Source organism: Actinia tenebrosa, unplaced genomic scaffold (assembly GCF_029948245.1).
Source record: "Actinia tenebrosa isolate PJP-AT-01 unplaced genomic scaffold, QUT_ActTen_1.0 PGA_scaffold6__47_contigs__length_16458017, whole genome shotgun sequence".
NCBI classification, from domain to species: Eukaryota; Metazoa; Cnidaria; class Anthozoa; order Actiniaria; family Actiniidae; genus Actinia; species Actinia tenebrosa.
The window spans coordinates 14,307,732-14,447,630 of NW_028292583.1; the positions used below are offsets into that span (position 1 = coordinate 14,307,732).

Consider the following 139,899-nt stretch of genomic DNA (forward strand, 5'->3'; position numbering starts at 1 on the left):
GCCGTGTTTCCTCATGGTTTGACTAAATGTTCCGAAGATGCTGACATGCTTCAGTACGCTCACCTTTTGGATGATGGCTATTCCCAATCAAAATGGGTTGCTGAGCAGCTTGTTATCAGAGCGCGTGAACGAGGCTTACCCATGGTTATCTACAGACTAGGTATGACGTCATTCTGAACAGGTCACATGACGTGATGTTATATTTGTTATCTAAACATAATTACTCCATGTAAAAGATTCTTTAATAGGAATAGTATTCTGATAGTACCCACGCTAGAGAAAGAAATAGTACTCAAGGAATTGACATGTGGTCTGAATTGGGATAAAAGTACATTAACGTTATCTTTGACTTACAGGTAATTTGTCAGGTGACCGGAAGAACGGATATTGGAATCCATTGGACTTTACTCTGCTGATGCTCCAAGGTTGTGCCGAGACCCTCTCCGCTCCTCAAGTAGAGTGGGGACTGGAAATGACTCCGGTTGATTTCGTTAGCGAAATGATCGTCAAGATGACACAGGTAACAAGCAGTGAGATTACTCGGGTGCTACAGGAATTTTCTAATGATATTTTTATTCTTTTTTTGTAGGAGCTTTCTATGACTATTGGAAAGGTTTATCACCTGGTCAACCCAAGACCACTGGAAGCAGAGTAAGAGTGTTGTTATAGATACTACTCTTCCCAGTAGACCAGACAGTTGGGATTTTTTATGAGCCCACACCACACCATGCAAACCACAACACACCACAAAGCACTGTATCTTATAAACTTGACCGCACCTCACCACACTTCACTGAACAAAATAGTTCACAGCTGTACCCTATAGGCATTGCGTACACCATCCCCTAATCACATTATATTTGTCTTAATGTATCATTTCAGGTGGTTGTTCGAATGGATGACTATTCATGGTTATCAACTCAATATCGTCTCTTTTGATCAATGGAAGAAGAGGTATCTTTTGATCACATTATTTTTAGTTATCATTATTTTTTGATTATTATTGTTATTATTATAGCGCATAGAGCATTCATTTGGATATGCGCTATATAAATGCACTACTACTATTATTATTATTATTATTATTATTATTATTATCATTATTATTATTATTATTATTATTAGGTTGCAACTCACAGTTTTATGTTGCAATACACCGTCTTCTCAAGGTTGCGTGCGCATCCAACTTGACGGGCCACAAAACTGAAAAACGCAAATTCAGTAAGATTGAGAAGACAGTTTTATATTTAAGAGGAGAATAATCGATTTTATGAATTCTTATTGAAAAATCTCATAAAAATGTATGACAATTTTCATTGTAAAGTCCTCCACTGCTCATAAATGTAAAGTGCATTGAGACAATATGAAATGCGCTATATAAGAACCCCATTATTATTATCGTGGCCCGTAAAGTTTCTTAAATTTGGATGGGCACACAATCTTAAGGAAAAGGTCTATTCAGTAAATGTGACTTAATTGACCGTTATTTCCAAACTTTTTCTCAAGAATCGAAGAACTGAACGAGAAAAAATCTTCCGAAGAACACAGTATGTTAGTTAGACTTTTGGAAATATGGATCAAGTGAGTATGGGAAGGGCTTCCTTGAACTAGGCTCTCTTGTGTGTCTCTAGCCTCGTCCAGTCTCTTATGCTGGAGTTCTCAGCTTACCCAGAGGTCCTTCTGGTTTTCCTGTAGAAGTCCTACTGTTGGAGAAATGAAATTTTTGTGAAGAGAAAGAAGGGATGCGATTATGATGGGCAGTATCTTCCATCCATTTTTGTTCGCTTTCCCCTTCTCAATTTACGACTTCCTGGTATAACAGACATGGTAGTGACACTACAAAATCATGGACAGAATCATGACTTTTTCTTTGTCTATTTTTGTTCACAGGGATTCGTCATTTTTCTCGAAGCTTAGCACATACTCCCAGACGAACCTAGAAGGAATGATGAAGCATTTCCAAGTGAATTACCCACAGATCAACCACCATCTTCTAAATACATACTTCGCTTCTCTTGTCAATCAGGGCGTTTTACCACCACCTAAGAAATCCATCAAAGGTGTCAACAAAACATTTATCAACATTAATTTAGTCATCCCGAGTTCGAGGAAAAAAACTGGTCGAGTTGGGATTGCAGTGCATTGTGGGACTGTTTTACGAGACGAATAGACGCCATCTTGGAAATATGTTCCCCCAAAACAAGAATCATATTCTCAAATGACACATGGTCTATAATAAGAAACATTGCACCACTTCGAATGAAGCTATTCATTTTGCTTTGATGATCAAGTGAAATAAATAGCCCACTTTCGAGATATGCTTCGTTTGTCATGCACAAAGGTTTCAGTACGAGGCTACGTGCTAAATTCAATTCTTTTCTCCTGAGCATTGTGCACGAAGCCTCACAATGAACCCTTTATGCGTGACAAGTAAGGCATATCTCAGAAGGGGGCTATTATTTTTGTGTGTGCGTGTTTATCTAAAATTTGTATTCTGTTGTTAACATTAAAGGGCCACGCCCACTCGAAGGAGAAGTTGCCATAGTAACAGGCTCATCTAGTGGAATCGGAGCTGCTGTGTCTAAAGCCTTGGCCGAGGCTGGCGCTAAGGTGGCATTAGCTTCTCGAAGAGAAGAAAGGTAACACTTTAATGTTAACAATTACTGATTGCAATTCACGCAAAAATGCCCTTAGATCAGCGCAGAGGTGGTTTCAAGGTTTGATCTGTGAGTTAGCTGTGCCCTGACTTACACCAGCCCAGAGGTTGCTTCAGGGTTCAATCCGTGAGTAAGCCATGCCTGACTTAGATCAGCCCAGTGGTTGTTTCAAGGTATCGAACTAGACGTCTATATTGTCGGCTCTCTTTGAGTTTAGGCGTCAGGGGTTTGTGTTTATGCGTTGTGTGATAATCTATACTTATATTGTAGATTGGAACAGCTTCGTGATGAGATATTGTCTTCTGGTGATGCAGCGATATCAGTCAAGACAGACGTAACGAACAGAGCAGAGGTACTATTGCATAAAACTAAAGTTTCTAACAACCCTTTCTCTTTTCCCCTTTACTCTTGACTCCGTACGTGCTGACGTTCCTATACACATGTGATCCACCCCTTTCCCTCTTGAAGAGAACTCAATTGTTTTCCTTCAAGGTGAGGCAAGTTTCGTCTACCTGCAGCCGTCCTTCCTTTCCCTTAGTCAACGTGTACTGGTCTACTAAAGTGTATTAGTCTAATATTTATTTTACGGGTTTAATGACTTCCATCTAATGATTATAGGTGAAGAATCTAGTGGAAAGAACACAGAGTACCTTGGGTCCAGTCAGTATCATGGTTAATTGTGCAGGGATCATGTTTTACCAATACATGAAGAACTGTCACATGGATGACTGGGAAAGACAGGTTGATATAAACTGCAAGGTGAATAGGAATAGTATTTTTCACGGTTACGAAAAATAGATATCGCAAAGCCTTGTGGGATCGAATTGCGGACAACCATTGCAAATTAAGGCTTGGATTAGAAGGAAAAGAAGAAGAATATCAATCGAAAAACCATAGTTCTTTCATGAGATAGAAACAAAGAGGCTATAAAACATGTTAGAATGTGCGCTGGCCTAGGCTTGTCCCCATTTCAATCCCATGATGCTTAATTGTGACGTCATCAGTGGAAAACGCTACGTCATGAGTGTGACTGTTTAAGGGTGACACTAGGGACGAATCTTATACTTTTTTTTACGAGGAGATATCAGAAATAAACGCGTTAGATCAAAGAGCTGCTTCACGTCATAGCGTAGTTTTTTAGCTTCGTCAGTGGAAGATTCTTTTCATTTTCATATCGATTGGTTATTGACAAAAGCCATATGCTTGCGTTTTCGGGATCGTGTTGCATTCTGGTCGCCGATAATTATTAGTAACTATTAGTTTAATTCTAATAGGTTTTTTTTTTTTTTTTTTTTTTTTTTTTTTTGCAGGGGGTGTTGAATGGCATTGGTACAGTTCTACCTGGTATGCTCGAAAGAGGCAAAGGACACATCATAACAATCTCTTCCAGCGCTGGCAGAAAGGTAAAACTAAGCACCTGATTGGCTTATTATCTTTCTCATAAACTCCAAAAAGAGACTGGTACCGAACTCTTGCCGCATGGGATTTCGGGGGTGTGTTTCAGAGACATTAACAAAATATTCTGCCATCTTGTTTTGCATTCTTAACATCGGTTATCAGTCTTTTAGAATTTTGTACACCGAACCGAGTTATAGAAAACAATTTAAATAACTATTGTCTAGGACTCTAGGATATTGACTAGCCTCGTGTTCGTGTGGAAGCACAAAAGCGTTTTCACAAGTTGTTTGAGTACTTTTTCAAAGTAAAGTTGATCGTAAAATTTTTGGACGACGTGAGAGTACAATAAATTCGCCGGCATTTCGTTTTACGTATTTTGCAAAACTTAGAGAAAAAGTTAAATCACGCTATAAAATTACGCTATTTTGTTGCCACGAAGGGAGGGGCCCCCCCTTTGCCTTTGCCCCCCCCCCTTGCCTTTGCCCCCCCCCCCCCTCCCCGCGCCCTTCATTTGCCCACTGATTGCGTGCATCATACCTAAGACAATGACCATATTTTATCGCTAAATGTCAAAATTATAACTCTTATCGCCAGGCTTTCCCAGGACTTTCTGTTTATTCTGGGACCAAGTTCTTCGTGGAGGCTGTGTGTCAAGGACTTCGGCAGGAAATAGCTGGAACAGGGGTCAAAGTTACTACTATTCAACCAGGTATGGAGTTGTCTGTCGGATTCTAGATTCGTCAGGTAACACTTTTCAATGGTTTAGATTCCTCATCAGCAAAAAAAAAGTTCCTTTCATTGTGTTTGATGTCTTCGTCGTTGCTGCCGCTGCTGCTGCTGCTGCAGGTATTGCTGCTGGTATGTTACTGCTGCTGCTTTAGCTGTTGTTACTGCTGCTGCTTTAGCTGTTGTTACTGCTGCTGCTTTAGCTGTTGTTACTGCTGCTATTGATGTTGTTATCGCCTTGCGTGGTGGTGGTTGCTGTTATTAAAGGTTTCATGTACCTGTTCCAGACCGGTAAATATTCATCACAGTTACAATGATAATCTCTGTATGACATAGGTGACGTCAGAACTGAAATTGGTAACCATTCTAACGACGCAGAGGTAAGAGAGTAATAATGTTGCCCTGGGTTCCCTGTGGACCACAGATATCTGACGTAGAACTCGTTACACCTCGGCCAAGAAGGGACGCGATGTCCTGGTAAGTAACTCTTGTCATATTGGTTTTCCAGGCGCAAGAACAATTCGACATGAGCAGCAAAACCAAGATCCTTGAACCACAGGATGTTGCTAACGCTGTAGTGTACGCAGTCACTCAACCTCCATACTGTGCTGTTAATGAGATATTAATCGAACCAAGAGACGCTCCATGTTAAATAAAATAACTTAGAAAGACTAGACTTTGCTTGAAATTATGATAACAATTGACCATCCAATATGGCGGAAATGGCCACGTGACCAAGTTACCTTTAGGACCTCTACTGTTCGATATCTTCATGAACCACATCAATGTAAGAGTTATTTACCGAGAACGGAGGCAATAAGCCATATACATAGGCTTATTGCCGACGTTCGAGGTAATTAAGTATTTTATTTATCAATTGAGAAGGTTTTCTATCAAATGTTGCTCATTATAAATGCGAACGGTCTATATATAGCTATTAACCGGGTTAATAACTATATATTGACCTCGCATTTATAATGAGGGTTATAAAAAAAATAAAGCCTTGTGAATAACAAAGAAAACCGTGTCAATTGAGTCTTTATGCGGATGACACTACTCAGAATTCATCTGATGTATGTCCAACTGTGCTGGAGTATTCCTTCAACCAGGATATTGTTAAACTGTCAGTCTGGTTCAACGATAACTTCTTACTTAGAAACAGTGATAACAGTATGATTTAAAGATCTCAAATGACACGATAGAAACTAAAGACAGTCTTAAGATCCTAGTAGTAACAATCGATAATCATCTATCTTTTAAATTGCATATTGGCGATATGTTGAAAAAAGTGTATGCTGAAACAGCAGCTCTGCGTCGCCTTAAGCGTCTTGTGCCTACAGACGTTTTGCCTAAATTATGTAATGCCTATGTTTTGCCTCATCGTAGTCCAATATCACTAAGTATAGGTAAAACGGTAGAGCAAAGAACTCGAATTTTAAGGGCCAATTATTATGGTCTTAGAACCTTATTGAATATGGGGAATAACGTAGATTACGAGTCAGTTCTTTTAAAAACTTGCATCCAAGCGCTCTTTGGAACATAGACGACTGGAGCAAGTATCAATTATATTTTTCAAATGCGCAAAACAAAATGGACCAGCATACATTTTTAGCTTTTTCAAACCTCGCGAAACGAATTATTCTTAGTTCAACATCGAACGAGGTGCATTCTGGTCTAGCTTTTTTAAAACCATATGATGAGAGTCTTTCGGTGACAATGATCTTAATATATGAAAAGAACTCGCCTTTATTATTTTAAGTTTTGGATATCAAAAATTCTGACATTTTATTTACATTTCACATTATTATTTCAAAGTATAAAAATAAAGATTCCTGAGATGTAGTTAAGATCGTTCATGCTTATTCCAACTGCTCCGACAAGAATCTTTCTTGCCCGGCCCGTCTATACAAAAATGTTAAGTTTAAACGAAAGTTTTTCTGATTCAGTCAGCCTGTTGTGGTTCACGAGATCTGTCGTTCATAGCTTAGTTCCATGTCCGATATTCTGCTCTGACATCTGATCGTGGAAAGTAGCTGTTTGTCTCGCTATCGCTATTGTTTAGCAAAGCATAATGGCCCCATGATGGAACTTTTCCAAAATTTTTAGGTTGAAAAAAGAAAATGAAAATTAAAGTTTAGATTTGCTGTTGTTGTCAGGGTAATATAAAGACTGCCTCGAAATTCTGGCCGAAGACAATTTAGAAAACCACATCCCCAATCTTTTACTTTTGTAGCTGCATATTTTGCAAGAAAAGAAAGTATGAACATGTCCAAAACTGTTCGTTTTTCAACTGTTCGGGTTGCCAAAAGGGCATAAGATCAGGCAGAATGGGAAACCTGATCTATTCCATCGCACATGATCAATAGTTGTGGGCAGACTAGGTCGCTGAGATCGTCTAGTATATATCTGGGGTTTTATCCCCACCTCGAATCACATTCAGCTTGGTAGAACGAGGAGGGAGTCATCTGGAACGAGTGTACTAAGGTAAGCATGCATCAGTATTTTATCTAAAGCCGCGGTAATCTGAATGAAGCACATATCACCAGTTGGTGGGAATGTAAAATGGGAAAGCAAAGAGTAGAATAACTGTGAAAGAGAAAGAATTAAGAAGAGGGACTAACACACAGTATATTGGTTTAACAGCAGACATGTTGTTGGGCAGAAACAATGCAATATCTTTACAGGACAAGAGAACATTTTTATATTGTTTTATGCAATACCACATGGGGGCTGTGAAACCAGTCTGTATATGGGATACAACATGACCAATCAATGCTGACGATAGATATAAGGGTGTTTGTGTTTTATTTCTTTGTAAGGTTCTACTACCGTCTGTCCATGATGAATGAAATGAAAATAGCTCTGCTCTTTTTATTGCTTGTTGTGGTGATCGACGACCTATTTGCGTGCTCACCGTTTTCCGCGTGGCGGGACATCGATCAAGGCGTAAGGGACGGCCGTAGGTCTAGATTGCTCGCGTCTTGTAAGTACTATAATTCTACTATAATTGTCAAATTTTTCCATATGGCCGTCTTCTGTTCAGCTATTTGGTATATAGTTAGCCTAATACGATGATGATGATGATGATGAAATCGACGATGATGATGATGTTAATGATGATTGTTGTTGTAGTTGTTGTAACTGGTGTTGTCGAGAGACTAGTACTATAGCTAGTTGTTAAATAGCATGTACATAGAACGAACATTGAACGTGCAGTACTAATGTCTTGTTTCTTAATTTCCATCAGGTCAATTTTCTTCCATAAAGGGACTAAACAGTGATTGGCGTTTTTACTGTTCTGTAAAACTAGAATTTTCTTTAAATCACACTCGTGATCATCAGTTGAATAACTGCACCGGCAAATTCAACTACATTTGTCCGACAGGAAAATTTGTATCGGAAATATACGGTGAATCTGGGTGTAATATCAAATCTCGTGTTGCAATTATGGAAAGAGAAATTCCCATAAAGACTGTTACTGGGTTGGTTGGCAAAACTGCTTTGGAAGTGCATTCAAGTTCTGGGTACCAGATGGATACGACATAGCTGGTATAAGAAGCGAGTATAACAGCTCGGTACAGAACGAGTAAGAGCACCTATTTGATTTTCAGAAGAAAACTATTCTAAACGATATTGATTTGCAAGAAAGTTAAACTGTATTATTTTAGTATTAAGGCAAAAAAGGCACGGTGACGGTACAAAATAAATGACAGGACCAATCACAGTGCGCCACATCACTACTGACACATGCAGTACTGTCACGGTCACGGTACAAAATAGATGACAGGACCAATCACAGTGCCCCACATCACTACTGACACATGCAGTACTGTCACGGTCACGGTACAAAATAGATGACAGGACCAATCACAGTGCGCCACATCACTACTGACACATGCAGTACTGTCACGGTCACGGTACAAAATAGATGACAGGACCAATCACAGTGCGCCACATCACTACTGATACATGCAGTATTGACACGGTCACAGTCACGACATGCCAGTACCGTGCCTTTCTCGCATTACACCAAAATTACTTGGTCTTCTCTTACATGCATAACATTAGATTGTTACACTAGAGTGCGTGCGCATCCATCAAAGTTACATTTCATGTTTCATTACTCTTGATCACTTAACTTCAACCAGCGAGCGATCCCGACTGTGTGAAATCAACATCCGCTTTCCTCATTACACCTCTTTAGCTTCGTATGCAAATTGACCATTTCAGATCACATGACATTCCCTTGAGAATTGTTCTTTTATGACGAACATGTTTAAATATTTACACATGAAAGAATCAACTCCCAAGAGTGGCATCACATGGTCTGAAATGTGCACAACAAACAGCGAAGGTAAAGAGGTCTATTCACCAGTAGAATGGTCTTGACTTTAATTATATTTCTACTTTTTCAGGTACACAAGAATTTGGGACTTCTATGTGTGCCGTAAATGATAACCAGAATGTCAGTTCCTTCGACAAACCACGGTTCAATATGTTTTTCTTTTCCTAATCTACTCTAGTTTGCAGACATTTATTTCAAGTTTCATGTTTGTCGGTCAAAGTTGGTCATACGTACTCTACTGACAGGCGATGGAGCAGAAAGAGACCATGTTACCCACGATATGCCTTAGATAACGAATGTAATTAAACAGTACTGTGTAGTACAAAACAATAAAAGGAAATTCTACCTATTTGAACAGTAGTCTATTATTATGAAAAGGGTGTCAGCAAATAGCCCCAAAAGGTATGAAACCTAGACAAAATTCAACAAAACCACTTGTTAAAGTTCATGCTCCCTCCCCTCCCCTCCCCCCCCCCCCCCCCCCCCCCCCCTCTTAAAAACAAAAAAATATTGTTATACTTCTGTATGACACAGGTGACGTCAGAACGATGCAGAGGTAAGAGAGTAATAACGTTGCTATGGGTTCCCTGTGGACCACAGATATCTGACGTAGAACTCGTTACACCTCGGCCAAGAAGGGACGCGATGTTCTGGTAAGTAACTCTTATCATATTGGTTTTCCAGGCGCAAGAACAATTCGACATGAGCAGCAAAACCAAGATCCTTGAACCACAGGATGTTGCTAACGCTGTAGTGTACTCAGTCACTCAACCTCCATACTGTGCTGTTAATGAGATATTAATCGAACCAAGAGACGCTCCATGTTAAATAAAATAACTTAGAAAGACTAGACTTTGCTTAAAATCATGACAACAATTGACCATCCAATATGCCGGAAATCGTCACGTGACAAAGTTAGTTCAACCAAAAACGAGATGCATTCTGGTCTAGCTTTTTCAAAATCCATAACGAGTGTCTTTCGGTGACAATGATCTTAAAATATATTTTAAAAAATGAATTCGCCTTTATTATTTTAAGTTTTGGAATTCTCAAAAATTCAGATAATTAGCATTATACACTATCGTTAAAAATAAAAGTATATAAACAAAGATTCCTGAGATGTGGTTAAAATCGTTCTTATTTTTTATAACGACTCCTGATGAAAAATTCTTCTTAGTATCTATACAAGAATATTAAAAACGTATTTCTGATTCAGTCAGCCTACTACTGTGATTCACGAGATCATAATTGTGGGAAGAATAGGTCGCTGAGATCGTCTAGTATATGTCTTGGGTTTTTTCTCCACCTCGAATCCCATTCAGCTTAGTAAAACGTCGAAAGAGTCATCTGGAAAATGTAATTAAAAAAGTTATGAAAATATGCGAAAATGGATCAAATCCATGTCCTATACTCCATGCTTTTTGCCCAAAAATGCTCGAAATTTCCCTATTTTAAAATCCTCATAAATAAATCATCATTTTGAAAATGGTGTGAAAATGGGCAAAAATCGATCAAAACCATGGGCTATAGTCCATGCTTTTTGGCCAAAAATGCTTGAAAATGCCCTATTTTGAAACCCTCATAAAAAATTCATCATTTTGAAAAAGGTGTGAAAATGACCCAAAATTGATCAAAACCTTGAGCTATAATCCATGCTTTTAGCCAAAAAATGCTCGAAAATCCCAAATTTTAAAACCCTCATAAATAAATTGTCATTTGGAAAAAGGTGTGAAATTGAGTCAAAATCGATCAAAACCATGGGCTATACTCCATGCTTTTTGCCCAAAATAGCTGGAAAATCCCCTATTTTGAAACCCTCATAAATAATTTGTCATTTTGAAAAAGGTGTTAAAATGGGCCAAAATCGATCAAAACCTTGAGCTATAGTCCATGCTTTTTACACAAAAATGTTCCAAAATCCCCAATTTTGAAACCCTCATAAATAAATCAATATTTTGAATAAGGCGTGAAAATGGGCCAAAATCGATCAAAACCATGGGCTATAGTCCATGCTTTTTGGCCAAAAATGCTCGAAAATCCACTATTTTGAAACCCTCATAAATAAATTGTCATTTGCAAAAAGGTGTGAAATTGGGTCAAAATCGATCAAAACCATGGGCTATAGTCCATGCTTTTTGCCTAAAAATGTTCGAAAATCCCCTTTTTTGAAACATTCATAAATAAATTGTCATTTGGAAAAAGGTGTGAAAATGGGCCAAAATCGATCAAAACCATGGGCTATAGTCCATGCTTTTTGGCCAAAAATGCTGGAAAATCCCCTATTTTGAAACCCTCATAAATAATTTGTTATTTTGAAAAAGGTGTGAAAATGGGCCAAAATCGATTAAAACCATGGGCTATAATCCATGCTTTTTGGCCAAAAACTCTAAAAAATCCCCTATTTTGAAACCCTCATAAAAAATTCATCATTTTGAAAAAAGTGTGAAAATGAGCCAAAACCGATCAAAACCATAATCTATAGTCCATGCTTTTTGCAAAAAAATGCGGGAAAATCACCTATTTCGAAACCCTCATAAATAAATTGTTATTTGGAAAAAGGTGTGAAAATGGGCCAAAATCGATCAAAACCATGGGCTATAGTCCATGCTTTTTGCCCAAAATAGCTGGAAAATCCCCTATTTTGAAACCCTCATAAAAAATTCATTCTTTTCAAAAATGTGTGAAAATGGGCCAAAACCGATCAAAACCATGGGCTATAGTCCATGCTTTTTGCCCAAAAATACTCGAAAATCCCCTATTTTGAAACTCTCATAAAAAATTCATCCTTTTGAAAAAGGTGTGAAAATTGGCCAAAATCGATCAAAACCATGGGCTATAGTCCATGCTTTTTGCCCAAAAATGCTAGAAAATCCCCTTTTTTGAAACATTCTTAAATAATTTGTCATTTGGAAAAAGGTGTGAAAATGGGCCAAAATCGATCAAAACCATCATCTATAGTCCATTCTTTATGCCCAAAAATGCTGGAAAATCCCCTATTTTGAAACCCTCATAAATAATTTGTTATTTGGAAAAAGGTGTGAAAATTGGCCAAAATCGATCAAAACCATCATCTATAGTCCATGCTTTTTGGCCAAAAATGCTGGAAAATCCCCTATTTTGAAACTCTCATAAATAATTAGTTATTTTGAAAAAGGTGTGAAAATTGGCCAAAATCGATCAAAACCATGGGCTATAGTCCATGATTTTTGCCCAAAAATGCTAGAAAATCCCCAATTTTGAAACATTCTTAAATAAATTGTCATTTGGAAAAAGGTGTGAAAATGGGCCAAAATCGATCAAAACCATCATCTATAGTCCATTCTTTTTGGCCAAAAATGCTGGAAAATCCCCTATTTTCAAACCCTCATAAAAAATTCATCATTTTGAAAATGGTGTGAAAATGTGCAAAAACCGATCAAAACCATAATCTATAGTCCATGCTTTTTGTCAAAAAATGCTGGAAAATCCCCTATTTTGAAACCCTCATAAATAAATTGTCATTCTGAAAAAGGTGTGAAAATGGCCCAAAATCGATAAAAACCATGGGCTATAGTCCATTCTTTTTGCCCAAAATAGCTGGAAAATCCGATATTTGTAAAACCTCATAAAAAATTGATCATTTTGAAAAAGGTGTGAAATTGGGCCAAAATCGATCAAAACCATGGGCTATAGTCCATGTTTTTTGCCTAAAAATGCTAGAAAATCCCCTATTTGTAAACATTCATAACTAAATTGTCATTTGGAAAAAGGTGTGAAAATGGGCCAAAATCAATCAAAACCATGGGCTATAGTTCATGCTTTTTGCCTAAAATAGCTGGAAAATCTGCTATTTTGAAATCCTCATAAAAAATTCATCCTTTTGAAAAAGGTATGAAAATGGGCCAAAATCGATCAAAACCCTGGGCTATAGTCCATGCTTTTTCCCCAAAATAGCTGGAAAATCCCCTATTTTGAAATCTACATAAAAAATTTATCATTTTGAAAAAGGTATGAAAATGGGCCAAAATCGATCAAAACCATGGTCTATAGTCCATACTTTTTGCCCAAAAATGCAGGAAAATCCCCTATTTTGAAACTCTCATAAAAAATTCATCTTTTTGAAAAAGGTGTGAAAATGGGCAAAAATCGATCAAAATCATGGGTTATAGTCCATGCTTTTTGCCCAAAAGTACTCGAAAATCCCCTATTTTGAAACTCTCATAAAAAATTCATTCTTTATCAAAAAGGTGTGAAAATGGTCCAAAATCGATCAAAACCATGGGCTATAGTCCATGCTTTTTCCCCAAAATAATCGAAAATCCCCTATTTTGAAACTCTCATAAAAAATTCATCCTTTCGAAAAAGATGTGAAAATGGGCCAAAATCGATCAAAACCATGGTCTATAGTCCATGCTTTTTGCCTAAGAATGCTCGAAAATCCCCTATTTTGAAACTCTCATAAATAAATTGTCATTTGGAAAAAGGTGTGAAAATGGATCAAAATCGATCAAAACCATGGGCTATAGTCCGTGCTTTTTGCCTAAAAATGCTCGAAAATCCCCTACTTTGAAACCCTCATAAAAAATTCATCACTTTGAAAAACGTGTGAAAATGGGCCAAAATCGTTCAAAACCATGGGCTATAGTCCATGCTTTTTGCCCAAAAATGCTCGAAAATCCCCTATTTTGAAACCCTCATAAAAAATTCATCATTTTGAAAAAGGTGTGAAAATGGGCCAAAACCGATCAAAATCATGGGCTATAGTCCATGCTTTTTGCCCAAAAGTACTCGAAAATCCCCTATTTTGAAACTCTCATAAAAAATTCATTCTTTATAGAAAAGGTGTGAAAATGGGACAAAATCGATCAAAACCATGAGCTATATTCCATGCTTTTTGCCCAAAATAATCGAAAATCCCCTATTTTGAAACTCTCATAAAAAATTCATCCTTTCGAAAAAGGTGTGAAAATGGGCCAAAATCGATCAAAACCATGGGCTATAGTCCATGCTTTTTGCCTAAAAATGCTCGAAAATCCCCTATTTTGAAATCTACATAAAAAATTCATCATTTTGAAAAAGGTATGAAAATGGGCGAAAATCGATCAAAACCATGGGCTATAGTCCATGCTTTTTGCCCAAAAATGCTCGAAAATCCCCTATTTTGAAACTCTCATAAAAAATTCATCATTTTGAAAAAGGTATGAAAATGTGCCAAAATCGATCAAAACCATGGTCTATAGTCCATACTTTTTGCCCAAAAATGCTCGAAAATCCCCTATTTTGAAACTCTCATAAAAAATTCATCTTTTTGAAAAAGGTGTGAAAATGGGCAAATGTCGATCAAAATCATGGGCTATAGTCCATGCTTCTTCCCCAAAATAATCGAAAATCCCCTATTTTGAAACTCTCATAAAAAATTCATCCTTTTGAAAAAGGTGTGAAAATGGGCCAAACTCGATCAAAACCATGGGCTATAGTCCATGCTCTTTGCCTAAAAATGCTCGAAAATCCCCTATTTTGAAACATTCATAAATAAATTGTCATTTGGAAAAAGGTGTGAAAATGGATCAAAATCGATCAAAACCATAGTCTATAGTCCATGCTTTTTGGCCAAAAATGCTCCAAAATCCCCTATTTTGAAACCCTCGTTAATAATTTGTCATTTTGAAAAAGGTGTGAAAATTGGCCAAAATCGATCAAAACCATGGGCTATAATCCATGCTTTTTGGCCAAAAGTGCTAGAAAATCCCCTATTTTCAAACCCTCATAAATAATTTGTAATTTTGAAAAAGGTGTGAAAATGGGGCAAAATCGATCAATTTTATGATCGATTCTGGCCCATTTTCACACGTTTTTCAAAAGGATGAATTTTTTATGAGGGTTACAAAATAGGGGATTTTCGAGCATTTTTGGCCAAAAAGCATGGACTATACCCATGGTTTTGATCGATTTTCGCCCATTTTCACACCTTTTTCCAAATGACAATTTATTTATCAATCTTTCAAAATAGGGGATTTTCGAGCATTTTTGGGGAAAAAGCATGGACTATGGCCCATGGTTTTGATCGATTTTGGCCCATTTTCACATGTTTTTCAAAAGGATAAATTTTTTATGAGGGTTGCAAAATAGGAGATTTTCGAGCATTTTTGGGAAGAAAGCATGGACTATAGCCCATGGTTTTGATGGATTTTGGCCCATTTTCACACCTTTTTCAAAGTGATAATTTATTTATGAGGGTTTCAAAATAGGGGATTTTCGAGCATTTGTGGGCAAAAAGCATGGACTATAGCCCATGGCTTTGATCGATTTTGGCCCATTTTCACAGGTCTTTCAAAAGGATGAATTTTTTATGAGGGTTTCAAAATAGGGGATTTTCGAGCATTTTTGGCAAAAAAGAATGGACTATAGCCCATGGTTTTGATCGATTTCGGACCATTTTCACACCTTTTTCAAAAGGATGAATTTTTTATGAGAGTTTCAAAAGCAGCAGTAAGGGGGACTCGCGGTCACCATTCGGAATCGCCCGGGGATTACCTGCCCCCACGTAACGGCGCCGGCCGCGGGAATTATTCGAGCCAACTCTACGGACTTTTAGGCGAATATCCGATTTGTCCACTTTACCCGTACCAAACCCGTAGGCAGTAAGGGGGACTCGCGGTCAATGTCAAAGATTTACGGGTTTTACAGGCGGTTTAAGGAAGGCGCCGGCAGCGGGAATAAGCCGCGCGATAAGTCCTTACTGCTGCTAGTTGTCGAACCGCAAACGGAGGTTAAAATATTCCTTAGATATAGATGGACACCATCACGAGCATTCGTAACAAAACTGTGCGCCGACTGCGAACTCAGGTGTTGGATCGCCTGGATGCTGACTTTGCCTTCACAACATTTATGGAGGGAGATACGGACGAGACGATGACAGAAGAAAGGGCTGAAAGAATAATTAACTTTAGAAGAGTGTATAGAATCCCATCGTTTCGGCAACCATTTTCGGCTACCTTTCTACTCTCGTAGGCACAAAGTAGTATTTTTTTGTGTCCACTGCGCTGGTAGCAAGCACCAGGAATGTCCGTCCCCATTTCCAAGGGATGCCAACCGCCGCTCTTGGTAGCAAGGGAGCATCGAACCAGTGCTCCCTACTAGATGTATGGGAATTTTGGATTGCTAAAGAGAGTTTTTCGACTATCTACGCCGCGGTAGCTGCGCCAAAGTGGCTATGTAGCCTGGTATGCGAATTCCTTGCAAAGTCTTTTGCGCTCGGTAGAGACCTTCCAAGATCTCCAAAAGTATTTGTGTAGTTCTTTGTTTTCCTAGCACGTATGCGACCATACCCGCAGCTATGTAGAGATACATGTCTATATCCTATGGACCCACGGAATACCCCTATGGATCCATAGGTACCTAGCTATGTTCGAACCGTATTCGTAGATATATATGGCAACGCCCAAAATACTATCCGAGGAAGAAATCGCAGGATTGTTGGAAGATAGGAGAAATGGAGTAGGGCTGCAAAAGGCAGCCAAAAAGTACGGCATAGGAATACCAAAGATTCGTAGGATAGAGCGAGAGAATGGTCTGGAGGTAGCAATCCCCGAAAAGCCACCAACTACAGACCTGCAGAAACATTTCCTAGAAGTGCAGGATTCCTTTGCTATAGTCTTGGACGATCTCCAAAAAGCTAGAGAAGAACTCCGAGACGCAAAGGAGGAATTGCTAGCCAAAATGGAACAAAAAGAGGAACCCGAAGAGGATTCCTTCGAAGAAATAGAGGGCGAAGTGGAGGAAGTATCCACAAAAATAGACTGGCAAATAGCTAGCAATGTGCTATTTGCAGTCGTAGGAATAGCTGCCGTCGTTTGGACGCGCATGCAACCACCCAAAGTAGTCTACTACAGACATCCAGCGGAGCCGCAGAGAAATTCTAGGATTCCGGAGATGGAGTAGAGGCGAACGCCCTTTGCAGGCCTAGGATTCCGGAGTAGAGACGTGCACCAGTCTGTCTTTCTTCTTTGCCTTGGTAGTCTTTTCCCTACCTATTTTGCAGTATAGTGGTGGTGGAGACGTCCAGTCTATTTTCTGCTCCTCCAGAAAGTGTCCCCAGACCGGAGTAGTGGCGTGCTCCACCATACAGCCCTCCAAAACGCACTCCGAGCATTTTTCGGAAAGGAATAGGATTGTCCTTTCTTTTTTTCTGTAGGTGGTTTTGGCGTATTTCCAGCATTGGTACTCGCCTGGATGCATATGTAGCGCCTGCACGCATTCTTTGTTGGGTGGCGCAGGCACTTCTAGTAGTCTTTCCGGGTGTTTGGGATGTTCTATTTTCCTAGCAAACTCGTAGTACGTATCCAAACCGGGTCCTTCCGGCACGAAGACAGTGGCTATGTTGTTCTGCCACTCCACCAATATTTCTTCTCCGGGTATGGCAGTGCGTATGTTGCCGTTGGCTTCGAACTTTCCAGCCGCGCACGCTTCCAATAGGGCTTCCGTGGCCCATGCTACAGAAGTTTCTCTATTCCTTCGCAATACTACGCGGTGCCCTCTTGCCAACCAGTTGGCATCCAAGTCTCTGGGGATCGCATATCCTAGTATCTTGTAGTCTCCTGCAGGTATTTGGTCCATCCTATGTACTTTGGCTCTAGGCGTCTCTGGGCCAAACGGGCTTTCCTCTCCAAAGAACAATCTACGCAGATTGTCTGTCCTTCTGGAAATCCTATCCAATAGTTTCCTATATTTTTCCAACTCTTTTTCTATGGCTTTCCTGTCTTCTTCCTTTTGCCGCAGGATGGACTGCCTTTGTTCCGACAGCTCTGCGTGGTATCTTTTCGTGGCTTCGACCCACTCGTCGCCTTCCAAATCGTCCCGTATGTCTTCCAATCTTTGCTGTCGTTTTCTTTTGGACAGGAAGGATATTCTGCGGGAGGAAGGCACTTCCAAAATGCCGAACGGACTCTTTTCTACTCCGATCCTTTGTGCCTTCTTCGTACGCCATATCCACTCCACGTGTTCCGTTGGGGGTAGCATCGTGGCAATGGTGGGGGCATTTGCATGCACTCGAGTGGGAAACTTGGACTCCGCTAGTATGGTTGGGGAGTCCTTCGTGTAGCAGCGCAGTGGAGCTATTTCCACCGGGTCTGTTCCTAGGATATCCACGCGGAATATAGGACATTTTCGGAACCCAAACTCTGCTATCGTCCAAAGTACGCATTGTTCCCACTTTTCGTTGCCTCGAACTCGCACACCGGCTATGCGTCTTGTTCCCAAATTGCAGTACCACGCTAGGAATATTTCTCCCGTCTCTTCGCAGCAAATGCAGCAGCATCTATCCAAGTGTTCTGCGAGAGCCAACCACATGTTCTTTGGCGGCTGTACTACGAATATGTCCTGCAAAGGTTCTAGCGTCTCCGCAATAGCGTTGGTGTGGGATTTGGAGAAGTCTTTGCCGTAGATGGATATTTCCACTCTGCTGCATCCTCTTTTCTGCACGTCTGGGTGCAGGAATGTTCTACGTAGGTGGTCGTTCGGACAATCCACGTACTCTGCTAGCTTTGCGCCTACTGGATTCTGCACTTCTCCGGCTTCGAAGTTGGATACTATTTTGTTGTATATTTTCGTACGTTTTCCGTCTTCCATCCAAGTACAAACATGTTCTCCCACAGCATGCGTGTTCTCCAAAATCGTACCGTTGCGCCAACCGCCACTATGCTGCGGCACGTATCCCAACTCCCGCAAACGACGTACCAGTGCGACGCTATCCAAAGTTCCGGAGAAATCCTGCGTGTAGTCCACGGAATAGATACCATATCCGTGTGCTTGTAGCAGCCTAGCAAACTTGGAAATGTTTTCGTCTACGGCTTCTATGGACAACTCCGAGGTGTCTACTTTGGCTACGAATACCGCGGCGGGTTCTCCGTGCAAACTGGACCACTTGGCTGCCATGTGGGAGACGCGGTCTACTATGTTTCCCTGCCTGCACGTGTGCACTATGCTGGTTGGTAGGAACACCCCAAATGTCTCCGTGGCTGCAATGGATATCTTGGAGACTATTGCCTTCGCATTCCTACAAAGCAGCTTCTTTCCATACAAATTCTCTTCGGAAACAAAACCATAGACAAACACATCGTCTACGAAAGGAGGCAATCCTTCCAGCGGCTGCAGACTGGTTGGTCCTTCGTTGCCCCGCAAGTAGTCGCACTTGGATATGTCTGGCAGCAGGTTTCCGTCGCAGGCATTGTCCAGCAGCAAATGTGCTAGTAGCCTACTCTTTGCTCGTATACCCATCTCTTGCAATGTAGTCGAAATACTCTTTTGCTCTTCCATCTTCTATATATAGGGGTCGAAGGTTTTGGGCTACTACTATGGATTTTCCAAAAGGTAGCGGTGTCTTGCCGCGCCCTTGCTACGAGGACTCGTTTTGGGGCCCTTGCTACCATGGAGAGGCATTTCGCCTCCACCTACTTCCCTACGGACATTTCTGGTGCTTGCTGCCAACGCAGTGGACACAAAAAAATACTTTTCCTACGCAAAATGTGCCTACGAGAGTAGAAAAGGTAGCCGAAAATGGTTGCCGAAACAATGGGTAAAAATATACTCTTCTAAAGTATTTTATTCTCTTATATGGCGTTTTCTTACGACCTCCATTGGCGTAATACTGCTCTTTGGTAGCATTTGGTACGGCATTACGAATATTCTTACCACACTCGTAACACTGTGCTGACGTGTCATCTTCTATTTGCATTTGCTTACCACAACACCATAAACCCTTGGGCTTAGGTATGTTAACTTTGGATCTTAGGCAAATTATACAGAAGTCATTGGTGAACTTTTTACATTCATGCATCGTATATATATCGTACATTTTTATAAACACTTATCTTTGATTCCCAACACAGCAGCAGTAAGGACTTATCGCGCGGCTTATTCCCGCTGCCGGCACCTTCCTTAAACCGCCTGTAAAACCCGTAAATCTTTGACATTGACCGCGAGTCCCCCTTACTGCCTACGGGTTTGGTACGGGTAAAGTGGACAAATCGGATATTCGCCTAAAAGTCCGTACAGTTGGCTCGAATAATTCCCGCGGCCGGCGCCGTTACGTGGGGGCAGGTAATCCCCGGGCGATTCCGAATGGTGACCGCGAGTCCCCCTTACTGCTGCTTTCAAAATAGGGGATTTTCGAGCATTTTTGGGCAAAAAGTATGGACTATAGCCCATGGTTTTGATCGATTTTGTCCCATTTTCACACCTTTTTCAAAATGACAAATTATTTATGAGGGTTTGAAAATAGGGGATTTTCGATCATTTTTGGCCAAAAAGCATGGATTATAGCCCATGGTTTTGATCGATTTTGGCCAATTTTCACACCTTTTTCAAAATGACAAATTATTAATGAGGGTTTCAAAATAGGGGATTTTCGATCATTTTTGGCCAAAAAGCATGGATTATAGCCCATGGTTTTAATCGATTTTGGCCAATTTTCACACCTTTTTCAAAATGACAAATTATTAATGAGGGTTTCAAAATAGGGGATTTTGGAGCATTTTTGGCCAAAAAGCATGGACTATAGACTATGGTTTTGATCGATTTTGGCCCATTTTCACACCTTTTTCAAAATGACAATTTATTTATGAATGTTTCAAAATAGGGGATTTTCGAGCATTTTTAGGCAAAAAGCATGGACTATAGCCCATGGTTTTGATCGATTTTGGCCCCTTTTCACAGCTTTTTCAAAAGGATAAATTTTTTATGAGAGTTTCAAAATAGGGGATTTTCGAGTATTTTTGGGCAAAAAGCATGGACTATAGCCCATGGTTTTGATCGATTTTGGCCCATTTTCACACCTATTTCAAAAGGATGAATATTTTATGAGAGTTTCAAAATAGGGGATTTTCGAGTATTTTTGGGCAAAAAGCATGGACTATAGCCCATGGTTTTGATCGGTTTTGACCCATTTTCACACCTTTTTCAAAATTACAAATTATTTATGAGGGTTTGAAAATAGCCCATGCTTCTTGCCCACAAATGCTCGAAAATCCCCTATTTTGAAACCCTCATCAATAAATTATCACTTTGAAAAAGGTGTGAAAATGGGACAAAATCGATCAAAACCATGGGCTATAGTCCATGCTTTTTTCCCAAAAATGCTCGAAAATCCCCTATTTTGCAACCCTCATAAAAAATTCATCCTTTTGAAAAACGTGTGAAAATGGGCCAAAATCGATCAAAACCATGGGCTATAGTCCATGCTTTTTGCTCAAAAATGCTCGAAAATCCCCTATTTTGAAACTCTCATAAAAAATTCATCACTTTGAAAAAGGTGTGAAAATGGGCCAAAATCGATAGAAACCATGGGCTATAGTCCATGCTTTTTGGACAAAAATGCTCCAAAATCCCCTATTTTTAAACATTCATAAATAAATTGTCATTTGGAAAAAGGTGTGAAAATGGGCCAAAATCGATCAAAACCATGGGCTATAGTCCATGCTTTTTGGACAAAAATGCTCCAAAGTCCCCTATTTTGAAACCCTCATAAATAATTTATCACTTTGAAAAAGGTGTGAAAATGGGCCAAAATTGATCAAAACCATGGGCTATAGTTCATGCTTTTTACCCAAAAATGCTCGAAAATCCACTATTTTTAAACTCTCATTAGTAAATCGTAATTTTGAAAAAGATGTGAAAATGGGCCAAAATCGATCAAAACCATGGGCTATAGTCCATGCTTTTTTGCCAAAAATGCTCGAAAATCCCCTATTTTGAAACCCTCATAAAAAATTCATCCTTTAGAAAAAGGTGTGAAAATGGGCCAAAATCGATAGAAACCATGGGCTATAGTCCATGCTTTTTGGACAAAAATGCTCCAAAATCCCCTATTTTTAAACATTCATAAATAAATTGTCATTTGGAAAAAGGTGTGAAAATGGGCCAAAATCGATCAAAACCATGGGCTATAGTCCATGCTTTTTGGACAAAAATGCTCCAAAGTCCCCTATTTTGAAACCCTCATAAATAATTTATCACTTTGAAAAAGGTGTGAAAATGGGCCAAAATTGATCAAAACCATGGGCTATAGTTCATGCTTTTTACCCAAAAATGCTCGAAAATCCACTATTTTTAAACTCTCATTAGTAAATCGTAATTTTGAAAAAGATGTGAAAATGGGCCAAAATCGATCAAAACCATGGGCTATAGTCCATGCTTTTTTGCCAAAAATGCTCGAAAATCCCCTATTTTGAAACCCTCATAAAAAATTCATCCTTTAGAAAAAGGTGTGAAAATGGGCAAAAATCGATCAAAACCATGGGTATAGTCCATGCTTTTTGCCCAAAAATGCTAGAAAATCCCCTATTTTGAAACCCTCATAAATAATTTGTCATTTTGAAAAAGGTGTGAAAATGGGACAAAATCGATAAAAACCATGGGCTATAGTCCATGCTTTTTGGCCAAAAATGATCGAAAATCCACTACTTTCAAACCCTCATAAATAATTTGTCATTTTGAAAAAGGTGTGAAAATTGGCCAAAATCGATCAAAACCATGTGCTATAGTCCATGCTTTTTGGCCAAAAATGATCGAAAATCCCCTATTTTGAAACCCTCATTAATAATTTGTCATTTTGAAAAAGGTGTGAAAATTGGCCAAAATCGATCAAAACCATGGGCTATAATCCATGCTTTTTGGCCAAAAATGATCGAAAATCCCCTATTTTGAAACCCTCATAAATAATTTGTCATTTTGAAAAAGGTGTGAAAATGGGCCAAAATCGATCAAAACCATGGGCTATAGTCCATACTTTTTGCCCAAAAATGCTCGAAAATCCCCTATTTTGAAACTCTTATAAAAAATTCATCTTTTTGAAAAAGGTGTGAAAATGGGCAAAAATCGATCAAAATCATGGGCTATAGTCCATGCTTTTTGCCCAAAAGTACTCGAAAATCCCCTATTTTGTAACCCTCATAAAAAATTCATCCTTTTGAAAAACGTGTGAAAATGGGCCAAAATCGATAAAAACCATGGGCTATAGTCCATGCTTTTTGCCCAAAAATGATCGAAAATCCCCTATTTTGAAACCCTCATAAATAAATTATCACTTTGAAAGAGGTGTGAAAATGGGCCAAAATCCATCAAAACCATGGGCTATAGTCCATGCTTTTTTCCCAAAAATGCTCGAAAATCCCCTATTTTGCAACCCTCATAAAAAATTCATCCTTTTGAAAAACGTGTGAAAATGGGCCAAAATCGATCAAAACCATGGGCTAGAGTCCATGCTTTTTGCTCAAAAATGCTCGAAAATCCCCTATTTTGAAACTCTCATAAAAAATTCATCCTTTTGAAAAATTTGTGAAAATGGGCCAAAATCGATTATGGGCTATAGTCCATGCTTTTTGCCTAAAATAGCTGGAAAATCCCCTATTTTGAAACCCTCATAAAAAATTCATCATTTTGAAAAAGGTGTGAAAATGGGACAAAACCGATCAAAACCATGGGCTATAGTCCATGCTTTTTGCCCAAAAATACTCGAAAATTCCCTATTTTGAAACCCTCATAAAATATTCATCATTTTGAAAAAGGTATGAAAATGGGCCAAAACCGATCAAAACCATGGGCTATAGTCCATGCTTTTTGCCCAAAAATACTCGAAAATCCCCTATTTTGAAACTCTCATAAAAAATTCATCCTTTTGAAAAAGGTGTGTAAATGGGCCAAAATCGATCAAAACCATGGGCTATAGTCCATGCTTTTTGCCCAAAAATGCTCCAAAATCCCCTATTTTGAAACATTCATAAATAAATTGTCATTTGGAAAAAGGTGTGAAAATGGGCCAAAATCGATCAAAACCATGGGCTATAGTCCATGCTTTTTGCCCAAAAATACTCGAAAATCCCCTATTTTGAAACTCTCATAAAAAATTCATCACTTTGAAAAAGATGTGAAAATGGGCCAAAATCGATCAAAACCATGGGCTATAGTTTATGCTTTTTGCCCAAAAATGCTCGAAAATCCCCTATTTTGAAACCCTCATAAAAAATTCATCATTTAGAAAAAGGTGTGAAAATGGGCCAAAATCGATGAAAAGTATGGGCTATAGTCCATGCTTTTTGCCCAAAAATCCACTATTTTTAAACTCTCATTAGTAAATCGTAATTTTGAAAATGGTGTGAAAATGGGCCAAAATCGATCAAAACTATGGGCTATAGTCCATGCTTTTTGCCCAAAAATGGTGTCAAATAGTAGTTATAGGTGCACTAATGTAGGTCCCATAAAAAGGAATGGTGGCAAATATTAAGAACATGCCATGGAATGGATTGACCTTAGGATGAAGTAAAAAATTGTTTTGCTAAGTACTGAACATATCTTATGTAATGCTTTGTCATTTTAGTAAGTAAGGTTGATGGTGTTAACCCAGTCAGATAACATTTGTATCAATGTTATTGAAAAGTCTATAGTAAAATATACTATAATAAAAATATATCTACTTAACATGACTAATGTATAACCATTAAATCAATTAAGTAAAAACTAATCTAATAATATATATTTTAAAAAAACCCTAAATAGTAATATTAATAGAGTGCACACACTAAGACCGTGAACATTAAATAGTATAATTAGTACTATTTCATACAGAATCCTTTGTTTTCTATCGTTTAATTATCACTATTTAGTGCTAACAAGCCTATATCGCTTCGAAAGCGATGATGTTTCGGCCCGTTATCTATTTATTGTGTGGCATTGCTGAATAAAGAATTTTGGTCTTGCTGTGGTAATGGGGTCTCCTGTATTTTGAAAATAATACACAAGAGCGATCTCGTGGTACGCTTCCACGCTGCAAAGTCTTACGAAAATTTCGATGTATACATTTGTTATAAAATTCTCTTGAACGAAACACATCGTAATTAAGTTTTTTTTGAGATTTTAGTGGTTCTTGCTTTGAAACATCGGGAAAACAGGGCAACGTACATACATATAACGTCTCGCCGAACGAATGAAAGATCCGACAATAGATATAAACAATGATTTAGTATCGCAGAGAGCAGAGTACAAAATGCAAAATATTTTGGCACATGAGCATTACTGTACGCGCCATGTTGAATGTAGGATACTTTTTAAACCTTCATTCTGCTCTTTGACATTTATGGTAAATGTATTTAGCTCTAATATCGTAGCTTGAAGAAAATGCGAAAGTCTCAATTCGAAGGAAAAGATACAAAGCTTGTCTTTGACCAGTGCGCCGTCACCAATCTACTCAAAATTTATATCTTTTGGTTCTTCAAAAATTTACATATTTTGGTGCTTCAAAATTTACATCTTTTGGTGCTTCAAAAATATTACCGAATCCAAGAAATTATACTTTACATCAGGGTATTAAGAAATGAAAACTGATGATTTCAGACTTCTATCTTTAAAGTTGTAAAGTATGCACTGCTTGTTTATAGGACCTAGTTTAAATAATAGCTGATACCAAAAACATGCTCAGATGTGCACGAAGCTACAACATATCGGAAGCTTGCTTCACAAAATATATATGCATCAACTGTTAGTTACATCAGATAAACTCACCAGTTTTTTCAACTTATGCTCACAGGCAGCATTAATTTGCCGCACAATCACAAAAGCTTTTGGATAACTTTTCAATAGTTTACCTACTTGGCGACTTGGACCTAGATACTGACTTAGGAATAAAATACGCATTGTCGTAGGGTTAATCAATAATATATTTTTTTCCAAAAAATGGCGTCATGCGAAAGGGCATAATATAGTCAACACAACTACCTCAGAGAAGATTCACCGCAACTCTCCGAAATACTCCGCATGGTGAAATGTTTTGCGTTTTTCCATTGCTTATGATGGAAACGGCATATGATTGGATTAGGTCCAAACCTCTGACAGCTAAATGACACGCACGGAGACTATTATGGGCCGGCAAACCGAATGTAGTGACTGTTTCGGCATGAGGGCCGAAACAAAAATTAGTATTTGTTTCACGGATTTAGTGTGAGCACTCTACCAATGCCAATAATACTATGTACTTATTGACTGAGTGGGAGGGCCGTACGGGAAAATATTTGGCTCGAGGTCATGTCGTACGGACCGAGCGCAGCGAGGTCCGTACAAATGACCGAGAGCCAAATATTTTCCCGTACGGCCCGACCTGACTCAGTCAATAAGCATTTTATCATATGACCCTCACGAAAATAAAAATAATTAAGAAAAAGAAAGCGCGCGGATTCGAGCAGGGCCGGACGGGTTTTTCCGGCCCGCTTACGTCAACCCGTCCGGCCCCCATCACGTGACTTTTTCCAATGGTTTTATTAGAGCGCGCGAGCAGGGCCGTACGGGTCATATGATAATTACTACTACTTAATTTCTATAGTTAGTTTTGTTAAAACAGATATTTATTCGTCTTTATATCCAGCGAGTTATCCAGCGGTATCTTTTAGTCCCCAGGTCCTCTCGGTCAGTCGAGGTCTCGATCATCGAAGCATTAAAATGTCGTGTTTTTTCCTCAGCGAAAATAAAAAATCAGGCAACAGAAAACGAGCAAACAAACCATCAAAGGTCAGCATGCTATCTATTAATGGTTTTAGTATTAATCTGTGAAAATATTATCCTTACATCTCATTCATTAGTCGTTATTTTGATTGTTTATGTTGATGAAATTGTCGATCTCACGTGGAACACGTGCACAGCTGTTCATCAATTTTCAAACTCGAATCTATTCCTTATTATTTATCTTTTCTAGTTATCAGAACTTCTTTACTACTAAATATTTAGCGATACATTGTATTTTGTCAGGATTTGCGTCAAATGTTTATTCTCAAAATCTTACATATTTAAATACACATTGAAAAGGAACCATTTAACTGACGTTTAATTAAATAAATTATTTTACTGTGAATTACTGTCGTTGATGAGATTACTTTATCTTTTGTAGACCTCTGGCCCGAAAGCCAAGAAAACAAGTAAAGCAAAGCAAGCTACAAAACAAGTTTGTGATGATGCAGAGCTAGAGAGTGATATAGATTCTGCAAGGTACCTGTACAGTATATAATACTGATTTGAAAATCAGATCCATACTGGTACATGTAGCTGGTGTATTCCTCAACTATAAATAAGTATATATATAGATGACTGAGGATTGATCTGCAGTGCTATCCAACACACACACACTTGCCCTTGTTAGTTTGACAATGTGTGTGTACTGGTATAATACCTTTTTCGAGTTCCAAATGATTGACTACAGCGTTCCTCAATTACAGTTGACTCATTCACTCAGACTTGACCTACCAACCTTATTAATGGATTTATTTCCTCTTGTATATCCAGTGATCATGACTCTGGTAATGATGAGAAGTATGAGAGTGATGAGAGTGAAACAGCTCAAGAAAAGAAAATAAGATTATCAAAACAGTACTTAGCACAACTAGAAGAAGAAGGTAACCTTTAGATACTCATTTGTGTTGGATTTTAGGACTAATATAAAAGAACTTTGAACTTTTCATAAGGACACAAGAAAAAAAATATTACTATTTCTTGTGTCATGAAAAAGTTCTAAACTCTTTATTTAAGTTATTGCAAGCCCTTGCCGACTTAATCCACTAATGGTATTAGAGGGATGTATAAAGTGTGTGTGTATCTTCCGAAAATATCCATCCTGGCAACCCCATCCCAAACTCTTGGACCAGAATTACCATTTTGTAGTTCCAAAATTTACCCTGTCCCATTGTATCCTCCTTCCCCCATGGAGGAATTTTTTTTCAGGCCCCCCTCCCTACCCCCAGAAATTCCAATTTTTTTCCATAAAAACTTGGTTCTCTCTATGACTCCCCCCCCCACTCCTCAGAATTTGCAAATTCTTCTGTGGGAAAGGGTTGGGTGGGGGACATGGATAATTTCTGGAACTACACATTAGATACGTGTATTTCTACACAGCAAGGAAGACTAAATGTTCTTACAAAATAAAGTTAATAAATTATTGTTTTGTAGAGAGACAAAAAAATGAATCACAAGACATCGACCATGACGCAGTATCCCACAGACTTCAGCAAGATCTAGTGAGTCCATAATTATATTTGTGTTTTTAGGGAATGATTTTGCAGTTTTTGCCCTAATGAACTATCTTTTCTTGTCACAGATCGAACAGAGTGGTAAATTCCAAAAACAGATTGCTGATAAAGTAAGATTATTAACTAACCACTAATTAAAGTATTATAGCTATTCTAACATTTGATCAGGACAACTTCCAAGTACTTGCTGAAAATTATCCTTGGCAAAAACGAAAAATATCTGAAGCCATCCTAATTAAAGAACAAAAACCAGACTTAAACGAACAACGACAATCTGTCGCTCTAAAGCTATTAAATTGAACAATACCTATGCATGCATATTAGTCCCTAGGGTTTACAGTACTTCATTAATACGTATTAGTCCCTAAGGCTTTATAGTATTTCACTGTAATACACTTATAGTGAGTCATTAAACTGATGATGGACGATGGATATTGTCTGGAATATCTTACTCAAAAAACTTCTAGTCATTCTTTTCATATATTAACTTTTGGCCCAAAGAAACATATTCACATTCTAACGTTGAGGGAAAAACTGGGTTGATTTGGCATCCAGTGCATTATGGGACTGTTTTAGGGGCCACATTTCCCAAGATGATGGCTTATTTGTTCCCTAAAACACTCCCAAAATGCACTACAAATACAACTCAATACAGTATTTTACTCAACTTCAGAATATGGCTAATACATGAAATTTCACCTCTGTATAAACAAACGAAGGGCCTTTGTTCCCAAGGGAGTGAAGAGGACTAAGCTGCACAAGCAAGATGATTGCCTATATATATGCAAAGCATTTGTTTCACCAAGTAAAATTAACATTAAAATGATTAAAGCAACCTGTGTTTTCCTTTTAGTTTTCTCCTCCTCTTCCCTCACTGGTACGAGTTTTACGTGGCCATCAATTACCTATCACCTGTCTTTGTGTTTCTCCTGATGATAAGTTTGTCTTTACTGGATCAAAGGATTGTTCTGTTATTAAATGTAAGTCAAAGTAATGGAAAAAGTAATATCAGACACTCCATAATCAGCTCAATCAAATGTAAAAAGGGATGAAAATACAGTATGTGCTTTTTGAAATGTCTGGCCAAAGGCAAATCATTCGATATCAGTCATGTGGTCCATTCACGCTGTACTTTAATAATAATAATAATGGAACTTATATAGCGCACATATCAAAATTCATGGCGCTTCACAATAAGAAATAAAATGAATACCAGACGTATGTTACAATATTAATGAAATGTCATAGTTCATTGATGTTCACTTTGAACCAGAGGAGACAAAGTTCTTGAACAAATGAGTTTTCAGTTCATTTTTAAATAATTGGATTGAAGAACTTTTCCTAATTTGAAGTGGGAGGTCATTCCACAGTTTAGGGCCAGCAACGTAAAAAGATCTGTCACCATAGGTCACCAGACGAGATCTTTGTTCTTCTAGATAAGGACACAAAAGCAATGATGTACAATAATGTTTTGTATGTTCCAGCAAGCGTCTATTGAAAATCACAATTAGTGCTATTATTTGCTTGCTGCTGTTGCCATCCTCCAACTTAAGGTCCATTATTATTAATAATGTACCCTATTCCAAGTACCCTCCCTTGAGAGGGTTGACCAGAATATAATTTTGTAACTATTCTAAGAAACATTCTGTTCTTCATCAGGGGATGTTGAAAATGGAAAGAAAGTTGGTAAAATAGCTGGCAGCAAGGACAGCAAAACATCAAAGGGCTGTATCTTGGCAATTTCTATAACCTCAGATGGAAAATTCTTGGTAAATAATATACATTTTAAGTGTTATTAGTAGTGAACTTGGAGTTAAGAATTATAATTGTGATTGTAGTTTTGTTGTTCTTCAGGCCACTGGAGGTAAAGAAAAAGTCATTCATATTTATGACCCAGAAACCTTAAAGCATATACACTCATTCAATGGACACAGAAATACTTTAACTGTAAGTACTTGGTGGATAATTAGAGAAACTTCTCAAAATTCATGGATAACTCTTTATTGTTCTGTTATGTTAAGATTAAATCTTACTTGTTTCGTGGCCAACAACCAACAAACTTGTGATTCTCTTTCCGTGGGGCCAAACTCATGACCAGAGCAGCAAGGGTCAATGCTATATCAGTTCGCATAATCTTTGCTTCCACGATAACCTGAAGAAATTTCCTTAACAACCAACAAGAAGTTAAAACCACTATTTTGTGCTTTAATTGTACTGTACCTGTATTTTGATCTGTAAAATGTAAAATATCTTCTCTTATATCTCAGGGCCTTGCATTCAGGAAGGGAACTCACCAGCTGTTTAGTGGCTCCCTTGACAAAACTGTTAAAATATGGAATCTAGATGAGATGGCTTATGTAGAGACATTGTAAGTAACAATGTTGTATCTGGGCTACCTGTGGTGAAAGTAGCACAGGATCCTACAGTAAATAGTTCTTGGTGAATCTTAGTATGAAATCTAAAAGACATGTAAAATGTGCTACCATGTGGAATAAATGTATATTTTCTAACTAACCATGGCTTTTTGCTGCCAAACGAGCTTTTACATGCCTCATTTAGTAAAAACAGGCAGCTTCATGTAGAAGTACAGTACGACAATACAGTACAATAAATGTGGTCATACTTTTGTGAGTTGTGCTGTGTTAATGATAAATTATTTTTTTATGACATCACAGGTATGGCCACCAAGATGGAGTGACCGGAATTGACAGCTTGTCAAGGGATAGAGCAGTTACGACAGGTGGACGTGACAGATCTTTAAGAATATGGAAGGTTGTTGAGGAGACGCAGTTAGTTATTAATGTTGACGGGTGAGTTATATCTTCAACATCTGTTAGCCAGCTGATCTGAAATAGTGATGTAAAAAATGATGTCACTGCAAAACTGAGCTGTCATTCCAGCGAAAATTTAACAGCGAAAAGTAAAGACGTGCCCGCCATTACAATAACAATATATAACTCATCATGTGTTACTGTTATCAATATTGCTTATTAGAAAATGTTTTCTTTAATTTCTTTTTTCTTTTGGTATCTTGTAATTCCATAATTTCAGGAGGAAAAGCGACATCTCAGTTTTTTTTTTATTCTGATTGGCTAACATTATTTCTCAGATCAGCTGAAGGTATATTGATTTGATGTTTTGTCTTTGATGTGTTTTTCTAGAGGATCAGTAGATTGTGTTCAGTTGATCAATGAGGACCACATGATAACAGGAGCAGATGATGGGTAAGATGAGTATTTTTGCTTTAGTATTTTTCCATTATGTATCACATTAGAGGAAGAACATTACTGTATGTGTTAAGGGAAAGGAATAATTTTGTTAAATGGCATAATTTCAGGTCAATTTCCCTGTGGAGTTCCAGTAAAAAGAAGCCCTTATGTAATGTAAATAATGCACATGGCAAGAGTAAAGATGACCAAAATGATAACATACCTGATGAGACATGGATTACAGCAGTTGCGGCCGTCAAGAGCACTGATCTTGTTGCCTCAGGTAGGCTGCTTATAACCACCGTTGACTATTGAACTATCATTGAGTCTAGTAGAGTAACAACACTTCTTTGGGAAGCATTAGTAGTGTGTACATGTATGCTATAAATACACCATCTCTTGATGGGAAGCCTTGGTGACATTATAGTGAGAGAGCTCCCTTCTCACCAATGCAACACAGGTTTGATTCTTGGACTCATTGTATCTATTAGTGGACATCATTTGCAAAAATCAACTACGATGTACTAAATGCAATGGACCCTTCTTCAAATTAATCTACGTACAGGCTAACATGGAAATACAAAAGAAATGCCACGAATTCCATCGAGAAAAAGTATGATTTCTTTTGTATTTCCATTTTAGCCTCGCATCCACGATACCTTTGAGAAGGGTCCATTTGACTATGGAGCAAGAGCCGCAGCTTTATTACTCATTAGCTATGTAGAATGCACTAAGTGCTACTCTTAAAAATCCAGGAAGATTTTTACATGTATTTTAAGAGTAGAAACTCACAAATTCCTTCCTTTCATCAGCAGGATCTTGTGATTCTTGTATTCGACTATGGAAATGTGGTCCAGGTTATAGAAGTCTAACCCCTCTTTTCACCATACCAATGGTATGTACATCTGACTCCTTTCTGGCAAAATTTTTTATTTTCCCTCAACATTTTTGGATGTAAAAATATTTTCTTTCTTTAGGTTGGTTTTGTAAATTCCTTAGCATTTTCCAGTGATGGAGAAATGCTTTTTGCTGGTGTTGGCCAGGAACACCGTCTTGGTCGATGGTGGAGAACAAAAGATGCAAAGAATGCTCTTTATATTATACCTTTACAAAAATCTATGGATCACTAAAAACACAATATCGACTCCCTACTCCTTCTGCATTTTTTTTTTTTCAATTTTCTTTCAATATACAGTACTACGACTACAACTTGCAGTTATGACTACTGATAAGTTAGGAATCGTACTCTATTATTTGAAATGTGAAATAAAATCAACCACCTTGAAAAATATTGCATTAATTTCATTATAATTTTAATAAAACCCTAGTACATCCATATACATTATTTTATATCGAGTACAGTACTGTAATTCATCATATAAAACATGGTCATCATGGAGGTATACGATCGAAAGGATCTGTGTCATTAAAACAAGCATTAAATACACTATTGACTACTGATTCTGCTTCTTCTCTGCTTACATCTCTGACTGCTAGTATAGAATTTACAGCTCGCGTTTTGACACATTTCTAAAATGGAAAAGAACCAAACTTGTTAGTTGTACTTTCTTGTTACTTGATAGAAAATTACATTCTTATAAGTTACTTTTACCTGTTGATGACCCTTCCATTTCAATTTAAATCGCACAAAATTTTCCTTCCAAAAGAAGCAGTCTCCACTAAGATTTGCTGCTCTTATCTGAAAAAAAAAAACAACAAAAAAACAAAAACAAAAAAAAAACAGGGATTTGTTTTGAGTTATATAATATAAAGTAAATGTACTTGCTAACTAGGGTTTCAATGAAACACATAATTAATGGAAAATTCTTTTTTTTTCTTGTGTGTCTATTTGACTATTACCAATACACATTAACAAGGCAGTTTTGTTTCACAGGTTAAATAAATTAAACCATTCTAAAGAAAATTGGAACCCTGAGAACGTATCTGATAAAATCATTTTAGTTTTAAAGTGAATAGGCCATTCCAAGGTTGGGTAAAAGAGAGGATCGAGTTGGCATTACAATGCATTATGGGACTTTTAGGGAATATATTTCTGAGATCCGAGGCATCTCTTGTTCCCTAAAGCATTCCCAAAATGCACTGCAGATTCAACTCGACCCGGTCTTTTACTGAACCACAGAATGGCTAATATACATGTACAATAAATTTTACCTCTGTACAAGCAAGATGCTTGAGATTGTCAGGATCATATTTAACTTTACAATAATCGTAAGCGTGAATAAGTTCATGAGTTAGCACATCATCCATTGCTTGCTGGTTGTAGATGGTATTCTCACATAAAAACATCTTTAATTTAGAAAATAGGAGAAGACTTTAATGGAAATCAGAAATAGCATCAGACCCTTGCCTTGGGTATTTAGAAGTTTGTGTGGCATGATTCACACCACACCTCATACCACCCAGCCCATTTCAATCCATCTCAGCATACTTCATATCAAAACCCCACCATGGAAAAACTTAAAACACCACAATATACTCCACTAGAACAAAACACATCGCAACCCACCTATCCAACAACCAGCAAATCACTTTATCACAAATACCTTGCCACATTGCATTATGTCTTGCCTGATAACATTCCACCATAGCTGATGGACAACCTCTCTCGACTCTCACAACCATTTTTTTGTCATTTAGTTAGCTCATGACTACTCTGTGCATCTCAGAGAGGTAACATATAACATACCATACCTCATTTAACCATAAAAGCAGAATACACCATACCACATCATTTTTGAGGGGGGGAGGGGTGGAGGGTATAGCAATCATTTCTTAAATTACAGTACCTCTTTTCGATCAGGGTCAAATCCTCCAAGCAGTCGGCCATCACAAGGTTCACAGATGATATGTTTTGCAGGATCTATAGTACTATAAACAACATACCTATTAAGTTTGCTGGAGCTTGAGTCCTTCCTCAATAAAGTACAAATATATTCATTTCTTACCAGCCAAGTTTGTTCATAGCTTGTAACATAAATCGTACGTAAGCCACTGAAAAAACATTTTAAAAAAGCGAATCAAACAACAAATCCTAGTGAAAAATTTGCGAAAATTCAAGTGAACGGGCAGTGAAAAACAAATCTTTTTGTCCTACTAGACTTACAATTTTTACATGACGATTCCACTCTATCCAAGCAGGTTTGATGCTGTTTCTTTTCCTCTGTAGATAAGTCCTTTGTACTTTGTCTAGTGTATGCATTCCCGTGATTTTGATCAGCAACAGTAGCGGCCTTTTGGTTCGATTCGTCCGCCATTTTGGTTTATGAGGAAGAGAGAAGCCTGGTAATGAATGTGGCTTGGTCAGCGGACAGGATTGCGGACGACAGCTCAGCTTTTAACTTCGGCTTCATTACATCTGACAATATTTTATTCGAAATTTTCTATAAAAATCTAAGTATTTCAACAGACGAAAATAACAGAGTAATTTTTTCTGATAGTTCCTTAGACTCTTCCAAAGTCTCTCGCTCGTCCGTTCCGTCTCCACGCTTAGAGACTGTAACGGTACAATGACCGAAGGGACTTATGGGTCCCGAAAACTTGGACCCAGCGTGCTTTGGGAACCAAAATACTCGTCCACAGTCTCTCTCTTTTTCACCGCCATCTTGAAAATATTGAAACGAGAGAGACTGTGGACGAGTATTTTGGTTCCCAAAGCACGCTGGGTCCAAGTTTTCGGGACCCATAAGTCCTTTCGGTCATTGTACCGTTACAGTCTCTAAGCGTGGAGACGGAACGGACGAGCGAGAGACTTTGGAAGAGTCTAAGGAACTATCAGAAAAAATTACTCTGTTATTTTCGTCTGTTGAAATACTTAGATTTTTATAGAAAATTTCGAATAAAATATTGTCAGATGTAATGAAGCCGAAGTTAAAAGCTGAGCTGTCGTCCGCAATCCTGTCCGCTGACCAAGCCACATTCATTACCAGGCTTCTCTCTCAGTCGTTTTGTGCTCAGGTACATTTCGATTCTTGTCTGCCATTGTTTCAGTCTTATGCACCCTGAAGACAACAAATAGCTGTTCGTTACCATGGTAATCATTAAAGAATAAACGTTGGGTATATTGCAACAAACCACACCCTTTTGTCAAGGATGACGTTCGACATTCACACTTTTTTTAGATTTCTCAGTCAAGCAAAAAATTAGTGACAATCCTGATAACTTAGCAATATTATATCAAAGTCCACCGTATTCATGTCTCTACGGCCTCCACAAATATCACCATTAACATTCTTCACAATGGCACAAGTTCTCTACCTTCGACTCCAAGCCCTAAAAGCCCAAAAAAAGATTTTGAAGCACTCTTCTCTCCATCATGTGATATCACAAAAACCAAATCTCTTAGCTTACACTGGACAAAGAGTTTGTGATGTAGTTCGCTGTTTTCGGTGTCAAAAGCCTCGTTGTATCTACGCCTCAAAGCCTTTAACCTCTAACCATCGTCAGATGCTACAAGAGGTCAAAAACACAACCGTGTTTGCTTGTGGAAGTGCTTTACTTTTACCAGGACATTCGCTCGAAGGACGCGTCTACACCAAAACCCTTACTTGCTCTGCGTCAATACAGAGAGCATTCTACTCTAGTGGTTTTGCCGAGTTTGATGTTTGCTCTCAGTGCGGAGGAAAGAGCGGTGAAGTGTTAGAATCGGCACGACGCACTACAAAATATGGACCTGAATTACCTGTATGTGAACGATGTAAATATGGTTTAATCACCCTTAATGACGAAATATAAATATATACATTAAAGATTTATCATTTTCAGAATGATGTATGGAACACAGTTGATCATCGATCCCCTAACACGCAAGATTAACCCCAAATGTGCTGCTCTTTAAATTTTGGCCTATTGAATCGTATTATTTTTGCTGCCAATAGTTGGTGTACGTATCCTCTGACAAAAGGTTTTTCAACGGGGAGCCTTATTTGAGGGTGCCAATGAGGGTACCCAATTGTCAGCGAATTCCTCATTTTTCGGCAGAATGTCAGTTAACTGTAATATACCCTCTTATTTTTCGGTAAAACATCGTGCATCCTATTCGTTTACGATCATGCGTAGTAAGTTTCAAACCAATGGCTTACAAAATCTAATGACATAATGAACGATATAAAGGGCGAGGTGACTGTGGAACTCTCTCGAGTTATTAAGGGTAAAGATGCCGTAAACAGCCGGCATCACTTGTAATTAGCCACGCCTGTTTTTCTACAAATTTCTGCTCTGTAATTGGTCCTTTTTTGTTCATATTTACCTCAAGTAACTCAAAAATCATCATCACAATACTCAGTGGCACCAAAAATGAATATGAGTCCTGCCAGAAGTGGTTTAAGCTTATCGCTCGCACAGATCGCCAGTGGTGCGAATTCTCCGCTACCATCGACTCCAAGTCCTAAAAGCCCAAAAAAAGATTTTGAAGCACTCTTCTTTCCATCATGTGATATCACAAAAAACAAATCTCTTAGTCCAGCTTACACTGGACAAAGAGTTTGTGATGTAGTTCGCTGTTTTCGGTGTCAAAAGCCTCGTTGTATCTACGCCTTAAAGCCTTTAACCTCTAACCATCGTCAGATGCTACAAGAGGTCAAAAACACAACCGTGTTTGCTTGTGGTAGTGCTTTACTTTTACCAGGACATTCGCTCGAAGGACGCGTCTACACCAAAACCCTTACTTGCTCTGCGTCAATACAGAGAGCATTCTACTCTAGTGGTTTTGCCGAGTTTGATGTTTGCTCTCAGTGGGGAGGAAAGAGCGGTGAAGTGTTAGAATCGGCACGACGAACTACGAAATATGGACCTGAATTACCTGTATGTGAACGATGTAAATATGCTTTTACAGTCTGAACCTTTGGATAACCTTTCGTATTTTTGCGTTTTTAGTAAGGTATAGCTCTATTAAAACCTTTACGACAGGCCTAAACCTCGAAAAGTTGCATAAGCAAAGAAGAGAAATTTCAAAAGTCGAACGCCGACTTTCCATTGTTACTTGTGAGACAAAATCTAATTTTATTACATTTCATTAGATTTAATTAATAGTTTTTTGTAAAATATACAGAAATAAAAACCGTGTATAGAAATATTTAACGTTAAAAACATTGGTGTGAGATACCGGTTTTACTTTCCTTTCTTTGAATACCGGCGCGATTATTTATCGATTCTTTCTTTCCATATTGGCGAGTTGGGCTGAGTCCAGCCAAATGGGAACAACGCTTTGAAGTCAAAGGGTTGAAAAAACTGGAGTCTGTGGCTGCAAAAAATATCGTAATGAAGTATAATTTAGTGGGAGAAAAAATAAACATGAGACAGTGCCCATAAGGTAACGATTAACTGAAATCAAGATAACATTTCCCAACCCCCTTCCCCAAGGGGTTACTTGAAATTTCTTTGTTCAAATACTCATCAAGAATCACAAACATCGCTAATAATAATTTAAATTTACCAAAAATAAATAAGCAAACCATAACACAAAAATGTGTGAAAAAAATAATTGTTTAAGGTTTAAAATCAGGGACCGTGGTTGATTATATGCTTTAGCACAGGTAGCCCAATTTAGATAAAATTGAAAGGTTAAAATAAAATCAGAAACGAATCGCTTGTATTGTTTTGTGTGTTTCGTGTGTGTGTGTTTGTGGCCAAGATATTGTCCTCTTTAGCAAAAGCAAATGGAAAATATCAAAATTAAGTAAAATATTTTTGCAACCCTTTGTTGTCCTTATATAAGAGGGCAGTTACATTGTGGCATTATTAACTAGAATCCCTTGCACACTTTCTTTTGTTTAGTTAATTAGCACAAATTGTCTTAGTACTTTCATAAGGCAATACAAATTTGAATAAGAAGAAATTTTGAGAAGCATTTTGGTAGTGGGAGTCAAATGACACCATCATGCAAACAGCCATTCCCCTACTAAGGGTCCTCCAGTTGGTCACTGCAGCACAAAAATACTATTGAAAATGAATGTATCAATACTGTACTGTGACAATTTAACTTACAAGTCTGGCGATGAGAAGCCCTGTGTGGCAGGATAAAGTGCTTCGTACTGTCTACCGTCCCCTGAGCCATGGATTGCAAAGGCATTGATTCTATTGACAGATGGTGGAAAGTACTCAATAGGGATGAGAGCTGATCCACTCCAACTCTTGTTGGTCTTGTCTATTGTTACTTCATATTCAAGTGGTAGTTTATCCTATTTAAAAACAAATGAAAATTGAGTCTCATATAATGGGCTCAAAAGTCTTTAAACTTACTAACTGACTTTCTGACTGAATGACTGACTGACTGACCGACTGACTGACTGACAGACTGACTGACACACTGACTGATTGATTGACTGACTGACTGACCGACTGACTGACAGACTGACTGACTGACTGACTGACTGACAGACTGACTGACTGACAGACTGACTGACTGACTGACTGACTGACTGACTGACTGACTGACTGACTGACTGACTGACTGACTGACTGACTGACTGACAGACTGACTGACTGAAGAGCTGGCCACTGCTTTCAACTCAAATCCTCTTTCTCTATCCAATGATAATCCTTGGAATATGCAATAGAAATAATGGTTGGGCTTACTTTGAACATATTTCTTGTGCCATCAAGCAAGAGAACCAGATGTTGTCCATGACTAAATAATAAAATCGAATGAAAAGTTGATTAATTGAAAAATAGTCGTTTAATACTTTTGAGAGCAATCATCACATCTCTAAATCAAATTATGTTTGGGCTTCCTGTGGTTCTTTTTCAGCAAGGTTGCCCTTGAATGTTTAAGCTAAATATATAGGTACATACTGTTCAACTTCTTCACCCTAGTATGTTATGTAATAAATAATTTTATTTGGGGAAGGTGGGGTACGTATACAATTACTGGTTAACCAGTAATTAATAGGTGGGCATATGATGACATCATTTGTTTTAATCAAGAACATGAAATTATTGGAAATTCAAGCAATAAACAAACAAACATCGAAAGTGGCAAGATCCCATTGCTTTGAAAGATATCTGAAAATTTGAGGACAAAATCTCTTGATGGTTTTCAAGTCCACGTTGTGAAATTTGACCGTAAGTGTATGTTGGTTGGCAAGATACAGCCATATCAACCTACATTAACTGCAAAATTTAGCAACTTTAATCTATTATATCTCCTGAACTAATAAAGCAACTGCTCTCAAATTGATAAGTATTATCAACAGTTATGACTTCTTTATATTTCTTAAGTCCAATCCTTTATGGCTCAAAAGTTGATTTTTGGAAACGTAAACCTACGCCCAACTATACATTGCAGCTTTGTTATGTCAAACCATATTGAGTAGTCCTCTCTACTAAACTATGGTCAAACAGTCAGTCAAACAGTCTTTGAAACTTACGGACAAAATTCAACCTCTAGATATCTGTCCTTTTCTCCAAGGAAGAAGACCTCTGCAACTGAAAGAGGATTTAGAAATAAGTAGAGTAAAGAAAACAGCATATATACTCACAGAAGTAAGATTATAAATTATGCTTACCTATTTAGATAACATTTAAAAAAGCAAAAAAATAGATAAAATAAAATAACCTTCATATTCCCACAACTCATCACAAGTCTCTTTAGGAGGTGATGGGGGACATCCTGGGTCATTAAAGAAAGGACCTTGAACATCAACTTTAACAGAGTTCCCATGTGGGCCTGAGCTTAAGCTTAGTTCAACAGACTTGTGATCTATTGGTTTTCCATCCCACTGACTCTTGATTGACAACTTGTAAACCTTTGAGGAGAAAAGAATAAAGTTTGAGGCTGAAGGGATGTCAATATTTTGTAGTTTTAGAGTTTAAAAATTATTTTGCTGTGTTTAACCTTAATTTACTAAGTTGGTAAAAAATATAAACTAGAGTTATTCAAAACCATCGATCTTTGCATTTCTTAAGTACTTTACCTTGCTTTCGGACATAATCAATACAGCAATTTCAGTTAACAGATCAAAAACCAAAGATACATTTGTACCGGAAGTCGTTATCTCTGAAAGCAATAACCCAGTACTCTCTTTCTTGTTATGACCAGGAAGAATGGGTACTAGTTCTAAGAAATACAACCGGAAGTAAAAATAATGTGACAGCAAATTAATACAATGCCAAAAGGAAGTTGCTATACTACTACTGACATTTCTTTATCATAATGGAAGGTAGGAGATGTAATCTTTTGATCTGAATTTACTCTCACTATTGCATAGGTTCGATAGTTGGATTGTGAGGGTATTTTTGCTTTTATTTTGTTTTATCTGGTTAATCCATTTACAGCTGTGTTTAATCAAATTATTGCCTTTGCTCTTGTAGAGGTTCCGCAGGGAAGGCTTGAACTTCGGGTTGGAAATAATTCTCTGCTTGTTAAAATAGCAGGTAAGAAAATTAATTAATTGTCGATATATTGTGTTTTTTTTGTTGTTTTTTTTTTGATCGGATCAGCTAGTCATGATCATGGTTCTTCGAGATGAGTCTTTTTCCCTCTGCGTAAAGAGCAATCATGTGTTGTTTGACCGTCCTTTGGTATGGGTCTGTTACGTTAGCCATGTAATATCCCAGACCTCGATGATCGTGTTTCTCATTTTGGATATAGTAAATTTATTGGCTGAATTAGACAATTTTGAACATTACCATTCAATTTTCAAGCTAAAAAGCTATTCTATCAAAGCGAAAATGAAACTGAAACTGAAACACAGTTCTATATAGCATATATAGAATATAAACAACTGATATCGAAAGTGCTGAATTGACTCTTTCTTTCTTCATAGTAATGATCAAAGAATGGTTCGGAGAATTATTATTCTCAGAAAAAGCCCTGAAGATAATTTCTTGTGCGATGCATGGGATTCCTTTGGACGGAGGTTCAGGTAACCGGCCTGGATTCAAATGGTATCACTATTTGGCGACGTCTTTATTCCTTCTGTTCGTCTGGTTTTCCTTTTCCTTTGAGATGTACTGCACAAAGGTATACTGGATGAGCGACCATCACCTAAAAATTCCTTTAGAAACCCTATTACTGCACATACCTCTGACTATCTCCATGGCAACGTCTTTCACATTGATCGTGTGGTATTTCTACAGTACAAGCAATGAATTTAAGCATCCTCTTACGAGACTAGTGCCTCATTTTGATTTCATGCCTACTGGACAACAAATAAACGTTGGTCCAACCCGCAATGATTGGAAATACTGTAACATTCTTTTTCTTGTGGGAATTCTCAGTGTGGTGTTTGTTTTTTTCTGCTCCTTTAAGCTGGGAGTGTTTTTCGACTTCACCGGCTTACATAAATTCACCGCAAACATTCACGGGTGGAAAAAGATTGTGTATTACACTACAATAGCATTTATATACACTGGTTTTATCGGGGTAGTTGTTGCATGCTGCATTTTCTATATGTGCTGTCGAGATATCGTGCGGCATATTGAATATACCGAGGAGTTGATCTTGGTGGGATCTAAAAAATTCCTTAAGGCCAGACATTATCATGATATCTTATTGAGGTACACAGATGAAGTCATCAACTCCATGAAAAAGTGGTTCGTAATTCACAGTTTTTTCTACCTTTTTATCGTAGTCTGTGTAGCGATAGAGTGGGTCATGGCTTTCTCCCAGATAAAACACCAGCGTCATGACATGGTGCGTATTTTGTTTGGGCAAACAGCAGGTTCTTTTCTCATGGCCTTCAAATTTGCATTTCCTTTCCTGTCTGCCAGTCGTGTGACAGCCCGGTATGACAAGATGTATCGCAGGATAAACAGACAGTGGCGTCCAGTTGTATTGTCTGAGGTTGATGCATTTATGAATTACGCTATTCGTTGCGAGGCAGGCTTTACCTTGTTTGGAATAAGGCTGACGGAGGAATTGGCTTTGATCTCACTTCTGTCATGTTTCCTTCAATTTTTTAACATATATAAAAAGGTGGCTTGAACAGTGAAATGACGAGTTCATAGTTTGACTTTCTATAAGTCCCATAATGCATTGCGCATCAAGAACGATCCAAGATGTCGTAATATGCCTTCTGTTTCGTTATCATTAGTTCACAACTTGCTGTAACGCATCATCGGATCCTTTCGTGAGTTGGCGGGCAGACCTCGTGGCTCGGTTTTAAAATCCCATGATGCATTTTGCACTAAGACGTATTCAATGTATGACGTAAACCAGTGTATGACGTTACTTTTTTGAAGATAGTAATGTTGAAGTTTTAAAATGCATGCATCATTATATACCAGTATACATAAAGCGGAAAAACACGTCGGTTTTAACTCGTGGATACGCTAGGCGCACCCCGCCCTCTCGTCCACTCGCGATCTCAGAGCACAGGGAGCCCAATCTCTGAAAAGTACGAGTAGTATCTTTGATTATTATTTGTATGTATAAATCAGATATAATAAAATAAATATTTCTTGTGGTTAATGTTGTAGTATTGTATAGTCTTCGACTATTTAATAACAAAACGGCCACAAAAAATAAACTTGAAGCTGAACATTGCGCCTGCTCTATTGCCATCCAGCGGAGGGCAGGAAGCCGATAATAAAGGTGTCATAGCTTGGGTTTCCTGTGGTGAACAGTTTTAACTTCCTGTTCGCTCTCATGTTATGAATCAGTTTCAACTTCAACTTGAAGAAAGAAAAATTATTTCCTTCTATATTTGAATTTTCTTTAAACAATGGCAGGTAAGTTGGGTGATATGAACTGAACCCCTCAGGCGAAACGGTTCACGGCAATTTTCACTGTTTTCATGCAATTCATTAAACCGTTAATATATAAGTTGAATGTTCTCTTTTGTATTTCTTTCTCAGAAATTCTAACATCAGAGACAATCCTAAAAGTCGTTTTACGTACAATATTTGGAATACCAATAGCACAAACCCCTAGAAACCAACTCAGATATGGGATATTTCACAACTTGTTATCTGCACTTCTACTTACAAGTATATGGGGTGCCTTTTGTTATGATATGTACTGTGTAAAGACTTACTGGCGAAGTTTCCTTAGACCACATATTCCGATAGAAACACTCTTGCTTCTTATACCACTTAATCTTTCTGGTGCTGTTACCTATACCCTCATGGTGTGGTACTTCTATAGCAACGATTTCCAGAATTCGCACACAAGACTAGTGCCGCACTTTGATTTCATGCCTGAGGGACATCAGGAAGATATTGGGCCAACAAGAAATGACTGGAAGTATGCCAATATCTTTCTTCTCTTTGGAGTCATCATAGTCATTCTGGTTTTGGTCTTTGATTTTGCCTTTAATGTATTTTTTGACTTTGACGGCATTCATAACTTTACGATTCATATCCATGACTTGAAGAGAGATTTGTACTATTTTGATATTGCAGTTATTTACTGGGGATTCGCTGGATCTGTTGTCGCCTGCTGTATTTTTTTCATCTGCTGCAGAGATATTGTACAACACATAGAATTTACAGAGACTCTCATAATAACAAAAGCAAAAAATTACCTAACTGCTAGACACTACCATGAATGTCTGCTGAGATATACAGATGATGTAATGAATACAACTGAACTGTGGTTTGTGGTCCATAGTTTATTCTTCGTATTTATTGTGCTGACTGATGTCTTTGTATGGATCATGGCATTTTCAGAGATTAGACATCAACCTCATAACTTGATACCTATCTTGATGGGACAAGTTGCAGGTTCCTCATTAATAGCTTTCAAGTTTGCATTCCCCTTCCTGGCTGCTAGTCGTGTGACAGCTCGGTATGACAGAATGCATCGCAGGATAAACAGACAGTGGCGTCCAGATAATTTATCCGAGGTTGATGCATTCATGAGTTATGCTATTCGATGTGAGGCAGGCTTTACCTTGTTTGGAATAAAGTTAACAGCTGAATTGGCTCTGATTTCACTGCTGTCGTTTTGCCTTGGGTTTTGCAGAATATTCAAAAACGTTGCTTGAGCACTTTGTCTGGGACCTTTAAGGATTCAACTGGGCAAAATTTTGAGATGTATACTTGGTTAACATTAAAGTTAACTTCTGATAGACCCTGTAGACTAAATTCTGTTCCATTGTTCACAGTCGCACTGTGCTTGGGTTGCGAAGAGTCCCAAGCGGCACCAGCACCTTGCCGAGAAGAGGCGGATTCAGTTCGATTTTGTTGTCTCCCATTAGTTCTTTTTACAGCTAGGTGCGCGCCCATTTAAGTTTTCATGAACGCAATCTTAGCTTAAAATTAATTGGGCTGTTTGTTACCATGGTAACAAATAAAATAAAGACAGTCGTTTTGTGCTCAGGTACATTTCGATTCTTGTCTGCCATTGTTTCAGTCTTATGCACCCTGAAGACAACAAATAGCTGTTCGTTACCATGGTAATCATTAAAGAATAAACGTTGGGTATATTGCAACAAACCACACCCTTTTGTCAAGGATGACGTTCGATATTCACACTTTTTTTAGATTTCTCAGTCAAGCAAAAAATTAGTGACAATCCTGATAACTTAGCAATATTATATCAAAGTCCACCGTATTCATGTCTCTACGGCCTCCACAAATATCACCATTAACATTCTTCACAATGGCACAAGTTCTCTACCTTCGACTCCAAGCCCTAAAAGCCCAAAAAAAGATTTTGAAGCACTCTTCTCTCCATCATGTGATATCACAAAAAACAAATCTCTTAGCTTACACTGGACAAAGAGTTTGTGATGTAGTTCGCTGTTTTCGGTGTCAAAAGCCTCGTTGTATCTACGCCTCAAAGCCTTTAACCTCTAACCATCGTCATATGCTACAAGAGGTCAAAAACACAACCGTGTTTGTTGTGGAAGTGCTTTACTTTTACCAGGACATTCGCTCGAAGGACGCGTCTACATCAAAACCCTTACTTGCTCTGCGTCAATACAGAGAGCATTCTACTCTAGTGGTTTTGCCGAGTTTGATGTTTGCTCTCAGTGGGGAGGAAAGAGCGGTGAAGTGTTAGAATCGGTACGAACTAGAAAATATGGACCTGAATTACCTGTATGTGAACGATGTAAATATGCTTTTACAGTCTGAACCTTTGGATAACCTTTCGTATTTTTGCGTTTTTAGTAAGTATAGCTCTATTAAAACCTTTACGACAGGTCTAAAGCCCCGTTTACACTGGCGATTTTTGCGGCGAATTTTGCTGCGATTTTTGTGGCAATTTTCGGAAATATGAAATCTTTTGTCTCATCCTTCAAAAGAGACATTCGTCTAGGAAAATCTTGGTATCCTGAAAAAAACTTTACAAGTAAATTCTTTACCATTATTTATTATGGACAAAATCGAAAAAAAAAAAAAAAAAAAAAAAAAAAAATCGCAGCAAAAATTGCCGCAAAAATCGCTAGTGTAAACGGGGCTTAAACCTCGAAAAGTTGCATAAACAAAGAAGAGAAATTTCAAAATAAAAGTCGAACGCCGACTTTCCATTGTTACTTGTGAGACAAAATCTAATTTTATTACATTTCATTAGATTTAATTAATAGTTTTTTGTAAAATATACAGAAATAAAAACCGTGTATAGAAATATTTATCGTTAAAAAAATTTGTGTGAGATACCGGTTTTACTTTCCTTTCTTTGAATACCGGCGCGATTATTTATCGATTCTTTCTTTCCATATTGGCGAGTTGGGCTGAGTCCAGCCAAATGGGAACAACGCTTTGAAGTCAAAGGGTTGAAAAAACTGGAGTCTGTGGCTGCAAAAAATATCGTAATGAAGTATAATTTAGTGGGAGAAAAAATAAACATGAGACAGTGCCCATAAGGTAACGATTAACTGAAATCAAGACAACATTTCCTCACCCCCTTCCCCAAGGGGTTACTTGAAATTTCTTTGTTCAAATACTCATCAAGAATCACAAACATCGCTAATAATAATTTAAATTTACCAAAAATAAATAAGCAAACCATAACACACAAATGTGTGAAAAAAATAATTGTTTAAGGTTTAAAATCAGGGACCGTGGTTGATTATATGCTTTAGCACAGGTAGCCCAATTTAGATAAAATTGAAAGGTTAAAATAAAATCAGAAACGAATCGCTTGTATTGTTTTGTGTGTGTGTGTGTTTGTGGCCAACATAGTGTCCTCTTTAGCAAAAGCAAATGGAAAATATTTAAATGAAGTAAAATATTTTTGCAACCCTTTGTTGTCCTTATATAAGAGGGCAGTTACATTGTGGCATCATTAACTAGAATCCCTTGCACACTTTCTTTTGTTTAGTTAATTAGCACAAATTGTCTTAGTACTTTCATAAGGCAATACAAATTTGAATAAGAAGAAATTTTGAGAAGCATTTTGGTAGTGGGAGTCAAATGACACCATCATGCAAACAGCCATTCCCCTACTAAGAGTCCTCCAGTTGGTCACTGAAGCACAAAAATACTATTGAAAATGAATGTATCAATACTGTACTGTGACAATTTAACTTACAAGTCTGGCGATGAGAAGCCCTGTGTGGCAGGATAAAGTGCTTCGTACTGTCTACAGTCCCCTGAGCCATGGATTGCAAAGGCATTGATTCTATTGACAGATGGTGGAAAGTACTCAATAGGGATGAGAGCTGATCCACTCCAACTCTTGTTGGTCTTGTCTATTGTTACTTCATATTCAAGTGGTAGTTTATCCTATTAAAAACAAATGAAAAATTGAGTCAAAAATATAATGGGCTCAAAAGTCTTTACTTAAACTTACTTACTAACTGACTGACTGACTAACAGATTGACTGACTGACTGACTGACTAACAAATTGACTGACAGACTGACTGACTGACAGACTGACTGACTGTCTGACTGACATACTGGCTGACAGACTGACTGAATGACTGACTGACTGAAAAGCTGGCCACTGCTTTAAACTCAAATCCTCTTTCTCTATCCAATGATAATCCTTGGAATATGCAATAGAAATAATGGTTGGGCTTACTTTGAACATATTTCTTGTGCCATCCAGCATGAGAACCAGATGTTGTCCATGACTAAATAATAAAATTGAAAGAAAAGTTGATTATTTAAAAAGAGTGGTATGATACTTTTGAGAGCAATCATCACATATTTAAATCAAATTATGTTTGGGCTTCCTGTGGTTCTTTTTCAGCAAGGTTGCCCTTGAATGTTTAAGCTAAATATATATGTACATACTGTTCAGCTTCTTCACCCTAGTATGTTATGTAATAAATAATTTTATTTGGGGGGGAGGGGATACAATTACTGGTTAACCGGTAGTTAATACATGGCAGCTTTGTTATGTCAAACCATATCGAGTAGTCCTCTCTACTAAACTATGGTCAAACAGTCGGTCAAACAGTCTTTGAAACTTACGGACAAAATTCAACCTCTAGATATCTGTCCTTTTCTCCAAGGAAGAAGACCTCTGCAACTGAAAGAGGATTTAGAAATAAGTAAAGTAAAGAAAACAGCACATATACTCACAGAAGTAAGATTATAAATTATGCTTACCTATTTAGATAACATTTAAAAAAGCAAAAAGAAAAATAAATAAATAAATAAATAAATAATGATAAAAAATAAAAAAAAAATAAAAATTACTACTGCTTAGAGACCTTCATATTCCCACAACTCATCACAAGTCTCTTTAGGAGGTGATGGGGGACATCCTGGGTCATTAAAGAAAGGACCTTGAACATCAACTTTAACAGAGTTCCCATGTGGGCCTGAGCTCAGGCTTAGTTCAACAGGCTTGTGATCTATTGGTTTTCCATCCCACTGACTCTTGATTGACAACTTGTAAACCTTTGAGTTGAAAAGATTAAAGTTTGAGGCTGAAGGGATGTCAATATTTTGTAGTTTTAGAGTTTAAAAATTATTTTGCTGTGTTTAACCTTAATTTACTAAGTTGGTAAAAAATATAAACTAGAGTTATTCAAAACCATCGATCTTTGCATTTCTTAAGTACTTTACCTTGCTTTCGGACATAATCAATACAGCAACTTCAGTTAACAGATCAAAAACCAAAGATACATTTGTACCGGAAGTCGTTAGTTCTGAAAGCAATAACCCAGTACTCTCTTTCTTGTTATGACCAGGAAGAATGGGTACTAGTTCTAAGAAATACAACCGGAAGTAAAAATAATGTGACAGCAAATTTAATACAATGCCAAAAGGAAGGTGCTATACTACTACTGGCATTTCTTTATCATAATGGAAGGTAGGAGATGTAATCTTTTGATCTGAATTTACTCTCACTATTGCATAAGTTCAATAGTTGGATTGTGAGGGTATTTTTACTTTTTTTTGTTTTATCTGGGGTTAATCCATTTACAGCTGTGTTTAATGCACTTGTCATCGGCTTCCACGAGGGGGGCACCCCTCAAAATTGTTATGGAGTTGAAATAACAGATCACAAAAGTAAACACAAAACAGTAGAGTGCACACACTAAATCCATAAAACAAACTGGAGACAAGATCTTAGTAACATGTATAGCAAATAGAGCATTTGATAATATCTTAACTTTCTACAAACTCTTACTGAAATAATAAATCAGCATCTGTCTCAAGCTTTCACTTGCTGCTACAGTTACAGTAACTTGACCTTCAGTATCCGCCATTTTATGCATGACTAGTTTTCAGTTTACGAGCGGCGTAGGTTAACACAGCAACCCCAATGCCATTAAATCGAAGTCAAAATAAAACTCAAACAAAAAACGATGTTTATGCCTCCGTTTGCTTTTTTAGACCTTTAGAGTCCAATACTTTATTGAAAACAACTCTTTACAAAGAACTCTAATGCTTCCAGGGGGTTTCAGAACATTTTATCTATCTACCACTATTCCCCCAGGTACTGGGGCAAGGATTTAAGGCTAAGTCCCCACTTTCCCCCACATTTCCCCGAGTCTAGCCCGGGGTCCCCCGCCTCGTGGAAGCCGATGACAAGTGCATTAATCAAAGTATTGCCTTTGCTCTTGTAGAGGTTCCGCAGGGAAGGCTGAACTTCGGGTTGGAAATAATTCTCTGTTTGTTAAAATAGCAGGTAATAGAATTAATTAATTGTCGATATATTTTGGTTTTGTGTGTGTGTGTTTTTTTTTTTTGTTTTTTTGCTTTTTGTTTGGATCAGATCAGCTAGTCATGATCATGGTTCTTCGAGATGAGTCTTTTTTCCTCTGCGTAAAGAGCAATCATGTGTTGTTTGACCGTCCTTTGGGTCTGTTACGTAGCCATTTAATATACCAGACCTCGATGATCGTGTTTCTCATTTTGTATATAGTAAATTTATAGGCTGAATTAGACAATTTTCAAAACACTGAAACTGAAACGCAGTTCTATATAGCATATATAGAATATAAACAACTGATATCGAAAGTGCTGAATTGACTCTTTCTTTCTTCATAGTAATGATCAAAGAATGGTTCGGAGAATTATTATCCTCAGAAAAAGCCCTGAAGATAGTTTCTTGTGCGATGCATGGGATTCCTTTGGACGAAGGTTCAGGTAACCGGCCTGGATTCAAATGGTATCACTATTTGGCGACGTCTTTATTCCTTCTGTTCGTCTGGTTTTCCTTTTCCTTTGAGATGTACTGCACAAAGGTATACTGGATGAGCGACCATCACCTAAAAATTCCTTTAGAAACCCTATTACTGCACATACCTCTGACTATCTCCATGGCAACGTCTTTCACATTGATCGTGTGGTATTTCTACAGTACAAGCAATGAATTTAAGCATCCTCTTACGAGACTAGTGCCTCATTTTGATTTCATGCCTACTGGACAACAAATAAACGTTGGTCCAACCCGCATTGATTGGAAGTACTGTAACATTCTTTTCCTTGTGGGAATTCTCAGTGTGGTGTTTGTTTTTTTCTGCTCCTTTAAGCTGGGAGTGTTTTTCGACTTCACCGGCTTACATAAATTCACCGCAAACATTCACGGGTGGAAAAAGATTGTGTATTACACTACAATAGCATTTATATACACTGGTTTTATCGGGGTAGTTGTTGCATGCTGCATTTTCTATATGTGCTGTCGAGATATCGTGCGGCATATTGAATATACCGAGGAGTTGATCTTGGTGGGATCTAAAAAATTCCTTAAGGCCAGACATTACCATGATATCTTATTGAGGTACACAGATGAAGTCATCAACTCCATGAAAAAGTGGTTCGTAATTCACAGTTTTTTCTACCTTTTTATCATAGTCTGTGTAGCGATAGAGTGGGTCATGGCTTTCTCCCAGATAAAACACCAGCGTCATGACATGGTGCGTATTTTGTTTGGGCAAACAGCAGGTTCTTTTCTCATGGCCTTCAAATTTGCATTTCCCTTTCCTGTCTGCCAGTCGTGTGACAGCCCGGTATGACAAGATGTATCGCAGGATAAACAGACAGTGGCGTCCAGTTGTATTGTCTGAGGTTGATGCATTTATGAATTACGCCATTCGTTGCGAGGCAGGCTTTACCTTGTTTGGAATAAGGCTGACGGAGGAATTGGCAGTGATCTCACTTCTGTCATGTTTCCTTCAATTTTTTAACATATATAAAAAGGTGGCTTGAACAGTGAAATGACGAGTTCATAGTTTGACTTTCTATAAGTCCCATAATGCATTGCGCATCAAGAACGATCCAAGATGTCGTAATATGCCTTCTGTTTCGTTATCATTAGTTCACAACTTGCTGTAACGCATCATCGGATCCTTTCGTGAGTTGGCGGGCAGACCTCGTGGCTCGGTTTTAAAATCCCATGATGCATTTTGCACTAAGACGTATTCAATGTATGACGTAAACCAGTGTATGACGTTACTTTTTTGAAGATAGTAATGTTGAAGTTTTAAAATGCATGCATCATTATATACCAGTATACATAAAGCGGAAAAACACGTCGGTTTTAACTCGTGGATACGCTAGGCGCACCCCGCCCTCTCGTCCACTCGCGATCTCAGAGCACAGGGAGCCCAATCTCTGAAAAGTACGAGTAGTATCTTTGATTATTATTTGTATGTATAAATCAGATATAATAAAATAAATATTTCTTGTGGTTAATGTTGTAGTATTGTATAGTCTTCGACTATTTAATAACAAAACGGCCACAAAAAATAAACTTGAAGCTGAACATTGCGCCTGCTCTATTGCCATCCAGCGGAGGGCAGGAAGCCGAAAATAAAGGTGTCATAGCTTGGGTTTCCTGTGGTGAACAGTTTTAACTTCCTGTTCGCTCTCATGTTATGAATCAGTTTCAACTTCAACTTGAAGAAAGAAAAATTATTTCCTTCTATATTTGAATTTTCTTTAAACAATGGCAGGTAAGTTGGGTGATATGAACTGAACCCCTCAGGCGAAACGGTTCACGGCAATTTTCACTGTTTTCATGCAATTCATTAAACCGTTAATACATAAGTTGAATGTTCTCTTTTGTATTTCTTTCTCAGAAATTCTAACATCAGAGACAATCCTAAAAGTCGTTTTACGTACAATATTTGGAATACCAATAGCACAAACCCCTAGAAACCAACTCAGATATGGGATATTTCACAACTTGTTATCTGCACTTCTACTTACAAGTATATGGGGTGCCTTTTGTTATGATATGTACTGTGTAAAGACTTACTGGCGAAGTTCCCTTAGACCACATATTCCGATAGAAACACTCTTGCTTCTTATACCACTTAATCTTTCTGGTGCAGTAACCTATACCCTCATGGTGTGGTTCTTCTATAGCAACGATTTCCAGAATTCGCACACAAGACTAGTGCCACACTTTGATTTTATGCCTGAAGGACATCAGGAAGATATTGGGCCAACAAGAAATGACTGGAAGTATGTCAACATCTTTCTTCTCTTTGGAGTCATCATAGTCATCCTGGTTTTGGTCTTTGCTTTTGTCTTTAATGTATTTTTTGACTTTGACGGCATTCATAACTTTACAATTCATATCCATGACTTGAAGAGAGATTTGTACTATTTTGATATTGCAGTTATTTACTGGGGATTCGCTGGATCTGTTGTCGCCTGCTGTATTTTTTTCATCTGCTGCAGAGATATTGTACGACACATAGAATTTACAGAGACTCTCATAATAACAAAAGCAAAAAATTACCTAACTGCTAGACATTACCATGAATGTCTGCTGAGATATACAGATGATGTAATGAATACAACTAAACTGTGGTTTGTGGTCCATAGTTTATTCTTCATATTTATTGTGCTGACTGATGTCTTTGTATGGATCATGGCATTTTCTAAGATTAAACATCAACCTCATAACTTAATACCTATCTTGATGGGACAAGTTGCAGGTTCCTCATTAATAGCTTTCAAGTTTGCATTCCCCTTCCTGGCTGCCAGTCGTGTGACAGCTCGGTATGACAGAATGTATCGCAGGATAAACAGACAGTGGCGTCCAGATAATTTATCCGAGGTTGATGCATTCATGAGTTATGCTATTCGATGCAAGGCAGGCTTTACCTTGTTTGAAATAAGACTGACAGCGGAATTGGCTCTTATCTCTTTACTTTCTTGCTTTATTGGACTCTTCAAGCTATATAAAAAGTTACTTTAAAGCCTAGTTTTATTGCATGAAGTCTGGGGTGTTGTTCCGTATAGTTTATATATAAATTTATAATAATAATAATGATGATTATTAAAAAACAATGAAAAATTTTTTACCACAATTTTTAGAAATGTCACAACTTCAAAGAAAACAGCTCAAAGTTTTTGTTATTGTATTTGAATTTTGAACAATATTATTATTTGACATATGCATGTATGATGTCTTTCGAGTTGGGCTTCCTTTGTACAGTTAGTCACGGGCTGTAACCGGAAGTAAACAACCCTGTCCGTAACTCACTAACTCATTCGAAAGGGCTCTTTGTGTTCGCTTTCAAAATGGCAGGTAAGATCATGGCTTAATTTATCACAATTTCAGTATAGGTAAGAATAAACAGTGATACAAATATTCATGTTTAGGGATTTAGTTATTGTACTAGCTAGACGTCCACTAGCTATTGGAATGATCGTGAATTATTCGAAGATGCTACTAGTTTCTCCATCGACATCTAAACATTTTCAAGATGTTATGAATGTTTAGAAATGATCAATTTCGATATTTCAAGCATTTCATTGCAATAATTTTACGAAGGTTTACACCTATATTTCATTTATATCTTAAAACAAATAAGTCACTTAAACGGAAAATGCATCAGTTTCGTTTAGACACTACATCTGAGTTTGCCAGTATAACGGTTGACTTTTTAAAATCAATTCACCAACAGTATAGAGTCAAAAAAGATCAAATACCCCGGAGGCATGTTGGCATATAGTTCAGCTCGTTAAAAATTCTATAAAATCGGCTATTTTTCTAAGCAGCCCCGGTTTAATACCGGTCGTCACGTTTAAAAGCTTTCTAAAATGCTTACGTGACCTCGGTAAAAATACTTGCGTTACCATTATAGCACTGAGTAACTTTCAAAATGTTTAATTTTAGAATTCCTAAAATCTGAGAAAATCCTCAAAGTTGTTTCATGCATAATTTATGGCATTTCTACACAAGTGCAATCTCGAAACCGTCATGGATGTGGTGTACGTCAGTGCTTGATGTCAGGACCACTAGTCGCATTCTTGTGGTATTCGTTTGCTTTTGAGATGTACTGTATAAAAACGTACTGGAGAAATAGTTCATTGAAACCACAGATTCCTCTAGAAACACTTCTAATTATGATACCACTTACGCTTTCTGGTGCAATAACCTATACTCTAATGGTGTGGTACTTCTATAGCAACGATTTCCAGCATTCTCACACGAGACTAGTGCCGCACTTTGATTTTATGCCTGAAGGACATCAGGAAGATATTGGGCCAACAAGAAATGACTGGAAGTATGTCAACAACATTCTCCTTATTGGTTTTACTAGTGTTGGTTCTGTTTTTTACTGTTGCTTTGGACTCAATGTGTTTTTTGACTTCAGTGGTATTCATAACTTTGCAGTACACATTCATGATTGGAAGAAAACTCTATATTATATCGACATTGGAATTATTTACTGGGGATACATCAGCGCTGTTGTCGCCTGCTGTATTTTTTTCATCTGTTGCAGAGATATTGTACGACACATAGAATTTACAGAGACTCTCATAATAACAAAAGCAAAAAAGTACCTAACTGCTAGACATTACCATGAATGTCTGCTGAGATATACAGATGATGTAATGAATACAACTAAACTGTGGTTCGTGGTCCATAGTTTGTTTTTTGCATTCATTGTGCTAACAGATGCAGTTGCATGGATTATGGCTTTTTCAGAGATAAACCGCAACCACAAAAATATGGTCCACATAATAATGGGACAAACTGCAGGTTCTTTTCTTATTGCCTTCAAGTTTGCATTCCCCTTCCTGGCTGCCAGTCGTGTGACAGCTAGGTATGACAAGATGTATCGCAGGATAAACAGACAGTGGCGTCCAGATGTATTGTCTGAGGTTGATCCATTTATGGATTACGCTATTCGATGTGAGGCAGGTTTTACCTTGTTTGGAATAAAGTTAACAGCTGAATTGGCTCTGATTTCACTGCTGTCGTGTTTCCTTGGGTTTTGCAGAATATTCAAAAACATTGCTTGAGCACTTTGTCTGGGACCTTTAAGGATTCAACTGGGCAAAATGTTGAGATGTACTTGGTTAACATTGAAGTTAACTTTTGATAGACCCTGTAGACTAAATTCTGTTCCATTGTTCACAGTCGCACTGTGCTTGGGTTGCGAAGAGTCGCAAGCGGCACCAGCACCTTGCCGAGAAGGGGCGGATCCATCAGCTGAGTGTGATGCTTGGACGTTTCAGAGCCTGAGGCCACTGAACTCAACTGGCTGGTGCCTATTCAATTAGAGGCCCAAAGAAGAGAGGAAGTTAAAGAAAGAAAGAAAAAACATACTGAGAAGTGTGCAGTGACAGAGCAAGCGATAAGCTGCCAAGGTCGTTCCGAGAAGACAAGTGAAGGTTACTGTTCAAGGCTGCACGCCCATTTATACTTCAATTCAACTTCCTTCAAATAATACAATCAAAAAAGGGATTACCTTACAGCAAAATGGTTTCGCTAAAGTTTCATTGAAATAACATGATATGGATTACTCATCAAGATGAAACTATTGATCATGCCAGTAACAAAGACTTCTTAGACCCCGTCCACACGTATCCGCAAATTTTTGTATCCGCAATTTTTTTACGGATACGGATTGCGTCCACGTGTCCGAAAATGTTTGTGCCCGTATCCGCAAATTCTAAGAAAACGGATACGTGTGGACGGTGAAAACGATTCGAATACGCTGCGTGTGGACGCAAACATTCTCGTATCCGCAAAAAATAATTTGCGGATACAAAAATTTCCGAATACGTGTGGACGGGACCTTAGAGGTCTTACAGCAGATTCTATAACTTCGTATTCTAGTTCTCTCAGCCTTCCCTGAGCTATCCCACTTTTATGGAGTACGAACGAATGTGAAGTTTTGAGACCAAGGAACTAGTACTGTTGCAGGCCTTGTTGGAATTTTTAAAAATAGTTATTAAAAATATTGTAATATCAGTGGCGGATCCAGGATTTTTCAAAGGGGGGTTCCTTTTCTTAAACTGTGCGTAATTCTCTTTTGTTTAGTCGATGTTTGACAAAAAAAAATGGCTCTAATCACCTAATTTACTATCTAGTAACGGAACTTAAAGGCAAATTAAACATTATAACAGCAAATATCTATCATTTTGTGTTCAACATTATCTTTGTGGATACTTTTAAGCAAAATTTATATAAGACATATTTCTATTACCTAGAAGATCAAACCTTCAAGGGGGGTTCCGTAAATATTAAAAAAACACTTCGCATGGGACTCTAATTTTTCAATATTGGGTTTCCTGTGTTGGAATCCTGACAAGAATGACCGGAAGCAAAACGCTTGATCGCTTGCTCCGATCAAAAAGTGAAATTAGTGTCGTTTTAACTCTGTTTCTTTTCAGCAATGGCAGGTAAGACTAGTAATAGACTCTATAATACGTATTATTTTTAAGCTACTACTCGGCATACTTGTGAACATCAGACAATAATTCTGTCATATATATGTATATTTGTCGGCATCAGCTGACAGACATGAATTTTTATCTCTCCTCGCCAAAACAGAAAATGCTAAAACACAAAAGATATTTACATGTAAGACTGATGTCCAAATTTTTTCGATTATCTTCAAATTTTCTATTAGTCATTATTTATTATACATCCTGTTGTTTGATCAATTCTCGCTTAATAACGAAATCATATATTGGATAACTATACTTGTAATATTTTCTTTGTATCGTTTTCATTTCCTGTTTATTACTAGGGAAGGGGTGGTACAAAAAGGGGGGTGGGCCGCCAATTTTCATTTAGGGAGAATGGGTCCATATACATTTATGCAATAATTATTCAATATTTTATGTAGGCTTGTATTTAGTTGGAGCAAGGGGTTGGGGGGGGGGGGGGGAGGCTGAAAAGATACCAGTATCACAAAAAGAGGGGTCAACCAAAAGGAACGTGCCATACCTAATTTTACATCACCCCCCCTCTCCCTCTAAATATTGACCAGTACCTTATTTCTGCTATATATATCTGCTTTCAATTTCTGAAGGGTTTTTAAATTTCAAAATTCAAATGCACACCCCTTTTGGTTTCTACTGATCTCTTTATACTGTACTTTCAGTATTCTAGTTAAGGTTTTTCCGGACCCTTGCTACTGCGCATCCATAACTTAACAAAGTATTTTGCTAATTCATGGAACTTTTGAGGCAAAAATGAAATGTTTTCAAAACATGCTTAGATTTTCATTGCTTTTGACCACTCTTTTGATTCAAAACAACAAATTTATAACTTTATAAAAATGAAGTAACAAAAAATGAATTTGACATGTTATTCTCAAAATCAATTCGAAATACGTCTTAGATTCTCTGGAGATTACAAAGACGATTTGACATGTTTCAGACGGAGGTAAATGTACTAGAACCCAGTCCCGCGAGCGACAGGATTTGTGTTTTTTGACCAAAAACTTGGATTTAGTCGCTCATTGCTCGTCTATTAGTACGGTGACCCCCTCTTTTCATTCGGAGCTAGATATCATATTCTTTGGATTTAGTGCGGAAAGAAAAAAAATCATAGTTAAAATTGTCATGAATTTTCGACATTTTTACAACTACACACGCATATAACTGCGCCGAATTAGAAGCAATTTCGCTTCTAAAATTATTTTTTCAAACTACTTGCAAAAGATTGGATGGATTTTTTATCTAGATATGTTTTCTAGACTCAACACCTATAGTTTAAAACAGTTTTCATTTTTTCTTTGTTAAATCGATTCGAGTAATTCGAATTTATTAGAGGAGGCAGATTTTCGGCAAAAACGCGCGGAAAACTGAAAGATCCCTCCTTTTTGAAGCCTTATATTTCGATAACCAATACGGCGAGCCCTTCTCTTTTTTCATTATTTGAATACCCTAACAATGAACTTCAAATGACAGAATTTAAAAAAAAATTCATTGAAGAATTTTAAAGATCCGGTACTACCTTAAATGTTTCTGTATATTACCAACAAAACGATCAAAAAAATTCGCTTGAAATTTTCGAATTATTTGACTACTTTGTAATTTCCATGCAGATATGTAGCAAAAATATTAAATAGATCTGTCTTGAACCTCCGAGCTGCCCCACCAACCTTAGTCTCCCCCACAGCCGCTTTCAGTGTCGTCACGCAACGCTTTCTCCCCCGAGTAGCTACTCAGGGGAGAAAGCGTTGCGTGACGACACTGAAAGCGGCTGTGGGGGAGACTACACCAACCTCCCCAACCTCAAGACATATAGAAAAGAAAATAAAAAATTAACTAAAATTCCCTGAAATTGTTTTTTCTGTAGTTTTGAATTTAATTTGCCATTAGTCTTTTGAGATCAATAATTATTAGTGGTTGATGAAAAAGACAATTATATTTGATTGTTAATTAGCTGGTGTAATTACTGTGTATTTAATCTAATTTTTTTTTACTAATAGACTTTTTCAAATCGGAGAACATTCTCAAAGTGGTCTCATGCATAATTTTTGGCATCCCCTTCAGAGGTACCTCAAGGAATCAGTTCCGCACTTGGCTACCTCAAAGCTGGTTATCAGCACTTTTAGTTATGTTGATGTGGTATTCATTCAGCTTTGAAATGTACTGTACAAAGACTTACTGGAGGAGTTCTTTGAAACCACAGATCCCTGTCGAAACACTCTTGCTCCTTATATTGCTCCTATTTTCTGGTGCAGTAACCCTTACTTTAATGGTGCGGTACTTCTATAGCAATGATTTCCAGAATTCGCACACAAGACTAGTGCCACACTTTGATTTCATGCCTGAGGGACATCAGGAAGATATTGGACCAACAAGAAATGACTGGAAGTATGCCAATATCTTTCTTCTCTTTGGAGTCATCATAGTCATCCTGGTTTTTTACTGTTCTTTTATACTTGATGTATTTTTTGACTTTGATGGTATTCACAAGTTTATTACTCACATTTATCATTGGAAGAAAATACTGTACTACATTGATGTTTGCTTCATTTACTTGGGATTCATTGCAGCTGTTGTCGCCTGCTGTATTTTTTTCATCTGCTGCAGAGATATTGTACAACACATAGAATTTACAGAGACTCTCATAATAACAAAAGCAAAAAAATACCTAACCGCTAGACATTACCATGAATGTCTGCTGAGATATACAGATGATGTAATGAATACAACTAAACTGTGGTTCATGGTCCATAGTTTGTTCTTCATGTTTATTGTGCTGACTGATGTGGTTGCGTGGACCAAGACTTTCCCACAGATAAATAACCAGGTCAACAACATTATCTACATTGTAATTGCACAGGTTACAGGTTCTTTTCTCGTTGCCTTCAAGTTTGCATTCCCCTTCCTGGCTGCCAGTCGTGTGACAGCTAGGTATGACAAGATGTATCGCAGGATAAACAGACATTGGCGTCCAGATGTATTGTCTGAGGTTGATCCATTTATGGATTACGCTATTCGATGTGAGGCAGGCTTTACCTTGTTCGGAATAAAGTTAACAGCTGAATTGGCTCTGATTTCACTACTTTCTTGTTTTGTTGGAATTTTCAAGTTATATAACAAACTTTTTTAAATCTTAATTTTTTTTAACACCCAAAATAATTTACAATCATTGTTAACAGTTGCAGAATTTGGCTTAACCATTGCTACTTCATTAACAAGCTCCATGCTTTTTCTATCCACAGCTATAATGCAGATATAAAATGTGATAAATAAGCTAATATATACAATTATTATCTAATATGATACAGCTGTACCTGTGTGTTAAAAAATAAATTATGTACAATAACTTAAAAAGTTAATGTCATTTCTTTATCTTGGGCTTTGTTCAGAGCTGTTTAACTTTGGAAGTTTTCTTACAACAGCTGTCTTTTTAACTGGACCTTTTTGGGGGTCCAGAATCCTTTGGTTGTCTGGTAAACCAAATATACTACTTCCCCTGAAAGAAAAAATGAAACATTTTAGTAAAACATAAGAACAACTTAAAGTATGCAATTGATGGATGATGATGGTGACGTTGAGGATGGTGATGGTGACAATGAGGATTGTGATGGTGATGATGAGGATGGTGATGATGAGGATGGTGATGGTGATGATGAGGATTGTGATGGTGATGATGAGGATGGTGATGGTGATGATTGTGGTGATGATGATGATGATGGTGATGATGATGATGATGATGGTGATGGTGATGATGACAATGATGATAATGGTGGTGATGGTGATGATGATGGTGATGATAACGATGATGATAATGGTGGTGATGGTGATGATGATGATGGGATGATGATTTTAGTGGTGATGATGATGGTGATGACAAGGATGGATAATGATGTTACTGATGACAGTGATGACAGTGATGATAATGCCATTATTACTGATGATTAATTGATAGTCAAGGTTAAGGTCATACCCACAAGATTTTGTGGGGCTCTCTCTGATTGGTCAATTATGAAGAAAGGAATGTTGTTCAAGTTTGAGCAGACGCTACTGGGGGAATGACAGGAACCGGAAGCGCCTCACAGCGGCTGCAAAGGAGGCTAGTGTTAATATGTACTAAAAAATATTCTGAGCATTTGCTGGTATTTTCTACTTCTCTTCGTGGATTGATACGAGTTTTAGAACAATTTTCAGTGAATTTGCGTTGATTTGACCCACTCCGACAACCATGATCCTTTCTGTTTTGATGTGACGTCATAGTGAAATAGGCTCATTGATAGTTAAAATACTTGAGGAAAGCAAGGACCAAAAAATCCTTATGTTTTGAATTAACCTTTTTACTTTAGATTTTTCCCGTTACCTGATTAAGCTCAGTAATGTATTGTTTCCTCTCTTCATTGATTTTATGATATGCCTGTAAAAATGAAGAATACAAAATAAACTATAAAATTTAAAGTGCTACTATGACAAAAATCGCTCAAACTTGGATTCAGCTGAAACTTCCTAAGAATACTCTTTAAAGGTCCAATAATCACTGTATGAAGTGTTTTCTCGATATTCAGGACGAAAGTATGATATTTTTACGATTATTTTTTGGATTCTGTGACGTCATATACTCAACATCAAACATTGCTACCTATATTTCTTTGTATATAAATCCTTAATTTATTTTATTCCTATGAAGCCCAAAGGGTGGCTAATGTGCTTATTTCACATTACTTGTGACTATGATTTATATTTTGGGGTGTTTGGGTATTTCTTTCTCCCTTTACTACTGATATTTTGATCATAAACTACAAACAAATGTATGTAGCGATGTTCGATGTTGAGTGTATGACGTCACAGACTCCAAAAAATAATCGTAAAAATATCATAGTTTCGTCCTGGATATCGAGAAAACACTTCATACAGTGATTATTGGACCTTTAAAGAGTATTCTTAGGAAGTTTCAGCTGAATCCAAGTTTGAGCGATTTTCGTCATAGTAGCACTTTAAGATATTAGATTTGAAAATTTTTTAAGCCTTAGATATATATTATATAATGATAGTACTATGTAGATTCATTGTTGTAACTGGAATGGGAAATTGAAATGTTTTGGCTTATTTTGCTGGCCAATGGGGTAGGGTGATAGGTTTGTGAGAGCCTTGTAGTTGCTCTCATTTGCTTAATTGTTAAACCCAGTGAATAAATAAATGAACTTATATATATGTGTAATGGTTTTTTGGTGCTGACATATAAAAAAATTATATTGAGAAATAAATATATTGTTCATGACCAACCTTTGATTCATTGAAACGAGTCGGTAACTAACCGAAAAGGCCTGGAGACTAGCACTGGATTACTTCCGCAAGTGTACTCCGGTGAGGGGGGGTTTAATTCCAGCAAGAGCCCATACAAGAAAAACTAGCCCCCCCTCTATATTGCTGTTGATATCTGCTACCCCCCCTCATGTTCTATACCTGAATGAACGAACGAATGAATGAATAAATAAACAATTCGCATGGGACTCTAATTTGTCAATATTCGGTTTCCTGTGTTGGAATCCTGACAGGTATGACAGGAAGTAAACGCTTGATCGCCCGGCTCAGATCGAAAAGTGAAAATTAACTCTGTTTCTCTTCAGCCATGGCAGGTAAGACTAGTAATAGACTCTATAATATGTATTATTTTTAAACTACAACTCGGCATACTTGTGAATATCAGACAATAATTCTGTCATATATATGTATATTTTTCGACATCAGCTGACAGACATTTTATCTTCCCTCCCAAAATAGAAAATGCTAAGACAGAATGCTAAAACACAAAAGATATTTACATGTAAGACTGATGTCCAAATTTTTTCGATTATCTTCAAATTTTCTATTACTTATTATTTGACTACTTTGTAATATCCATGCACATATGTAGCAAAAATATTAAACAGTTCTGTCTTGAACCTCTGAGCTGCCCCACCAACCTCCCCAACCTCAAGACATATAAACAGGAAAATAAAAAATTAACTAAAATTCCCTAAAGAAAAATTGTGGTTTCTGTAATTTTGAATTTAATTTGCCATTAGTCTTTTGAGGTCAATAATTATTAGTGGTCGATGAAAAAGACAATTATATTTGATTGTTAATTAGCTGGTGTAATTACTGTGTATTTTATCTGATCTTTTTTTTTTACTAATAGACTTTTTCAAATCGGAGAACATTCTCAAAGTGGTCTCATGCATAATTTATGGCATCCTCTTCAGAGGTACCTCAAGGAATCAGCCCTGCACTTGGCTGCCTCGAAGCTGGTTATCAGTACTTTTAGTTATGTTGATGTGGTATTCATTCAGCTTTGAAATGTACTACATGAAGACTTGCTGGATGAGTTCTTCGAGAACACATATTATTCCTATAGAAACAGTCTTGCTTCTTATAGTACTTGCAATTTCTGGTACAACAACCCACACTTTAATGGTGTGGTACTTCTATAGCAATGATTTCCAGAATTCGCACACAAGACTAGTGCCGCACTTTAATTTCATGCCTGAGGGACATCAGGAAGATATTGGGCCAACAAGAAATGACTGGAAGTATGCCAATATCTTTTTTCTCTTTGGAGTCATCATAGTCATCCTGGTTTTGTACTGTGAATTTGAATTCCATATATTTTTTGACTTTGTTGGCATTCATGACTTTTTAGCCCATATTGATCAATGGAAGAAAACATTGTACCACATTAATTTTCCATTTGGTTGCTTGGGATACACCAGTGCTGTTGTCGCCTGCTGTATTTTTTTCATCTGTTGCAGAGATATTGTACGACACATAGAATTTACAGAGACTCTCATAATAACAAAAGCAAAAAAGTACCTAACTGCTAGACATTACCATGAATGTCTGCTGAGATATACAGATGATGTAATGAATACAACTAAACTGTGGTTCGTGGTCCATAGTTTGTTTTTTGCATTCATTGTGCTAACAGATGCAGTTGCATGGATTATGGCTTTTTCAGAGATAAACCGCAACCACAAAAATATGGTCCACATAATAATGGGACAAACTGCAGGTTCTTTTCTTATTGCCTTCAAGTTTGCATTCCCCTTCCTGGCTGCCAGTCGTGTGACAGCTAGGTATGACAAGATGTATCGCAGGATAAACAGACAGTGGCGTCCAGATGTATTGTCTGAGGTTGATCCATTTATGGATTACGCTATTCGATGTGAGGCAGGTTTTACCTTGTTTGGAATAAAGTTAACAGCTGAATTGGCTCTGATTTCACTGCAGCAGCAGTAAGGGGGACTCGCGGTCAATGTCAAAGATTTACGAGTTTTACAGGCGGTTTAAGGAAGGCGCCGGCAGCGGGAAATACCCGCGCGACAAGTCTTTACTGCTGCTGTGTTGGGAATCAAAGATATCGCAAACGGAGGTTAAGATATCCTTTACATATAGATGGACACCATCACAAGCATTAGCAGCAGTAAGGGGGACTCGCGGTCACCATTCGGAATCGCCCGGGGATTACCTGCCCCCACGTAACGGCGCCGGCCGCGGGAATTATTCGAGCCAACTCTACGGACTTTTAGGCAAATATCCGATTTGTCCACTTTACCCGTACCAAACCCGTAGGCAGTTAGAAGAGTATATTTTTGCCCATTGTTTCGGCAACCATTTTCGGCTACCTTTTCTACTCCCGCACGGGTATTCCTGGTAGGCACATTTTGCGTAGGAAAAGTATTTTTTTGTGTCCACTGCGCTGGTAGCAAGCACCAGGAATGTCCGTGGTGCGAAACACCTCCCATTTGCGAAGAGCACTGTATTGGGGCTGCGAAACAAGGCTTTTGTACTTTCCCCGACGTAGCAAGGGTGTCCACCAGATCGACACCCTCTATCTGCGTCGCGGTAGTTGCGCCAAAGTGGCTACGTAGCCCGGTATGCGAATTCCCTGCAAAGTCTTTTGTGCTTTGTAGAGACCTTCCAAGATCTCCAGAAGTATTTGTGTCGTTCTTTGTTTTCCTAGCATGTAGCTAGCTATGCCTAGAGCTATGTAGAGATACATCTATATACCTATGGACCCACGGAATACCCCTATGGATCCATAGTGTTTGTCCATGGAATACCCATATCCAAACCCGTATTCCTAGATATATATGGCAACACCCAAAATACTATCCGAGGAAGAAATCGCAGGATTGTTGGAAGATCGAAAGAACGGTATGGGGCTGCAGAAAGTAGCCAAAAAGTACGGCATAGGAATACCAAAGATACGCAGGATAGAGCGGGAAAATGGTTTGGAGGTAGCAATTCCCGAAAAGCCACCAACTACAGACCTGCAGAAACATTTCCTAGAAGTGCAGGATTCCTTTGCTATAGTCCTGGACGATTTGCAGAAAGCTAGAGAAGAACTCCGAGACGCAAAGGAGGAATTGCTAGCCAGGATGGAGCAAAAAGAGGAAGAAGATTCGTTCGAGAAAATAGACGTGGAAGAAATAGAGAACGAAGTAGAGGAAGTATCCACGAAAATAGACTGGCAAATAGCCGGCAATGTACTAGTTGCGCTAGTGGGCGTGGCTGCTGTCGTTTGGGCGCGCATGCAACCACCCAAAGTTGTCTACTACAGACATCCAGCGGAGCCGCAGAGAAATTCTAGGATTCCGGAGATGGAGTAGAGGCGAACGCCCTTTGCAGGCCTAGGATTCCGGAGTAGAGACGTGCACCAGTCTGTCTTTCTTCTTTGCCTTGGTAGTCTTTTCCCTACCTATTTTGCAGTATAGCGGTGGTGGAGACGTCCAGTCTATTTTCTGCTCCTCCAGAAAGTGTCCCCAGACCGGAGTAGTGGCGTGCCCCACCGTACAGCCCTCCAAAACGCATTCCGAGCATTTTTCGGAAAGGAATAGGATTGTCCTTTCTTTTTTTCTGTAGGTGGTTTTGGCGTATTTCCAGCATTGGTATTCGCCTGGATGCATATGTAGCGCCTGCACGCATTCTTTGTTGGGTGGCGCCGGCACTTCTAGTAGTCTTTCCGGGTGTTTGGGATATTCTACTTTCCTAGCCAATTCGTAGTACGTATCCAAACCAGGTCCTTCGGGCACGAAGACAGTGGCTATGTTGTTCTGCCACTCCACCAATATTTCTTCTCCTGGTATGGCAGTGCGTATGTTGCCGTTGGCTTCGAACTTTCCAGCCGCGCACGCTTCCAATAGGGCTTCTGTGGCCCATGCTACAGAAGTTTCTCTATTCCTTCGCAATACTACGCGGTGTCCTCTTGCCAACCAGTTGGCATCCAAGTCTCTGGGGATCGCATATCCAAGTATCTTGTAGTCTCCTGCAGGTATTTGGTCCATCCTATGCACTTTGGCCCTAGGCGTCTCTGGGCCAAACGGGCTTTCCTCTCCAAAGAACAATCTACGCAGATTGTCTGTCCTTCTGGAAATCCTATCCAATAGTTTCCTATATTTTTCCAACTCTTTTTCTATGGCTTTCCTGTCTTCTTCCTTTTGCCGCAGGATGGACTGCCTTTGTTCCGACAGTTCTGCGTGGTATCTTTTCGTGGCTTCGACCCACTCGTCGCCTTCCAAATCGTCCCGTATGTCTTCCAATCTTTGCTGTCGTTTTCTCTTGGACAGGAAGGATATTCTGCGGGAGGAAGGCACTTCCAAAATGCCGAACGGACTCTTTTCTACTCCGATCCTTTGTGCCTTCTTTGTGCGCCAAACCCACTCTACGTGTTCCGTTGGGGGTAGCATCGTGGCAATGGTGGGGGCATTTGCATGCACTCGAGTGGGAAACTTGGACTCCGCTAGTATGGTTGGGGAGTCCTTCGTGTAGCAGCGCAGTGGAGCTATTTCCACCGGGTCTGTTCCTAGGATATCCACGCGGAATATAGGACATTTTCGGAACCCAAACTCTGCTATCGTCCAAAGTACGCATTGTTCCCACTTTTCGTTGCCTCGAACTCGCACACCGGCTATGCGCCGTGTTCCCAAATTGCAGTACCACGCTAGGAATATTTCTCCCGTCTCTTCGCAGCAAATGCAGCAGCATCTATCCAAGTGTTCTGCAAGCGCCAACCACATGTTCTTTGGCGGCTGTACTACGAATATGTCCTGCAAAGGTTCTAGCGTCTCCGCAATAGCATTTGTGTGTGATTTGGAGAAGTCTTTGCCGTAGATGGATATTTCCACTCTGCTGCATCCTCTTTTCTGCACGTCTGGGTGCAGGAATGTTCTACGCAGGTGGTCGTTCGGACAATCCACGTACTCTGCCAACTTTGCTCCTACTGGGTTTTGCACTTCTCCGGCTTCGAAGTTGGATACTATCTTGTTGTATATTTTCGTACGTTTTCCGTCTTCCATCCAAGTGCAAACATGTTCTCCCACAGTATGCGTGTTCTCCAAAATCGTACCGTTGCGCCAACCACTACTATGCTGCGGCACGTATCCCAGCTGTCGCAGTCTGCGCACCAAAGCATTTCTATCCAAAGTACCGGAGAAATCCTGTGTGTAGTCCACGGAGTATATTCCATATCCGTGTGCTTGTAGCAGCTTAGCAAACTTGGAAATGTTTTCGTCTACGGCTTCTATGGACAACTCCGAGGTGTCTACTTTGGCTACGAATACCGCGGCGGGTTCTCCATGCAAACTGGACCACTTGGCTGCCATATTGGAGACGCGGTCTACTATGTTTCCCTGCCTGCACGTGTGCACTACGCTGGTTGGTAGGAACACCCCAAACGTCTCCGTGGCTGCGATGGATATCTTGGAGACTATTGCCTTCGCATTCCTACAAAGCAGCTTCTTTCCATACAAATTCTCTTCGGAAACAAAACCATAGACAAACACATCGTCTACGAAAGGAGGCAATCCTTCCAGCGGCTGCAGACTGGTTGGTCCTTCGTTGCCCCGCAGGTAGTCGCACTTGGATATGTCTGGCAGCAGGTTTCCGTCGCAGGCATTGTCCAGCAGCAAATGTGCTAGTAGCCTACTCTTTGCTCGTATACCCATCTCTTGCAATGTAGTCGAAATACTCTTTTGCTCTTCCATCTTCTATATATAGGGGTCGAAGGTTTTGGGCTACTACTATGGAAGCGGTGTCTTGCCGCGCCCTTGCTACGAGGACTCGTTTTGGGAATTGCTACCATGGAGAGGCATTTCGCCTCCACCTACTTCCCTACGGACATTCCTGGTGCTTGCTACCAGCGCAGTGGACACAAAAAAATACTTTTCCTACGCAAAATGTGCCTACCAGGAATACCCGTGCGGGAGTAGAAAAGGTAGCCGAAAATGGTTGCCGAAACAATGGGCAAAAATATACTCTTCTAACTGCCTACGGGTTTGGTACGGGTAAAGTGGACAAATCGGATATTTGCCTAAAAGTCCGTAGAGTTGGCTCGAATAATTCCCGCGGCCGGCGCCGTTACGTGGGGGCAGGTAATCCCCGGGCGATTCCGAATGGTGACCGCGAGTCCCCCTTACTGCTGCTGCTGCATTCGAAATAAAACTGTGCGCCGACTGAGAACTCAGGTGTTGGATCGCCTGGATGCTGACTTTGCCTTCACAACATTTATGGAGGGAGATACGGACGAGACGATGACAGAAGAAAGGGCTGAAAGAATAATTAACTTAATACCCGAAGGTAACTACCGGTTGGAGCTAACGTTCATAAAGTATTTAGACGGCGAGTGGATGATAGAAAAGGGGCGCAATCCTATCAGGGCGTCTGGTAAGAAGGACCTGTTTGTCTTAAACGAAAACACACGCCCGGGAGCATTGGTAGGAATAGACATGCTGTTCTACGAGGTTGCTTACCCGGTTACCGTAGTCATTTACGGTGCGTACGAGATAAAGACGCCAGACGTTAAGAAGTTGAAACCGATGCGACATCCCGGTAACTGCGTAGGGAAGTTAGTAAGAGAGTTCTTTTAGTAGAGTGTACAGAATCCCATTTTCCCGGCAACCACTTTCGGCTACCTTTTCTACTCCCACACGGGTATTCCTGGTAGACACATTTTGCGTAGGAAAAGTATTTTTTTGTGCCCACTGCGCTGGCAGCAAGCACCAGAAATGTCCGTAGGGAAGTAGGTGGAGGCGAAATGCCTCTCCATGGTAGCAAGGGCCCCAAAACGAGTCCTCGTAGCAAGGGCGCGGCAAGACACCGCTACCTTTTGGAAAATCCATAGTAGTAGCCAAAAACCTTCTGCTCCTAGATATAGACATGGACTCCCAAAAGAGTATTTCGGTTACATTGCAAGAAATGGGCATACGTGCAAAGAGCAGAGAGTGTTGGCGCATTTGCTGCTGGACAATGCATGCGACGGGAACTTGCTGCCGGACATATCCAAATGCGACTACCTACGCAACAACGAAGGTACTACCAGTTTGCAGCCGCTGGAAGGATTGCCGCCATTCGTAGACGACATATTCGTATATGGTTTCGTTGCGGAAGAGAATTTGTATGGCAAGAAGCTGCTCTGCAGAAATGCAAAGACAATAGTTGCGCAGATATCTACGGCAGCAACAGTGGCATTTGGTGGGTTTCTGCCCACGAGTATCGTACATACCTGCAAGCAGGGAAAGATCGTAGAAAACATCGCAAAGATAGAAGAGCGCTCCAATGCCAAAGGCAAATGGTATGGAATACACAACACAGATCCTGCTGGATACTTCGTGGCCAAAGTAGACACTTCGGAGCTGCAAATAGAAGATGTCGGGGAAAACGTACGCAAATTCTCCATGGCTTTGTATGGGCAAGGATATGGCATCTACTCCGTGGACTACACACAGGATTTCTCTGGTACTTTGGACAGAGCTGCATTGGTGCGCCGCCTGCGGCAAATGGGCTACAAAGAACAAGGAGAAGTTGGTTGGCGCAATGGTACCATTTTGGACAATACGCATGCCGTCGGGAACCATGTTTGTACTTGGATGGAAGACGGAAAGAGAACCAAAATATACAACAAGATAGTGTCGAACTTCGAGGCCGGAGAAGTGCAAAACCCAGTAGGAGCAAAGTTGGCAGAGTACGTGGATTGTCCCAACGACCATTTGCGTAGAACATTCCTACGCCCAGACGTGCAAAAAAGAGGATGCACTAGGGTAGAAATATCCTTCTATGGCAAAGATTTCTCCAAATCCCACACCAATGCCATCGCGGAAACACTAGAACCTTTGCAGGACATATTCGTAGTACAGCCGCCAAAGAATATGTGGTTGGCACTTGCGGAACATTTGGACAGGTGCTTGTGCATTTGCTGCGAGGAGACGAAAGAAATATTCCTAGCTTGGTACTGTAATTTGGAAACCAGACGCATAGCCGGAGTGCGAGTTCGTGGCAACGACAAATGGGAACGATGTGTACTTTGGACCATAGCAGAGTTTGGCCTGCGCAAATGCCCCATATTTCGCATAGATGTGCTTGGTATGGAACCTGTGGAAATAGCTCCGCTGCGCTGCTACACAAAAAACTCCCCAACCATACTAGCGGAGTCCAAGTTTCCCACTCGAGTGCATACAAATGCCCCTGCCATTGCCACAATGCTGCCTCCGACGGAACACGTAGAGTGGATATGGCGTACGAAGAAGGCGCAAAGAATAGGAGTAGAAAAGAGTCTCTTCGGAATACTGGAAGTACCTACGGACCGCAGGATATCCTTCCTGTCCAAAAGAAAACGACAACAAAGATTGGAAGACATACGAGACGATTTGGAAGGCGACGAGTGGGTAGAAGCCACGCAGAGATACCACGCAGAGCTGTCGGAACAAAAGCAAAACATCCTGCGGCAAAAAGAAGAAGACAGGCGAAAGATAGAAGAAGAGTTGGAAAAGTACGAAAAGCTGTTGGATAGGATTTCCAAAAGAACAGACAATCTGCGTAGATTGTTCTTTGGAAAAGAAAGCTCGTTTGGTCCAGAGACGCCCAGAGCCAAAGTGCATAGGATGGACCAAATACCCGCAGGAGACTACAAAATACTAGGATATGCGATCCCCAGAGACTTGGATGCTGGCTGGTCGGCAAGGGGGCACCGAGTAGTATTGCGGAGGAATAGAGAAACGTCTGTGGCATGGGCCACGGAAGCCCTATTGGAGGCATTTGCAGCTGGAAAGTTCGAAGCCAACGGCAACATACGCACTGCCATACCAGGAGAAGAAATATTGCTAGAGTGGAAAAATGGCATAGCAACTGTCTTCGTACCGGAAGGACCAGGCTTGGACACATACCACGAGTTGGCCAGAAAAATAGACCACAAAATGCCGCAGAATCCAGGAAAGCTACTGAAAGTCGTAGCGCCACCGAACAAAGAATGTACGCAGGCGCTACATATGCAGCCGAACGAATACCAATGCTGGAAAAACGCCAAAACCACCTACAGAAAAAAAGAAAGGACAATACTGTTCCTTTCCGAGCTATGTTCGGAGTGCGTATTGGAGGGCTGCACTGTGGAGCATGCAACCACTCCAGTTTGGGGACATTTTCTAGAAGAGCAAACTATAGACTGGACATCTCCAGCGCCTTTGTATTGCAAAATAGGCAGAGAAAAGACTACCAAAGCAAAGAAGAAAGACCGGCTAGTGCACGTTTCTACTCCATTTCCGGAATCCTAGAATTTCTCTGCGGCTCCGCTGGATGTCTGTAGTAGACAACTTTGGGCGGTTGCATGCGCGCCCAAACGACAGCAGCAATGCCCAAGACGGCAAATAGCACATTGCCGGCTATTTGCCAGTCTATTTTTGTGGATATTTCCTCCACTTCGTCTTCGAAGGAATCCTCTTCGGGTTCCTGCTCCATTTTGGCTAGGAGTTCCTCCTTTGCGTCTCGGAGTTCTTCTCTAGCTTTTTGGAGATCGTCCAAGACTATAGCAAAGGAATCCTGCACTTCTAGGAAATGTTTCTGCAGGTCTGTAGTTGGTGGCTTTTCGGGTATTGCTACCTCCAGACCATTCTCTCGCTCTATCCTGCGAATCTTTGGTATGCCTATGCCGTACTTTTTGGCTACCTTTTGCAGCCCTACTCCATTTCGTCGATCTTCCAACAATCCTGCGATTTCTTCCTCGGATAGTATTTTGGGCGTTGCCATATACATATGTAGACAGGGTTTGGGCATGTGGATCCATAGGGGGTATTCCATGGATCCATAGGATATAGACATGTATTTGTACATAGCCATAGGCATAGCCGGCTACATGTTGGGAAAACAGCGCACGATAGAAATCCTTTTGGACGTCCTAGGAGGTTTGTATAGAGCACAGGAGACAATAGGCAACGCACGCATTCCGGGCTACGTAGCGGCACCATTGCGCATAGCCCTTCGACGGTAGCGCCCTGTTTTGGGGCCCTTTGGAACATGGACAAAATATACACTCTTCTATTTTGGGAAGCGTCGCAAACCAGACATCTTTTGGAACATGGATTGGTATCTTTTGGAACATGGATCTGCATCTTTTGGAACACAAAAAAAGGTAGTCGAAACATGGTTGTCGAGGCGCGGACAATCCATACACTCTACTAGCATATACTAAACAAAGATTTAACCTTATTGTTAACATTCTAAGACACTTTTTGAATAGCACATCTTTAACAATTTAACAACCTTATACTTAACATTCTGAGACACTTTTTTAGCACATGCACGTCTTTTGGGACACGCACATCTTTTGGGACGCGGCTGCACATCTTTTGGGACGCGGCTGCACATCTTTTGGGACGCGCATACACATCTTTTGGGACACGCATACACATCTTTTGGGGACACGCATACGCATCTTTTGGAACACAAAAAAAGGTAGCCGAAAGTGGTTGCCGGGGAAATGGGATTCTGTACACCCTACTAAATAAAGCGAACTTAATCCTGGCTTACTTGGAAGGGCAGGCAAAACACTATGAAAAAGTTAGAAAAAAGTACGTTAGAGCCCGGAGTACGCTACATAAGATTGCGATAACTTCAGGATCCATATCTGTTGTGTTAACGGGCTCTGGCGTTGCTACTTCGCTTACTGGGCCGGGAATAATCGTTGGAGTTCCTTTGGCCGGCGTTGGGGCAGCTTGTGGTATCATTTCGGCTGTTGCTACGGGCATTATGAAAAAGCTATCCACGAAAATATCCAAGCATGACACGACAATAGCTCTATCTAGGGCTAAAGTAAATACTATTACCGATCTTGTCTCAAAGGCTTTGCGTGACAGAAAGATAGACGACGTAGAATTCTCGCTTATTCTGGCCGAAGAAGACAAATACGAGAAATTAAAGACGGACATAAGGAATAAGAAAACAGTCGTAAAAGATCTTTCCGAGGAATCTCGCAAAAAGATCTATCAAGAAGCGAAAGAAGAGCTTCAAAGAAAGCTTGCTCAGTAAACATCTGCTTCGAAAAGAGCGTGACGGGATTCTATTTACATATCGAACGTCAGTCTAGAAAATATGCAGATTAAATATAATAATTTTCACATACATAAGCGTCCAGATGTGTCTGGCGTTCGCTTGTGATCGTGGACTTTGGGGCTGGGGAGGCCTAAAGTCCCGAGTTCGAGCCTCGCTGTAGATGCATTTGGACCGGTTGCTGTGAGTGAAAAAAAAGCCTCCCCCACTCACAGCAACCGTGGGGGGAGGGGTAGAAAGTGCGATTCAACCCCGCGATGGGGGGTTTCGCGATTGGAAAAGTCAGGGGGTGTCTCGGGACGCTGTCCGGAGTTCACCCTCTGGTGGGTCGTAAGAAAGATATATGTGTATGTACTAGAGGGCCTCTGGCGCGGGATGAAATAAGCCCCGTAAGCCCAAAATGGGGATAGCTTGGTGTTCTGCGCGATGCATTCCCCAGTGGGGTTTCTGGCAAAATAAACGCCAGTTTTGCATTTTTATTTTCTCGGAATCCATCCTAACAGGGGGTGGTTGGGGTCTATTTTGTAAAATATTTCGTAAATTACGTCAGGATAATAAGGAATATCCTTATCCAGCCGACAAAACATCCACTCGGCTTTTGTCATATCAGAAACCTCGGGAATAGACTTACCGGTAATTTCAGACAAAAGATAGGGAATAGCTTTGTAATATTTCCCTAGTTTTAATTTTTTCAGCGTTTTCCGTAGACTTTGTGGGGTTGGCTCTTCTAAATGGTCTATGATTTTCTTCTTTACTTCGTCGCTTAAATATATCGGATGTAAACCTTGGATATGACTCATCCAGTCCCTGAAGTATTTTATTCTCTTATATGGCGTTTTCTTACGACCTCCATTGGCGTAATACTGCTCTCTGGTAGCATTTGGTACGGCATTACGAATATTCTTACCACATTCGTAACACTGCGCTGACGTGTCGTCTTCTATTTGCATTTTCTTACCACAACACCAGAAACCCTTGGGCTTAGGTATGTTAACTTTGGATCTTAGGCAAATTATACAGAAGTCATTGGTGAACTTTTTACATTCATGCATCGTATATATATCGTACATTTTTATAAACACTTATCTTTGATTCCCAACACAGCAGCAGTAAGGACACGGCGCGCGGCTTATTCCCGCTGCCGGCGCCTTCCTTAAACCGCCTGTAAAACCCGTAAATCTTTGACATTGACCGCGAGTCCCCCTTACTGCTGCTCACTGCTGTCGTGTTTTGTTGGAATTTTCAAATTATATAACAAACTTTTTTAAATCTTAATTTTTTTTTAACACCAAAAACAATTTACAATCATTGTTAACAGTTGCAGAATTTGGCTTAACCATTGCTACTTCATTAACAAGCTCCATGCATTTTCTATCCACAGCTATAATAATGCAGATATAAAATGTGATAAATAAGCTAATATATACAATTATTCTTATCTAATATGATACAGCTGTACCTGTGTGTTAAAAAATAAATTATGTACAATAACTTAAAAAGTTAATGTCATTTCTTTATCTTGGGCTTTGTTCAGAGCTGTTTAACTTTGGAAGTTTTCTTACAGCAGCTGTCTTTTTAACTGGACCTTTTTTGGGGTCCAGAATCCTTTGGTTGTCTGGTAAACCAAATATACTACTCCCCCTGAAAGAAAAAATGAAACATTTTAGAAAAAAATAAGAACAACTTAAAGTATACAATTGATGGATGATGATAATGATGGTGACGTTGAGGAAGGTGATGGTGATGATGAGGATGGTGATTGTGACAAGTGGTGATGGTGATGATGATGATAATGGATAGAGGTGAGGACTAGTAGTGGTGATGGTTTTCAAGGTTTTTCAAGGTTTTTTTTATTTCCCAGAATGAGAACTTTATACTTTACATCACTATTTTAAAAAAATTAACTGGGAGGAGCAGAAGAAAACAACCCAAAAGGGTTAAGAGAATATTTCTGCACCTTGAAACTATATAATACTTTCAAAGAAGGGGGAAAGAGGCAAAACTAAAATAGATTCAATACACATAAAAAGTTATATATAATAAAGTGAAGTTTGAATTAAATTAAAGTAGGAAATAAAGTTAAATTGAAGCAAAACCTAAATAGAATCAAAATTCTAAAGCAACAGATGTTTTTAAGCTTATTTTTAAAGACTTTATGTGTTGAACTGGTTTTTATATTATGTGGTAAATCATTCCAGCTTGTGACAGCTGCATACTTAACACCAAACTTCCCATAATTCAGGTTTACTGGAGGGACATATAGATTCTTATTTGATTTAGACCGCGTATTGTAATTGTGAATCAAATCTGTACCTTGAAAAAGGTGCTTGTACTGATAATGATACTCTAATGAGTGGTGATAATGTCATATGATCAGTGATAATTTTATTATAAACAACTTACTTTTGAAAGGAAGGATTTGATATTCTTGCCAAGTGAGCATCACTTTCTCTCTGTGCGTCATTAAGAGCTTGCCGTCTTTTAGCTTTTGTATTATCAATTACAGCATTAGCCTGTGATAATAATTATAAATAACTATTAAAGTGAAGGCATTTAACCTGTGAAACAATCAACACTAGTCAACGTGTGATTATAGTCAAACAGACACAAAGAAGACAATGGAATTAGAGTCTAAGTCTAATATCTATTTCACAGGTTTAATGACTTCTAATAAGGATTCAAAATACTAAATACTAAGTGGAATTGATAGATAAATTACTTGAGGAAAGCAGGGACCAAAAGAATCCTTATATTTTGAATTAACCTTTTTACTTTAGATTTTTTCCTGTTACCTGATTAAGCTCAGTAATGTATTGTTTCCTCTCTTCATTGATTTTATGATATGCCTGTAAAAATGAAGAATACAAAATGATGAACTATAAAATTCAGGATATTAGATTTGAAAATTATTGAAGCCTTAGATATATATTATATAATGATAGTACTATGTAGATTCATTGTTGTAACTGGAATGGGAATTTGGAATGTTTTGGCTTATTTTGCTGGCCAATGGGATAGGGTAATAGGTTTGTGAGAGCCTTGTAGTTGCTCTCATTTGCTTAATTGTCAAACCAGTAAAAAAAACAACAAAAAAAACTTATGTATATGTTTTTTTGGTGCTGACATAAAAAAATTATATTGAGAATAAAATATATTACAAGACATAAAACATGTTCATGACCAACCTTTGATTCATTGTCCAGTCTCCATTCTAAATCTCTCAACTGTCCTTCTAAGGTTAACTTGTCTCTTTCCATTTGTCTCATCAGTTTTCTTATTTCAGCCTTTAAAGGAAACATTTAAACCCATTTATAGCACGTTTTATACCTCAAATCAAGGGTGGCATTAGTGGTAGTGCACACACTTCTCAAAAAGGGTCTATGGTTTAATTCCTGCACTATATGGGCATCACATGTGAGGAGAGTTTGTTGGATCTTTCCCTTGATTCAAGGGTTTTTCACTGGATTCCCTAGTTTTCATCTCTATGCAAGACCAGTGTCAAGCTAAATAATCCAAATACAAGAGAAGAAAGCAAGCTCCTCTTCCGTCCTTCTTCCTCTGTTAGGTGAAGTGGGTGTATGAGGGTATTGTAGGTTGAAGATATTCCTTTAAACTTACATCACTAAGTCCATTGTATGTCTTAAGCTTATTTCCTGGTTTACCTAAAAATCAAAAATATATGTACCTTGTTCACTGCATTCATTATGTTTGTTAGGTGTAAAATGCATTTAGAGGCGAAATACTAGTTCCTTTCACAGTTTCCTGCATCATCTTGAAAGGTAGCTGTGCCTTTGCATCGAAGCAAGACAAACGGTGAGCTTGCAATGATAGAGACATGTGAATAATTGTTCAGGGTGTTAAAGAAAGGCATCTATCATTGCAAGTCCATCATTCGTCTCGCTTTGATACAAAGGCACAACTACTACTTTCAAGATGGTGCAGGGAACTGTGAAGGGGACTATTCAGGGGAGGTCTGAAAATTATGTGTAATGTCAATGGCTGCATCCCTTGGCAGGCTGGTGGGTGGGGGAAGGGTTGGTGGACATAAATGGGGACCACAAATTTAGGAGTATTAAAAAGTATGTGCCCCTCTCTGAATTACACAATGATGCAGCCTTATAACCTTTCTTAAACAGTATATCAGACTCACCATCTCTTGAAGGAATTTTCATTTGTTCTAGTTTGTCTCTGAGAAGAAGGATTTGTTTTTCAAGTTGGTTGTTCATTTGTTGTTGAGTTTCGAATCGTGTTTTCCATTCGTTGTCTAAAATACAGGAAAAAATAAATAATTCAGGCTTCATTCTTTCGAAATAATAGTCTAAAATTCCCGTATTAGAGGCGTATATAGCACAATTATAATAGGTACATATTTAACTTCATCCAACTTAAGATCAAAATAAAATCTTCGCGTAATTCTCTACCTTCTTCGCCAGCTGTTTCAGACTTTTCCTGCATTTCTCCAATAGTTTTCTCGAGATCTTCCGAAGATTCTTCCAACATGTCTCTAAAGTAACGTTTTATATACATAATACTTAGATCTGAGCTCCAAAAGAAAGAGAATTTGATCGTTTTTAGCGTATTTTGCTTCGCGTGATCTTCATGGCATACGGCAGACGGTTGTTGAAAGAATTTATGTTTATGTTGAAGAAGGATCATCTCAGGTCTCTCAAAGCTTGATAATTTGATTATAACGCTTTTATTCATATTTCCGTAGAAGAAAATAATGATCCAGAAGTATATACAATAGTTATCAATTGAGCAATTCATAACAATCAAAGCAATATTTCTTGATTCTTAACTTACTTCATTTGTTTTTCTTGTTGGATTTCTGCCTTTAGTCTCTCTATTTCATAATCTAATTCCGTCTTTGGTGCTTGCTGTTGCCTTTGGACCCTCGGGGAAACTTCAGAAGCCATTTCTGAAGGTTTTACAACAGGTTGAGGCTTTACTTTTGAAGCTCTTCTTGTTTCTTTAAGCTCTTTTTTAACAGTAGAAGTTTGAGTATAAAATCTCGTAATATCTGTCGAGCCGAGTCTGTGACCACGCATGACTTGAATCTATAGCAACCGGGGTAAACAAAACAAATGGCGGCTTTTTGCAATCTTTAAAGAAAATATGTTCTTGGAATTCAAAAAAATGTTATAAATAAAATAATCAAATTTAGAATAATGTTTTAGAACGTTTTTAATATCATTTATGATGTCATACAAGCGCGCGACAAAATGTTTAACGTCATAATCATCTTTGATTAGAGATAATTTTGATCAAATTCGTTCGTAAATAAAAGCAAAAAAATCCAAAAAGTAGCCGAAAGTGGAGTATGTATTCATTAGAAGTTGGTGGAAAAAAAGTAATTATCGAAGACAAATTTGGAGAGTGTAAGTTCTCTAAAGCATTGATCTGATATGACCGAAGTCGCAGATAAGTCCTGCACACCCACTCAGAAAGGAACAGCTACTGAGCCACATTTAACGCATCATTCACTGGTAGGAGTAAGCACACTGTTGGAGAGATACGGTTACCAGATTGGAGAAGTATTAGGAAAGGGTTCTTACGCTGTAGTAAGAAAAGCGCACTCGAAAAGATACAAAAAAGACATCGCAATCAAGATCATTTGCAAGAAGAAAGCTCCCGAAGACTTCCTAACAAAGTTCCTACCGCGAGAAATCAAAGTTCTAAAGAAAATACAGCATCGCAATGTTTTAAGTCTTTTAGAAGTTATCGAGACGAATACTAGGATGTATATTATTACAGAACTAGCAGCAAATGGGGATCTACTTGAGCACATCCGATCTAATGGCGCCATAGCAGAAACTAGAGGCAAGGAACTTTTTCGACAACTTGTCGAAGGAGTGTCTTACATCCACAGTAAAGAAATCGTTCATAGGGATCTTAAATGCGAGAATATACTACTTGATAAGGATCATAATCTTATCATATCAGATTTTGGATTCGCGAAAGAAAATTTACCCACGGCTACGGGAAAAAAGAAACTCAGCCATACATACTGTGGGTCATATGCTTATGCACCTCCAGAGATATTAAAAGGTAAGTGAGCTAAGTATTACATTATCAGCTATAAAATATAAGTGAAAGAGCTTGAGTTACAAATAAACTCGAGTTCCAGAAAGTCATTGAAATAGGTTAGCCTGGAAGTTTGTCTTTGAACGAGAGTTGCGCATTTCGTAACATCCTTTCAACAGTATTTTTCGGCCATTTTTTCTTAAGCATTGCTTATGTACGATGCTACCTTATCAGATGTATTGAGTCCATGGACAACACTAAAGCAAAGGATGTCTTTTGAACATGAGTTGCGCATTTTGTAACTTTCATTAAAGAAAACATTTTTTTCGTTCAACCATTTTTTCTTAGGCGTTGCTCACGATGCTACCTTAATTAGGAGATGCATTGAATACATAGACGACACTTGCGCACGCTGTCTCAACATGAGTTGCGCAATTTGAAAAATCATCAGTCTAAGAAAATTATTCAGTTTCCAAATATTTTTTCTTAGGCGTTGCTCACGATGCTACCTTAATTAGGAGATGCATTGAATACATAGACAACACTTGCACAAAAGCTGTCTCTGAACATGAATTGCGCATTTTGGAAAAATCATCCTCAGTCTAAGAAAATTATTTTTCCAATTTTTTTTTTAAAATTAGGCATTGCTTACGATGCTACCTTAGCAGATGTATGGAGCATGGGAGTAATTCTTTACACTATACTGTGTGGAAGACTACCATTCGATGACTCCAACCTTCGCAGTCTACTCCAGCAAGTCCACAAGAGAGTTGTTTACCCTTCAAGAGTGAAACTATCCGATCCAGCCAAAGCAGTGATTCATAAAATGCTAACATGGAACATACCAGAAAGGATTACAGTCGAACAGCTAGTGAACGAGCCGTGGGTGAAAGACGATCATACAGAGAGTTAAAAATACATCCTTGTTTAAACACAGATGGTGTAAAACCCATCTTGTTTAATCTTAAAATTGCTATGTAGGCGGTTATATATTGAATTATTCATTAACGTTGCTTCATCTACTTGATATCGTAACACATGGTCGAGGAGGTCGGTCACTGAGTTGTATCTTGTTTTACGCAAAAAAAATTTACTTCTGTTTTTCTTAATTTTAGAAATAAAAACCTTATCTTACTTGGACATTTATTGCATGTTTGAGCTCTCAAATATAAATATCCAAGTAGCTTTTCTACTAGCTGCACTAAACTCCATTTGAAACTGACTGCAAGTATACGACCACAAGCGCTTGCAGAGCTGTCTTGTTAGATTGGAGGCTTTATGTCTTTACAAGTTACAGTGAAGACACTCCAACCATGAACACTTAACTGTATTCAGATTTTTATTTTCTGAGCTTTTTACTGCTTCAAACACTCTAAAAAAGTAGGATTAAGCTCAAATATGCTACGTGATCAAAAGATAACTTATTTCTAAATGATTCACTCTAGGGATGAATGTTAAAAAAGTAGTAAAAAAGCACAAAGTGTTCATGGTTATAGAGTGTCCTCACTGTAAGTCACAATGTATGTTCAAGTTAAGTTTTGAACAAGTTTTTTAGTCAAATTACAAACACGTCCTAACCACAGGGACTAATCCATCCCTTGCAATTTTAAGTTACAGAGACATAACCAGGATTTCTCTATGAGGGGGATTGTTCCTTTTTAACCCGGCTCGACAAATCTTCCCTCCCTTCCTCCACCAAAACACATGCAAATGATCTGCTAAGGCACCCCAGTACCCGTGGTTTATATCACCTAAAGTTTATTTTGGCTTTTGTCAGGAATAGATTGTTGCTGTGAATCATCTACTGAGGTATTTTCTTTCTTTTCCTCAAACTGCGCAGCAACTTGATTTCCACTTTCCTTACTCGTAGAATTATCTTTGTCACTAGCATTGTTTGTGTCCGAAATTTGTTCCCTAGTTTCCTCCTTTGTTGGAGTGTTTTGGTTTGTGTTTATGTCCTTTCGTTCATCGCAACTTCCCTCATTCCCTAATTCACCATTCTTCATTTCTTGTCCTTCCTCCATCCTATCATTTTCTTCCTCGTTAGAGGAACTCATAGCTTTACCATCTTCATTTGTACTCGATGCGGTTTTTCCCTCATGATTTTCAATTTCGTGAACCTCGCCATCTGATAAAGGTTTTTGATTCTTTTCTACGTCTTCGTCGTCGTCAGTCTTTACTTTCCCTACACTTTTAACACCGTTTACTCCTCCACTTTCCCTCTCTTCCGAATGTCCATCCATATTTTCATTCTCGCTGTCTCTTTCATCAGAGTTTCCAATCATATTTTCATTGTCATCATATTTCTCCTCAATGTTTCCATTCATATTTTCATTCTCATCCCTTTCGTTAGAGTTTCCATTCATATTTTCATTCTCATCCCTTTCGTCAGAGTTTCCATTCACAGTTTCATTTCCATTACTATCATAAATGGAGTAAACCGGAACAAGCCTCGAAAAGACCTGCAAGCGATGATTCTTGGTATCGGCAACGACAATGTTACTATTTTTATCAACCGCTACATCATATGGTGTGTTAAACGAACCAGGATCATCGCCAACGGTGCCAAAGCTACCAAGGTATTCTCCTTCAATAGTCACTATCTGAATGCGATGGTTCTGGCTATCAGCCACAAGGATATTCTCTTGATGATCTAAAGCAATCCCTCGAGGGTATGCGAACTTACAAACACCGATTCCTTTGCTGCCAATTGTCTTTGCTTCAAGACTCCTTTCACGGAAAAACACTCGTAAGTGATGCTTCATGTAGTCAGAAACTATGACGTCACCATGCTTTGTAACGGCAATTCCTATTGGATAATTGATTTCTTCTGGCCCACCAATAAAATGAAGGAAATTGCCTTCAAAGCTGAATTTTTGGATTCTGTGGTTGGCTTTGTCGCCAGTGTAGATGCAGCAGCTGCTGTCGAATGCTATGGAACACAGCTCTGGTCTGCGGTCATTCTTGCTGTAAACTGGTAAGATAGGGCGAAGAAACTCTCCTAGGAAAAAAATTATTTTTAATGTTAACACGCTAGAATGGTATGAAGCATAATAAAGAGAAAAATACATGTAATTCTTAGTTGATATATCGCATGTAACTGCTGCTGCTTTTGATTGGTTCAGAGAGGAATCCCTTTGAATGCCACGTCACGTCTGATTGGATAAATCATGTTTTCGTGTTCGATTTTAATTGGTTTATTGAACCTGAAGCCATTTCTGAGCTAGTACGCACATCCATTTCCCTCGTCTTCGGCTAATAACCCTTATAAAATAATATTCCCAGAGTTCATTTCCATGACGCCTGAAGCTGTCTATCATGCTGCAACCCTTACTAACCTGTTAAATTATTTACGTAAGAGTAGGGGACTGTCTCCCGGCTCAACAGACTATCCCAATTTGGAGGTATACAGTCAAACAAGCTCAAGCATTGACCCCTAGAGTCGATTAATGAAATCATTAGTCAATTATTCCTTTTATACGTACGAACCGGAATAATGTAATATTGCAATATTCAAATGAAAATTCAGTTCATTATTCGACTCGTGATGAAGAAGGTAAATCACCTAAATTACAGATACCTTCGAGCAGAAGTCGCTCTCATTTCATGAGCACAAACACTAGGTTTCGTAATTTCCATACCTCAATTACTTGGAGGATATCATCCGTGATTTTGTATGGAACGCTCCCGCCTTGAGCGAATGGAGAGACAGTTCCATGTCGTCGATAATGTTGAAGTATTTTCTGAACTCCCCAACTAGAAATTTTCAGTTGTCGCGAAATTGCTTTATTTGAAAATCCGCTATTGCTGAGATTTACGATTTCCTTTCGAATAATATCAGGTAAAGGCTTTCCCGGCACATAAACACGGCCAAGACTATTTCTGGCCGCCATGTTTTCTTGGTCTTCCGGCTGTGCTAGCACTGATTAAACAATCAAAATGTCGTATATTGAATTTAAAGTTGATTGGAATTTTCATATCTTCGTTTTCGACGTTGTAAATTTCAACGGAATAATGAAATCAAAATTCGAAAATTCAAATCATTAATCGACTCTAGGGGTCAACGCGTGAGCTTGTTTGACTGTAATACAAATCCACTAACTATTCACTCATGATTGTAAGCCTCACGGCTCAGTGCTTATAGCACCTAAAATGCAGCCCGTAAAAGTCCTCCACTGGTCATAAGAATAGTATAGATATTATCATTATAGCTAAGCGAACATACCATTTTTATTGAAGACTCGAATAATCTGTGAATCAGTCATCGCGAGTTCGCCTCGACAGCTGACAGCCAGTGCGCATGGTCGGCATTTCCCGCCAATATTAAGCGGTTGCTTTTGGACTTTTCCGTCTACTGTTATCACGTGGATTCGACAGTTTCCATAGTCAGCAACATAAAGGTGACCGGAGTGGTTAATAGCAACGCTGACTGGTTGATTGAACTGTGGTGGCGATATTCCCTTCCCTTTACGACCAATGACTGTCGATTCCTGCTCTGTTACCTCACTGTATTCCAGAATCTAGCAAAATAGGAGTCTGTTAAGAGCGGTTTTCGTACAGTATATTTATATAATATACTTATGATATCCCTTAAAAGCCTTAACAGGACGGTTTGCTGTCAAACTGCGCAGGTCAGGAAAATGGCGGGAAAGAAAATGGCAGTCGCGCACGCGTTAGGAAAAAATTAAGGCGGGAATAAAAACTCGGCGCGATACAACTTTAAGATGAATATTTCTGCAACGGTTAAGGTTGGTTATTTCACGAATGGAATTCGGTCACATCTCCTACCTTGTATTCAACATTCTGTTCAGTATTTTGAGTCTCAGCTCTTGAGTATGACTTGAACCGGCTCTGAGCACGTGAAGCTGGTGTTAATGGCTTGTGACGATTAGTTTCTTCCAAGTCAATGGATGTACTATCAAGTTTTTCCTGTAATTCCATCCGCATTCGTTGGTTTTTGTGAATATTATGCTTAATAATACGAATCTGCAAAAGTGTATCGTGTATTGAGTCTTCTAAGCGTATTATTCCTTCCGTACGATGTCGTATTTCAACGTGAATTGAACGAATGTCGTCAAGAGCTTTCTGATGCTTTGAGATCAACTCATCCTCGTCCTTTTTTCCTTTTTCAAGCTCAGTCAACTTTTCTTTCAACTCTGTTTTAATGCTCGCACTGTTTTTGTTCTTCTCTTGCTTTTGCTTTAACTTATCAAGCTCTACTTCTTGCTTCTTGAGGAAAAAACGCACCGTTTCAAGTTTTCGTTCAATCGACTCTATATTGGATTCATTTTCTTTAATTTTCTCTTTGAGGTTTTGTATTTCGTCCTCTTCTTGGACTAGCTTTTCGTTATTCGCTTGGATCTGCATCTCGTATTGCTTGACATCGCTGTCTAACTCAGCTTCGCATTCTTCATTAGCGACTATTTCGTTTTCTAGCCGTTCTATCATGCGGAGAATTGTTTCTCTCTTTGTATTTCGTCTTGCGTTCCCCTCTTGTTCATCATGGTCTCCTGAAATAAAATAAATTGGGATGAATAATTGAATTGAATCGACAGAGGTTTCAAGGGATGTCAGACGTAGCAACTGTTCTTGCTTCAAAACCGGAACAAGGAAATATACCAGCATTGCAGAATATTGGCTGCTTTACATGCCGAAAAAGTCGCTTCTCATACATCACACAATGATTGCGCGCAACGTTGAAGGTTATTTGCAGACGCTAAGACTTATTAGGCACAACATTGATAAAGAAAATATCTATTCTACGTCTGCAGTATTGCGTGCCAATTTGCGCGCAAGCGCATCTTTGCCTTCCATACATTCCACTTTCATAATATAAATGATGTAGATGATCTTAAATGATCTATCAATACTGCCTTTTCTTTTCTCTCAATGTATATCTTCGACTTTCAAGACCATAAGACCATTAGTACAAAATAGACAACGAAGAGAAGATACTTATGTATACTACTGTTAAATAAAGTACATAATGAAGAGTGCATACCATATATCAGTGAAAACATTCGTAAGGGATTACGTAAGATTAGTAAGTTCAGTAAACCTCAGTAAACCGTAGACCTACAAAACTTTGCACTAATTTAAGTACAATTTTGTTAGTTAACTTTTTCACTGATATATGGTATGCACTCTAAGATTTCTATTAAGTCTAAGTTCAGTAGACCTCAGTAGACCGTAGACCTACGAAACTTTGCACTAATTTGTACAATTTTGTAAGTGAACTTTTTCACGGATGTTGCACAAGGACGCATTCCTTCGTTACGTTATCCTGTGCCATTTAATTGCGGATTGTTTTTCAGCTTTCTGACAGAGATATCAAACAAGCCTTGAAACGAAGTGCCCTAAATTACAAAACATTCTAGACCCTGTAGCTAATAGCTTTATCATTTAAATTTACAAACTAGTCCTGTACAGATATTTACAGATGCGTTGAATAATTTAGGCAACCTACATGTTGATATTTTTCAAACATTTACTAACTATAGCAATTGCCTTTGATCGACACTGAAAACGTATTTCTTTTCTTTATACTGACGTTTTTAATTTCATAATGGTTTGTAGATTGTTTGCATAAAATGTAGTATTAATTTGACTTACCAAAACCAACACCAGGAGCATACTTCTCCTTGAAATTGTCCACCAAGTTCACCAGTTTTAGACACTTCGTTTCGACAAGAAGCTTTCTAAGAAAAGCAAGTCGTTTTTCTGATACAAGGCCTCGTGTTTTTAGAACTTGAGTCAACTCAATCCCTGATTCTAGATGCTGCAATGTTTCCTTGTTGATATGACCTTGGAGAAGATATTTCATGTATCGTACGTCTTCCAAATCTAGGTCCTTTCCAATGTCATGAAGAAGACTTTTCAATGTCGTTGGTGTCTCAGTTAAAGCTGACATCATATTGAGTTTCTTTAGAGAGTTACGGAGGGAAAAAATATGGTGTTATTCGGACCATAGTAACATAGTGTTGTCAAACATACAAAAAAATTTGCATTTCTGTCCGCGAGATTACTGTGATGGTTAAACAAAGAGTGAGTCATGGATGGCGTAAAGTCAACAATGTAGGGAATTATCTATTATTTTCCGATCCATTGAAGTGATGCCGACCTTAATTCGATAAATTGCAGCCCATTTGCAACCAAGCCTTACAATTTTTTTCTACTAAAATATTAGAAATGTGTGAAGAAATTGGGACACTTTCCAACTTTTCTTTCTCCTTTTTTCTATGGAGCCTAGCCCCAGCAAATTTATTGTTACCAATCAATCTTCAAAAATTCAAGAACAAATTATGCATGAAGTTCTTATAAAAGCACCAATTATGTTACATTTGACCAAAAGATAAGTGTGAAATTTAACAGCAAAAGCCATTTTTTGAATAAAAGGCTGTGCTTTGAACCGTGTTATTCGATATGAACATCTATTCGATTTTGACACGTTTTATTCGATATGTTCATCCATCCGATTTTGACCCGTTTTATTCGATAACTGGATCCATTCGATTTTGACCCGTGTTATTCGATATTTTAATCCATTCGTTTTTGACCCGTTTTATTCGATAACTGAATCCATTCGATTTTGACCCGTTTTATTCGATAACTGAACCCATTCGATTTTGACCCGTTTTATTCGATATGAATCCATTCGATTTTGACCCGTTTTTATTCGATATGTTTATCCATTCGATTTTGACCCGTTTTTATTCGATAACTGAATCCATTCGATTTTGACCCGTTTTATTTCGATATCCATTCGATTTTGACCCGTTTTATTCGATAACTGAATCCATTCGATTTTGACCCGTTTTATTCGATAACTGAATCCATTCGATTTTGACCCGTTTTATTCGATAACTTAATCCATTCGATTTTGACCCGTTTTATTTCGATATGTTCATCCATTCGATTTTGACCCGTTTTATTCGATAACTGAATCCATTCGATTTTGACCCGTTTTATTCGATTTTGAATCCATTCGATTTTGACCCGTTTTATTCGATAACTGAATCCATTCGATTTTGACCCGTTTTATTCGATATGTTCAATCCATTCGATTTTGACCCGTTTTATTCGATATGTTCATCCATTCGATTTTGACCCGTTTTATTCGATAACTGAATCCATTCGATTTTGACCCGTTTTATTCGATAACTGAATCCATTCGATTTTGACCCGTTTTATTCGATAACTGAATCCATTCGATTTTGACCCGTTTTATTCGATATGTTCATCCATTCGATTTTGACCCGTTTTATTCGATAACTGAATCCATTCGATTTTGACCCGTTTTATTCGATATTTTAATCCATTCGATTTTGACCCGTTTTATTCGATAACTGAATCCATTCGATTTTGACCCGTTTTATTCGATATGTTTATCCATTCGATTTTGACCCGTTTTATTCGATATGATCCATTCGATTTTGACCCGTTTTATTCGATAACTGAATCCATTCGATTTTGACCCGTTTTATTCGATATTCATCCATTCGATTTTGACCCGTTTTAAATTTTTTTTTTTGACCCGTTTTATTCGATATGTTCATCCATTCGATTTGACCCGTTTTATTCGATAACTGAATCCATTCGATTTGACCCGTTTTATTCGATATTATCATCCATTCGATTTTGACCCGTTTTTATTCGATATGTTCATCCATTCGATTTTGACCCGTTTTATTCGATAACTGAATCCATTCGATTTTGACCCGTTTTATTCGATAACTGTATCCATTCGATTTGACCCGTTTTATTCGATAACTGAACCCATTCGATTTTGACCCGTTTTATTCGATATGTTCATCCATTCGATGTTGACCCGTTTTATTCGATAACTGAATCCATTCGATTTTGACCCGTTTTATTCGATAACTGAATCCATCGATTTTGACCCGTTTTATTCGATATGTTCATCCATTAGATTTTAACCCGTTTTATTCGATATGTTCATCCATTAGATTTTGACCCGTTTTATTCGATATTTTAATCCGTTCGTTTTTGACCCGTTTTATTCGATATTTTAATCCATTCGATTTTAACCCGTTTTATTCGATATGTTGATCTATTCGATTTTGACCCGTTTTATTCGATAACTGAAACCATTCGATTTTGACCCGTTTTATTCGATATGTTCATCCATTCGATTTTGACCCGTTTTATTCGATATGTTCATCCATTCGATTTTGACCCGTTTTATTCAATATTTTGATCTATTCGATTTTGACCCGTTTTATTCGATATTTTAATCCATTCGATTTTGACCCATTTTAATCGATATTTTGATTTATTCGATTTTGACCAATGTCGATATTTTTATCCATTCGATTTTGACCCGTGTTATTTGATATTTTGAGAATGCAGTATGAAAAAGCAAATAGTCCGAATAAAATAGTGAATAAACTAGTGAATAAAATTGGATGTATTGAAAGAATTACAAATGTAATAATTTATGCGTGGTAAAATTTTTTGACGCGAACAATTTTTTAATATTGCTCTTTCAAGCTGTGAATGACAGTTTGGAACGATTGGTAATTATTAACATAAATAGTACAAGATCTTAGAGATAGATATTCATGCACTATATTTCCTATCTGGATTTATTAATATATATGTTTATATATGTTTTTTTTTTGGTAAATTACATACATGTAGTTACTTTATAGAGCTTCCAATGAATTTTTTGTTTAGAACCATTTTTATTACTAGGGAGAGGTTGATATCATCTGGCTCAAGGACTGTCCCTTAACAGCTACACATGTAAAGCTAAGGGTACAGGCTAGATTCTTGGGGAATCTTATTAATACATTAATAATAATGATAATATAATTAATATAGCGCTTATACATTTCGGCACTAAGCGCTTTACAATAATGAAACGTACTAAAACAACATTGAAAATGATGTTTAAGAACAACATGATCCCAATGCTTTTATTTCACAAAAAGATTTCTCATTATTATCCAATAATGTTAACAGCACCACAATGGCTGCCATGTTTTTCTCTTTCGAATCTGTTGGGAATGCTTGCAACCCAAATTTGCTTGGATGACCACGAAACAATGGCTTCACGTCGAGGTTGGATGAATAAAAGAATATGGTATAGTCTGGTCTTCAAACCACGTAAAAGGTTGATTGAGCTGCATTCAATTGAATGACAAAACGAAAGAATCTTAATCTCCTGGGAATTGAAACCTATTGTTTTGCCCTCCAAACAGACCTCTTCGGCTTGGGGTAATGTTTTTCCATTTCAGACCACGTGTCATTCCCTTGAGAATAAGATTCTTTGTTTGAGCTGTATCTATATTCATGTGTCTTCTCATGTGCAACCGAGCGCAAACCTTAAACAAAGAAATGATACTCTAGGGAATGACACGTGGTCTGAAATGGGAAAACATTACGTCAGAGCCAAAGAGGTCTATTGACCTGCATTCCAAAGTGCTGCAAGGGGTTTATTGCTAGGCTTCATTTCTTGTAGGTAATAAAAGATTTCAGGAGGTAGACCCAAAACATTTCAAAAGCGGGTTGCAAAGTTATTAGTCATAATCTGAAAGGAGATCAACAAATGGCAGCTGCTAATGTGCATAAAAATAAAAAATAAATGTTTTTGGAGTGAAAACCCTTTTAAATCATTGAACTCGTTGATTTAGATAAGGCGTGTGAGTTTCTAATTAAATTAATAAATCTGTTACAAGATGTGAGCATTTGAAGTTTTGAAAATGCACCAAGACGAGGCCACCAAGGCTTCCAGTGATAAATACATGCAAAACTCTCTAGTTTCGTTCTTTCATAACTTCTTTGGTATTCAGTCAAATTCTACAAAATTTTCTGGAAATAGTTTTCATGAAGTATTTTCTTAAATAGCATTGATAGTTTCTGGTAAAAAGGCTTCATTTTCTCTATCTGAAAAAACTGAATAAGCCTGAAGCGAGATGACGTTTTACCCCCGACTCTATGCCATAATAGTTTTTAAAATTCTTTCATATCAAAATTTTTGATTCCTTAGAGAATACAGGAACAAAAGTCATAATTAAAGAACAAAAGCAGTGTGAAAAGGATTATGGTCTAGAGACGGGGGTAAAACGTCATCTCACTTCAGGCTTATTATGAAAGTAGTCTATAAGATTTCCATTTCTAGCAAAACGATGGTATCAATAAATGAATTTCTTATTTTAGGGGGATAGGGAAGGGAGAAATTGAAAATCGCCTGGATTATTTTTTAGCATACATTTTTGTAGCTTTCTGGCTTAAATTTATCTGGACTGGTGTAGCCTTGTCAGGCTCAACACATACCATAGACAGGACAATTGACATTGGACTGGGATTTTCTTGAAATTTGTCTGTAACATTTGTGATTTTGTTTCGAAGATTTCTTGTTCTGCAAGAAGCATGCAAGAAAATCACTGAAAAAACAGAGAGAAAAATTAATATTTGCAAAATTTTGGCACTGACATAATAGTGAATGATATTGTTTTTCATTTTGCTAGAATATTGCTTTCCAGTTGAGGAGAGAACGTGGCATGCAAAGCATTCAAGAGGAAAAAATGACTGGCCCTAAGCATTTTTGGAGCTTGAAGAAGCAAACATGGTGGTAAAGTGAAATTGTTTTTATTCTTCCTTTCCATATTTTTGCTTCTTGTAGGCACATATATGATATTTTAGTCAAAAGAAAACAGAAAAATATGCAAAAGTTGGGTTACAGTGCCCTAGTAATGAGGGTCGGCAGCAAAACAGGTAATTATGCTGTGATTGGCTGAAGTAAACTTCACTGCTTACATGTAGCTGGTTGATGCTGCTCCATATTTTAAATCTGGGAAATGTATGGGATTTAAACAATCACCAACTAGTAGTGCTTACCAGAGATAGGTGCAACCACACCCCAGAGAAAGACAAGCACAGACCCAAGCACATAGATTAGCAAGAGAACGACACCAGCAACACCAGCACTGACAAGGTACTTATATGCAGTATTGTCACGTCTGGTGATCTCTTTTTCTTTACATATCCTGGCATATACCACGAGGGCTACTGCTACAGATAGTGCCCCTATTATCATATCCTTAGGATATAGTGTTCTAAAATGAAAAATAAATCAAGTGATTATTTTTTTAATCAATATCTTTGTAAGGCATAATTAAACACTAAGGGACCTGTCATTATCAGTTCCCTGTGGGGGTGGTGGAGGGAGGATTTTTGTGTCGATACCATAAACGATAATTTATCCCCCCAGAGGTTGCTCTCCAATCTTTGTGTGATCCCCATTTTCACACCTGTAAATATATAGCTGACCCAGTTGTCTAAGAAATTGAATGTGAAGCCCCTTAAATCCTCCAGCCCCAACCCCCCCCCCCCCCACCCCCCCACAGGTGATAAATGTTGAGATATAACGGTCCCTAACGTGTTATGTTGGCAAATAATTCATATATATGGAATGTTTGAAAAAAATTAATACATTTTACTAGTTTTGGATTTCCTCATAATTTTTAGCAAAAATTGAATCCTTTAATTGTACAAGTTTGAATAAAGTTTTGTTTCCAAAGAAAAAACTTAAAGAAAATAAAACACAATCTGTTCTTTTACGTTTACTTACCCTACAATAAGGAAAATAACGATGCACCACAAGAAATAGTTCGTCTGATAGTACAAAAGATTATTGACTATTCTGTTAGACATTCTTTCTAAGTCGCTCAAAGTCGGAATAGTAAACTGAGCGTCCGTTAAGACGTCTTGTAGTGAGCGAAAGGGTGGAAGTTTCATACCAGCCGCCATCTTGGATTACGTGGAGTAACACATAACACAGGTAACCCGCCATCATCTTTTAGAGGACCTTTGGCGAATTTGAAATAATGAAGACCCTAAAAATTCTTATCTTCGCTGAAGAAAGTATTGATCATAATGGTAAACGATTTTGTACAGTTTTTCAATTAAATTTAACAGAAAAATCTTTAGTTAAAGAACTAAGAGAAAAGTACTTTTTATATACCATTTTTATAGGTTATGGAGAAATAATTTGATATAAAAAAAACTATTTTGGATGTAAGGGAAGATGGACAACGACAAAAACACAACACCGCAACATTCCAGAACTTAGAACAATAGCGCAGTGCGCTGATTCTAAAAATAGCTTAAAGATTCGGACAAACATTGCATTCTGTTTAACCGCTACGAGGATTATACGAACCGATTTTATTATTTTTACTTAAAGTTACAATAATAACCCATGTAAATTAAGATCAACTGCGATCGGCTGTGAAAATTATCTGCTGAAAGTAAACTTGTAAGTTTGTTTGTCTGAATTTCGCCTTTGTCTTCGTTTTTATGACGTCATGGCTGCGCTGCGCTATTCATTACTCATAAAAATCTTCTAATAACAAACTTCTTGTTGAAAAGTTGTCCCCCAACATGGCCGAGATTTTAAGCTTTTTATGTAAGATTATTATGTATGCATTAAAAAACGCTAAAAAGTTCAAAATGTTCATAACATTTTGTCGTATTTGCGTCGTACAGATAAACCAATTACCTCCACGTTAAAATTGTCCTCCAAAATGGCCAAGAAGTCAACATTTTTTATGTATGCTTATGATATATAAATTAGAAGATCATTAAAAAGTTCAAATACCGATAACATTTCATTTTAGTTACGTTTAAGCAGTACTTCTTTATCACTCTTGAGTCGCTGAAATTAATAAAAATATCTATGAGACTAAATATATGTATATTGCCAAGTTTTCAATTCGTCGGTTTTTGCGTTTTTTTCGGCACATATTACTTTGTAAAAGGCACTGCTGAAAGCCAATCAGATTGCAGAAATCACCAGTGATTTCAAAATGGATATAATTAAGCTAGATATCTTTTCTACTGAAAAGTTACGCGTGTTGTGTAAATAAATTGATGATGTTATTCAATAGATTTATCCACTGGAAAAGATTTATTCGCCGGATAGCGCCATCCAACCTTAGCTTCGTACAACGGGCCCATAAGTACAAAAGATATCTACTTCTATGAAGTTGTGCTTAAAACAAATCAGGTAACAATTGCACCAATTGTCAAAGAAAATCATTATTTATTTTAGAAAAAGAAAAATGTTTCATTAAACTTACCGATCAAATCTTCCGTAACCACATTATCACTAGGAAAAGAAAGCAAAAAAAATTGAGTAAAAAAAATTAGTAATGAACATCTCGATTCCTGTCCCAGCCAGCGTCTCATACTCTTCCCTTCTTATCCCAATTATACTATTACTGTGCGGTAACTGACCAATCAGATAACATTAAACTAGACAGAGATTGAACTGATAACAGCGTTAGCCAATCAGATTATCACGTTCTCACCCTCTTATTATATCGATGCGCTATCTGATTGGCTGGTTAAAAATATTGCAACTAAATGTCGCAATATGATTGGTTGATGATACTAGTTTATCAAAGTGTTCCCGGTTGTAGTATCCGCTCAGTAATTTTCTTACTTATCTCTCGTAATTTCCTCTTCATCCTTTTCTTCTGCATCAGGTATGCTAACATCTACATACAGTCAATTGAAAAAATATATATATATATTAAATTATTACTAATATAGAGTGCTTTTAGTCTCACTGTTGAATAGTTATATAAATTTATTTAACTTAGATAACTATTTAGTTGACGTCCCCTAAAATAGTAAAAGCGCGCCAAATAACGGTTACGCTAATCCGGGGGGTTGTTTTACCAGAGAATGAGTGAATAGACATTCATTTGTATCATCGTTTCTCCCCCTGATCTCAGTAGCTGTTTACTCGTAGTTTCAAATTTAGGTGACGTCACCTAAAATAGTAAATAACTTATCTAATTTAGTTGACGTCACCTATTCAACAGTGAGACTCTACTAGAGGTGGTTCAAGGATATTCACTCGGTTTACCTCGAAAAAATCTCACGTTCCAAAAGCGCAAGCTTTTAGAAAGCTTGGTGCGTGCTTCACCGAAAAAAATTTTAATCTATATAAAGTTCTCGATGTCTCTCAGGCCTGAATTTTCGAGGCCGTAAAAGGGTGAATGGGTGCGTGGAGTACTGAACAGAAAATGGGTGGATGGAAAAATGAAAGGAAAGCCGATGAATGACCCACTTGGCATTGATTAATGATACACATTCAAATATGTATTTAGAGTATTATTGTGTATATAAAATATTCGAGATATAACGCGCGTGCTGATTGGCTGGCTACCGTGTTTATATCAGAGGACAGAGACACGATCGCGCAAAATTGTCCAAAAATATTTTATCGGCTACGCGTCGTGTTTCTAAGGTGTCTTCTCTACAGCTCCCAGCGTGTTTATATCACAGAACACGTGCACACACGTTTTATATTCCTTAAATATAACAAGTGCTTACCAACGAATTCCAAACATTTCCAATACGGCTTGTGAGCATTAATAACATTCTTTATCGATTCCATTGCACTATGTATTTGAAAAGTTTAGAAAGTGTTTAAAATATTTTTTGAACCAAAACAAGAACGGGAGTAATTGGGTACAATAATAAACCTGGAAGTGGAAAGCAAAATCGACGTGATCTTGTACAGGGTTTGGTAGGGACAACTAACAAAATGGGGGGGGGGGGGGGGGGTTGTGAACATGGCTATTTAAAAGTTAGAAGGATGATTTGTTCTTTAGATGGAAAAAACCCTACACCCTTCCCCTATGGGGAGTAAAGTCTCTAGATCCTTCCCGCCATCAGTCAGTAGGTTATAAACAATAGCGGTGATGGTTACTCACCTTCTTGATGGGACGAGGGAGCCACCTTCCAGCCTTGGACAAGGATCACCAAGTAGTGTAGACGTACAGCTACACATGGATTCTTCTACTGAAGTCAAGTTGTATCCACCCTTGATAAACACGGATATTGTCATCATTCAAACAACATCGACATCATCATCATCCATTAATCAATATTTTCATCATCACAATCATAGCCATCATTATCATTAATCTTCATCATCGTCATCATTAATCGTCACCATCATCATCATTAATCATCACCATCATTATTAATCTTCATCGTAAACATCATCATTACTATCATTTTCATCACCAGTCTTCAACATCATCGTCATCATCATTACTACCATCGCAACTAACATCATCATCATCATTACCATCATCATCATCACCATCATTACCATCATCACCATCATCAATATCATCATCATCATTATTACCATCATCAACATCGCCATTATTATCATCCTCATTATTACTATTATCTCCACCATCAACATCATCATCATCACAGTTATCACCATCATCATTATATCATCTCACCATCATCATCATAATCATCTGACCATCACCATCATGAAATATAGAATTACCTCCAGTACGATGACCACCTTGCCTCCTGCTAAACTCATTAACAGATTAGTAAGATGACAATAGCCTTCTGGAGTGATGTCACAATGGCCCTACAAATAAACAATTAGAAGAATCAGCATCAAGAAATCGCCATGAATATCTTTTAAATCTGTCTTTGTGCTGGGGTAAGAACTCAATCAAAAGCACTGGAAATACGACCTTTCCTGAATTCGCTTGACTGATCAAGAACAATAGTTTTAAGTCGAGGTTGTAATTGATAAATAAAGTCTTGACTTCAAACCATTGTTTCGTGGTCATTGAGCGAATTCAGGAAAGGTTGATTATGCAAATTTAACGTTTTGGACTAAAAATATATGAAATAGTGTGCTCACCTTGGGATCTCCCCTGGCAGAATCAAACCCTGCTGATACTAATACAATATCTGGGTCAAACTGAGGAAAAGAATAAGAAAATATAGTAATAAGAATGTGTACAGTGTCTCTTAGTGAAGGTGGAAGTAACTATGACAATATATTGCACTGTATAGACTCCTTGCACCGAGTCCCTAGAGGAATTGTTCTGAGGGACAAAACAATGGATATTTTTCATAAGAAAAGACAGCCTATTGTTTTCCCCCATAACAATTCCTCTAGGGATTCAATAGAAATTCTATAGTTACTTGTAGTACCTCGTATGCTATTGGTAACAACACATGTTGGAACGCAGCTAAATAGTCTGCATCACCCATATGGAACTGGGGAACAAATAGAAACATAAGAATAAAATTAATACAATGCAGTGGTGAGCAGAGCAGAGCAGAGCAGAGCAGAGCAGAGCAGAGCAGAGCAGAGCAGAGCAGAGCAGAGCAGAGCAGAGCAGAGCAGAGCAGAGCAGAGCAGAGCAGAGCAGAGCAGAGCAGAGCAGAGCAGAGCAGAGCAGAGCAGAGCAGAGCAGAGCAGAGCAGAGCAGAGCAGAGAAAATGAGAAATGGGAAAAAAGGACGCTAAAAAACTCACACTGAGCCGACCACATGCATGTCTTGCAGCACAGTAAATGTAATGTGTTTGTACCCTATAGTGAAGTACAATAAATAACCAACATGCAATGGAACTTTTTCAAAATCATCTTGAATGTTAGGCTAACATGGAAATACAAAAGAAATGCCTCAAACTCCATCAAGAAAAAGTGTGATTTCTTTTCTATTTTCATGTGAGCCTCTCATCCAAGTTAACTTTGAGAAGGGTCACTGAATTCTATTGACATGCATGTAGCAGCAAGATAATCGACCCCGTGACCACAGTGGTGCATTAGCAACACACACCCTACCGCTCTTTCCGTACCATACAATATTATATCTTCAACCTTGTAAGATAGTATAGTGTACCTTGTTCCAGGGAACGTTGATGTTGAAGCCCTTCCCTGGGCCTTCACCAACGACATCATAGTTTGCTATCGTCGAGAAAGGGTAGAACCTGGCGTGTTGGTAGACATGGGTAGAGAAGTATAACACACTAGAGAGACCAAAAGGAATATCACTGATTTTTAAACTGTAAGCCGCACTTTTTGGAAACGATTTTGAGTAACGCTACAGGAAAATATTTAAAGTCGAACTTCGGGAAATTGACGATACGACGTCGTACGAAATGCCGAAAAAAATAATGTTTTCATTCCTCCTTTCCTACCTTCCTTCTCCCTCTCCCCCTCTTTCTTTCTTTCTTTCCCTTCTTTTCATTTCACCTCTTTCCCCACTTCTCATCACGCCCGAGAGACTCGTTAAAGCAAAACTATTTAGCTTGAAGTACAAAGTAACCACTACATTATTAAACATGTGCAAATTTTTTTATCATAAAAAGGTAATTTGTTTTACTTCGATAACGCGGGGAGTGGTTGCCCAAATCTCCCGAGCCAAGGGCTGATGTTTAATGCGCTCGAAGGTGCGCCCTTTTTACGGGTATTTAAAGCTGGTTGAAGAACAGAGAGAAGTCGAAAGAGACGTGGAGTTCCTGAGGATCGAACTATGACCCTCTAGCTCTCAAGGCCGCGCACTAAACAACTGAGCTACGCCTGCTCCTGGGCGCACGAATGCGCAGGGTAGTATCATATAAACATACATGATGGTATGTACCTTGGATCTGACTCAAACAGGCTCTGTGTACCGTTACCATGGTGAATGTCCCAGTCAACGATGAGAACTCTATTAAATACAACAACAATAGATGGTTTAGCGGCAATGCATAACGAATAGTTTACTTAACTCCTCATTATTATAGAAACTTATGGTAAAAAGTAATGCTATCGCGCGCGATTAGCAAATTTACGATATGGACGTTCCGTGTTTTGACCATATTACGATATTCAGCATTCTGGACAGGTGAGAAATAATTGCGCTCTGATTGGTTTACTCATGTCGTACCGTAACCGTGCCAGGAGAAGTAGTTTTTCCCAGATAATGCTATGCATTCTTCTGTAAGTTAAAAAGTTAATGACTGCCGGATAATCTTACTTTTTCATTCCCCACTTTTGCTGTGCAATCTTGGCAGCAATAGCTACATTGTTAAAGTAGCAGTAACCCATAGCACTATCTGTGTCGGCATGGTGACCTGGTGGCCTGTTTGGAAGAAAAAATAATCAGATTAACTAACTAATTAATTAATTATTCAGATTAAATACTTCAATTCATATTAAGTGCAATCTCGTACCCAGAGCCTGCGTTTCTTTCGGCCTGCGGCGAAGAACGAGGGCTCTGGCATAATCCATTTTTGGCGCATGCGCAGCTTTCCGGAAGTGAAACATAATCAATGAAAATCATGCTTTCAAACCTGCTTTCAAACAGAGTTCTGTGTTTACTTCCGATCAAAATAAGAATTAGAAATCGAGAACATATTTTTTTAATTTTTTGCAAGTCTCTTAAGTCTTTGAACGCAAGCGCTCTTATAACGGAAGTCCAAGAAATCCTGGTCTCGAAAAATGGATTATGCCAGAGCCCTCGTTCTTCGCCGCAGGCCAGAAGAAACGCAGGCTCTGGGTACGAGATTGTTAAGTGGTTCTCTTCAAACTAGACATGCGCAGTAAGATGCAAAGAATGCATACTACTCACCTGACTATTGCTACAGCATTTTGCACCTGCAGTAAAAAAGTCAAACAGTGAAAGAAACGTTATGAAATATCAGGTCACATGATCATTCTCCGAGATATTGAATTCCAAATATGGTCATACATATAATAGCGTAAGAAAAAAGTGTTGTCAACCAATCAAAGAAATTACCACGGGCTAAATTAGAAAATACAAAAACCACACCATTTCTATACGTTGCAGTTTTTATTTTAAAAAATGACTTTTGGGAATAGTCCCCTTCATGGTTCCCTGCACCATCTTGAAAGGTAGCCGGGCCTTTGCATCAAAGCGAGATGAACAGTGATCTCGCAATGATAGAGACATGTGAATAATTGTACAAGGTGTTAAAAAAAGGTCTCTATCATTGCAAGCTCACCGTTCGTCTCGCTTCGATGTAAAGGCACGGCTACCTTTCAAGATGGTGCAGGAAACTGTGAAAGGAACTAGTATTTCGCCTCTAAATGCATTTTACACCTAACAAACATAATGAATGCAGTGAACAAGGTACATATATTTTTGATTTTTAGGTAAACCAGGAAATAAGCTTAAGACATACAATGGACTTAGTGATGTAAGTTTAAAGGAATATCTTCAACCTATATATATATCCTTTCTAATACCTCAGTTTTGAGTTCTCTTTTGCTCTGTGTTAGCCTCGATTGTGCATATTATTCAGCAATTATGGTAGAGCAAAACCCTTAGAATTCTAAGGCAATTGTATTGTTTATTGGTATACATTTCTCATATCATTACCATAAGAGCTGTACCAATACTAAAGAATATGTTACAAGCTATTGAGGTTAACACAGAGCAAAAGAGTACTCGAAACTGAGGCATTAGAATGGATATAAATATATATACATATAAATAAATAGTAGAAGAATCTTGTATAATTAGGTTAACAATGTATGTAAATATTACAGCTTTAAAAAAAAGAATAGATCTTGTAACACTATCATGTAACACTAAGCACCATCTTCTTTCCCACAAGTAGAAAAACCTTTCTGCCCATTTAACTCCTGGAGTACTTTCAAAAATGCAAGGATTATTAATGCAGGGGGGAAATCTACTGTTCCAACAAACATGGCTGTGCCAAAGAGGAGGATCCACTAGTATTCCAAGTTTCTTTGCACGCTTATTATTGTTATCTTTGGCTTTCACTGGTTGATATGAATCTTTTTGTAAAAATATTTCTACCACTAATATTACTTATACTAGGATCTATACTGAACCTGAAACTACTCAAAAAGTATTTCGACAAATATCTTGAAGAATTTAGAAATAGACAACACTAAAGGTATGACACACTCTACTTAAGTGACAAGTTTAGCTGTTTGAATAAAAAAATTTCAATCTCATATCTCACTCACAATGCATTCTGGGATACTAGTGATCCTTCTCTGACTGCTCCATGAGTTGTTTTTTATATTAGCTATTTTGAGGTTGAGGTGAAAAAATGGGTCAAGTTAGCAACTCGTTATTACTTGGACTGGATAGATTAAATCTGTTTCAGTGTATACCTTATCGGTAAGCATGTACAGACCGCAGGATATAAATTCTGATGGAATACAACAAAGTGAACACACTAGAAAGTATATAATATATCTTTCTTTATAGTTATTGTTTGCAAAAAATATTCTAACCTTTTCTTGACTTGAACAGGTTTTTCGTCACCAGTTTGACTAATATCCTGCAAAAAAGATTAATTAATAAAAAGAATTTATCAAAGAAAATTAAACTTTATATCTACAAAGTTGTTCAAAATTAGCTATTTTAAGGTTAAGGTGAAAAAATGGGTCAAGTTAACAACTTGTTATTACTTGGACTGGATAAATTAAATCTGTTTCAGAGTATACCTTATCAGTAAGCATGCACAGACTGCAGGATATAAATCTTCATGGTTTATACTTACAAGTTTTTCAAGCTTCCATTCAAGTCCACTGCTGTCACAAGTACCACTCATTGTGAAACTAGCACTTTTGAAAACAGAAAGCAAAAACAAGGCATGTATAAGGGCACACTGCTATTTCACAGATTGTTGTACTTTAGTGCATGAATAGCATTTTTTGGTGGGTCAAATTTGGAATCATATATAATAGGGGTAATCAGGTAATGTTCTTGAAATATGTAAATCAACTCTTACTGGACAAAAGTAAGCTTATATACCAGTAATAAACCTTTCCAGAATTCCCTTGGATGACCACCAAATGATGGTTTTAAGTCAAGACTAAACTTGATTCTTTTATTTATCAAGTTCAACCTCGAGTAGAAACCATTGTTTCATGATCAGTCCAGCGAATTCGGGAAAGGTCTATATATGGACCAACCTTTTGATAAACAGAAAGTAAAAAGGCATATGTTTTCTTGTGCTCTTTCTTTGCAGTTTACGGTGGCGTGTCTGTACTAGTGAGCAAAATTTTTTCATTTATTTTAAATTGGTGGTTCTTTTTAGCTACTTGTAAAGAACTGAATGAAACGATGTGTAACCAGTGTGTTACAAAATGCAGTTTTATTACGACCTCTCGAAACAGGTTGTAGAAATTTTGTTTGCTCTCCAGTATATAATTTCACCCATGGGAATCAAGATGTTCATTCATTTGCTCTCAGTGAATTAATCAGCACGTGATAACTGAGCTGCAAAGGGGCTATTGTTGATGAAATATGTAAATCAACCCTTACTGGACAAAAGTTATATACCAGTAATTCGCATAATAGAATATTGAGACCTTTCTGACAAATATTGAACAATTAATCTGGCAGATAGCTTAACAGACAACACAGGATACAAATCACTTCAAAATAAAGCATATCTGGTCATTGTACATTTTGAAATAATCTCATTCCAGCAAGAATGTCAGCTTACAACATGCAGGCAATGCGGGTCATGGAAGTCTTTAGTTTTTGGCTCGATAAACGTGAGAAAATATCTTAAACCAATTCTAAATTAATGGACCAATGCCTTGGGTTATGAAGCTTTAACACTGATATTTAGATAACACAGTATTAGATTCACCTAAGAAGGTTTATTAATAATGACCGAAGGATTTTTAAAAATGTTCTTTTTTGAATGTTATCTTTAGCTTGTTACTTGACTAAATGCTTAGCTGGTTGAATCAATACAAGAAGACCTTGAACGATATTTAATTTAAAACTTATAGAAATAATAATGAATAAATAATATGTCTAGCATAGCTTACCTGTTTTGCAGCTCTTTTCAAAGTTAAATTGAAGAATCAAATATTTAGCGGGTTAGTAAATCTGGACAGAAAAAAGACGAACCAATGCAAGGTGACTGGCCACCACAGGACACCCACGACATCAAAATAGATATCACGTGACTGTTCGTTTCGGTCCAAAGGTTATGTGTTTTCCAGTCCCTTTTGTTTTTGTTATTTATTTATTTTATTTACTTTTTGTACTTCCCCCTCCCCCCCGTTTTTCTTTTCGTTTCCCCCTGCAGAGTGTGTTCATGCCAGCCATGTTGGTTGGTTAAACAAAAGAATTTTTTTCCCTTGGGAAATAAGTTTTCTTGTCATGCAAAAATAAAAATAATATTAATATTAATAATTTAACATTTCTATAGCGTTAGTATCCGCTAGTTCCATAACGCTTTACAGTTTTTTTAAATAAGAACATTCAACTTTGTTTTTAAATTATTTTTCAAAATTGTTATAATATTATAAACGTATGACAATGATTCAATTAATTAAATTCATAGAAAAACACTTTGCAATATAACAAAAAATTAACACTTTTATAGTACACTCAACAAAATTACTCGACTCTGATTGGTCGAGAGGAGTACAATTATAGCGTTAATTGTACTCCGTAGGAGTACCGAATTAAGTCGCTATGGCAACACTGCCAAAACAATGTCAAAACAATTATTTTCTATCATTTTGTACTTAAAAAGCATAAATAAAATTTTAAAGCCGTAAAAACTAATCTTTTTTATGCATTTCAGTTGCACGAAATCGCACTGGAAATCGGCCGCCAAATAGACAAAGATGAACGGTGTCGCTTCGCATTTTTTACTGAAATTTTGTTGAGTGAACTATAAGCAATTAATAGACACTCGTAATGTTTTGAAAGTTCTTTAATTGTACTCGCCTAAAGGCTCGTGCAATTACAAGAACTTTCAAAACATTACTCGTGTCTATTAATTTCCAAATTGTACTCGAGATCGTGCGATTTCCTATACTAATATCATTAAAAACATTTACATTTCATCAAATTCAATAAAAATCATTTATTAAAACTCAAGTAAAATTTTAGTATAAAATAATAAAAGTCAATTAGATTAATCATATGCCTTCTTGAAAAGCCAGGTCTTCGCATCTTTTTTGAAAGTAGAGATAGATGTACTGGACCTGATTTTAACTGGCAAGGAATTCCACAATTCAGGAGCAGCAAAAGAGAAAGCTCTTTTTCCATAAAGATTGAGATTGTAAGATGGTTTACATAACAGGTTTAATGATGAAGATCTCAAAGAACGAATAGGGACATGGGATTTTATAAGGTCAGAAAGATAAGAAGGAGCACTGTTGTTTAAAGCTTTATGACGTCAATAAAAGAATTTTGAATTCATTACGTTGTTCCACTGGCAACCAGTGTAAATTAAAAAGAACGGGAGTAATGTGCTCATGCTTACGAGAGAAACTAACAAGTCTTGCTGCAGCATTTTGCACATGCTGTAGTTTATTTAGGGAAGTTTATTTAGAGAAGTCATCAGTTGCGTTGTTTCTGGCACCAACATGGCTGCCGTGTACACTCTGCCTTGCATGGTTGGTTTTATGCTTAATTAAGAAAGAAAAAGAAAAGGACAAGGGGAGAAAAGTCCTTGAAAGGAAATTGGAAAGAAATTAAACAAATAAATACAGGTAAATCACGAAATATTTTTTTCAATGTTTCATTCCATTTTGTTAACATTTGTCGTGTTGACAGTACAATTATATATCAAAAGGTAACTAACTAGAAAAACCTATATTAAATAATTAAACATAATATAATGTAATATTAAGATATTATTAGTATATGATTATTATATAATGATATTATGACAGACATACTACATTTAAAGTCCTTCAAAAACTTGGCCTTGTAATGTGGATCCTATCGTTCCATGTTCGACCACAGAGAGCACAATTTAGATTATAGTGAATGGTGAAAATAAAATCGAAAAAATTAAAAAATTAATCTTTTTTTTTAATTCGAGATCAAGATAATATCCTCCGTAATGCGAAAGAGTAAAAAAAATGTATATATGTTACCAAGTCCTCTCTTCTTCCTCGATGCCGGCAGTACAGTAAGGGCACTCAAACCTGAAGAATATTTCAAGTTTTGTCACACGCGCTTGGGCCATAATTAAGGCTGTGAAAAAAACTCGGTCCATACACTTACGGTAAGGAGGATTGAGCAGACGAAGTTAATAAGACTATTTATAAACGCACTTATTCTCCGTACTTTGGTTATTTAACTAGCTTCATTGTTGCTTGGTTGCATAGGGAACATCTCCTGAACATCGCCGCCATTCTCGTTGTTCTGTTGACTCACATATATTACAACCGCTATTATAACGATAGCAGCAAGACCAGCAACACACCCAATAACGATGCCAGCTATTGCTACACCCGTCAAATCTTTTTCATTTAAAAACAAAGAAGAAAAATATGTCTGAGCTAAAAAATCCAATAAAGTCTGTGAACAGGTCCTAAAGGGAAGAGCGTGGGATAAAGAAAAGACATACTTTTGATCAATTAAAACTATAAACAAACTATGGACGAGTGGATTAGAGCATTAGTTGATATGAATCTTGAATCCTTTTCTTCCACTACAGATATTAGCATTGAATGTTACATAATGAAATAGCATAATGACAATCAAGGACGTTGTGTTGTAGCGGTAGTGGACTCACCTCTTATCTTTCTATGGTCTCAGGTTGGATTCCTGGACTTGGCATGACATGTGAGTAGAGTTTGTTAGGTCACTCCCTTGATTCGAGGGTTTTTCTCCTGGGTCTAAATTGAGTTAGATTCCTAGACTCAGCATCACATGTGAGTAGAGTTCATTAGGACTCTTTCTTGGTTTGTGGGATTTTGCGAGTCCGGGATCTCGGGTATTTCTAGTTCCCTCCACATGAAGTAACACACGCTAGCCATGTCCTGACTTTGATAAGCCGCGATATCTTTCCGCGATAAATATGAGAGTTTTTTTTCATATCATGTCAGCACAACAGATCTTTTTTGAATTCGACAAACGAGGTGCATGGTGATCTAGCTCGAGTAAACATGATGAGCAGAAGATGTTTGTAGGCAAGCTATTGTTCGCTATCTCAGAAAATATCATATTCTTTTTTTCGAAGAAAAAAGAAAAGATTCCTGTAAAGCTTTTGTTTTGGTTTTGTTTTGTTTTTTTGTTTTGTTTGTTTGTTTGTTTTTTTGTGGGGGGGGGGGGGGGGGGACTGCTCAGTAATCAAACAACAAACATAATTAACCTTTTTCTGTTGATGTTTTCGTTCCATTAGTAGATGTATTCGTGCTTGATGCAGTAGTTGATATTTTCCCTGGAAAGAAAATTACAGTCATTTGGAATAAATGTTAGTCTCCTTTGCAAGCGTAATTAACCTTTCTCTGTGTTTTTGATCAGCCAAATAAACTTTTTTTCTTTTCAATATCATGTCAGCACAACTGAATCTTTTATGAATTCGTCAAATGAGGTGCATTGTGGTCTAGCTTCGGTACCATGTACCAACACCATATAAGGCATGATGAACAAGAGATGTTTGTACCTAAGCTAGACCACAATGCACCATGTTCGTTATTCCAGAAATGATTGATGTAAAGCTGATCAAACCACTGAAAACTGTGGTATTTATCATTTGTTTCCAACTGACAATCGAATAATAAATATTATTAACCTTCTTTTGTTGGGGTCGTCGTTTCTTTTGTTGGGGTCATCGTCGCTGTAGTTGCTGCAGTTGCTGTAGTTACTGTAGCTGCTGTAGTTGCTGTAGTTGCTGTAGCTGCTGTAGTTGCTGTAGTTTCTGAAACGGAAAGAAAGTAGTTTATCTTTAATTGGGATAAGTAAACCTCAACAACGATGACACAGCAACAACAACACGAACAACAACTGCAGCAACGACGATGTTCAGCGACAACATCAACAACAAAAACAAAAACAGCAAAAACAACAAGAACAAGAAAACCGAAAACAATTACAACAGCAACAACGACAACAACAACAACAACAACGTTGTTCAGCGACACTACGAAGTCGGTGCCGTCACTGCAGTCATGGGTTACATCTGCACATTGGGTTTTACACACTCAAATTCATTTTTTCTATCCCACACAGGAACTTCATATCACAGTTACAATTTCAGCTGAAATTAGACCAAAACTAAATAAAACAACAACATAAACAAACAATGACTACAACAACACCGACAACCGATGGTATTGCTGCTGTCACTGCAGAATGAATCTGTAAGTAATCATACCTAACATCAAGTGTTCGCATTATATACTAAAAACGTTACTGATATTAGGTTTCAATGACAAAAAACTACACTCAGTGAACTTTTGTGATCAAACAATGGTGCAGTAATTAATTCAAAGTAGATCTTGTTTTGCTGTTTGTTACATGTCTCAGTAAACGACATTAATGTTTAGCGCAAACGTTACTATAATATTAATACTGTTAGGGCACATCTTGAATGTATTACACGGGACATACAACAATCATATCCACCCACGAGCCTGCACAGGCTCTCTTGGGAACAATATTGAATAAGCTCATGAAAAAACCTTAGGGTGACGCCAACACTAGCTTTTGAATTTCAGTCAAAATGGTCACATTCATTCACGTAGAAGAGTTTCACACACACACAAGAACGTAAAGAGACATTCAAAACTGGGAAGAAAATTGTACTTGCCGTTCTGCTTATATTGGAGTATAATCGTCTCAAATGGAGTGTGATAGTCGTCCTCTAAACAATCAAAGAACTTTACAACACAATGTAGTTCGGTGTTGTTGAGGGAGGCTGGTGTCTTTTCCAAAACGAAGACGACGCTGCTGCCGTTGACGTACGATAAATTCATGTGCTCCTGACAGATGTTATAATATCTATTATCGTTATGATTCACACAAGCAAAGTCATTCTTTGATTGTGTGATGTTGACCGCTTTAACAACTTTATTGTTGAATTTCAAGTAGACGACCTTTGACGAATTGCATTCAAGTCCGTTTTGCGGGATAGGACAATTTAAATGTATTCTTCCACCAACGTTGCCTTTAATCCTGCCTGTTGGGTCGAAAAAATCCGCTTGAATCAATTAAATGAAAACGATGTAAAATACGGGATTTTAAAATACATATGTCTCGATAGTGCAGGGGTAGCGGAAGCTGAAAATCTAAAAAATTACAACAATACCTTTATAATAACAGTAATAAAAATCGAACCTATGCATTTTTATTACATGGCAAGGTATGATTGGTCAATTTGCGGTCCATAACTTACGTTACGGACCGAAAAATAAAATGGTTCACTGAGTGTACATACTTATGATCTTTTAAAACATTCAAATCTTCGTTATAAAAAATATTTTCTGGGAAATCTTAATAAACTAGACGCATATCTGCGTGAACTCGGGCTTCATATTAGAATATCGAACGGTTTTTTAAGTTTTCTAACCTTCACATAACTATGCAGCTTTGAGGATTTCGGTATACTTCGACAAACACGTTTGTGGACAAACGCCTTTAGCTTTCTGCTCTTGTTCGTCAGATGTTTCAGAGTTCGTACTGGTATTCTACTGGGTTCACGATCACGTCTATATGCACGATTATGCTTATTTGACTCAGATAAGATAGTTCATTTAATATCAGATCCCTCAATATAGCGTGGTTCACGATAAAATGTTCACAATCATTCACGATAAAAGGTCGATTCACTCGTAAAATTCGCGGGCCGACCCGTTCCGGAAACGCTCTACATCTTTTATTGTGGGTCTACCGCGAAAAGTGTGTGCTTTTATATGTGTCTTGAGCGTGTTTGACTCCATATTATTCATTACTTGAAACAGCGACGAGTCCTTCGCAATATCCGCCATCACTCAAGCTTTTGCTCATAGCTGATTATACGCATGCGCATAGACTTTGATTTGACGCATGCGCCTTAGGGCTTCGAGGGCGATTTGTGACTGAAGAAAAAAAATAACGAAGCCCAATTTATACCTCGCGCATTTCTTCGAAAGCCCGAGTAATTATTAAAGATAACCAAGAGAATATTAATATTCTCTTGATATAACTGAAAGTCACTGGCATTTAATGTAAAACTTATCATAACAAGCGACAACTCTTTCGATCAAGGCTCTACACGGCACTTGTTGAGCGATTTTGAACGACTAGAAAAACTAAAACAAAAACTAGGTGAGACTACGAACTATAAAGGGTGGTGAATAGCGACTAATCCAGTGAATGAAATTAAGAAAGTATTACAAGAAGAAGAATTAACGTAAATTTGTTATAATATCAGTAAGCTTACAACGTCGAGTTTGAACTTATCTGAATTCATGATTGGGTGAAGAAGCCAGTTGTTTATTTCGTTAACGCCGTCGATCTTTTTATTGCTTCACCTCTTTTTAATCTCAATCCCTTGCCATATGATAAATATCTTATTAACCTCGTTTGCACGGTCCGCACCGTAAGTTATGGATCCTCGTTTTTTCCACTTTTTTATCGCCCGCGCGCTACGCGCTTGGGCCATAAGGCAGTGGAAAAAACTCGGTCCATAACTTACGGTACGGACATCGCACTCGGTTAATAAGAGCTATATATTTCATGTGAACCACCAATATTTAATGGGGGCCAAACCCCCAAAAATATTCCGTGGGGGGGGGGGGGGCGAGAAATCCCCCCGGTTCCACCACCCCTGTAGTGTGACAGTCATACAAAGAAAACGACAATGACAATGATAATGACAAAAACAATAATGATGATGATGATGATGTCTGATCATCATCATCGTTATCACCATCATCATCATTGTCACGATGGGGGATTTTCCATTACTGCATTCCCTCCGTAAGAATCAACACGTGAGTTAAGTGCTGTATATTGTGAATAGTGTGTGTGGATCCGAAGCGAACCTCACGGAAGAGCCCGCGTACGTAATATACGTACAGGAGTGATGGTTGTAAAATATATGCATGGTCATACACAGCAATTGTTTACAAACCTCGAAGTTTAATCGTTCGAACAGGTCCTGGACTAAGACTGTCGGTAGTCGGATTTTTGTATTTATACGCACAGTAAGTCTCACAATTATTGAGTGTTGGTGGAGGATTCATGATAACGAAATGGGCTCGATTATCATCTTTGGTCAAATATGACGTCACCTGTGACAGGCATATATTATACAGCCAATGATCTTCATTGCAAACTTTGGTACCATCGTATGAAACAAATATAGTTATAGTTGTATCAGTAGTATTTCTCAAGTAAAGAGTAACAATCAGCTTTTCTATTGGTTGCTTAGTGTCATTATTTTCATTACAGGAAAGATCCAATGGTTCGTCAAAAAATCCTGTGATGATGGAACCTGTGGATTGAGGGTTATTGGGCAAATGAGATTTACAATATTTTATCTATTTATTTATTCATCAGAAAAAATCTGTTAACATTTGGTCAGCTGCGATTTCAAGCTCACGCCCCTCATGTGAGCCCATACAAATTATGTCTCAAAAACACGGTTTTTGGATCTTTTCTCAAAATAATGACTATCTAGGCAAAAAACAGAAGTGGATTCAGTTAATTCAACTATTCACGGACTGTATTATATGGTTTAGATTGAATTCTATTGAAAAAACCACCGTACTTTTTGAGTTGAATGTACGCTATTGGACGTATTTTACAAGAGAAAATGCATGACATAACCGGGGTCGAGCTAGAAAATCGTCTCTCCTTGATATAAAACAGAGTCTGTTAAAAAAACAGAAGTGGATTTGAAAACCCCGGGCTTTCCTGAACATTTTGGCATATAATTCATAGTGAATTTTTTTAAATTTAGAACCGTAATCATTGCTGATTTTATAAGCTCATACTATCTGTTGGCCTATACATTCGCCTCTTATGGTTTTTAGGTTTCGTAGCCTCGAAAACACGCGCTAACTACTAGTTAGCAAAAGAACAGAAGATTTACGGGTCATTTAGGATGTTTTGTCAGGCAGTTTACTTGTGCTATATAGCTTTACTTATAAGAACAACCTTTTGCTTTGGAAAGAGAGGAAAAAGACCGAAAAGAGCAAATATTCCAAATTGCATGGGCAATTTTTTCCAATGTAGATTTTTCCAGTGCTAACAATATCAAATGACCTGGTAAGATGGACTTTACGGTAAACTAGACGCTCTGAGAGCGCGTACTCGGGCTACAATAGGAGTAACTGATACAGACTGTTTTTTGGGACTTCTTTAAAAAAACGGAAGCAAAGCCTGCATGTGGCTACTGTTATTTTTTCAGACCAAACGGCATCACAGGAAGCCCATACAAGCTTTGAGAGTTGGTCCGGCAATGTATGTCTGACATTGGTCAAATATTTGTAAAGTTATAACAGTTTTTCATGTGATCACGTGACTGATGACGTCATATGTCAAATGATTGGCACTGTGTGTAAGCAATGTCCGGCAATGTATGTATGTCCAAGTTTGACTGACAGTGGTCAAATATTTGTAAAGTTATTACAATTTTAATGTAGTCGCGTGGTTGATGACGTCATATGTCACATGATTGTCACCCGTGTGTAAGCAATGTCCGGCAATGTATGTCTGTCCAAGTTTGACTGACGTTGGTCAAATATTTGTAGAGTTATTACAGTTTTAATGTAGTCACGTGGTTGATGACGTCATGTGTTAAGTAGCCACAAAAATGCTTCTTCCTGTCACTTGGCATCGAAGTAATTATAAGAAAAGGCTTCTGGGTAATTTGAAACCACGTGACAGCTCTTGAACTACCTGTAGTAAACCACGTGATCGCTGGGCTACCTGTGATTTCCAAAACGTTGCACGACAGATTGGCAAAATGGTAAACCTAGACTCGGGCTTACCCTGCGGCTAGCCCGAGTAATAATATGTCGACATGTTTCTCCCAACATCCCGCGTGCTCTATTTCACCGGTAGAGTCATAAAACTTAGTCTCTAAAGTTCAATGAATAACGATGAAATAAATTAAATCAAGTGAAAAAATGACAATAAAAGCGCATAACAATGAGAATCAAGAGAGAAAACGACAAAAGGCAAAAGAAAAAAAAATAAATGAAAACTTTCGCTCTAATAGAGTCTGATTGTTAGTTAAGTTAGGAGATGACAGGGAAACGTTGTCTTTTACAACTAGTTTTCTTATTAAATTGTAAAAATACCTTTTTAAAATTCAATAGGCACGTGCCCTTATAGCTTTGTGTTTTCCGACAATGTTATGGAAATGCCTTGTGATTGACGTCCACCAACGCCTCTCTTCGTTGCGACGGAAACAATAGCTAGAGGTCGCGTGTGATTGAGAATGGCGGTAACCGCTTTTAAGGCGTGCTTACCAGATTATCGTAAACGTTATTAGTTAGGGGTTCAGAAATTATTCACTCGACTATTCAAAGAAAGTCTGTCGCTTTATGTCTAGTAACATGAATACGTTGCATTATCGTTTCAACTCCTTCTTACAAGTATGCGATGACATTACCATCAGACATGAAGTCACAATTTTACTCATTTTGTGATTTATAGATTTTTTAAACAACTACATTGATTTTAGTATTATATATTCATTTCCAAAACTAGTTTCGGTGATATCAAATTCTGTCTCTGATTTTAAGGTTACTCAAATTTCCTCGTCTTCTTTTAAAGCTTTTTTTTCTACAAAATTGTTTATACGAAAAACGAATGCTAGCTAGAAGTTAGCAGAACTTTCCACAACTGAATTAAAGGACTTTCAATTCATTCATCTATCCTAATACGAATGAAAAACTTAGCTTCTTGATATTATTTATAGATTTACCTTTGACATTTCCCAATGCAAAGATTAGTAGAATGAAACTTATCAGATGAAGAAATAAGTTTGCTTCCATGTTGAAGTGATTTCTGGAATTATGGATCATATAATTAATTCATGGCGTCAGTGAAGTTACGCTCGCAACTGACACCTGCCGCATGGTCACGTGACGAAAATAAATTTTGCATAGAATTTAGTAAAATCTGTTGAAAAACTTATTTTCTTAAAGTTCATAGCAAATTGAAAAAATTCCAAACATTTTTGAGCTTAAAATGTTTAAATTCAAGAAGGAGCACAAAACCAACATGGTACTATGATATCGTTAAGGGAAAGTGGTGGGTTCGATTCCTATCTGGAACTCAGAAAAGTTTTTTTTGAATTTCCTGTCTCCTCACACATTTCCTTCATACTCATTCTTTTATTCTGTATTCTGTTATACAAAAAGTACTTCTCTTCCTTGGCGCTGTCCGGTATCCTTGGATAATGGATTGCTAAATTAACAACCTGGTCCCATTATTCCCAAGGTCTTAAATATGCGGACCGAGGTCGGGTAATAATTCTGGCCCTCCATCGCTAAAGGATAGATTGTATACATCCGTCGCCATGCATTATAAGTTAAGCATTAAGCTAACTTTGGATAAAATTATATTTATTTAATCTACTGGTCTTTCCTGAGATTCCATGTCAAGTTTGATCATCAGAAAATTGCGTTTAAAGTTGGCTTGCATAGCTTGCAAGATTAGACAGATTACAGTTAACTGATGCCGTTAGTTTTAATATAGAGCCATTGCGACAATGTCGACAATTCTATTCGGTTAATTTACTTAGAGTCTTGTTAACCGCTTTCAAGGCGTGCTTACCAGATTATCGTAAACGTTTTTAGTTAGGGGTTCAGAAATAATTCACTCGACTATCAAAATAAAGTCCGTCGTATATATGTTTAGTAACATGAATTCGTTGCATTATCGTTTCAACTCCTTCTTACAAGTATGCGATGATATTTCCATCAGACATGAAGTCACAGTTTTACTCATTTTGTGATTTATAGATTTGTTAAACAACTACATTTTAGTATTATATATTCATTTCCAAAACTAGTTTCGGTGATATCAAATTCTGTCTCTGATTTTAAGGTTATTCAAATTTTCTTGTCTTCTTTTAAAGCTTTTTGTTTTACAAAATGGTTTATACGAAAAACGAATGCTAGCTAGAAGTTAGCAGAACTTTTGACAACTGAATTAAAGGACTTTCAATTCATTCATCTATCCTAATACGAATGAAAAACTTAATTAGCTTCTTGATATTATTTATAGATTTACCTTTGACATTTCCCAATGCAAAGATTAGTAGAATGAAACTTATCAGATGAAGAAATAAGTTTGCTTCCATGTTGAAGTGATTTCTGGAATTATGGATAATATAATTAATTCATGGCGTCAGTGAAGTCACGGTCGCAACTGAAATCTGCCGCATGGTCACGTGACGAAAATAAATTTAGCATAGAAATTAGTAAAATGTGTTGAAAATCTTATCATAGCAAATTGAAAAAATTCCAAACATTTTTGAGCTTAAAATGTTTAAATTTAAGAAGGAGCACAAAACCAATATGGTAATATCGTTATGGTAGAGACTAGATAAACTAGTTAACCGCGTCGGTGTTTGGAATCGAACAGTAGGAGAATTGATTTAACTTAATACACCGTATGGTTTGTGATGAAACCATACGGTGTATTAAGTTAAATCAATTCTCCTACTGGTAATATCGTTAATGAAAATGTTATATTTCTTTCATTCTATGATAAGGAAGGTGGTGGGTTCGATTCCCATCTGGAATCAGAAAAGTTTTTTCTGAATTTCCTGTCTCCTCACACATTTCCTTCATACTCATTCTTTTATTCTGCATTCTGTTATACAAAAAAGTACTTCTCTTCCTTGGCGCTGTCCGGTATCCTTGGATAATGGATTGCTAAATTAACAACCTGGTCCCATTATTCCCAAGGTCTTAAATATGCGGACCGAGGTCGGGTAATAATTCTGGCCCTCTTTCGCTAAAGGATATATTGTATACATCCGTCGCCATGCATTATAAGTTAAGCATTAAGCTAACTTTGGATAAAATTATATTTATTTAATCTACTGGTTTTTCCTGAGATTCCATGTCAAGTTTGATCATCAGAAAATTGCGTTTAAAGTTGGCTTGCATAGCTTGCAAGATTAGACAGATTACAGTTAACTGATGCCGTTAGCTTTAACATAGAGCCATTGCGACAATGTCGACAATTCTATTCGGCTAATTTACTTAAGAGTCTTGTTAACCGCCTTCAAGGCGTGCTTACCAGATTATCGTAAACGTTTTTAGTGAGTTAGGGGTTCAGAAATAATTCACTCGACTATTAAAAGAAAGTACGTCGTATATATGTTTAGTAACATGAATTCCTTGCATTATCGTTTGAACTCTTTCTTACAAGTATGCGATGACATTACCATCAGACATGAAGTCACAGTTTTACTCATTTTGTGATTCATAGATTTTTTAAACAACTACACTGATTTTAGTATAATATATTCATTTCCAAAACTAGTTTCGGTGATATCAAATTCTGTCTCTGATTTCAAGGTTATTCAAAATTTCTCGTCTTCTTGTAAAGCTTTTTTTTACAAAATTGTTTATACGAAAAACGAATGCTAGCTAGAAGTTAGCAGAACTTTCCACAACTGAATTAAAGGACTTTCAATTCATTCATCTATCCTAATACGAATGAAAAACTTAGCTTCTTGATATTATTTATAGATTTACCTTTGACATTTCCCAATGCAAAGATTAGTAGAATGAAACTTATCAGATGAAGAAATAAGTTTGCTTCCATGTTGAAGTGATTTCTGGAATCTTGGATAATATAATTAATTCATGGCGTCAGTGAAGTTACGCTCGCAACTGACATCTGCCGCATGGTCACGTGACGAAAATAAATTTTGCATAGAATTTAGTAAAATGTGTTAAAAATCTTATTTTCTTAAAGTTCATAGGAGTAGTATAGGGAATGGGGGTTCCAGCGCAATCTCAACACGGGTAAGACCCGCGTCAAAAATCCACCTACGGACAATCCCCACTCCAAGTGTGGTTGGGGGCAACAGCGCAAATATGTTAGTCTATATATGGAGTGCGAAGAATGTAAGAGAACTTTTAAGAAAGAAGCGGATTTGAAAAAGCATTTGAAAATGAAGACGAAGTGTATGAGCAGTTATGATTGTGGATGTGGTAAGAAGTTTGAGACTAAGGTTAAATTGTTTTGGCATTGTCAGGACTGTGAGTACGACTACGACGACCTAAAAAGTGCTTGGTATTAGGTATAAAATATTTCCTATTATATAGATGGAATCCCAAAGCAACTTCAGCACGGTGTCAATACCCGGCAACGGTGAGATTGACGTTAGACAGTTTTGGCGTCAGTCAGAAAGGAAGGTTAAAAGGACTCTCCGAAAAGGTATAGAAGAATTAGGAGCCCTGAAAGCGAGCATAATGGTAGAAGTAAGTTTGTCAAAAGACGAGGTAATGACGACAGCAATGTTGCGATCAAAGTCGTTAGTGATATTAGAATCCACGAATCTGGATAGGTCACTCAGTGAAGCCTTAGAAGCAATAATGGAGTCGCTGTCTAACTACACGAAAGAAGGATCGGGTTGGACAGTAGAGGAGGTTGAAGGAATAGAGATAAGTATAGCCAGGTACGTACCCATACGAGGGGGGAGTTACGTACCGCTACCAACGTGGGTAGAAAGGAAGAAGGCTATTGTAAACGTGAAGAATGAAGACAATCGATGCTTTATGTGGGCAATCAGGTCTGCACTGTATCCAGCAGAGAAGGATCCCTGTAGGACAAGTAAGTATCCCACAGATGATTTAGAGTGGGATGGTGTGGAATTTCCCATGCAGTTGATAGACATCCCCATATTTGAGGAAATAAACGATCTAGCAATTAACGTTTACGGAGTCAGAGAGCAGACGATAGTACCGTTAGTTCTGTCAAAAAGTAAAGGAGAGCGCGTACATTTATTCTACCACGGCGGACACTACTCATGGGTTAAACACATTAGCAGACTATTCTACAGACATACTAAGCACAAAGGCAAAAAGTACTTCTGTGACTGCTGCTTGCTGTCATTTACATCCTTAAATACCCTAAAGAAACACGATGAGATCTGCCGCGGAGTCGAAGAAGTGGCGCAACGGATCCAGATGCCCACCAACAAAGAGCTTTCATACGCAGACCATCAAAAGCAGATGCAAGTACCTTACGTGATATATGCAGACTTCGAAGCGTTGATAACTAAGGAAGAGCAGAAACGTGGCGCCACGAATAAGGTAGGATTACACGAGATCTGCTCCTTTGGTTACATAGTAGTCAGATCAGATGGTAAAGCAAACCCTCCTGTGATTTACCGAGGTAAGAACGCAGCTAATGAGTTTCTAGAAGCATTGCGAGAAGAGGAGGGGGAGATAAGAGAACAATTAAGACGTCCAAAGAAGATGGAATTTACCAAAGAGAACCAGGAGGCTTTTAACAAGGCAAAAAAATGCCACATTTGCCAACATACGCTTCTTCAGTTTGGAAGACGAGCCAAGAAAGCGTGGGATGAAGATGGAAAGTATCTAGGAGAAGCTCATTTTAAATGCGGGAAGTATGCTAAGAAAGGTGAGAAGTCGGGAAAGCCCTCCACGCACTGCATTCACTGCCACAAAGCATTTGTTGAGGATTTCTATGTGGATAAGGTTAGGGATCACTGCCACATCACGGGTAAATACAGAGGAGCGGCTCATTGGAAATGCAATATAAACTTCAAAGTAAATCCAGACATGGAGATTCCGGTGTTCTTTCACAACCTCCGCGGTTACGACTCCCATTTGCTACTACAAGGAACAGACGGCTCCGACGTCAAATGCATACCCAACAACAAAGAGCGCTACATGTCCGTAACTGTGGGTAAGCTAAAGTTCTTAGATTCGCAGCAGTTTATGGCGGACTCCTTAGCAAACCTCGTAAAGTATAACACCAACTTTCCCATTTCCAGTCAATACGGCGCGGAAAGGAAAGGAGTCTACCCATACGAATACATGGACTCCTGGGATCGATTCAAAGAACCCCTACCACCCAAAGATCGCTTCTACAGCACCCTAAACGAGTCTGGTATAAAGGATGAGGAGTACCAGCATGCGTTAGACGTGTGGGAAAAGTACTCCTGTGAGAACATGGGTGACTACCACGACATCTACCTAAGGTCTGACGTAGTGCTGCTCGCAGATGTTTTCCAAAGCTTCAGAAAGATGGCTATGGAATATTACGGATTGGATCCAGCTAATTTCTACACGGCTCCTGGGCTCAGCTGGAGTGCTTTGTTAAAGAAGACAAATGCGCAGTTGGATCTCCTAACGGAATACGACATGTATCGGTTTATGGAAGACGGTATTCGTGGCGGCGTATGCGGACCCAGCCGACGTTACGCCCGCGCAAACAACCCCTTAGTAGAGCACGACCCAGAGAAACCAACCACATACATTTACTACCTGGATGCGAATAACCTTTATGGTTGGGCAATGTCACAGTACCTACCTGTGAGAGACTTCGAATGGGATCCAGTGAAGCCGATAGACTTCTACATGCAGGTAGGAAAGGAGGAAGACAAGGGTTACGTTTTAGAAGTGGATCTGGAGTACCCAGAGCGCCTGCACGACGAACACAATGAGTTCCCCTTAGCACCAGAAGCGATAGAGATACCATTTAAGCAGCTAAGTCCGCTGCAAAAGCAAATGTGCCCTGGTTACAAACCGTACAGGAAACTAACTATGAACCTGATGGATAAGAAGAAGTATGTGGTACATTACCGCAACCTGCAGTTCTACGTGCGACACGGAATGCGCGTAGAGAAGATCCACAGAGTCCTAAAATTCACGCAGGAACCCTGGATGCGCCCCTACATTGACTTTAACACGCAAAAGCGTACCGCAGCGAAAAATGACTTCGAGAAAAACCTCTTCAAACTGATGAACAACAGCGTGTTCGGAAAGACAATGGAGAACATCCGCAAGCGCGTAAGCGTAAAAATAGTCAGCACCAAAGAGGAAGCAGAAGCATACGTGTCACAGCCAGGCTTCGTTAGATACGTAGAAATGCTGAACTTCTACGTGATTCACATGAAAAAGGCAAACCTCTTACTAAACAAGCCCGTTTACACAGGCTTTACGGTGCTGGATCTATCGAAGCTGCTTATGTATGAGTTCTACTACGATAAGCTTAAGCCAAAGTACGGAGACCGCTGTCGCCTCCTGTACACAGACACCGACTCCCTAATTCTAGAAGTGCAAACGGAAGACGTTTACAAAGACTGCCTCCCCGACATAGACGAGTACGACACCAGCGGTTACCCGAAGGAGCACTTCCTTTACTCTGCGAAGAATAAGAAGGTAATTGGGAAGATGAAAGACGAAATGTTAGGAAAACCCATAGTAGAGTACGTGGGTCTGAAACCAAAGATGTACAGCGTGCTAAAGTTAGACGGCGTAGAAAAGAAAGCTAAAGGCGTAAAAAAGTACGTGGTTAAGAAGGACATTACGCACGAGTCCTACCTCAACGTATTACGAACACGCAAGGAACAGCGGCATAAGATGAACAGCCTGCGCAGCTATGGTCATCAGATACATAACGTCACGCAGGAGAAGGTGTCGCTGTCTGCATTTGACGGTAAGCGATGGATGTGTGATGACGGAGTGCATACGATAGCATTCGGACATCACACGATAAGCAGTTCTTCCATGACGAACCCACGTGTGGGGCCATCGTGAAGATAATACAAGATGGGCTGACCCTTCTTAGCTATTACGCTTCGGATCTGGTAAGTTTCCAAAGACCAATTAGGATCCGTAGCTCTTTTGGATCCTCCTTCTAATTCACCCGGCTCATAGAGATATCGAACCGTGACATTACCTAATTTCTTTTCATGGGGGAAGACCGCCCTCGAACTTCTGACGTAGGACTTGTGTTCCACGTGTTTCTTTTTTATGGCATCCTTGGGTTTCATTCCCGTAGCCCTGGCCGCCTCGTTGTTCAAAGCCGCGATGACCTGGGGGAGCCTCTGAGTCCATTCCCTATTGCGTTTGGAGGGATCTTCCAGCTCTTTCCAATACTGGTATCCAAAGAGACGCTCGGCCAGGGTCTTATTGAATCTTTCGACAATGCTCTGACCCCTGTGGTACTCTGCTTTAGCTCTTCTAATCTTAGTGTCGTGGTCTTTCAGGGTCTTGGTAACCACGCCCATAAACTCCGTCCCCGCATCCACTTGCAGTAGCTTAGGCCATTTCAAGACGCGCTTATAAATCCTACCTAGGGCTTCTGCGACTTCCCCAGAAGCCTTGCTGGTTATGGGTTCGGCGTCCTTATATCTGCTTGCGATATCAACTACGGTCAAAGCGTACCTATAGGTCTTCTTTCTCACCTTATCGTGCGGCAAGAAAAGCAAATCCGCCTGATGAACTTCATTGGGGGTATTTACGGTGAAGCTGGGCCTGGGAATGTACTTAGGCACGGGAAGATAAACCTGCCAGAGGGTTTGTTTTTTCAACCAGTTCTTAGCCGTTTCGTCTGATACCCTGGCCGCGGTCGCGAGTTTCTTGATAGCTGACGCTCCTCTCCAATAGCCTTCCGGCCCATAGTAAATCCTTTTAAGTTTGTCCTCTACGCGGCCCATTATATGAATTCCAAAACAAGATTGATCTTACGTCCGTTAAAATCCACCGTCTTTCCGTCCACTTTGATGGTGATGTTTATGCTTTCTACCAAATTAGATAAGTCATAGCTCAAAGAAATGGGAGTGTATTCTACTGGGTCAAATGGATTACCTTGGGGCAGAAACTTGGACATAAGAGAAGACTTTTCTCCATTGTTGTAACTATGGACCAAGTCGCAATAGACTTCATAAGAGGATGCGACTTTCCATTTCACATCATATGTACTGCCGCTATTTATCGTGGTACTAGTAAGGCCCAGGAGTTCTACCAATGAACTGTCCTTTAGATTGGCGCTCCCATTATTTTTCTTGAATGTCATTTCATGGGGCAATCCTGTGGTAAGAGTGTATCCGTGCTTTGCTAGCTCCTTAGCCAGTGTTATGGGGGTGTAATGGGAATCTGGTATTTTTGGTTTGGTGCCGGAAGTTCCGATGACAAAGCCATTAATTAAATTATACCAAGAATTGTACAAAGAGCAACTAACCAACCGAACCTTACAGGCTTTGATGGGAGGATTCAAATACGTGGTAAAGTTATTCTTGTCGCTTTCCAAAAAGACGATCATTATATTAGATACGCCAAAGCCACGCCTCCGGCCAGCCCTGCAACTCCTACGAATACCAGCTCATTGTCTTTTTGTTTCTTAGAAGGCTGGTAGTAATTCTTGAACTGAGGCTTTTTCATTCTAAAGTCGGGGTGTGCTTGCGCATAAAGTTTGAAGGCGTAGTCTGTGTTTTCGAAGTTCTTGTCTGCCTGCATTTTGTCTTGGTAGTTCTTGTCCAACCAATCCCTGTAAGCTTGTCTTTTTTCATTCCAAGCTGCAACGTCCCTTTGATATTTTTCCAACGCTAAGTCGTGTCTCTTTCTTTCGGCGGCACCGCTTTTATCACCTCTGACTAATCTATCCAAATACTGACCACCATAATTAGCTCCCGTAAATGCTAAAGCTGCAATGACTCCACCTGCGACTAAGCTAACCATTATACATTAGGTAGGTACTTTTCCTTCCGTAGATAATCCTTTACCATGATAGCCCCGCCAACGGCAGCGGTCATCTTAGCAAAATTAGCGAAGCTCTTGCTTGGGTCTTCAGTAAAGTCTTCTTTGAGCACTTTCTTACCTACCCAACCAATACCCGCAACGATGGAAGTAATAATAGCTGCTTCTTCAACAGTTTTCAACAACGCGGTCGACATTATATTACAAAGCGAGAAGGAAAATCTAGGTCGCCACGGGTGATAAATCTACTCCATTTCAGGGATCTTACTTTTTCTAACAGCCGGTTCCACAGGTGCGTGATATGTTGGCGGCACATGCACGGCCTCCCACTTTACTTTTGGCTTCGTAGCCCGCCATTGTAAGTAAAGGCTGCCTGCTGCTATAGCAACTCCTAACGCGCCAATGACGTACCCAGGATTAATGAAGGATTCCTCTTCCTCCACCTTTTCTTCTTTCTTTGCTTTGTTCTTTTTATTCATCTCCGCGAGCTTCTTTCCCGCGGCAACTCTGCCTGCAGATTTAGGCTTGGTAATCTTCTGCTCCTCCTGAGGTTGTTCTTCGGTGCCACTCATCTTATATTAAGGGACTTGAAGGACTTGACAAGTAACTTGATGACGACTTGACAATGACTTGGCAATGACTTGACAACGACTTGACTAAGTACTTGAGAATGACTTAAGGACGACTTGACTAAGTACTTGAGAATGACTTAAGGACGACTTGACTAAGTACTTGAGGTGACTTGACAACGACTTGACTAGGTACTTGAGGCGGCTTGATCAGGTACCTCAGCAAGTGCCGCCTGGAAGACCTTTTCGACTTCTCTGTCCTTCTTGAAGTCCTTCCAAGATGTTCCTAAGGAACCTAGTACCTCCTTCAAGTCGACATGCTGAGCTACGTGAAGTGCCGCAGAGGCGACTGCCATTAACTTACCGCACTTTAAAGACAACCACCCGCAGGTTATCTTAAGTTCTTGGGATATGACATAGTCATCTCTTATGTCCTTCTGTAGTTGCTCCACGTCGTCTATAGGCAGTGCAAGTCCAAGCAATTTAGTGGCAAGTCGGATAGCGGAGTCTGCTACGGCGTCCGTGGTCTTACTTGCAAGGGCAGCCTCGTACCTCTTATGGAACTTCTTAACCTCCTCTTCTGACAGCTTATTAACCTGCTCATGGGTAAGTTCCTTGCCTATCATTTCTTTGCACTTCCCCGAAGACACAAGGATGTTAAGTTGTTCCTTAAGGTTACTTTCATCTAACTGTGTGGGGACTTCATCTATGAGCTGCTCAATGTCCATATACATTAGGAATCATAGATTCCAACCTCATACGGAAACCTCAAAGAGAAGATCATCTTGGAATGTTGGTGCGTTTTTAAATGCCGCATGTATTCATGCAACTGTTCCTTGCTTATCTCGCCGCCGTAGTCGCTTAAGATGGTTTCCAGGTCAGACTTACTTGGAGTATAAAATACTACGAGAGAGCCTATGTTTTCCCTAAAGGGCTTAGAGACACTGGTAAGCTGCTGCGAGAGCAACCAAACGCTGATATTGTCGTGTCTGCCGCTGAAAGCGAGCTTCACTAATTCGGAGGTGCGTCTTTTTACGTCGTCCCCACAGGCAATGTCATCCAGTATGAGTAAAGTCTGTGTATCTTTAGGGAATTGCTTGTGCCAGAACTTCAAATGGCTGGATAACTCGTTAGGGTCTAAAATATCTACGAAGAAGTCGTCGTCTTTCACTCCTATGCCTTCCCAGGTGCGGTTATTCACGTAGGTGGGACAAAGCAGCACTATGTAGTCAAAGCGGTATCTAAAGGATCCTAATAGCTGCTCTACCACGAACTGGGTCTTTCCGCAGCCGGTGGGTCCTACTATCAGAGCGTTACAAGGCATGTGATCTGGGTTCATATATAGATGGAACCAGTGGAAGCAGTAAGAAGGATTACCGCCGACGCAAAGGATAAAAGAGACACCATAGAAATGCAAAGGGAAGAGATAGACCGGTTAAAAGAGCGCGTACAGGAATTGTACGATGAAATGTGTGGTCTGAAGCGTGCAGAACGGTTTGGCGCGCTTTTGACAATGGCGGGCTGGGCTAAGGAGTCCATTAAGGACTTCATTCGATATCCCCCATAGATATATGGACTGCATTACGTGCGAACTACCTGCTGACTGCATCATCGTTACCCCTCCGACGCCTCGTAAGAAACACAGCTGCTGTCACTGTAATAAGGTATTCTCTGAAGAAGACTTCATTGGACATTGGTGTCCCGCGGATACTAAAGCACAAAGGACTTTAGACGACGTTCGAGAAGAGTAAGAGGTCGCAAAGAAGATCTTACTAAGCCCCAGCAAGAGGAATTAGCATAGGTCTTTCTTTTTTATTGTTATTTTGTTAAATGCTGCAAAGAGGTCTCAAGTAAGGGTCTATCTTTTATTGTTATTTTGTTAAATCATCGTAATCGAAGAATGGTTAGCATGATTATCTTTTTGCTGGTTTCAACAATGAGAAAGAACGATACCTCATCTTTTAATGGGGGCTTAACAAAATAACAATAAAAGATAGACCCTTACTTGAGACCTCTTTGCAGCATTTAACAAAATAACAATAAAAAATAAGGTGTATATAATGAAGTGCGTGCAATGTGATAGAGCTTTTAGTAGCAAGCAGCGACTGCAATACCATCTTTCCAAGAAAGTCTGTCAGAAGACCATCAGCACTGTTTGCGGTGACTGCGGTAAGGAACTGTCCACAGTACAGGCCCTACGATATCACCGCGAGCATAGAGTCTGCCTTAAAGGTCATTGCCGCCGATGCGATGAACCCCTCTTCGAAGAAAACTGGCATAAGTACCGCTGCCGTCGCTATGACCTCACAGATGTGGTCTGCGAGACCCACGGCGATTTAGCAGAGCGATGTTGTCCCCTTGAAACCAGCCGGGCTTTAGTGCTGCGTAAAAAAGAAATAGACCAAGATTTCGTATGCTTTGACGACTACGAAGGAGTAAGATGGGAGAACCGAGAACACTGGGACGGCATCTGCGATAAATGTGGTTGTCAACGCAGCGGTCAACATATTTGGTGTTGCCTGTACGAAGGTCCCAAGCCTTTAGACCATTACCTTGCAATACGAAAAGAATGGTCTAATATATGATGTTACCTTACGTCGCAGCGTTCGCAGGAGGAGCCTTGATTACGATATCGATCGATTTCATGTCGGAAAAAATGAGGTCCGACGTAGCAGACCAATACCTAGAAGCCCATGAGGACGACTAATCACACAATGGATTAGCCTCCGCCTTTCTTTCAACGTCGAACTTCCATCGACCGTTGACTTTACCATAGCTACGTATGTGAGTGTACTCTTCGCCTTGCAGTACGTACCGTACGCAGTCAGGAGCCCATAAACTGCACTCTTGGCTGCCGTCTAAGAGGACCAACCTTAAACGGTTAATGTCCTCGAAGACGACGTAATTTTTTATTTTGTATGAAATGCCTTGTATTAATTCGCGCCAGTGAGTTTGTTCAACTATCATTATATTTATGAAATATCTTTCGGTGCGTTTGTAGCGTCTCCTGTGACTTGAAAGCCTTAACGCAGCCAGGACAAGGTATGCGAATGCCGTCGACGTAACGGTCGATTTCCCTGCAGATCAGATCGTAATCGTTGCAAACCATCGTAAGATAACCATTCATTTCATATTGCGTCAATACCGCTTTTTGTTTGTCGGACAATACGCCGTTACCCTTTGGCGTCTTCAGTTCCAGACATAACCCATTGTATTTTTTATGGGAGTTAAGAATTAGGATGTCGGGTTGACCTGCCTGGTAGCCCTTTTGCCAGCACGTTATCCTTTTACTGGTGGTATCTTGCAATTCCCCGAGTCCAGGTGCTAATAACAGCGTAGGGTGAAACCGACGCATGTAATCTACGACTTTCTTGTGCAGGTCGAACTCGTTCTCGATCTTGAAGACTAACTTGTTTGGACCATCCAACGAGTACTTTCCCGTCTTCCTTAACGTAGGTAGGACATCCTCGAAGACCCAATCTTGAAATGCCTCTGCTGTCGGTAGCTTGGAGCTAAATATTAACTGATACAAACCAGATTCCGTCACGTACAGGGATTGTGGGTGTGAACCAGAAGGGAGGCGATTCACCTCTATTCTAAATTCACTAAGCCTCTTCTTATGCTTATCCCGCACGTGGACTTTAATAGCATCTTTGGTGTCTGCGTAACCTAATGCCTTTGCTACCTCTTTCGCCTTAAAGTACAGCTTGTCGCTTTGCACTAGGCATTGCAGTTTAGTTTCGTTGTTTTCAAATACGCGGAGCATATTATACGTAAGGGATATTTTTATCCTCAGTCATCCTAGTACGCAACGCTCTTTAGCTGATTCATTTCTACGCTCAGTTGCGCGTCTGAGACTACGAAGATATACGCGTTGATCTTAGTAGTGTCGCTGGCATGTTTGGTGCGCTTGATCTCCAACGTAATACCGTCCTGGGTATTTACCAGGCGTAATCCCTGTCCATGTAGGTCTTCGTCGTTCGTCGTGCGCATGTCGATCCACAGCGCATACTTATCCTTAAAGAATTCCTTTGGGCTAATTTGGTCGCCAAACTTACGCGCGACTTCCCGGTACATGTCCTCGGGCTTTATCCCTTGTGAGTAAACCTTATTAGGCACTCCGTTAATGCTAACGCCTACGTTAGTGATGTTAGGATTAAAGAATGCCTCAGAGTCACGCAATCCTGCCGTGTATGTCTTTGCGAACAGCAACATTATCCCTGTAAGGCTGCGCCTGGGAAGGTTAATGCTTTGGTTGATGACCTCTTCGACGTTGTTCGTGAAGCTAAAGGTCTTGTACATCACGACGTGATCGTAAAGGAAAGCCTTCCCAGCGCTGTATTCCATGCCAGCGCTACGTGCTAAGTCTTCGCTGTATACCGTTTCATACTGCAGCTCCAAGTTCTTGATGAAATAAGGATCCACGGCTGATGAACTTACATCTTTTCCTTGCAGGATGTTCGTAGTGTCTGCTAGGGTCACTTCGAACTGCAGTTCGCTTAGCTGCCTTGGGTAGTATGCACCGTGGTTCGTGATAATTTCGAAATCTAATGGAACGACATATTTAGTACCATAAGCCGTCTTTATTTCGTCTTCTCCTGAGGCGCCAGAGGTTGCGCTTCTTACCTTGCGTATGGCTACGCTTGCTATTCCCTGCTCTATCCTTTGTGCACGGTCAAATGCAGTCAACCATAAGTCTTTGTACGTGGTATACAAATCATACCTGTTTAAGTCCAGCAAGGATTCCCCGGCGAACTTTACGCGCATTTTGGAAACAAGGTTTCTACCTGCATTATTGACGACGTGACGCGCGTCTGCGGTATCTGGCTGTATTGCTAGGTTAAACCTCAAAGCCAAGGTACCGGGTACTAGGACTAGGTTATCCGTTAGGCGGGGTACGCCTACGTACAGCGTTTCTCCTGGCTTTGCGCTAGAAGGTGTGAATGTAACCCGGTGAAAGGTGCGTTCTGCTTTCAGTCCGCCAACCTGCTTAGGTAATACGTTGGGGTTTAACTTTGAGCTTATCATATATAATGGAAGTAGAAGGAACGGATCCAGATTTCGGCCCTACCACTGAGGAAGGTCAAGTCGATATTAACGACGGCGATGAAGAACCGCTGCTTCCCAACCAACAAGTCGACGATTCCCTAAGGGATAGGGTTACGAGGACCCTAAGATATCTCAAAGCACGCGAGCACACGTTTCCGCGTGAGCACATAGAGCTTCAAAACATGGGTGAGTCGGAAGCAGCCGCGCGGGAAACCGTAGAGTGGGCAAAGCAGGAGCTAGAGCTGCGCTACAACAACTTCGATGCTGACGACGTAAAGCTCACGGAAAAGGGAAACAAAGTCCTCATAAGCGTCCAAGACTCAAAATTTCCCGACAAAAACCGCTGGACAAAACCGCAAAACCTCTTTGATAAGGAGGGCAACGTTAGGGGTGACGTCTCGAGATTAAAAGGCTTCCAGCGTGCCACTAGAAGCATGTTAGAAAGATTGGAAAACATAAATGAAAGGGCCGCACTAGAAAAACACGCCGAGGAACTACAAGAAACGCTGAAAGAAAAGGAAGCAAATTACGAAAAACAAATACGGCAGCTAACCGATGCTCAAAAGAAAGAAATCAAGGGCAAGAACGAAGTCATACTGCAATTCAAGCGAGAAGCTGAAACGGCTTTAAACGAAAGAGACCAAGCCAGACAAGCCCTCAATCTTGCCCTGCAAGACCTAGATATTAATAATGAGGAAGCTAAGGACTTACGGACCACCATAACTAGGTCTTTAGAGGAGCGGCGGCAGTTGGTTGCTGAAATCAACGCTAAAGAGGAGCAACTTCGGCAAAGAGATCAGGCTATTGAAGACCTGGAGGGGCAAATAGAGCGGCAGCAGGAAATAATCGATGACCAAACTCGCCCCGAAGAGGAGAGGGAAGCAGCTCAAAAGGAGGTGGAGGCCCTTGAAATACGCCTTGCGGAATTGCGGGCTCAAAAGGACAACCTGGAAAAGGAGCTGGGGCTTACTACCAAGGAAAAGGTAAAAAGAGCCCTTTTGAAGTATGGCGTTCCGCTGGCATTTGCAGTCGCTATTAGCACCGTAGTAGGAGTTATCCTATCCGCGCTTAAGGCTACGGGCGCGGGCGTAAAGAAATTAGGCAATGGGCTGACGGACTTGGGAAAAAAGATGGCAGCCGGTCTTCCTGGGCTGCTGGGTTCGGTTGTTTCCTTGGCACTTAGGGCCGGCGGAGAACTGCTAAAGTTCGTGGGGAATAACGTTTGGATCTTGGTCGTCGCTATTGGAGTGGTACTCCTGAAGAAGATTCAGGGTTAATCTTATCTGGGTACGTTACTGGGGGCTTATCCTTGTCGGGTACCCGAGGCGTTCTCGGCTTGGGATAAGTAAAGATAGTATTCGCGCCGCCTCGATAATGCGGGACTAACGGCAGCACGCTCATGGCGCTAATGGGTTTGTGGTTCCAGGCGGCATCATCGTTTTTATGCACACCATTTATCACCACATAACCAAAGTTTGATCCGTCGCTGGTAACGTCGTCAGGAAACACCTGCAGCTTAGCATACTTACAGTTAACTACCACGTGAAACGTAACTGGTGTTAGGTTTTCACCGCTAAACTTGTTTGGCTCCATCGAAAAGTGAGCTACTCTCCTATTGCTCGAGGAAGTTTGATAGGGAGTTAAAGGCTCGTTATTCTCATCAACAAGCCTAAACCCCACGTTTGCGCTTACCAACGTACCAACGTTAACGGTGCAAACGACTAACGCAGGACCTCCAACTTCAACCCACATCCCCACATCGAACCACTCATGTTTGTTGTAACTCTCTGACCCTAGGTAGTGGAGGTAACGCATTTCGCTTAAATGTGGATTCATATATTTAAAGGCTAAGCACCGTAAGAGTGCTAATTGTCATGTGATTATAAGCCTTATTTCTCTGATCTTCTATGCTATTTATGCAAACGCTCCCGGTGTCGTCTACGCGTATCTGCAGCTTTACCTCCCCATGGCAATCGGCAACCATGTGTAAAGTCCAAACCGATAAATTTTCAGCGCTACTCGTCGGTGGTTCTGCGGAAAAGTGTGCTGGCTCCCTGTTGTTCGTCTTCGCGCGCATTGGCTGTAGTGCGCCGTTAACATCGCAAAATCGAAACCCAATGTTAGCATGACTCGCGGAGCCGAGGCAAATGCTACAAAGGATTAATTTCTTCCCTGAGTAGTTCAAATTCACGGACATGCCCGTGACATCAACCCAAGATGCTTGGGTGTATTTTTTCTCGCCTGTGTAAGTCGTATAAACGCAATCTACTCCAGCTACGTAGGGGTTGTTCATCGCCATATATAATAACTCAGACCAATGCTTGCAGCTGCTAGGCCGGCCTTTAGTAAGTTATGGTCATATTCCTCAGGTATCGCAGGCAGGACCTTCTTTGATGGTTTCTTAACTACGGGTAGCTTCGTTTCGTGTGACTTTTTTGGCTTCTCTACGAAGTGAGGAATGTTCCTAAGAGTGTCAGAGTTCACGTCGTTCACCCCAAACTTCATATCCTTAGTAGCTCGCTGCAGTTTGTTGTTGTATCCTACTACAGAACCAGTATTTATAGATAAATTACTAGGCATTAACCAACAACCCGGGGCTACTGCATAGTCCAACCTCGCCTTAGAATTTTGTATGGCTAGTTGGTAACGCTGTACGCCCTTGCTAATGTCGCCCTCCAAGATTGAACTTTCAAATAAGATCAAGGCTTCGGCTCGCGTTTCTTCTGCGGCGCCAGTATTTCCGATTATGCTGGATCGGGTGTTTACTTGGGCTCCAAGGATAGAATACACGTAAGCTTCTATGCTGCGGTTCAAACGGGCAAGGCCGGCTTTGGTTAGTCCTTTACCTTCTGGGGGTATGAAATTAAGATATTGCTTTGTTTGCTCGTCGTTGGTAATTTTGATAATCAGTGGATTAGCCCCTGCATACTTACCGCCCTCGTCTTTGAACAGAGGTCCGTCTCTGACTTCCTTAGTGGTCTTAGCGTTTGGTTCGAAGAAGGTGCTACTGTCGTGAGTTTCTTTGTGATACCCAGTGTTCCATCGTAGATTCAACGCATGAACTTCCTTATCACTTAGCTCGTGTCCACCAATCCCCCAATAAGCCCAAATATGCCCCAGACCATTGTTAGCGCCGGCAGTGCATCGGAAATCCTTCCCTACAACGTCAAACTCCTTACAGAGTCTGTCATAAGCCGGCGCGCTGTATTTATTATCTCTTGGATAAAACGTGGCATCTCCCGGCAGCGCAGTAACACCCATCTCATGTAGTATTCTTCTAACCGTGAAGTGAAAATGAAACATAAATATCGAATTATTCATCAAGCTTGCGCTTACACCACAGCCGCTAGTGGCACACCAAACCGCAAAGTTCAACTGCTGCGGCCAATAACGCATATTAGGACCACTTAACCATTCATGAGATTCCTTAGCGGTGGTATGAATAATGGGTACGTCTTTGAAGATATCCCGCACCTTTAACGGAAAGGAATGCTTGTTAAAAATCCGCATGTTCAGCGTTAGGTCCAAGCTTGGGTGTTTATCAAATGAAACTGCGGGTATCGGATAAGTACTGGTACCAAGCAATAATTCCTTTGACCAACTGGGTTCGACATGCGTTGGCGCTGGCGTTGGCTTATGCATTGGCGAATGCTTCAGTTGATCGTCTATTTGATTAACCAGCGTAGGTTTCAAATCCTCATTACTGTACATCCTAGAACCGTTATAGTAAATCCCATCGGGTCTTCTTTCAAACTTACTGGGGTCTGCATGTGGAAACATCTTCCTAAATGCTCTCCAATTCCAGTAATCCCGGTTGTCGTGATGTGGCTGCTCCTCAATATCATTCCCAAAAGCGTCGTACATTAGTATATATAATGGATGTTATACCATCAGCGCCTCCACTCTATCCTGATTTACCTACAAAACCCAATGAATTGAATGCCGAGAACTTCCGCTTGAATAAGGCAAATCTAATCCTCGCTTACTTAGAGGGTCAAACGAAGCACTATGAGGAGGTCAGGAAAAAGTATGCTAGAGCCCGAAGCATATTACATAAGATTGCGATAACTTCAGGATCCATATCTGTTGTGTTAACGGGCTCCGGCGTTGCTACTTCGCTTACTGGGCCGGGAATAATTGTTGGCGTTCCTTTGGCCGGCGTTGGGGCAGCCTGTGGTATCATTTCGGCTGTTGCTACGGGCATTATGAAACAGTTGTCAAGCAAAATATCCAAGCATGACACGACAATAGCTCTGTCAAGGGCTAAAGTAAATACGATCACTGACCTTGTCTCAAAGGCTTTGCGTGACAGAAAGATAGACGACGTAGAATTCTCGCTTATCTTAGCCGAAGAGGAAAAGTACGAGAAATTAAAGTCGGGCATAAGGAATAAAAAAACAGTCGTAAAAGATCTTTCCGAGGAATCTCGCAAAAAGATCTACCAAGAAGCGAAAGAAGAGCTTCAAAGAAAGCTTGCTCAGTAAACATCTGCTTTGAAAAGAGCGTGACAGGATTTCGTTTACATATCGAACGACAGTCTGGAAATTACGTGTAATCTTATGGCATAAGATTTATACCATAATACACGGCATGACCTTATTTAGTAAATTATTACGCGTAATATAAATTATTTAGCGAATTATTACGCGTAATATAAATTATTTGCATGACCTTATTTAGCGAATTATTACGCGTAATTTCTCATCTTATGCCATAAGATTCGCTATCTTCTTGGAATCCATCCTAACAGGGGGTGGTTGGGGTCGATTTCGTGAAATATTTCGTAGATTACGTCAGGGTAATAAGGAATATCCTTATCCAGCCGACAAAACATCCACTCGGCTTTTGTCATATCAGAAACCTCGGGAATAGACTTCCCGGTAATTTCAGACAAAAGATAGGGAATAGCTTTGTAACATTTCCCTAGTTTTAATTTTTTCAATGTCTTCCGTAGACTTTGTGGGGTTGGCTCTTCTAAGTGGTTCATAATTCTTTCCATTACTTCGTCGTCTAAATATACCGGCCGATGACCTTGAATGTGACTCATCCAGTCTCTGAAGTATTTTATTCTTTTGTATGGGGTCTTCTTACGGCCTCCATTAGCGTAATACTGCTCTTTGGTAGCATTTGGTACGGCATTACGAATATTCTTACCACATTCGTAACACTGTGCTGACGTGTCGTCTTCTATTTGCATTTTCTTGTCACAACAAATATACTTATTTGGTTTAGTAGGTACAAACTTGGGTTTCAAGCACTTTACACAGAAATCATAAACAAACTCTTTACATTCTTCGCACTCCATATATAGACTAACATATTTGCGCTGTTGCCCCCAACCACACTTGGAGTGGGTTGTTTCCGTAGGTGGATTTTTGACGCGGGTCTTACCCCGTGTTGAGATTGCGCTGGAACCCCCATTCCCTATACTACTATAGGAAATTGAAAAAGTTTCAAATATTTTTGAGCTGAAATGTTTAAATTGTAAGATTTGATTACATATACAATAATTGGTGACTTTTATTTGCATATCTAATCATTTTCTCCTATTTGGGACTGGAGCATGATATCAGGAAAGACATCGAGATGTATCGAGATTAAATAAAGTTATCTATCTATCTACCTACCTACCTACCTACCTACCTACCTACCTACCTACCTACCTACCTACCTACCTACCTACCTACCTACCTACCTACCTACCTACCTACCTACCTACCTACCTACCTTCTAAAAAACCTTAAGGTGACGCGAGCACTAGCTTTTGAATTTCTGTCAAAATGGTCACATGCACTCATTCACGTAGAAGAGTTTCACACACACACAAGAACGCAACGGGATATCATTAAAACTTGGAAGAAGGTGTACTTGCCGTTTTGCTTATATAGGAAAATAATGATCCCTAATTCATCTTCATAGTTTTCCTTAAAACAGCCAAAGTACTTTAAGGCATAATGTAGTTTGGTGTTGTTAAGAGAGGCTGGTGTCTTTTCCAAAACGAAGACGACGCTGCTGCCGTTGACGTACGATAAATTCATGTGTTCCTGACAGACTTTACAATATCCACTATCGTTCACACAAGCAAATTCATTACTTGATTGTGTGACGTTGACCGCTTTAACGTCTTTATTGTTGAATTTCAAGACGACCTTTGTCGACTTGCATTCATTTTGCGGGATAGAACGATTATAATATATTTTTCCACCAACGTTGCCTTTAATCCTGTCTGTTGGATCGAAAAAATTAGCTTGAGTCAATTAATTGGAAACGACAACGACAACGACAACGACAACGACAACGACAACGACAACGACAACGACAACGACAACGACAACGACAACGACAACGACAACGACAACGACAACGACAACGACAACGACAACGACAACGACAACGACAACGACAACGACAACGACAACGACAACGACAACGACAACGACAACGACAACGACAACGACAACGACAACGACAACGACAACGACAACGACAACGACAACGACAACGACAACGACAACGACAACGACAACGACAACGACAATGACAATGACAATGACAAAAGCGATCATGATTATGATGATGATGATGCCTGATCATCATCTTCTTCTTCTTCTTCTTCTTCATTATCATCTTTGTCACGGGGGATTTTCTATTACTGCTATTTTCATAATGAACATGCGAACTCGCTAGCTGCACGAAGTTTGTCAAAACATAAAAGGTACCGACTGATTAGGTTTGATTGACGGCAGTGAAAGACCAAATTTCAGCGTGCAGCTCGTAGACACAGAGTTCGCATGTTTATGAAAATTGCAGTAAATTCTCCCTCCGTAAAAATCAACATGTGAGTTAAGTGCTGTATATTATGAATAGTGTGTGTGGATCCGAAGCGAACCCCACGGAAGAGTCCCGTACGTAATATACGTACAGGAGTGATGGTTGTAAAATATATGCATGGTCATACACAGCAATTGTTTACAAACCTCGAAGTTTAATCCTTCGTCCTCGACTAAAGGTGCTGTTATTCTTGTATTCATACGCACAGATACTCTTACAATTATTGAGTGTTGATGGAGGATCCCTGATAACGAAATGGACTCTATTATCATCTTTGGTCAAATATGACGTCACCTGTGACAGGCATATATGATACAGCCAATGATCTTCATTGCAAACTTTGGTACCATTGTATGAAACAACAAATTTAGTTATAGTTGTATCAGTAGTATTGCTCAAGTAAAGAGTAACAATCAGCTTTTCTATCGGTTGCTTAGTATCATGTATTTTACAGAAAAGATCCAGTTGTTCGTCAAAAAATCCTGTGATGATGGAACCTGTGGGTTGAAGGTTATTGGGCAAATGAGATTCACAATGTTTTGTTTTTTCACCTGCCCGCCTGCCCGCCTGCCCGCCTGCCCGCCTTGCTCCGTCTGTACTTATATATTACTTAACAACCAAAACAACTGCCTTAAGGCCGGTTTAGACGGTACGATTTTCGCCTACAACTATCGTATACAACACGATCACGCCATCCTACAACTCGAGTGTAGCGTAAATCAAGCCTACATCTCGCTTACGACAGACGCGAGCGTGTTGTATACGATATTTGTAGGCGAAAATCGTACCGTCTAAACCGGCCTTTAGGAAACAAAGAAATAAGAACACAATAAACCAGCAGAAAATAAAAACACGACGAATAATTCTAGTTATGAGAACATCAAGACTGAAAACAATCGTTCATGGAAATAATGTTAGATTAAATGCAAGATGTGTCCCCTTGTCGGCATAAATACTGCTAAGTGTTGATGAAATTTGATCATTTTCTCAACTGATTTAAGTAGTATAGGGGATGGGGGTTCCAGCGCAACGACCACCGGAGGATTACCCGTCTAAAGTACCCCCCTCGATTCGTACCGCGATTACCCGCATCCCGTGTTTATGTAAAATATGTTAGTCTATATATGGAGTGCGAAGATTGTAAAGAGTTTGTTTATGACTTCTGTATAAAGTGCTTAAAACCCAAGTTTGTACCTACTAAGCCAAATAAGTATATTTGTTGTGGTAAAAAAATGCAAATAGAAGACGACACGTCAGCACAGTGTTACGAGTGTGGTAAGAATATTCGTAATGCCGTACCAAATGCTACCAAAGAGCAATATTACGCCAATGGAGGTCGTAAGAAGACCCCATACAAAAGAATAAAATACTTTAGGGACTGGATGAGTCATATCCAAGGTTATCGACCGGTATATTTAGACAACGAAGTAAAGAAGAAAATCATAGACCACTTAGAAGAGCCAACCCCACAAAGTCTACGGAAGACATTGAAAAAATTAAAACTAGGGAAATATTACAAAGCTATTCCCTATCTTTTGTCTGAAATTACCGGTAAGTCTATTCCTGAGGTTTCTGATATGAGCAGAGCTGAGTGGATGTTTTGTCGGCTGGATAAGGATATTCCTTATTACCCTGACGTAATCTACGAAATATTTTACAAAATAGATCCCAACCACCCACTGTTAGAATGGATTCCCAGGCGATGACATCACATAGCAACGCCAACATTCCTCTTCCTCATAACAACCAGCGTTTTCCGAGCACACGATCGAAACCCGAGCACACGATCAAAACCCGAGCACACGACCAAAACCCGAACTAAATATAAAAAGCCGAAGTAAGTTGGAAATGTAAACAACCTCGGCGAGAAACTAATCTGCATATGAATTAGACAGCCGGCGTTCGATATGTAAATAGAATCCCGTCACGCTCTTTTCAAAGCAGATGTTTACTGAGCAAGCTTTCTTTGAAGCTCTTCTTTTGCTTCTTGGTAGATCTTTTTGCGAGATTCCTCGGAAAGATCTTTTACGACTGTTTTTTTATTCCTTATGTCCGTCTTTAATTTCTCGTATTTGTCTTCTTCGGCTAAGATAAGCGAGAATTCTACGTCGTCTATCTTTCTGTCACGCAAAGCCTTTGAGACAAGGTCAATGATCGTATTTACTTTAGCCCTTGACAGAGCTATTGTCGTGTCGTGTTTTGATATTTTGCTTGACAACTGTTTCATAATGCCTGTTGTAACAGCGGAAACGACGCCACAGACGGCGCCGACGCTAGCCAAGGGAACTCCAACGATTATTCCCGGCCCGGTTAGTGAGGTAGCAACGCCAGTGCCTGTTAACGCCACGGACATGGAGCCGGAAGTTATCGCGATTTTATGTAAAATGCTTCGGGCTCTGACGTACTTTTTTCGGACTTTTTCGTAGTGTTTCGTTTGCCCTTCCAAGTAAGCCAGGATTAAGTTCGCTTTATTCAGACGAAAGTTTTCAGCATTTAATTCGTTAGGACCCTCCTTAGGTAAATCAGGATAGAGTGGAGGTGCTGATGGTATGACATCCATTATATATACTAATGTACGACGCTTTTGGGAATGATATACAGGAGCAGCCACATCACGACAACCGGGATTACTGGAACTGGAGAGCATTTAGGAAGATGTTTCCACATGCGGATGCTAGTAAGTTCGAAAGAAGACCCGATGGGATTTACTATAACGGCTCTAGGATGTACAGTAATGAGGATTTGAAACCTACGCTGGTCGATCAGGTGCAGCAATTACCGATTGTACACCCCCCAACACCTAAGCCCGTTCATAAAGAAAGGCCGCCAAAACCCGAGCATAAAGCACCTAATTTCCCAAGGGATCTATTAATGACCAAGGAAGATTACCCATTTTACGATGCTGAAGGCGGTGTAAACGACTTTGAAAAATTGGTAACGCATCTAGAGATTTTAGTGGGTAAGCAATCATTTGACGTAGTAGTAAGGAATATCTATAAGAATACGATGTTGAAGCATACGTCGGGTAAAGAGGCCAGGGAATGGTTAGCAGGGCCCAACATGCGGTATTGGCCACAGCAGTTAAACTTTGCTATTTGGGCCGCCACTAAAGGCTGTGGTGTTGCCGCGGACATGTTTCACATTTCATTTATGCGGTTTCACGTTGCCTTTACGGTAAGGAGGTTGTTGAAGGAGCTTAACGTACCTTTACCGGGAGATAAGGCATTTAATCCAATGAATAATCGCTATGACGTCGCAGCCCTGGAAAGGTTAATTAATGAGTTCAAACCACAGCAAAAAGATTTTCGTTATAAGGAGGGTAAGACGCATGGGCTGGGTATAGTTTATGTTTGGGGTGCCAATGGTGAGAAGCCGGCCGACTACGGACATCAGGAATATCCAAGTAATGAGTTAGAGTTCGGTGATATTGGTGGTGATAAGGGTAATAATTCATTAATTACTAGAATTCAAACGAACTATCCCGGCACTTGGGATCCGTTTGTGTTAATGAAAGGAAAAGGCTTAAGAAACCTAGCCAGGATTAACCGTAGCATAGAAGCATTCGTGTACTGCATTCTAGGGGCGCAGGTAAATACCCGCAACCCCATTGTTGGATCCCAAGGCGCTTCACAGGAAACGCAACAAGAATTCCTAACTTTATTTGAGTCTGCAATAATAGAAAATGACATATCTAAATCGGTGCAGAGATATCAATTGGCGGTGCAGCAATCTAAAGTGCGACTGGATTACGCTTTGTCGCCTGGTTGTTGGTTAATGCCAAGTAATTTGGTCATCAACACTAATTCCGTTGTGGGTTATAACAATAAGCTGCAGCGAGCTACCAAGGACATGAAGTTTGGGGTGAATGACGTGAACTCTGACATGACCAAGGACATTACTCACTTCGTAGAGAAACCAAAAAAGGAGCACATAGAAAAGCCAGCAGGGAAGTTAATTCCCAAGCCCCAGAAAAAACCCCTACCTGCGATACCTGAGGAATATGACCATAACTTACTAAAGGCCGGCGTAGCAGCTGCAAGCATTGGTCTGAGTTATTATATATGGCGATGAACAACCCCTACATGGCTGGAGTAGATTGTGTTTATACGACTTACACAGGTGAGAAAAAATACACCCAAGCATCTTGGGTTGATGTCACGGGCATGTCCGTGAATTTGAACTACTCCGGAAAGAAGTTGATATTATGCAGCATTTCTTTGGGGGCCGTTAGCAGTGCGAATGTAGGATTTCGTTTCTGTGACGACAATGGAGTATTACAGCCCATGCGCGCGAAGACGAACAACAGAGAGCCTACGCATTTCTCAGTAGAGCCGCCAACGAATAGCTCTGAGAATCTTTCCGTTTGGACTTTCCACATGGTTGCTGATTGCCACGGGAAGGTAAAGTTGCAAATACGCGTAGATGACACGGCGTCGGCGTGCATGAATAGCATAGAGATCGACCTTATAATCACGCGACCATTAGCACTCTTACAGTGTTAAGCCTGTGAGAATCTGTGATTCTTAAATTATATGAATCCGCATTTAAGTGAAACGCATTACGTTCACTACTTAGACGTAAAGGAGTACGCAAGGCATGAGTGGTTTGATATGGGAATGTGGGTTGAAGTTGGAGGTCCTGCGTTAGTCATTTGCACCATTAGCATTAACACGGGAGTGAGCGCGAATGTGGGGTTTAGGCTTGTCGATGAGAATGACGAGCCTTTGCCCCCCTATCGAACTTCCCCGAACAGCAGAAGAGCGGCCCACTTTTCGATGGAGCCAAACAAATTTAGCGGAGAAGATCTGACGCCGGTCACGTTTCATATGGTAATTAATTGTAAATATGCTAAGTTACAAATATTTCCTGATGACGGTAGCAACGATGGGTCGACGCCGGGCAGCGCAAGGATAAACAGCATTGGCGTGGGCAGCAATATTATCGATGCGGTTTGGAGTCATAAACCCATTTCCACTATGAGCGTGCTGCCGCTAGCCCCAAATTATCAGGGCGGCGCAAATACTATCTTTCATCATCCTCAATTAAGGACGCGGAAAGAGCGCAGCAATTCTAAGGACAGGAAATCCAAGGTCCCTTCATCGACCTAGCTTCTTCAGGAGTACCACCCCAATAGCTACGACTAATATCCAAATGTTATTCCCTACAAACTTCAACAGTTCGCCGCCGGCCCTAAGTGCCAAGGAAACAACTGAACCCAGCAGCCCAGGAAGACCGGCTGCCATCTTTTTTCCCAAGTCCGTTAGTCCATTGCCTAATTTCTTTACGCCTGCACCTGTAGCCTTAAGCGCGGATAGGATAACTCCTACTACGGTGCTAATAGCGACCGCAAACGCCAGTGGAATACCATACTTCACCAGAGCTCTTTTTACCTTTTCCTTGGTGGTAAGCCCCAATTCTCTTTCCAGGTTTTCCTTTTGCGCTTGTAATTCCGCGACTCTTTCCCGAAGGGCTTCTAATTCCCTTTGTGCTGCCTCCCTTTCTTCTTCAGGGCGAGTTTGGTCGTTGATTATTTCCTGCTGCCGCTCTATTTGCCCCTCCAGGTCTTCGATGGCCTGATCTCTTTGCCGGATTTGCTCCTCTTTAGTGTTGATTTCGGCAACCAACTGCCGCCGTTCCTCCAAAGAGCCGGTTATGGTGATTCGTAAGTTCTTAGCTTCCTCATTACTAGTATCCAGGTCTTGCAGGGCAAGCCGGAAGGCCCTTTGAGCGCCGTCTTTTTCGCGAAGAGAAATGTTTCTTTGTTCTCTAAGTTCTAATATGCGTTGATCCTTGTCGTCGAGTTCTCTTTTTTGAGTATCGAGGAGTAGTTGGTTTTGTCTCATGTATTCTGCCTCCCTTTCCTCCATTGTTTCCTTTAGTCTTTCGACTTCCCTTATCGCTTCAACGCCTTTTTTTTGCTGCTGCATTATGGTTGCAAACTTTTCGAAGGCTTTGCCGGCGTTTTCACTGTTTTCTCTTAGTCTTTCCACTAGATTAGGTTTTCCTAATGCGTCTTTGATTTCTTTTGGGAGATTACTGGTGAGCCTGTCGGAGTCTGTCCTTTGGTAGAGATTATACCACTTATCCCTTCCTTGGTACTGGATTTGAATTTGCCCCTTATCTCCGGTTTGGAAATTGAGGCGGGCCAAGTCCACATTTGGAAATTTCTCCCTTACGTCGTCTAAAAGCCCCCTTAGCATTTTAGTTTTTAGGTCTGTGGAATCCAAGTTTTGCAATTCCAAGTACTCCGGAATAGATTTCCCTGGATTCCTTGATTGCCACTTACCCTTTAAAGAGTGTAGAGCATTGCGGGCCCTGCTACCATATTTGCGTCTTAGCTTATCAAAGAGACCTCGGGAGTCTACGTTGTCATCGGGAAGCAAAGACTCGTATTCTTCGTCGTTAATGTCGACTTGACCTTCCTCGGTGGTGGGATCGAAATCCGTTCCTTCTACTTCCATTATATATGATAAGCTCAAAGTTAAACCCCAACGTATTACCTAAGCAGGTTGGCGGACTGAAAGCAGAACGCACCTTTCACCGAGTCACATTCACACCTTCTAGCGCAAAGCCAGGAGAAACGCTGTACGTAGGCGTACCCCGCCTAACAGATAACCTAGTGTTGGTTCCTGGCACCCTGGCGCTAAGGTTTGATTTGGCGGTGCAACCTACCACCGCAGATGAAAGGATTATCGTTAACAACCTTGGTCGCAACATCGTTTCAAAGATGCGAGTAAAGTTCGCCGGGGAATCCCTCTTAGACTTAAACAACTATGACCTGTACACCACCTACAAAGATCTGTGGCTGACTGCATTCGAAAGGGCACAAAAAATAGAGCAGGGTATCGGTAGCGTAATATTACGTAAGGTTAGGACTCCCACCAAGACACAACCTACCGATTCTGGCGACGCAACTGACGTGGCAGATGCAAAGGCCATCAAGACAGCCTATGGTACTAAATACGTAATACCATTGGACTTTGAGGCTATTACCAGCCACGGGGTTTATTATCCTAGACAGTTGAGTGAGTTGCAGTTTGAAGTGACCTTAGCCAACATGACTAACATCATTGGTGGGTTAAGCACTGCGTTGTCGGGAAGTATTCATCCATACGCCATTACCAACCTGGAATTGCAGTATGAAACCATACACTCCGAAGATCTAGCACGTAGCGCTGGCATGGAATACAGTGCTGGAAAGGCTTTCTTGTACGACCACGCGGTAATGTACAAAACCTTTAGTTTCCTGGATAAGACAGACGCGGTAATTACTCAGAGCATTAATTTACCACGTCGTAGTCTTACGGGGCTGATGTTGGTATTTATTAAGCCTTATGAAGCCGGTAAGCGCGACTCTGAAGCCTTTCATAACCCCGGCATCACCAACGTCGGGATTAGCATCAATGGAGTTCCAAATAAGGTGTATTCGCAGGGAATGAAGCCCTCAGAC

General features: G+C 39.2%; 15 protein-coding genes and 2 long non-coding RNA genes across 23 annotated transcripts in view; 7 read left to right on the top strand and 10 right to left on the bottom strand.

The window, feature by feature from the left end:
- Nucleotides 1–9,475, top strand: part of LOC116293639 (uncharacterized) — an 18,565-nt gene extending 9,090 nt beyond the window's left edge. For both annotated transcript variants that reach the window (XM_089039521.1, XM_089039522.1), the window contains exons 16-31: nucleotides 1–160; nucleotides 357–520; nucleotides 590–651; nucleotides 883–954; nucleotides 1,507–1,581; nucleotides 1,891–2,060; nucleotides 2,513–2,639; nucleotides 2,928–3,009; nucleotides 3,276–3,416; nucleotides 3,968–4,060; nucleotides 4,650–4,764; nucleotides 5,118–5,161; nucleotides 5,290–7,265; nucleotides 7,601–7,764; nucleotides 8,029–8,367; nucleotides 9,197–9,475. The exon at nucleotides 1–160 is cut by the window's left edge and continues 7 nt beyond it. In XM_089039521.1, coding sequence (XP_088895647.1) covers nucleotides 1–160; nucleotides 357–520; nucleotides 590–651; nucleotides 883–954; nucleotides 1,507–1,581; nucleotides 1,891–2,060; nucleotides 2,513–2,639; nucleotides 2,928–3,009; nucleotides 3,276–3,416; nucleotides 3,968–4,060; nucleotides 4,650–4,764; nucleotides 5,118–5,161; nucleotides 5,290–5,433 — 1,449 coding nt within the window. In that variant the 3' untranslated portion in view covers nucleotides 5,434–7,265; nucleotides 7,601–7,764; nucleotides 8,029–8,367; nucleotides 9,197–9,475. The remainder of the gene's footprint in view (nucleotides 161–356; nucleotides 521–589; nucleotides 652–882; nucleotides 955–1,506; nucleotides 1,582–1,890; nucleotides 2,061–2,512; nucleotides 2,640–2,927; nucleotides 3,010–3,275; nucleotides 3,417–3,967; nucleotides 4,061–4,649; nucleotides 4,765–5,117; nucleotides 5,162–5,289; nucleotides 7,266–7,600; nucleotides 7,765–8,028; nucleotides 8,368–9,196) is intronic.
- A 17,095-nt stretch (nucleotides 9,476–26,570) lies between these two features.
- LOC116292937 (U3 small nucleolar RNA-interacting protein 2) lies at nucleotides 26,571–32,831 on the top strand. Of its 2 annotated transcripts, none has more exons than XM_031700286.2 (14): nucleotides 26,571–26,655; nucleotides 27,032–27,129; nucleotides 27,424–27,533; nucleotides 28,084–28,151; nucleotides 28,232–28,273; nucleotides 29,017–29,143; nucleotides 29,823–29,932; nucleotides 30,018–30,110; nucleotides 30,431–30,531; nucleotides 30,839–30,973; nucleotides 31,325–31,387; nucleotides 31,501–31,655; nucleotides 32,185–32,267; nucleotides 32,350–32,831. In XM_031700286.2, the coding sequence occupies exons 1-14, from the start codon at nucleotides 26,587–26,589 to the stop codon at nucleotides 32,500–32,502; spliced, it is 1,407 nt and encodes a 468-aa protein (XP_031556146.2). In that variant the 5' UTR covers nucleotides 26,571–26,586; the 3' UTR covers nucleotides 32,503–32,831. The 2 variants fall into 2 exon arrangements, with proteins under 2 accessions (XP_031556146.2, XP_031556147.2); XM_031700287.2 differs by having other exon boundaries at nucleotides 32,188–32,267.
- Nucleotides 32,664–35,415, bottom strand: LOC116292938 (mitochondrial inner membrane protease ATP23 homolog). The gene is made up of 7 exons (XM_089039148.1): nucleotides 35,317–35,415; nucleotides 34,497–34,672; nucleotides 34,339–34,384; nucleotides 34,180–34,261; nucleotides 33,545–33,679; nucleotides 32,985–33,071; nucleotides 32,664–32,902 (listed from the first exon to the last, which is right to left on the bottom strand). The coding sequence occupies exons 2-7, from the start codon at nucleotides 34,645–34,647 to the stop codon at nucleotides 32,765–32,767; spliced, it is 639 nt and encodes a 212-aa protein (XP_088895274.1). The 5' UTR covers nucleotides 34,648–34,672; nucleotides 35,317–35,415; the 3' UTR covers nucleotides 32,664–32,764.
- Nucleotides 35,416–36,078: 663 nt separating this feature from the next.
- LOC148906151 (UPF0462 protein C4orf33 homolog) lies at nucleotides 36,079–40,409 on the bottom strand. The gene is made up of 6 exons (XM_089039149.1): nucleotides 40,303–40,409; nucleotides 39,945–40,134; nucleotides 39,757–39,814; nucleotides 38,966–39,017; nucleotides 38,375–38,568; nucleotides 36,079–37,631 (listed from the first exon to the last, which is right to left on the bottom strand). The coding sequence occupies exons 1-6, from the start codon at nucleotides 40,315–40,317 to the stop codon at nucleotides 37,529–37,531; spliced, it is 612 nt and encodes a 203-aa protein (XP_088895275.1). The 5' UTR covers nucleotides 40,318–40,409; the 3' UTR covers nucleotides 36,079–37,528.
- An 80-nt stretch (nucleotides 40,410–40,489) lies between these two features.
- On the top strand, nucleotides 40,490–46,419 carry LOC116293531 (uncharacterized). Of its 4 annotated transcripts, XM_089039138.1 has the most exons (4): nucleotides 40,490–40,548; nucleotides 40,700–40,762; nucleotides 41,155–41,351; nucleotides 43,187–44,260. In XM_089039138.1, the coding sequence occupies exons 1-4, from the start codon at nucleotides 40,542–40,544 to the stop codon at nucleotides 43,193–43,195; spliced, it is 276 nt and encodes a 91-aa protein (XP_088895264.1). In that variant the 5' UTR covers nucleotides 40,490–40,541; the 3' UTR covers nucleotides 43,196–44,260. The 4 variants fall into 4 exon arrangements, with proteins under 4 accessions (XP_088895264.1, XP_031556835.2, XP_088895263.1 ...); XM_031700975.2 differs by lacking the exon at nucleotides 43,187–44,260 and having other exon boundaries at nucleotides 41,155–42,800; XM_089039137.1 differs by lacking the exons at nucleotides 40,490–40,548; nucleotides 40,700–40,762 and having other exon boundaries at nucleotides 41,211–41,351; nucleotides 43,187–46,419.
- On the bottom strand, nucleotides 45,827–48,956 carry LOC148906152 (UPF0462 protein C4orf33 homolog). Its single transcript, XM_089039146.1, has 7 exons — nucleotides 48,865–48,956; nucleotides 48,297–48,439; nucleotides 47,939–48,128; nucleotides 47,697–47,754; nucleotides 47,302–47,353; nucleotides 46,809–47,002; nucleotides 45,827–46,072 (listed from the first exon to the last, which is right to left on the bottom strand). Exons 1-7 carry the CDS (start codon nucleotides 48,950–48,952, stop codon nucleotides 45,970–45,972), a joined length of 828 nt encoding a protein of 275 aa, XP_088895272.1. The 5' UTR covers nucleotides 48,953–48,956; the 3' UTR covers nucleotides 45,827–45,969.
- LOC148906153 (uncharacterized) lies at nucleotides 48,477–53,008 on the top strand. 2 transcript variants are annotated; one of them, XM_089039140.1, is made up of 5 exons: nucleotides 48,477–48,543; nucleotides 49,304–49,365; nucleotides 49,728–49,924; nucleotides 50,535–51,634; nucleotides 51,761–53,008. In XM_089039140.1, the coding sequence occupies exons 4-5, from the start codon at nucleotides 51,628–51,630 to the stop codon at nucleotides 52,888–52,890; spliced, it is 1,137 nt and encodes a 378-aa protein (XP_088895266.1). In that variant the 5' UTR covers nucleotides 48,477–48,543; nucleotides 49,304–49,365; nucleotides 49,728–49,924; nucleotides 50,535–51,627; the 3' UTR covers nucleotides 52,891–53,008. The 2 variants fall into 2 exon arrangements, with proteins under 2 accessions (XP_088895266.1, XP_088895267.1); XM_089039141.1 differs by lacking the exon at nucleotides 50,535–51,634.
- Nucleotides 53,009–53,022: 14 nt separating this feature from the next.
- LOC116293541 (uncharacterized) lies at nucleotides 53,023–56,031 on the top strand. Its single transcript, XM_031700986.2, has 2 exons — nucleotides 53,023–53,223; nucleotides 53,815–56,031. The coding sequence occupies exons 1-2, from the start codon at nucleotides 53,217–53,219 to the stop codon at nucleotides 54,945–54,947; spliced, it is 1,140 nt and encodes a 379-aa protein (XP_031556846.2). The 5' UTR covers nucleotides 53,023–53,216; the 3' UTR covers nucleotides 54,948–56,031.
- Nucleotides 56,032–56,243: 212 nt separating this feature from the next.
- On the top strand, nucleotides 56,244–59,505 carry LOC148906154 (uncharacterized). Its single transcript, XM_089039142.1, has 2 exons — nucleotides 56,244–56,333; nucleotides 58,376–59,505. Exons 1-2 carry the CDS (start codon nucleotides 56,327–56,329, stop codon nucleotides 59,503–59,505), a joined length of 1,137 nt encoding a protein of 378 aa, XP_088895268.1. The 5' UTR covers nucleotides 56,244–56,326.
- LOC148906155 (uncharacterized) lies at nucleotides 59,440–61,793 on the bottom strand. Its single transcript, XR_016121554.1, has 3 exons — nucleotides 61,653–61,793; nucleotides 60,733–60,786; nucleotides 59,440–59,871 (listed from the first exon to the last, which is right to left on the bottom strand). It is a non-coding gene; the product is annotated as an uncharacterized LOC148906155 (long non-coding RNA).
- An 11,949-nt stretch (nucleotides 61,794–73,742) lies between these two features.
- LOC148906156 (coiled-coil domain-containing protein 169-like) lies at nucleotides 73,743–77,861 on the bottom strand. Its single transcript, XM_089039145.1, has 8 exons — nucleotides 77,523–77,861; nucleotides 77,141–77,223; nucleotides 76,870–76,983; nucleotides 76,338–76,381; nucleotides 75,905–76,003; nucleotides 75,512–75,565; nucleotides 75,123–75,232; nucleotides 73,743–74,360 (listed from the first exon to the last, which is right to left on the bottom strand). Exons 1-8 carry the CDS (start codon nucleotides 77,765–77,767, stop codon nucleotides 74,234–74,236), a joined length of 876 nt encoding a protein of 291 aa, XP_088895271.1. The 5' UTR covers nucleotides 77,768–77,861; the 3' UTR covers nucleotides 73,743–74,233.
- A 263-nt stretch (nucleotides 77,862–78,124) lies between these two features.
- On the top strand, nucleotides 78,125–79,656 carry LOC148906157 (testis-specific serine/threonine-protein kinase 4-like). The gene is made up of 2 exons (XM_089039410.1): nucleotides 78,125–78,767; nucleotides 79,385–79,656. Exons 1-2 carry the CDS (start codon nucleotides 78,125–78,127, stop codon nucleotides 79,654–79,656), a joined length of 915 nt encoding a protein of 304 aa, XP_088895536.1.
- Nucleotides 79,657–79,666: 10 nt separating this feature from the next.
- On the bottom strand, nucleotides 79,667–84,611 carry LOC148906158 (uncharacterized). The gene is made up of 3 exons (XM_089039129.1): nucleotides 83,532–84,611; nucleotides 82,969–83,263; nucleotides 79,667–81,744 (listed from the first exon to the last, which is right to left on the bottom strand). Exons 1-3 carry the CDS (start codon nucleotides 84,366–84,368, stop codon nucleotides 80,495–80,497), a joined length of 2,382 nt encoding a protein of 793 aa, XP_088895255.1. The 5' UTR covers nucleotides 84,369–84,611; the 3' UTR covers nucleotides 79,667–80,494.
- A 730-nt stretch (nucleotides 84,612–85,341) lies between these two features.
- Nucleotides 85,342–91,791, bottom strand: LOC148906159 (PRA1 family protein 2-like). The gene is made up of 4 exons (XM_089039411.1): nucleotides 91,339–91,791; nucleotides 90,606–90,823; nucleotides 90,042–90,151; nucleotides 85,342–85,665 (listed from the first exon to the last, which is right to left on the bottom strand). The coding sequence occupies exons 1-4, from the start codon at nucleotides 91,515–91,517 to the stop codon at nucleotides 85,342–85,344; spliced, it is 831 nt and encodes a 276-aa protein (XP_088895537.1). The 5' UTR covers nucleotides 91,518–91,791.
- A 128-nt stretch (nucleotides 91,792–91,919) lies between these two features.
- LOC148906160 (polyamine deacetylase HDAC10-like) lies at nucleotides 91,920–99,022 on the bottom strand. Its single transcript, XM_089039412.1, has 13 exons — nucleotides 98,939–99,022; nucleotides 98,168–98,193; nucleotides 97,574–97,678; nucleotides 97,196–97,264; nucleotides 96,455–96,581; nucleotides 95,760–95,825; nucleotides 95,464–95,523; nucleotides 95,092–95,181; nucleotides 94,496–94,605; nucleotides 94,113–94,180; nucleotides 93,214–93,268; nucleotides 92,849–92,877; nucleotides 91,920–92,424 (listed from the first exon to the last, which is right to left on the bottom strand). The coding sequence occupies exons 1-13, from the start codon at nucleotides 99,020–99,022 to the stop codon at nucleotides 92,411–92,413; spliced, it is 903 nt and encodes a 300-aa protein (XP_088895538.1). The 3' UTR covers nucleotides 91,920–92,410.
- Nucleotides 99,023–99,813: 791 nt separating this feature from the next.
- On the bottom strand, nucleotides 99,814–101,490 carry LOC148906161 (uncharacterized). The gene is made up of 3 exons (XR_016121560.1): nucleotides 101,383–101,490; nucleotides 100,098–100,161; nucleotides 99,814–99,875 (listed from the first exon to the last, which is right to left on the bottom strand). It is a non-coding gene; the product is annotated as an uncharacterized LOC148906161 (long non-coding RNA).
- A 2,167-nt stretch (nucleotides 101,491–103,657) lies between these two features.
- LOC148906162 (uncharacterized) lies at nucleotides 103,658–108,642 on the bottom strand. The gene is made up of 4 exons (XM_089039413.1): nucleotides 108,423–108,642; nucleotides 105,102–105,227; nucleotides 104,679–104,747; nucleotides 103,658–103,863 (listed from the first exon to the last, which is right to left on the bottom strand). Exons 1-4 carry the CDS (start codon nucleotides 108,532–108,534, stop codon nucleotides 103,658–103,660), a joined length of 513 nt encoding a protein of 170 aa, XP_088895539.1. The 5' UTR covers nucleotides 108,535–108,642.
- Between the last annotated feature and the right edge of the window lie 31,257 nt (nucleotides 108,643–139,899).

What these genes read in the sequence shown, in the direction of transcription:
- LOC116292937 (XM_031700286.2), top strand. Translation starts at nt 26,587, where the DNA reads ATGTCGTGTTTTTTCCTCAGCGAAAATAAAAAATCAGGCAACAGAAAA. An exon ending in GAGCAAACAAACCATCAAAG is followed by an intron (nt 26,656 to 27,031) that starts GTCAGCATGCTA and finishes TATCTTTTGTAG; the next exon opens with ACCTCTGGCCCGAAAGCCAA. An exon ending in CACTGATCTTGTTGCCTCAG is followed by an intron (nt 31,656 to 32,184) that starts GTAGGCTGCTTA and finishes TCCTTTCATCAG; the next exon opens with CAGGATCTTGTGATTCTTGT.
- LOC116292938 (XM_089039148.1), bottom strand. Translation starts at nt 34,647, where the DNA reads ATGGCGGACGAATCGAACCAAAAGGCCGCTACTGTTGCTGATCAAAAT. An exon ending in GGAATCGTCATGTAAAAATT is followed by an intron (nt 34,385 to 34,496) that starts GTAAGTCTAGTA and finishes ATGTTTTTTCAG; the next exon opens with TGGCTTACGTACGATTTATG. An exon ending in AATGGAAGGGTCATCAACAG is followed by an intron (nt 32,903 to 32,984) that starts GTAAAAGTAACT and finishes TTTCCATTTTAG; the next exon opens with AAATGTGTCAAAACGCGAGC.
- LOC148906151 (XM_089039149.1), bottom strand. An exon ending in CTAGAGGTTGAATTTTGTCC is followed by an intron (nt 39,018 to 39,756) that starts GTAAGTTTCAAA and finishes TTTATTATTTAG; the next exon opens with TCATGGACAACATCTGGTTC. An exon ending in GGCTTCTCATCGCCAGACTT is followed by an intron (nt 37,632 to 38,374) that starts GTAAGTTAAATT and finishes TATTTTTTGCAG; the next exon opens with CCACAGACTCCAGTTTTTTC.
- LOC116293531 (XM_031700975.2), top strand. An exon ending in TCTGCTTGTTAAAATAGCAG is followed by an intron (nt 40,763 to 41,154) that starts GTAAGAAAATTA and finishes CTTTCTTCATAG; the next exon opens with TAATGATCAAAGAATGGTTC.
- LOC148906152 (XM_089039146.1), bottom strand. Translation starts at nt 48,952, where the DNA reads ATGCATAAAATGGCGGATACTGAAGGTCAAGTTACTGTAACTGTAGCA. An exon ending in GATGCTGATTTATTATTTCA is followed by an intron (nt 48,440 to 48,864) that starts GTAAGAGTTTGT and finishes TGTATTTCTTAG; the next exon opens with AACTAGTACCCATTCTTCCT. An exon ending in GGCTTCTCATCGCCAGACTT is followed by an intron (nt 46,073 to 46,808) that starts GTAAGTTAAATT and finishes TATTTTTTGCAG; the next exon opens with CCACAGACTCCAGTTTTTTC.
- LOC148906156 (XM_089039145.1), bottom strand. Translation starts at nt 77,767, where the DNA reads ATGCGTGGTCACAGACTCGGCTCGACAGATATTACGAGATTTTATACT. An exon ending in TGAAACAGCTGGCGAAGAAG is followed by an intron (nt 76,984 to 77,140) that starts GTAGAGAATTAC and finishes CCTGTATTTTAG; the next exon opens with ACAACGAATGGAAAACACGA. An exon ending in TCAAATCCTTCCTTTCAAAA is followed by an intron (nt 74,361 to 75,122) that starts GTAAGTTGTTTA and finishes TTTTTCTTTCAG; the next exon opens with GGGGAGTAGTATATTTGGTT.
- LOC148906157 (XM_089039410.1), top strand. Translation starts at nt 78,125, where the DNA reads ATGACCGAAGTCGCAGATAAGTCCTGCACACCCACTCAGAAAGGAACA. An exon ending in ACCTCCAGAGATATTAAAAG is followed by an intron (nt 78,768 to 79,384) that starts GTAAGTGAGCTA and finishes TTTTAAAATTAG; the next exon opens with GCATTGCTTACGATGCTACC.
- LOC148906158 (XM_089039129.1), bottom strand. Translation starts at nt 84,368, where the DNA reads ATGCTGGTATATTTCCTTGTTCCGGTTTTGAAGCAAGAACAGTTGCTA. An exon ending in AACAGAATGTTGAATACAAG is followed by an intron (nt 83,264 to 83,531) that starts GTAGGAGATGTG and finishes CTATTTTGCTAG; the next exon opens with ATTCTGGAATACAGTGAGGT. An exon ending in TCGAGTCTTCAATAAAAATG is followed by an intron (nt 81,745 to 82,968) that starts GTATGTTCGCTT and finishes TTTTTTTCCTAG; the next exon opens with GAGAGTTTCTTCGCCCTATC.
- LOC148906159 (XM_089039411.1), bottom strand. Translation starts at nt 91,517, where the DNA reads ATGGCGGCTGGTATGAAACTTCCACCCTTTCGCTCACTACAAGACGTC. An exon ending in GTTATTTTCCTTATTGTAGG is followed by an intron (nt 90,824 to 91,338) that starts GTAAGTAAACGT and finishes TTTTCATTTTAG; the next exon opens with AACACTATATCCTAAGGATA. An exon ending in TGTCAATTGTCCTGTCTATG is followed by an intron (nt 85,666 to 90,041) that starts GTATGTGTTGAG and finishes AACTCTCTAAAG; the next exon opens with AAACTCAATATGATGTCAGC.
- LOC148906160 (XM_089039412.1), bottom strand. Translation starts at nt 99,022, where the DNA reads ATGCCTCAGTTTCGAGTACTCTTTTGCTCTGTGTTAACCTCAATAGCT. An exon ending in CTGTTTGAGTCAGATCCAAG is followed by an intron (nt 96,582 to 97,195) that starts GTACATACCATC and finishes TGGTCTCTCTAG; the next exon opens with TGTGTTATACTTCTCTACCC. An exon ending in TGTTACCAATAGCATACGAG is followed by an intron (nt 95,524 to 95,759) that starts GTACTACAAGTA and finishes TCTTTTCCTCAG; the next exon opens with TTTGACCCAGATATTGTATT.
- LOC148906162 (XM_089039413.1), bottom strand. Translation starts at nt 108,534, where the DNA reads ATGAATCCTCCACCAACACTCAATAATTGTGAGACTTACTGTGCGTAT. An exon ending in GACGACCCCAACAAAAGAAG is followed by an intron (nt 104,748 to 105,101) that starts GTTAATAATATT and finishes TTTTCTTTCCAG; the next exon opens with GGAAAATATCAACTACTGCA. An exon ending in GAAAACATCAACAGAAAAAG is followed by an intron (nt 103,864 to 104,678) that starts GTTAATTATGTT and finishes TGGATTTTTTAG; the next exon opens with CTCAGACATATTTTTCTTCT.